At 36.4% G+C, this 144179-nt stretch overlaps 1 protein-coding gene across 2 annotated transcripts; it reads right to left on the bottom strand.

The window, feature by feature from the left end:
• Positions 1-47774: 47774 nt before the first annotated feature.
• On the bottom strand, positions 47775-130537 carry LOC131044396 (AUGMIN subunit 7). 2 transcript variants are annotated; one of them, XM_057977717.2, is made up of 9 exons: positions 130297-130537; positions 129702-129787; positions 127440-127501; positions 105883-105974; positions 105553-105678; positions 86859-86949; positions 86340-86447; positions 48611-48709; positions 47775-48324 (listed from the first exon to the last, which is right to left on the bottom strand). In XM_057977717.2, the coding sequence occupies exons 1-9, from the start codon at positions 130428-130430 to the stop codon at positions 48109-48111; spliced, it is 1014 nt and encodes a 337-aa protein (XP_057833700.1). In that variant the 5' UTR covers positions 130431-130537; the 3' UTR covers positions 47775-48108. The 2 variants fall into 2 exon arrangements, with proteins under 2 accessions (XP_057833700.1, XP_057833701.1); XM_057977718.2 differs by lacking the exon at positions 130297-130537 and adding an exon at positions 129902-129926.
• Between the last annotated feature and the right edge of the window lie 13642 nt (positions 130538-144179).

The raw sequence follows: 144179 nt of genomic DNA, 5'->3' as shown, positions 1-144179 counted from the left end.
GGGATCTTCAGTCAATCTGTGACCGGTAAACCATCTTCTGCAAAATATCGATAGTCTAAAGACTATTCATTCAATAATACACAATGCCAGTTGGAACAATTACCGGTTGAGCATAACTCATACATCAAGAAAGTGTGTGTCCATCAATGACAATCAAAACATCATCAAAATGCCAACAAAAATCAACCAAAAACATTCAAATATCGATCCATAAAATCAGCCCAAAAACAATCAAAAAACTTGCAATAAATTGTCTCGCCAGAATCAAATACCCTAGCAGATATCCAGCAAATGCTTCACACAAAGTTTACAAAGGATACGACTATCCAGTCAAACATCTACAATCAACTGCTCAAACTGTCTTATCAATCGTATCATATCCATATCAAGTGATCATTATCTTGTCTTAAACAGAAGAGGATACACTCGAAATCAGACAGGTCAGTCTTAAACGGGGTCCATAACTTTTTGAGATTGGAAATTATCAACTATCACATCAAGAAATGGAGAACGAAGGCACAAGATTGGTATAGCTATTGAATTTTGTCTGGATCAATCTTTATCTTTTATCATTTGGCAACATATCATGTTCCTATGCTACTCAAGGATGTCCACAAGTGACTAGAGGAGCCATGATGGGCATTATCTTTTTCTTTGTTTGTTGTTTGTGGTGTGAACTAATGAAGTTCTAGGGAAATTTCTCTAGTGGGTGTCTGTGATAGGAGCATTCAGCTTGTGAATGCCACACATACCTCGACCCCTAGTGTATTTCCCAGAAAGGAGGGTTTCACTCCTTATCTGCTACATGTTTGTTTCTTCAATGAGATATCTTTACATCTTGGTTCCTTATACCCTGATGTGCTAAGCTCCATTGTTACATAATAAGGCTCAGTGATGAATATATATTGCGCAATAAATAATGACACAGGTTCGTGAATCAATCATTCTCATTTCATCTCATTTTCTTATTGCTAGTTTGTTGATTCTTTTCTCATCATCTCTTTCTAAATAATTTTCTATCATCTAACATTATTCTATTTCATTCTAAGGTTCATTTTCTCATATTCTATCTCAATATCATCTTCTCATCACCTATCTCTATCTCTAATCAACTAACTATTCTTCTATCTAACATTCTTCTTTTTTGAGAGATCATTCATACCTTTAATGCATAAACAATCTCTCGAGGGGGCATCCTACCTCCATACTGGAGCATAAATTTTTCATTTTCTTTGAAACAATGTCATTTCGACTTTGTCTCAAATACGGGCAAATGTAGACACCTAAAAATGTCTCATTGATCATGTGCTAATTATTCATCTAATTGATTAAATAATTATTTAATTAAGCTAATTAATCTTATTCTTCTAATTTCATATTTCTTCATTATCTTACTAATTATTCTATTTTAATTCTATCATTGTTTAATCATTTAAAGTATTTTTTAATATTAATTAAATATTTATTATTTAATTAATTATGATTATTAATCCTTAAATTTAAATAATCTTTATTATTTAAATAAATTCCATTATCAATTTCTATCTCTATTCAATTAATCATTAGCCCTTTTCTAAATATTAATTAAATATTTATTATTTAATTAATTGTGATTTTAATTCCTTTAATTTAAATAATCTTTATTATTTAATAAAATTCGGTTTCTAAATAATTAAATAATTAAGTAACTAATTATTTCAAATTATAATTTCAATTAATTATATTAATCCTTCAAATTCAAATTCAAATTCAAATTCTTCTAATTTCTTCCAATTTCAAATACACGTGCATGATTTCAAAAATTAAATTGAAAATCAAAGTAAAGTTCTAAATATATTCAAATAACAAATTGAATTAAAATAAATTCAATATTTTGAATTAAATCTCATGCAAAGATTAAATTGAAAATCAAAGTCAAAGTGCAAGCACATGCTAAATTAATTATATCATTATCTTTCCAATCTCTATTTCTATCTTCCACTTTGCTTTTTTCCAAAAAGCATTCAATCAGTCATCTCATCTCAGTTAACTATTCCATCTATTTTAATTGATTATTTCAATTAATTGATTAATTGCATCATTTCTTTATTTCTTTCCAATCATTCTTTTTCTATCTTTTAGTTAGCTTTTTCTAAATAAAGTTCTCTTTGTCATCAATCAATTATCCTTCAATCATTCTTTTTCATTTTTCAATCAACTTTTTTCTCAATCAGTTAACTCATGTATCTATTCAATCTATTATGTTCCACCTCCAAATTAGTAGTTCAACTGTCAATCACCATGTGAGCTCACCTAAGTTCCACCTCTTGATCAATTTGCTCCACCTCTCAATCTATTTCACCCAATAATCTATAAATTGAGCATTCAATCTTCATTTTCAATAATTACGAACTTCAAATCTTTGTGTCATTTGCAGGTGACAAGTGCAATATCTGAGAGCCACCATACCACACAGAAGAGAAGAACAATCAAAGCTACATGCGATCATGGAATAGGGAGTTTGAATTGATAGATTATATTCCCATTGCTTTGATTGCATTATTTCATTGAGTTTTGTTTAAATTCTATTAGGATAGGGATTCGTGATTTCTCTTTTGTTCTTGATTGATTACATGATGAATTTTAGCATACGACACATAACACACTAGTTATGGTTGTTTAGATCTTGTTTTTATTATTCATTTCTATTTAATTGTTCTATAGAGAAGACCTCAAGGATTTCCCTCTTTTCTTAGTGGATGCCTAAAGATGAAGGAGATCTTACTCTCTCTCAAGAGATGGCACTTAGTTGACCATATTTTGTTGATTTATAGCCCTGCTTGAAGATTAATCTTGTTCCTAAGAATGTAGAACTACAACATGAAGGTCATATTAATCTAGAAGTTTCATTAGAGACCCCTATAACTTAGTCAAGAAGTTTACAATGCAATTGTTGTCATTTGCCTTCTATGTAATGTTGTCCTCCCATCAGCTTGTACTAGAAAATGGTGTCATTGCCAAGGACATATTAATCTAGGCATTCCATTGAAGACATCTATAACTTAGTCAAGATTTTGTGCAACTATGGTCATTTGCCTTATTTGTAGTGTTGGCCTCTCAGCAACTTGCATGAACAAATGGCAACTTTGCTAAGGAAGAATTGCAGGTGCTACTCTCATATGCACCATTTGGTGGTTGTTAATTATTGGTGATTGAACCCAATATTATTTCTACCTTAGAAATCAATTTCTACTTCAAGGTTTTCTTGTTTTTAGAGAAATGGTAACTAGGCTTTAATACAATCCTATATATTGCTAGTATCTTGTGTTAACTGTTGATTTTCCTTACTTCGTGGCATCTAAAAAAAAATTGGTGTAACTATTCCCTAATATCTTCATGGCTGTAAACTATAAATATGTTTTTACACTCTTAAGTTGTAAATTATTTGGGAACTTACATCAAGTTTGTAGTAGAATGTACAATTGGTGAGAATATTCTTATAGTCCTTTATTTTCCCCTATGTCTTATTATTATAGTGAATATGATAATCCCAAGAATCTCAATGTTGTTACATCTACCCATCTTCAAAGTCCAAAATTCCTTTTATTTCCTTAGCAAGAGCTAGAAAAAAATAAGTTGGATATAATATTGGTTGTGAAGGATACTACTCAAAAGAATACACATCATGCTCATGTAAATGCCCATGATATTATTGTTGTTATTGAATAAGGAGAGTCATATGAACCTATTTTTTATTTTAATGTTATATTTGCTCAAACCTTTTATATCTCCCAAAAAAAATTAATACCTATATTGTCAACTTGTATAAGTTTTTTTTTGTAGGCATTAATGTTAAGATGTGTACCTCTTGAAGGAATTGAACCCACAAACCTCCATTGATTTTATCACTAGGTTGGTCTAATTATACATATAGTAAGAGCCTTAATTTTTTCTCACTAGTGTTGTTGATAATGAGTTATGTCATGTGCACTTTTAGCTTATGGATTCAACTATGGATTGTGGCTCCTAAATTGAGTATGCTACATGTATTTTCAAAGCAAGGGAATGAAGGCCACGAAAATCATAATAGTCAATCTGGTTGCAACCTTAATACTTGAACGTATTTTCTTTGACAAAGATGACTAAAGGGGACAATATAAAGAGAAAAATTCTTCACATGAAATGGAAATCCTTTTATTTTTTATACTAATATATTTTCAATGATCCAAATAATCTTATGGATTTAAACAAAGTGTGAAGATTTTTTTCATAGTTTGCTCATATGCTCATCCTTTAAGATTCCTTGGTGCAAGATATTGATAACATTGGATATGAGGTCGTCCAGTTTGATGAGATTCCATATCTTGTGGCAAATAGTGATGACATGGTGCCTAAGTACGAGTCCTTCGCCTGGAGATAAATACTAGTGTGAAAAAAGAAGAATTGGTATGCTTAAGCGAACTTATAATCTCACTTAATATTATTCATTTCAAATGTATACTTGAATATGAATTCTTCCAATTTGGTTTACTTGAAGACACTCAACATTATAATATAGTTTGCAACCAAGTATGCATGTTTGAAGTTTGTGATTATGAAGCTTTCAAGTGTATACTTGACCAACCTATGGAGGTTACCAATCAAAAAAGGTTGAGTGTGAGGTGTTTCATTACCCTATGCATGGAGACCTACTTGCTAGCTTATCTAGTGATGAATCACTAAGTTTCAATATATTTATATGATGGAGACATAGCTTATTATGATTCATATGTTGATCGCATAAAGGTGGATTATTTTAGTCCAACGATCCAAGGTCATTCTTGTCGTTATTTCTTCAATAGTGGTAGGCTTATGTGTGCACATGCAGATAATTGCATGCTTTTGTTGCATCCTTATGCCAATGGTGAAGTAGTCAATTAAAGAAGTAGAAATTGATAAGAGCAAAAGGTGTTTGATATTCTCTTATAGAGTTTGACATGCACTTCAAATTTACCCCATATAGCCACATGTGAGTTATTTTGTCTCTCATCGACCTATGTTTAATGCCATTGGGTTATATATTTTTATCTTATACCTTATGTTTACTTCTACATTTAACCTCTATGTTTGTTGCCCTCTCACATCCCTTTTGACCTTAGTCTACCAAAATATTTTGGATTCTCACCATATCGACATGGGATACATGTCCCCAATTAGAGGCAATATTGACATCCCTCATGATTTTGCGATAATTGTCCTCCTATGTGTCTCTAGTTTGGTCTTCAAAGAGTGCTCTCATGATGGATTTCTTACCCTAAATACCTCAATGATTTATGTTTCATGTGTTAAGTCAAATTCATGTTTTAATCCACACCTAAATGCATAATTGCAAGCCTATGCAAAGTTCCTTAGTTGGCCTAATAGTGGAGAACTTGTACTCTTGAAATAGATGTCTCAAGTTCAAATCTTGTAGGGGGTAGGGTATGTACACCTCATTTTAATCACACCACGCCATTGGCAATAGGTTATATATGGTTGGAATGCCCTCAAAATTGTATGATGTCTCATGCTAGATTTTTTTTTTGACCAGTCTCACACCTAATTTTTTTTTCTGGCTATCTCACATTGATTTTTTCTTTGATGTCACCGAAAAGTTGTACCATACTAGCTCACACTGGAAAATATTCAACTTGTCAAAATCATTTAGCAAATCTAGAAGCGTTATTTTAATAGCACATCACATCACACATTATCACCAACTACCCAGAAAGAAGACAAATACAATAAATATTTAAAAATAAAAATAAAAAAACTTATCAACAAAGGACTCCTCGACCAAATCCTATTGTTTCCAGGTCTTTCTCTCCTTAGCGAAAGATATTTTCTATACAAGAAATGAAAATTCATAGTAATTTCTTATCCTTTTTAAACATAAATAATTTGAAAACCCCAGTTAATGATAACTGGTCGTAATTTAACATGTCACCTGCATATTGGCTTCATTTCCAGCTGTCGAATTTCCTCCGAACTTTTTGCTACAATTTTTTTAATCATTGATTCCTGTAATTAAATAGAAATTTTGAACACCATTTAGAAATTGACTAAAATAAATGCCAATAATTATTAATAAATGTGTTGAGTACCGCCATCAAATTCACCGCCTCTAGTGAGTCTACAAATAGAACAATACTATAATGCAAAATACAAAAGTTGTAGTGAACTTAGACATTCAAAAACAAAAATATGAAGAATCTATGACACTTTTTTCTCTTTTTATTATATTTTGTTGCACAATATTAGTTCAAATTTTCTAAATCTTACTCTTATATTATTTCCTAGCTTAAATGGGTTGTTGAAGAGATCAATCATGATAATGAACCATTGCATTTCTTTACCTAAATGGGTGGTTAAAAGAAAACATTGATGATAATGATCTAGACTACACAACCAATTGGGAAGGCAACAACACTTCATAATCTTTCTTCAAATTTTTAATAAAATTATATCATATTTGAACAATAATAATGACTCGTTGTTATCTTTTTATGCATCTAAAACTGCAATACATTAGTTTCCCTTTATTTTTTTGATTGGGAGTCTATATTAAAATCGGTCGGAGGGCAAACTCTAACTCATTTAGATGTTAAGAATGAATCAAAGTGCTACACACGTGTAAAAGTATTTTTAAATTTGGTTGTACATTAATTTAATTAAATTTAATTAATTTTTAAAATTGAAAAGTAATTTAAATCAGATTTTGTTTCTATTTTAATTATTTTTTTTGTATTTTCTAAAATTTAGCTTATATAAAAGTATATTTAAATTTGATAATTTAATTATATAAAAATATTAAATTATAAAGTTTAAATTTAATTTATGTATATGTATAGTAAAAGGATTTAAGCTTGAAATTTATCTTATTAAAATTTTATTTATAATAGAAAAAAAAAAAATTTAATTTTCATTTTACTTTATTAAAAATATATAAAAATAAAATAACAAAAAAAATGCACATTACAAAAATTGAGGTTTGAAATTTATTTTAATTATTTATATTTCTATATAAAAGTTTAAAATAATAATTAAAACTATTAAAATTGATATAATTAATAATATCTATCTTATTAAAAATTTATATTTTCTTGTTTTATTTTAATTTATTTATAAAAAAAAAGTTCAACCTTTCCATCATATTCTAACTCTTTATCTTTCTCTCCCTTTTGATATCCCTATTTAGCTTAGGTTAGGGTTAAGGTTAGTTTTAGAACTGAACTAGGGTTAGAATTAGTGTTATTTAAGTTTATATATATATATATATATATATACATATATATATATACATATATATATATACATATATATATATACATATATATATATAATTTTATTATTATAATTAAATTAAAAATAATTATTAAAATATATTAAAAATGTCAAAAATTTAAATGCTTTAAAAATTATTCTACAATAAAAAATGATTAGAAAATTTATTAAAAAAAAATTACAATATTTGGATTACCATATTTTATGAATTGAATTGAAATCCTTAACCTAATGTAAATCCTAAATAATATATACCAAAATTAAATAATATGAACCATCTTCTAATTGTAGTTAGGATTAGTGTTGGTTTAAGTTAAGTTTTCCATTCCTTAATCTAATGTAAATAGTAAATAATATAACAAAGTTAAATGATATGTACCATCTTATAATTGAGTAAGGATTAATGTTAAGGTAAGGGTTAAAGGTTAGTTAAAATTAGCGTTTCCATTTTATCATAAAGCTTAGCTTAGGTTTAGTATTAGGCATCAATTAGGGTTAAAGTTAGTGTTAGGATTCAAATACATGATTGGCATTCTAGGATAAAGCTTAGGGTTTAGGTTACAATTGAATTAGGGTTAGGGTTAGCATTAGGGTTCAATTAGGATTTGAGTTGGCATTCCTAAGATTTAAATTAGGACTAGAGAAAGTGTTGGGATTAAGTTTCAATTAGTACCAAGGTTAGGATTAGTATTATGGTTAGAGTTAATGTGTGTTATATTAGAGTTAATTATTTATTTATATTGTAAAAAAGTAATGAAGGATAATGAAGGATCCTAGGGGACTTATGAGGAGGATCTCAACTATTGGTGTGTGTAGAATATTGTTTGAGGCAACTACCCAAAGTAAAGATGCACATGTCTTCTTGAATTGCAATATATCATGTCAAGAGTTGATATTTTCAGCTTTGGCTAATGACTCAGATTATTATGATTGGACAATCATAGTTGATGAACATAACTTGACAGATAGTATACTTAAAATTGTAATTGATGCATGAATATATTAGTTTAATGCATGTACAAAAGACAAAGCAAAGGAATTAATCAAGTCACTCCTACTTTCTTGGCCACAATATTACACAGATATCATCTTCTACTGTACTTATACTACAACAATTTTAGGGACATCGATCACTACCATTGTTGGTGATTACATTCTTGAATATATCACTTAAATTTTTCCCAACTGTAGACTTATTTTCAACTACAGTCAAGCATTTGTTCAACACCTTGCTCCAAAAAAAGAAAAAAAGATTTTGTGGGACAAGCCAACAGATGAATAAACCTACATATACTTGAAGTAAATAAAAAAAATTTGTATCTTTGCCGAATTGTGAAAGTTGTATATAAGATGTCTCAACAACCAACAACAAATCTACTCAATGTAATCAATATCCTAAGTTATAATAAAAATATTTTGTATTACAAAAACATTTTGCATAGCTTACTGGTTTAAATTGTAAGTTTCATCTATTCGTATTTAGTTTTTTTTTCACATTTCAAGATCAACTCAATTGTACATTAAATAATTACTCCTAGCAAAAGCAATGTTCGTTCCTTCCAACTTTTTCCTACCCTCCAATATATTATCCAAAGCATATCTTGCTATCGATGTAACTATAGCAACTTGTTGGGGTGCAAATGCAAATTATATTGCTTGATAGACCAATTGTCACATAACTTAAAGTGCATGCTTCATTTTGGTGTCACCAAATGACATCCTCCAATGCTCGGCTTAGTTTTGAACTTTAATATCCTAGTTAACTGTTTTTAACTTGTCAACTTGCATCCGCGAGTTCAACTTTTAGATTTCAAAGTTATACCTAAACTTCTATCTATAATTTCCTTGACTCTATCTTTTATCTAGCTTATGATCTACTCATCTTCTAAGTTCTCGCTTGTTGTTGTGAGTCGCCTCTAGATTTGTTATGGTGGGTTCCACAGATTTCAAAGTTCTAATGAATTGTTTTTAAACCATGATCTTGCATGTATTTTTTCCCAAGTTTGAGGGATTTTAGATTCAATCGCCCCTATGTTTTTCGGTTAAGCAAAGTTTTGAAATCCAGGTCTATGTATTTCATCCACGAGGTTGCTTTTTGTGTTTTGAGGGTTGATCCTTAAGCAATTTTTTTGGTTATATGTGTCTTAGGTCAATAGAGGCATCAAAGAATTAAGTCCAGTTTTATAAAAGTTGAGAGTATGTCTTGTGAGGTGAAAGAAAACTACTCAGGCAAGCTGCAATTGCAACGTGATGAGGTGAATGAGACTACTCAAGCAAGGTCCACTTGCAGCTAGATGTCTCTATAATAAATTGCAATAATTTAGGGGAGTCCTTAAATTTAGTGATGGATGCAATTGCAGCTAGATGTCTCTGCAGTAAATTGCAATAATTTAGGGGAGTACTTAAATTTAGTGATGGGATCCTTTTTGGTACATCTATCAATATGATTGTAACATGATTAGATTAATGTGTGATAAACTTTTCAAGTCTTATGAGCATCATTGTAATGATCCTTTCTTGTTTTATATGGTTTGGTGTAGCTTTGAGATAGATTATTAAACATATCTAGTTGCATATATTTTTATCTTTGATTTGTGTATGCATGTAAGTCTTATTTCATTCTTGGTTTTGAGATTTGACATCTTCTTCCTTGTAGGCTATGACTATATTGTCCATTAAAGTATGTGATGGCATAATTGGTGAAAGACCAAATGTTATTTCATTATGATTAAGTTTCTTTTGTAGTTTAGTAGTATTGTAGGTATCTCCATGCTCCTGCGATCTAATATTCCAACTTGTGTCCTATCTCAAGCAAGCTAAAACTAATAAACCATAAGAATATCATGCTAGTATGTTTTCCCTTTTTCTTATGTGTATGGAAAGTTGTGCTTCCTCTCCTAGGGATGTGTACAGTATTATAATCTTACAATGTATAGCAAGAGGATGTTCTTATTTTCTTATAATAGGTCTTTTAGACCTATTTGCAACTAGTAATACCATGAGTTTAGTGAGAATTTTAGGTATTTAAAGCACATGAGATATGATTGTTTTTGTTAGATAAGCATGGGGAGTGCCTAGACCAAAAAACACGTCATCCATGAAGGCAAATGGAGCAAATCTCATGAGAGGTAAGATTGGGAAAATGAAGAAGAAGAGATAGAAGGCTTTTGACTAGAGCCAGGAACCAATGAGAGACAAGGGTCCCCACCTTGCACAATAGAATTCTCTTTCACCAAACCTGAAAGAGTAAGGGGGGGAAAGGAGGACCTTTCCTCCTATGAACAACAATCCAAGCAATGGTATCCTCCAACATTTCATTACAAGGGTAAACAAGAGGTGACCCCCCAAATGGAGGACTAACAACAACTCAATGAGAGGCATCAAGAAGATGAGGTGAAGAAGTGTTGTCGAACAATGAAGAAGACAATAGTTGTGACGGAGAACCTTGTGTAGCCAGAGATGAACAAGAAGAAAGAGGAGTTACGATAGAGACATCGAAGCACAACATAGCCACACCTGGATTAGGGAGCTCAATGGCATCTTGGGCAAAATCAGCCTCAAAGGAGGTGGGAACCTCAATGATTAATTGATCTTCCTTAGCCACCAAATAGTTGCACTTTTCTGACACAACAAAGAGCAATTTTGAAGCCAAGTGACCAATAGCGAAGTAGTGGCAACAACAAAAGGGGAGGCCTCATAATCCAACGATAGCATCCAAGTCTGGTCCCCAACCATAAGAATCACATCCCCGTGAAGAGGTTTTCAAATGTCAATTCCAACTATAATATGAGCAAAGGTGGAGTAACCCATGTGGGAAGTAGACTCATCAACCTTCAAAAAACGAGCAATGGAATTGTCAATGGCCTCATAACAAGATTCCTCCCAGAACTAGAGGAGAATATTCGATAGTCTGATCCAAACGAGACACACAAAAGGTGGTTCAATGACACGATTCATGAAAGAAGTCCACAGTTTGTTGGAAAGACAATGCTCTCCCCAATCTCAATGTTCTCCCAACACAAATTTTTACCTTCAGATGAAACAAAAGAAGCTATAAAAAAACCCTTAGTACATAAAGAACTCAATCTCACCATTCACAACAGACTTCCAAGAGGTCTAAACCCAGTTGTATAGGTCAGGAAGAGTAGGCCAGCGGGTGGAGAACAGACAATAATGGCAGAGGATTTGACACATGAAAATGGTCGTGGTACTCATTGGGGGCGAGCAGGGCCTGAGTGAGCAACATTAGCATAACTACAAATCTTTTCTGAATGAACCCTAGGTCCAAAAGCTCCCCACCAGCGAACTGTAAAATACGCTCACGTACAAGGCTAGAGACACCAACAAGAGTCATCACACCAACACCCAAGGAATTTACAAGCAGCTTAACCAAACTTGGGCTCAGCCATAGAAGGAAAAGCTAGAGGAAGAATGGCGCATGAACCTCTGCATAAGAGGGAAACTTCAACGCAGCAGTGAGTGGGAGAAACATATTCATTGTTTTAATCTCTATTTGAAATCCCTCCCATTGGATATGGTTGTTAAGATATTGTGTTTATAGTTAATTAACCTTTAATTGCCATGTAGAAAAGACCTAAGTGATTACCCTCTTGGATTAGAAAATGCCTAAAGATGAAGGAGATCTTAGCTTCTCTCAAGAACTAGAACTTAGTTTACCAAAATGTGTGGATGGTTCTAGTCCTATCCTCTTGATGAAAAAGTCCCTATCCTTGAGGATCCGTCTTGTTTTTGGGAATTTGGAATTATAATTATGAGATTCCACAAGATCTATATGCAATAAATATTGGGAAAAAAACTTGTGTAATTATACAAGTTGAGAAAATGCTAGTATGTATTAGCTCATTCTTACTAGTAGCACCTATTACTTTTGGACAATATAAATATAATGATAGTTAATAAATTTTTATAAGAAATCAAAATAATAATAATAATAAAGATATCTACTTGAATGAAAGATTTATTAAGGTTTATTACTCAAAGGAGAGATCAATATGAGATAATTTATAACTTTGCAATCAATAGACATCAAGCATATAAAACTTTCAAATATAAACTATAATGTACCCATTGTATATTGACAATGAAATTGTAATTTGTTGTGATGATCCCTTCTTCACATTTAAATTTTTTTTCAATTAATATTTTGTTTTGTGTTAGATTAACTCTCTTTAATTCATTTTTATTGAATCACTCAATTTCTAAAAAGTTAGTGATTCATTTCCATATTTTATAATCTTAATACATAATGAAATCAAATAACACCACTATCAATATTTGAATATTTAAAAACTTGTAAATCATATAACAAATTTCATTATATATTTTTATTTTTTATTTTACTCAAACAACAATATAACCAATATTTACATACAATTATTTGAATCTCTACTCACACTCCAAGAAGAATATAGTGGATAGACCCATTGAATTATTGCTACAATCTAAGAGAAATGAGTTACAATAAACAAAGCACATGCTCATACACAATAGAGAAAACACTCAAAACAAATCCTTAGAACAATCTAGGTGTAATGTGTACCTAAAGTTTAAAACATTTTCAGCCCCTTCTCTAATGCCCACCATCTACCTATCCACCATCTTTCACGAGTGAATCAAGAGTTCTCTTCTACCTTTTCCCAAGCCACAAAATTCCAAGGTATGGTTTCTAAACCATCACACACTTTCACATTAGAATTATCATTTAATTAATCATTTTAACTTCTTTTCTAATATGATTATTCACTTTTCTTTTTTCACCCAATAATCCTTTTAGATGATTACATTGGATTTCTTTGTATGTCTCTTTATTATAGAATACATATAACTTTTGGTTTTATCTATATTTTCTATCAAATGGTTAGCTAACAATAACTTTTATCCCCCCTTTTAATTGTACAGAGTCAATTACATGGAAAAAAGTCCTATAAAAATATTCAATGCATTAACACCTTAACAATTTCTTTTACTAAATTAGTCATCAATAGCATATGTAATTTGTAGGACTGGTATGTAATTTGTAGGACTGGATTGACACGATCTATCAACATTTTCAAGTATATTAGTGTGAGAGTTCTGGTAATTGTGAATCTAGATCCATATTATCTAATGGACGCATCTATTCTAGCTCCAAAACCTTCAATTCAAACAGTGTGATGTTGACAACTTAAAAAAATGTGGTTGTTCTTTTCAAAATCAACGATGTATAACAATAAATAACCTGCGTGTTATTGACTCCGTACTACAGTTTTGGAGCCAGAATAGTTGCGGGCTTATCTAATATTCTTCATTCAAATCCACAAACAAACAAACAAAAAATACAACTCCTTTAAAATAAATTCATTTATATCATTTGCATTCACTTTGTACTCGATGTGTTAGAAAAATATAAAGAAAACACTTAAGCCAACAAAATATTTATTATATTATTTTATAAATTTAATATTACATTCATGCACTATATTTTTTATGTCTAAAACCCTAGAATAATAATTTTTAAAACAACATTGTTTTAAAAGTAACTTAAAAAATTATGCAACAAAATATTATACATCATCTTTTAAAAAAATCTTTGAATTTTAATTCATAACTATATAAATTTATTTTCCTTAGTTATTCATTATTTTTTTAAAACAATGGTTTTTATTAATTAGGCCATAAACTAGGGTGTCAGCCTTTTACAACAAGCTCCAAAGGTAAAGAAACACAAGAAAAGAATAGGCCACTCATAGCAATCCTAAGGTCATTAACAGACCTCTTACAACACATCCCAAGCCATGAACAAACCTCTTACACAAAACAAACAACCCACATCAAGAGTGGGTAAGACTTTTGCCCACAACTCGAGGAAGAGTTTGGGAAGAGGAAGAAAGACCTTTCTTTTGTTGACTAACAACAATCCATGGAATACTATCATCGAGAACACCATTACAAGGCGAAGCATGAGTGGAAACCCCCATAGAGACCATGTCGACACACATAGCAAAGGGTGGAAGAGGGTGAAAGTCCTCCGCAAAGGTTGACACTAAAAATGAGCAGCAGGTAGAGTAGGGTGCACGCATTGAGCAAGAGGCTCACCAACAAGGGCTAATGAACACAAAGAGGTCACATCAACAACAAGAGGTTCATTAGCAACTTGAGTGAATGTGGTTGCACCAGATGGCATAAGCATACTTGCAGTAGACATTGCACAGACAACAAAGAATGCAGTAGGAAGCACAATACAAAACAATGGTGAGGATCTAAAGGCAACTCAACCTATATAGGAGGGGCAGGAGGTTCAGTGAGCGCCTCATCAAAACAAAGAGACACATCATCATATAAGTCACTCTATGAATTAGAAGCATTGATAGTTAAATGGTCATCAATAGCATTCTTCCACCACATAAAAAACCCCTTGCAACATAAGAGAGGACAATTTGTCGCCAAGTGACCAATGGAAAAGCATCGTCAACATCGGAAGGGGAGGCCCTCATAATCAAGAGTTTGAATCCAAGGCCAACCCCCAACCATCAAAACCACATCTTCATGAAGGGGCTCAAAGATGTCAACATCCATCAGAATGCAAGAAAAAGTGGAGTTTCCCATGAAAGAAGTAGAATCATCAGCTTTCAAAAAGAAATCATAGTTACTAATGACCTCATAGCAAGAAGGCTCCCAAAATTGTAGATGGGGATTTGAAAGTCTAACCCACACTAGGTGCACATTTAGTGGCTCAATAAGAGGATTAAAGGAGGTCGACCAAAGATTAACACAGAGAGAGTGCGCCCCTCGAGCCCACAGCTTGCACAAGGGAAGAGTTCAATCGTACCTGCCACAAGAGGCCTCAAAGAATCCAATACCCAGTTTTGTATATCAAGAAGAGAGGGCAACAAATTGGTGAATTTGCACACCAAACTCCTACATCAGTAGAAGATCTCATTTTCCACCACATCAATGCCACAAACCACAACCAAATATGATTTAGCACAAAGAAGAGGACAAAAATTTTGCCTTAAAGGTCAAGCAACACTAGCATCCTGAGAAAATCTACATCCAGCAATAGTAGGCACATAAGGTGCAGCAATAGCAACACCCATTGTTGCACTAGAGATAGGAAGACTAGTGGTAGATGCAATGGAGACCAATAGCACAAACACAACAAAAGGAAGTTCACCAATGCTAGATGAAACCCCAAAAGCAGAGGAGATAGAGCCAAGCAATGTGTCAATGGTAGATGAAACCCCAAAATAAAATGACACAAAGCCAAACAATGTGTCAATGGTTGATGCTAAGGAAAATCCTAAAATAATAATAGAAGAGCTTGTGGCTACACAAGGGAATGAAAGCACACCTAGAGTAGAAGACACATAGATAGGAAGCACATCCACCATGGAAGAAACCCTATCTACAAAATAATTTGTGCCAAACAACACACTAACAACTGACACAAAGAAACCAAGGGTCCTAGGGATGGGAAGCACACCCACAATAGATGAGACAAGAAGCACGCCCACTACAAAAGAAACCCTATGAGTAGAAGAACCAACGAAAAGTAGCACACCAATAGGAAATATAGAAGAACCATGGAGGAGTGAGAAATCACATTTCAAACCTTTGGTATTTCTAGACTATGTTTATTACACTGTGCCATAATCCAATCCAAAATTTTGAACCTTGGTCGTTAGCTCTATAGGAAAAAATCTCCACTACTTCACCAAAGGTCAAGGTAAGAAAATCTCCGTTGTTGACATGGTAGAGAGTGACCCTATGATATTTGAACCTTGGTTATTGGCTCTACCATTTCACCAAGGGGTCTCTCCCTTTAAAAAAAATTATTTTTTTTTCTTATGTACTTGCATTTAATTAATTGGTTAATTAATCATATCATTTTATTGCATATCACTTAATTAATTGGTTGATTAATTGCATTATTGTTATCATATTACATTTGCAATAAAAATTGTGTGATAAACCAAAACATTGAAAACATAAACACATTTAACTCTTTCTTCTTCTAGCTTTCTTTCATTTCTTTCTAGGAACAAGTGTGTGTGTGTGTGTGTGTGTGTGTGTGTGTGTGTGTGTGTGTGTGTGTGTGTAGCTTATACTTTTTTATGAGTTTCATACCCTATTAATTTGAATCTGATTTTCCTACTAGAATAAGTTACCGCCTCAATGCTTCCCATGTTTTTACTAATAATGGTGTTGAGCATGAGTTGCATGTTGGCTTGTTCCCACCAAGAAACTCAGGACAAAAATCACCCCTTAATTCAGCACACATCACTTGTTTATGAGTTTCATACCCTGTTAATTTTAATCTGAGTTTCCTACTAGAATAAGTTACCACCTCATGGATTCCCATGTTTTGACTAATAATGGTGTTGAGCATGAGTTGCATGTTGGCTTGTTCCCACCAAGAAACTCAGGACAAAAATCACCCCTTAATCCAACACACATCTTGCCATACTTGTTTATGAGTTTCATACCCTATTAATTTGAATCTGAGTTTCCTACTAGAATAAGTTACCTACTCATGGCTTCCCATGTTTTGACTAATAATGGTGTTGAGCACGAGTTGCATGTTGGCTTGTTCCCACCAATAAACTCGGGACAAAAATCACCCCTTAATCCAACACACGTCTTGCCTAATATACCTTAAAATAATTCTCCTCATTATTATCACGATGAGGATAACCCTACAGTTCATGTGTCTAACAAACAATTGAAGAAGTTGAACAAGGAATTAGAAGGATTTCAACAATTTATTGTTAGGATAACCGGTGGACAACTAAGAGGGGGGGATGAATCAATTGTCAACATATTATGTGAATTAAAGCACTTAAAACCTTTTACCGGAATATAAGAAAACATATACCAAAATAAATGATAAAGCATTAAAGCATAATTGAAAACCAGGGAATTAATACCATGCAACCATAACACATAACACCATGATTTGTACGTGGAAAACCCAGTAAAGGGAAAAACCACGGTGGGAAACCCTACCCATAGTCAGATGATACTTATGCCGAAAGTATATGATTACAATAGGGGCCTGCACATGCAAGAAGGCACACTGCCTAAAGTGCACTGCTCATCACAATGGAGTCTCACTTACTACAAAAGAGGTCAACCACCTCAAAATATTTGGACAACAATCCGGAAAGAAGAACTGCCTATGATAGCATCAAACATGTTAGATTACAGTTCCGGTTAAGCTCAATACCAGAGGTCTAAAACCTCTTACATAAATGCAAATCAATCACCTATGATCAACCAAACCCTCTGCACAAATGATTATTACATTATTCATTCCTTGCCCGTGATCTACAATGAGATCTTACAAATATTTATACAAGCCCTGGACCTAAACAATTAGGTCGACCACCCAAATGATAATTCAATAGATCCATTACATAATCCTAAAATAAAATCATAAAACATATCAACCTAAGGCCAAACAAATATCATCCAATCAATAAAACATCCTGGAAGTGCATCAGAAGGATCCACCAACACGTTTCATGAAACCGGTCCATAACCTAGATAGCACCAGACCTAAATTATATCCACACACGCCAAAGCAATGACACCAATCAGTCAAGGCACAAACACAATCACCATTAGCATCCTAAATCCCTTCTAGAAGTTGCACCAACACCACTTAGCATTACATCAAAGATCTTCAATAAATCTCTACTGGTGAAACCCTTACCGGATCTACAAAGAAGTCTTACTAGAACATAAGATAGCATCTAATCATCAAGCCAATACCAACTGACTGAAACATCCTTCAGAAGCATATGAACCATTCATAAAATTTTATTCCATCATTCTGATCACACCGGTGGCAATCAACTGATAATCTTCCCAATCTAATCCTTCTACCGAAAGCCGGTAAACAACCATAACAGCTAGTGTTGACATCAATGACAAAACATCAATGCAACACATAATCAATTCCTTCATATTTCCAACAATCTCCCCCTTTGACATTGATGGCACCAATAGATGTGAAAAGCATCCAAGTGCCAAGAAATGCCAAACAAGTCTCCCCCTATGGAAGATAGCCAACAATCTCCCATAAAATGATATAGAAATAAAGCTTTGAACCAAATCTGAATCAAAAGACCAGATACCGCCAAAATCACCACCACACTCCCCCTGAGGAGTGCAATTAATAAATAGAAATGGTTTTCACATATATTCCTCCCCCTTTGACAGCAATACCAAAGATATGAGATAGATATCAAATAGAATATGAAAACTCTAAATCTCAAGGCTGACTACTCCCCCTGAGTAGTAGCATTATTTCATCAATCCAGAGCAAAAGATAGCTTTGATAATACATACCGGACTTATGCACATCTGTGTCGTTTAAGTCTCTACCGGAGAGGTAGAAACCCCCAATCTGTCTCTCAAATGCTCAAATGATTCTCGGGACAAAGGTTTAGTGAAGATGTCTGCTATTTGTTCTTTAGTGTTCACATAAACCAATCTGACTTCTTTTGCTTCCACCTTTTCCTTCAAAAAGTTATACTTGATTGATATGTGCTTAGTCTTGGAATGAAATATCAAATTCTTTGATATGTTAATAGCTGCAAAGTTATCACAATGAATAACAACTGGATTGTTACAACTCACTTGTATATCCTTCAACATCTTCTTCATCCATAGAACTTGAGTGCAATTAGTTGCAGCTACAACATACTCATCTTCAGCAATAGATAAAGAAATGCATGGTTGCTTCTTGTTGATCCATGAAACCAACTTATTCCCAAGAAAGAATGCTCCACCGGATGTGCTCTTTCGCTCATCAACATCACCTGCCCAATCTACATCTGTATATGCACATAAAGTAAAGTCATCATCTTTAGGGTATCATAAACCATATTCAGTTGTTCCTTGCAAATACCAGAATATCCTTTTTATTGCACTTTCATGGTTTTCTCTTGGGTTACTTTGAAATCCCAATACAATATTGGTTGCATTCATTATATCCGGTCTAGTCTGAGTTAAATATAGCAAACTAGCAATCATGGATTTATATCTTGTCGAATTTACTGTAGGGGATACATCTTTAATTGACAATTTTTCACTTGTAACCATAGGAGTACTAACCGGTTTGGAATTTTCCATACCAAATTTCTTCAATAATTCCCTTAGATACTTAGTTTGACAAATAAAGATGCCTTTGTCCATCTAAGTAATCTGCAAACCTAGAAAAAATATTATTTCTCCAATCATAGACATTTCAAATTCACTCTTCATATTATCAGAGAATTCCATGCACAGTTTTTCTTCACCTCCAAAAATGATATCATCAACAAATACTTCAATAATCAGAATATCATCATTAGTAATCTTATAATATAGGTTACTATTAGCATTACCTTTTATAAAATCAAGCTTCAAAAGATACTCATCCAACCTTGCATACCAAGCTCTAGGATCTTGTTTTAATCCATATAGCGCTTTCCTTAATCTGCAAACCATATTTTTGTCATTTGTTAGTAAAAATCCATCAGGTTGCTCAATAAAGACTTCCTCTTCAAGTTATCCATTTAGAAATGCACACTTAACATCCATTTTATAGACCTTATAGTTCTTATAGGCTGCATAAGCAAGAAATAGTCTAACAGCTTCAATTCTAGCTATCAGTGCAAAAGTTTCACCATAATCAATTCCTTCCTTCTGAGAATATCCTTTGCAGACCAATCTAGCCTTGTTTCTTACAACTTGTCCATCCTCATTCAGTTTTTTTCTAAAAACCCATTTAGTTCCAATGGCATTCTTATTTTCAGGTTGGGGAACCAAAGTCCAAGTATTGTTCTTTTATATCTGATCTAATTCATCTTCCATAGCTTTCATTACACATTTATATTTACAAGCTTCAATTACCAATGTTGGTTCAATCTGAGAAATGAAACATACCTCTTGATTTGGCAATCTTCTTCTTGTCATAACTCCCTTGTTTTTGTCTCCAATGATTTGATTTTTTAGAATGATTTAGCCTTACATACCTTGGTGTTTTCTGATTTTTAGGTTCTCTATGTTGCTCTTCAGTTACACTTGATTTTTTTGATGATGTCGCGGTAACTGGTTCAGCATTATGTTCCGGTACAGGCATTACCGGATTAGATATGATCATTTCCACTGTTGATTCTATGTCATAAGATTTAGCTTGGTCTTTGTACTGCTCATCCACTTTCACATTAGTGCTCTCCATAATTCTCTACAATCTATTGTTATAACATCTATATGCTTTTCTCTTAGTTGTGTAACGTCATAAATTGTACGCACTTGCTAAAGCAGTACAATTTAACACCTAGTTTAGCACCCGCCTTGGTGCAGTTGCATTTTGCATTACATTTCCCCTTTAGCACTTAATTAATCAAATTAATTAGGTCTAAAGGTTCTATTTCATCATCTTCTACATCATAAAGTCGAGCCCTTCCATTAAAGCGTGCCCCTTTCATTTTATTCTTCCAATACATCACTTAATCAAAAACCTTAATTAGGCCCTATTCTGAGCTTGGGGGCTTGATTTCGGCGGTCAAAACATCTCGAAATCACCTGTAACTTCGGGATTCTCTCTAAAATCATCATATCTGACGGCCCTGAAAATTTGGTGAAAAGTTGTCGGGACCGTGGCGCCCGGAGTGCACACGGTCCCGGACATTTTTCCCAAAATTTTAGGAGCGCGATCCAATCATAAAATAAAGCTTAACCCCAAGAAATTGGCGGGATATTCAATCTCTAGGTCGGCCAAAAGACGAAATTACGACCTAGGGTTTCATACATAAGAGCTCTCTTTTCTCATTTGAAAGGATCCGAATTTTGTTTTCAGGAACCTCATATGCAGCGAAAGAGCAGATCTTGGAAGACTTCAACAACATTCAACATCCTTCTATCAAGCATTTATCAATTCCATTCATCCATTTAGGGCTTGGAAGACATTGGAGAACAATAGGAGATTACCGACTGAAGATTGGCTTGTACTCCTCCCTTGAGGGTTGGGTATGATTTCATATTGTTTTCATGTCTTTGCATAAGCTTCAATATCTCATTTATCCATGCTTTAGATCACTTTGCATCTTGATTTAGAGCATTTACATTATCATTTACAAGCAATTAGGGTTTACTTTCTAGGTTGCTCTAGTTTGCTTACTTGCATTTTAGATCTTGCACACACACAAGGTCTGCACACACATTACTTTTACAATACAACTTGGCTATTCGTGGAGGTGGAAATCACCGAAGCGGGGGTTTGACTAAGGCAAAACCCTATATAGCCGCCCAAACACCTTTTTCAGATATAAGTGCAGGTTTCGAGACACGGACGACGCCGCAGGTTGCAGATCCGGAAGAAGCAGGTCGAGACAGCACCCCACACCAAATTGCAGAGCAGAATACCAGGACAGGAGCGTGGGGCGCCCTGGTCCTGTCAGGACAGGGGCGCTGGGCGCCCTGGTCCCTGGGACAGAGGTGCTGGGCGCCCTAGTCCTCCTGACAGACAACATTTTAGACAACTTTCTAGAGTGCAAAACAGTGGTTTCAGGTGTAGTTTCAGGTGCAGAATCAGGACAGTGGCGCCCGCGCCCCCGTCCCAAACATTTCCACTCAGATTTTGACTCCGGGTACGCATTTGCATTCTTGTCTTATCTTTGTACTTACAGCTTTCCATTGTTTAAGTTCAATTCTGCAATCTTGTTATTAGTTCATACTTGCATTTTAGGGTTAGGAATTGGACTTGCATACTCTTACCTTTCAAATACAACGAAGGAATAGGAATCCTAATAGGTAGCCCGTGGCTCTCTCTTTCACAAAAAGAAGTAGCCAATTGTGTGATACCTCTAGGCTCTTTCGTATTCCGTAATGTGTGACAAGAGGTAGGATTAGGGCATGATAACCTAGTCTCGCTTTTTCCCCCACACATTTTGGTGAACCCGACGTGAATCTATCATTGCTTCTTCTTGCATTACATTTGTTAGATCTAGATCTAGATTTAGTGTGTTTTCATTTCATTTTCATTATAAAAAAAAAAAAAGAGTGTGTTTCTTTGCATTGTGTGTTTAAATTTCATGCAACTTTTTATTTCAAAATGTCAGACTTTTATTTGCAAAATGTTCATGCTTATGATGATTATTATGAGTATAGCCAAGATGAATTAGATGAAGCTTTAGATGAGTTTTTGAACCCTAAGGATGCCAAACCTTCATTTTACCAAAAACTCATAAACCTTGTTACTATGCCAATTCGTTGTGATGAGAAAGATAAGTTGAATGAGTCCTCTCAAGGGTACATTCCTATCAACTCTTCCACTAAATCTAGTAACATGGTTGTTTTCAACAATCCCCTCTATGAGGAGATGTCTCCTTTTGAATCAAAAGATAAACCTTTTAATAGATATGGTCATGCTTTGTTGGATGATGCTCTTGATAACTTTGTGGCTTTATCAAAATCTTTAAACAAGAACAAGACTTCTAAATTAGTTAACATGATACACTTGAATGAGCATAAAAAGCCTCTCTTTGAAGTCCAAGGAGCTTATCCTTCTCCCACCTTTCAAAGTCCTAAATCACCTCTCCTTACTGTCCAAGGAGGGTATGATCATGATTCCTTTCGTACTCCGAATAAACCAATCATCACCGTGCAAGGAAGAAAACCTGTAAGTCCTTATAGTTATGCCAAGCAAATAACTAGAGAGAGTTATCATGCGGTTGCCCATACTTATCATACCAGAAATAATAGGCAGCCTAGTCCTCCTCCTGTTATTCTAGTTTCTCTTCCGAATCCTCAACCAATTCTTCTGCAAGCTCCACGTATTTCACAAGTTCTTAGTAAGGAATATGATCTCATAGAACAACTTAAGGTTACCCCTGCTAAGATATCCCTTTGGGATTTGATTCAAACTTCTTCCGCTCATCATGGAATGTTACAAGATGCCTTGAAAGATTTGAATGTTCCTCCACCGAATACATCTAGTAATATAGCATCTTTGGTTAACTCTGTGATGAATCCTAAAGCTCAAATTGTTTTTACCCAAGATGAGTTGCCTACTAGCGAAATCCAACATCAATATGATCCCTTGATGATTGTGGTTATCATGAAAGACACTGCTATAAGACGAACACTAGTAGATAATGGCTCTGGTCTCAATGTGTGTAGCATTAATCTTTTGCATAAGATGAATGTGGATACATCTCTAATTGAGCCTGACTCTCGTCCTATTCGAGGCTTTGATAATGTGGCTAAAACTTCATTAGGTACTATCACCTTACCCATCATAGTGGGGCCTGTAACTTTGCCTACTCCTATCCATGTTATGTCGGGAAATCTAACATACAACTTGCTACTAGGGAGACCTTGGATTCACAGTATGCAAGCTGTCCCCTCTACATTGCATAGACAAGTTAAATTTATTTATAACAATAAGACATATACCTTGATAGGTGATACTAATTTTCAAGCTTGTTTACAAGCATCTACTTCCAAGGGGGGTTCTTCTAAGCTGTCCTCGTCTAGTGATGACTCTTTAAACAAGATACCTATCGATGAGTCCTCGCTCTCTGATGATCAAAATTCTTTGGATGAGTCTGGAGCTCCTGAAGAAGACTCTTCTCGACTTGAAACTACACATAAGAAGGATTTTGATCCTGAGAAGGTTCTCGCAGACGACGATTGGGGATCCCTTGATTTTAATCCTACCTTTGTAGGTGAATATAAGGTTCCTTCTAGAGAGCTTAAAGTTGAAAAGAAGGAAGAAGTTAAAAATCAATCAACATTACCTGAGCCTATGAGTAATAACTTTGTGGCCGCTTCTCAAACTTCTTCTCCCCGCACCTCTAATTCTGAAGAATTTGATTCTTTGTCTTATGATAAACTGCCTTCTCTTTCTGAAATGGCTGATCGTTATGGTCGTGGTTTTCGCATTTTTGTTAAGCATGGGTACCATGGAAATGGTTGTGGCGCTCACGAACAAGGAATAAAGGTTCCTCTAGAGAATAATCTTCATAACCATGCCTTTGGACTTGGCTATAATCCCTGTAAGCGCACTAAAGCTTCTAAGAGACCATGTATTAGTGTTAATACTATTTCTACATCTCTATCAATGCAACACCCCGAGTACATTGATGAGGATCCTTCGTGTGCTTGTACTTTTGATGTTTTCCCTACCGATGATGCTTTAGCTGAATTTTTAGGAGCATATGATACTCTTCCTCGTTATCATCACAATAGGGGACTCCCTTATTGTTTGAACACTGAAGCCTATTTTGGAAAAGAGACGGATAACGATGAGATTGTGAAAGAATTCCCTCAGCTAAAAGATACTCCTCAACAAAGTAATCTTCTCATAAGTGACACCACTAATGTTAAGATGGATCCTTGCAATGAAGAAAAAGTTATTAAAATTGGAAAATGTTTGGATGAAGAGGAACAAAAACAATATGAAGATTTATTGCATGAATTCCCCGAGATCTTTGCTTGGACATACTCTGACATGCCTGGTATAGATCCTAAGATTGTTACTCATAACATTGTCTTAGTTCCTGATGCTAAGCCCGTGAAACAAAAGGTGGCTCTGCTTGTTAAGGCTGAGATTGAAAAGTTATTGGAGGCTGGGTTTATCCGCCCTATTGATTATTCCCCATGGATTTCAAATATTGTCGTTGTGGCTAAACCAGATAATAAAATAAGAATGTGTACCAATTTTCGAGATTTAAATAAGGCTTCTTTAAAAGATGATTTCCCTCTTCCGAACATTGACATGATAGTTGATTCTACGGCAGGACATGCCTTGTTATCCTTCATGGATGGTTTTTAAGGATACAATCAAATTTTCATTAACCCTCAAGATCAATTCAAAACTGCTTTCACCACTCCTTGGGGTACGTTTTGTTGGATAATGATGCCTTTTGGACTTAAAAACGCCGGTGCAACTTATCAACGAGCGATGACCCTTATCTTTCACGATTACATGCATAAGATTCTAGAAGACTATGTTGATGATGTTTTAGCCAAATCCATTCTTCGCATAGATCATATTAAGATCCTTCGTCAAATCTTTGAAAGGATTCGTAAATATCACATGCGCTTGAATCCCCGAAAATGTGTTTTTGGTGTGGATAGTGGAAAACTATTAGGATTCATAGTTTCGCATCGTGGGATTGAGGTGGATACTAAGAAAATAAATGCTATTGTCAACATGCCACCTCCTAGAAATGTGTCTCAACTCAAAAGCTTACAAGGAAAAATTCAAGCTATTCGTAGGTTTGTATCTCAACTTGCAGATCGTACTTTTCCTTTCACTCAACTTCTCAAAAAGAATATCACTTTTCAATGGAATGAGGATTGTCAGCAAGCATTTGAAGATTTAAAAATGTATTTGGCTAATCCTCCTATCCTTCGACCGGCTGAACCTTCTAAACCCTTCCTTCTTTATACGGCTGCGTCCTCTCATGCTCTTGCAGCATTATTGGCACAACATGATAAAGATGGTAAGGAGTGTCCGGTTTATTATATAAGTCGTACCTTACTCGATTATGAGACCCGATATTCTGCGATAGAAAGACAATGCTTGGCCTTGGTGTTTGCGACTCAGAAATTGAGACATTATCTCTTAAACTCAGAAGTCCACGTCATGGTAAAGTTTGATCCGTTGAAGCATCTTTTCTCTAAAACTGATTTATCAGGACGCCTAGCTATGTGGGTTATGATGTTAACTGAATTTGACCTTAAATTTGTTTCACAAAGAGCAATTAAAGGGCAAGTGTTGACCGATCACCTAGCTGAGGCCCCTTCACCTTTCTCCTTCCCTAACCCTGAGTCTTTTCCTGACGACTTCATTCTTTGTACAGAGAAAGATGAAACTTGGGAGTTATATTTTGATGGCTCTAAGTGTCGTACGGGATCGGGGGCAGGTGTTGTTCTGATTTCTCCTACAAAGAACTCCATTCCCTTATCTTATCGTCTCAATTTCCTATGTACCAATAACATTGTTGAGTATGAGGCTCTTATAGCAGGAATAAAGGCAGCCTTAGCTCTAAATATAAAACACATACATATTTTTGGAGATTCTCAACTGATTATAAGACAAGTAACAGGACTGTATCAAGCGAAACAAGACAAGTTATCACAATATAAAGACCTTGCTATCTCTTTGTTACAAAAATTTGATTCTTACACCATAGAACCTGTTCCTCGAAAAGATAATCGACATGCGGACGCAATGGCATGTGTGGCTTCTCTTGTATCTTTAAAGGACCCTGTGGTTGATCTTAAATTTGTTATTCACAACCTTACTTCTCCAGCTATTGTAGATGATTCCAGCCTGGTGACATGCTGCGACTTCATAGACCCGGATGAATGGTACTCGCATATCGTAAGATACTTGACTGATGGTACCTTTCCTGATTTTGCCAATAGGAACACCAGGGCTAGAGTTCGCAAGTTGTCTGCTAGGTATATCATTCTTTCTAATGCTCTTTACCGAAGGGTTTATAACGGTCTTCTCCTTCGTTGTCTTAATAAATCGGAAATCCCTATTGCTCTTGAAGAGGCACATTCAGGTGCCTGTGGGGGGCATTTTGGAGGTAAATCCTTGGTTCAAAGATTACTTCGTATGGGATATTATTGGCAAACTATGCAGCAGGATTCTTTTTCATTTGTTAAGAAATGTCATCAATGTCAACAACACAATAATTTGATTCATGCTCCTGCCCAAGAACTCCGTTCTCAGGTAGCTTCTTGGCCTTTCTCTGCATGGGGGTTGGATCTCATCGGTAAAATCTCTCCTCCTTCGTCTCAAGGACATATTTTCATTATAACCACAACAGATTACTTCACAAAGTGGGTAGAAGCTGTTCCTCTTCGCTCCACTACAGCTGAAGTGATTTGTCGATTTCTTCTAGAAAACATTATTTCTCGATTTGGGATACCTTCCACTATAATCTCTGATAATGGGACATCATTTAAGAATAAAGATGTGAAGCAATTCCTTGAGAAATATCATATCAAACATCGATTTTCTACACCATACTATCCTCAATCAAATGGTCAAGCCGAATCATCCAATAAAATAATCGAAAAAATTCTTCGCAAAACCGTGAATAAGCATGGTAAGGATTGGAGTACCCAGCTAATCTATGCTCTTTGGGCCTACCGAACGAGTGTACGAATTGCCACGGGAACTACTCCTTATAATCTTGTTTATGGTGCTGATGCTATTATGCCTTTAGAATTAGAGATTCCATCACTTAGAGTTTCTCTCAAAGGTATAATAGATGATGACTCCTATAGAGAACAAAGACTCCAACAGCTTGAGATGCTTGATGAACAGCGTATAAATGCTCTTGAGCATATTCAAGCGTATCACAAAACTCTACAACGAAACTATAATGATAAGGTTATTCAATGTTCCTTCTCAGTGGGTGACTTAGTGCTCTATGAGAATCAGCGCAATGTGAATGCCTTACCTGAAGAAAAGGGAAAATTCAGTCCTAATTGGCTTGGACCGTATATCGTTATTGAAGATTATGGATCAGGTGCTTACAAAATAGCGGATGTAGACGGTACGCCTCTTAAAGACCCTATAAACGCTATGCACTTGCGTAGATACTATGCTTAATGCCTCATTCCTTATCATTTATCTATTTCCTTTCTCACTTCTTCAAAATTGGATAATATGTTAGCATATCTTTGTTAGAGCAAATGGAATTAAATGATGTTTTGTTTAATCTATATTTCTTTGTTCCTGACAAGCATGTGTCTTTACTTTATGGTTTGTCTTGAATTCATTTATGTAAATTACAAAAGATTTACATTTTCATTATGTTGACATATTATACAATGTTTTTATGTGTTAAGTTGAATCATGTCATGTTGTGTTTAAATTCAAATTAAATCACATTGGTTATATGATTCATACGCTTAATACATACTTTCTTCCTTATCATCAATATAGTACTTGATCAAATATTTTAATTAAGTCACACATGTATCAATTTAATCATGGAGCATTGAGAAATCAATCACATGGAAATTAAATTCAGAACATACATGTACATCTACCAAATGTATTAACTTTAATCACAATACACATTGTTTAGGCATTAAAGATAACACGTTTGAAACAAAGAAGCATGTATATATATATGTGTGTGTGTGTGGATCAATATACAAAGGTAGGTCACTACACATCCAAAATGTGACCTACCCTACATCGTAAGATCATCTTCTATCCCTAGGGCTGGTGGCTGGAGAGTGACGACTAGATGCTCCCTCCTGATCCGGCCGTGCAGGTGGACCCATGGGGGTATACCGTGATATAGATCGTGAATGGCTCCGAGAGGAACTCCTACGATCCCTATCCATAAGGATAGCGCGATACGAGGTAGCCTCGGCCTGAGCTGCTGCTAGATCACGCTGTGCTCGCTGAAGGTCCTCTGATAGAGCCCGCTCTCTCTCCCTCCATATCTCTACCTGTACTCGAAATGGGGAAAACAAATCATCATGCCGACCCGCATTCCCTTGAGGTCTATAAGCAACCTGTGAGGAACTAGGGATCTGCGCTGTCGTAGAGATATCTGTCACTACTTGCTGGATCAAGGAGCACCACTCCTGCACATTAGTTGTAGCAGTAGAACAGATTTTGTGTTAGTACCATTTTATATCATCAAAACATCAATCAATCAATATAAATCTACTATACCTGGATCTCCCTCACGCTAGTAGGGATCATGATATGGTAGCATCTGTGACTGGGAACTACTAGGATCCCCACGCTCGAGCGATCTGTGCGCGATAGGTGCAGGTCTCCGTAGCGCCTCGTGTTCCCCCTTTTGGGGAATAACGGGAGGATCTAAGGCTACGATATCATCCCCTGAATGGTGAGGAGCTGCATCTGACTCCTCCTCATCATCTCTATCCTCCTCTTCTTCGTCATCCCCATCCTTATCATCATCTCTCTCCTCCTCATTGTCATCCTCATCCTCCTCCTCCTCGGCACTAGGCTGATCTCCTATAGGCGGATCAGGACCTCCTGCCTCCTCATGATCCTCTCCCTCCTCTGGCTCCTCCGATCTGGATCCCTGATCCTCGTCTCGATCTCCATGCCTCCATGGACCTGGATGGCCTGTCGGGTGATCTGGTGGAAAGATAGACCCTGGGTATGATCTCATAAACCAGGAATGATACCTGCGTTGTGCCCTGGGGTCTGCAGCATAATCAGTGACCACGTCCTGATCGGACCCCTCTATATCTGTGATCTCGATATCGTCTATCGTCGGTCTCGCTACTGCTCTGGGTCTGGGAAGGACTCGTGAGTGTCGAGTGTAGATGGGCACATCGGCTGGGACACACTGCTCTAGCCCGAACTGCCTCCGTACTCGGTCAAAGTAGAATGGGACTATGATGTGTGGTTATCGTCCTCTCAGTAGGCAGTTCCTCTGTAGGCATGCTAACTATCTCTCCATCCCATCCCATCTGTGCATCCGCAGATATGGTCTCCACACGGTCACCTCGGCTGTCAATCTGTCAACTATCACTCTCCAATACAATAGATCTCCAAATCTCCACTCGCTGGTAAGTGGATAAGCAAATACCCTAGGTCGCTTGCTAGTCGTACTCATCGGATAGCCGACAGGCCTGGTGCATGTAAAGTGCTCAAATATCCACACCTGCAGAAGTGTGCATGTCATCAAGTTGCAAACCTGTCCGAAAACATACTCCTCGAGGTCGTGATAGAGATGTGCAAGCACACTCCGACCCCAGGCATATACTCTCCTATGTCTCTCCATAGCTCTGATGCACCACGTGAGACCCCCATGCATGTGTGTACCTCGCCCATTAGGGCAGACAGCTAGTGCAATGATGGCTATCATAAGACGTCTCATGAGGGGCACCTCTCCTGTAGGGTGTAAGAGTCAGCTGACCATGATACGACCTCTCATCTCACTCGGCATGACTCTCCCTATGCAATATACCTGCTCCCTCTGATGATCCTCTACTGACCGATCGGTCGCATATGTCACGGTAGCTCCTCTGATCGGTAGGCAAAGAATGCGGTACACATCCTCAAGTGTCACCGTCATCTCCCCTACTGGAAGCTGGAACGTGCATGTGTCAGGATCCCATCGCTCCATGAGTGCCATCAGCATCGCGGGATGAAATCAGATGGCCGGCATAAGAATCATAGACCACAAACCTACTATCGACAAGGTGTCTCTCTTTGCCTGAGTAAGTCGGGGAATCTGATCTCGCAAACTGCGAAGAATCTGCCCCGCCGTGTGCTCTCTCATGTACAGGAGACCCTGCATCACCAAAACATAACTATAATCAGTACTCAATCATCAAAAATCATTCATGCAAACTGTCGAACATCGTATACTAACCCTGGCATCTCTCGCCAGGTCCTGATTGGGACCATGGTGCCTTGTCAGGGACCATGGCGCCTTGAAGGGACCATGGCGCCCTATCAGGGACCATGGCGCCCTGAAGGGACCATGGCGCCCCACAGGGACCATGGCGCCCTGAAGGGACCATGGCGCCCCACAGGGACCCACGGTCGGGTTCCAGGGCCCGCAAACGATCACAGAAAGTCAAATGCAGAAAATCAAAAGTCAAAGTTCAGTCAACTCACCTCGTCCAGTGGCTCGTCGTCGATCACGGCCTGTTGCATGATCTCAATCCTCGTGGGACGCTCCGGTCATCGTGAAGGCATGATGATGGCTATGTGGGCTCCGCTACAATGAACAGTATTCAAAATCAACAAAGTGACAAGTGCAAATGTCACTTTCAAAAGGTATATACTTCCATTTTTTTACATTCACTTTCAAAACCCTAATTTTCCTCTATCACTAATTTCATCATAACTTGAGTTTGGGAGATGCGATTTTCGAACCGTTTGTTGCGTAGGAATCGTATTTTCACTCCCCTACTCTCGGAATGTTCCAAAAAGTGCTCTGATGAAGCCTTTTCAATGAACATCCCTCATCAATACTCTCTTACACAATTTGTCGTAAGTAAACATGCTACCCTATTTCACCTCCCTAATAAGCAAGTCGAAACAGGGGGGGCATATAGCTACTCGCAAATTTCATCACCTTCCTTAGTAAGCATTAGGTGATTTTGTGATCTAACGTGTGTTTTGTAGGGTGTGGTTCCTAACTGTGTACTGCAGATACCGCTGGGGGCTTCGTCCAACAACTTATGGATATATCCTTTTTCAAATAATGTTTACTTTTTGTACTTTAGCTTGCATATGCATGTAGTACTCATATGACCGCTAAAGTGGGGGCTAAATGTAACGTCATAAATTGTACGCACTTGCTAAAGTAGTACAATTTAACACCTAGTTTAGCACCCGCCTTGGCGCAGTTGCATTTTGCATTACATTTCCCCTTTAGCACTTAATTAATCAAATTAATTAGGTCTAAAGGTTCTATTTCATCATCTTCTACATCATAAAGTCGGGCCCTTCCATTAAAGCGTGCCCCTTTCATTTTATTCTTCCAATACATCACTTAATCAAAAACCCTAATTAGGCCCTATTCTGAGCTTGGGGGCTTGATTTCGGCGGTCAAAACATCTCGAAATCACCTGTAACTTCGGGATTCTCTCTAAAATCATCATATCTGACGGCCCTGAAAATTTGGTGAAAAGTTGTCGGGACCGTGGCGCCCGGAGTGCACACGGTCCCGGACATTTTTCCCAAAATTTTAGGAGCACGATCCAATCATAAAATAAAGCTTAACCCCAAGAAATTGGCGGGATATTCAATCTCTAGGTCGGCCAAAAGACGAAATTACGACCTAGGGTTTCATACATAAGAGCTCTCTTTTCTCATTTGAAAGGATCCGAATTTTGTTTTCAGGAACCTCATATGCAGTGAAAGAGCAGATCTTGGAAGACTTCAACAACATTCAACATCCTTCTATCAAGCATTTATCAATTCCATTCATCCATTTAGGGCTTGGAAGACATTGGAGAACAATAGGAGATTACCGACTGAAGATTGGCTTGTACTCCTCCCTTGAGGGTTGGGTATGATTTCATATTGTTTTCATGTCTTTGCATAAGCTTCAATATCTCATTTATCCATGCTTTAGATCACTTTGCATCTTGATTTAGAGCATTTACATTATCATTTACAAGCAATTAGGGTTTACTTTCTAGGTTGCTCTAGTTTGCTTACTTGCATTTTAGATCTTGCACACACACAAGGTCTGCACACACATTACTTTTACAATACAACTTGGCTATTCGTGGAGGTGGAAATCACCGAAGCGGGGGTTTGACTAAGGCAAAACCCTATATAGCCACCCAAACACCTTTTTCAGATATAAGTGCAGGTTTCGAGACACGGACGACGCCGCAGGTTGCAGATCCGGAAGAAGCAGGTCGAGACAGCACCCCACACCAAATTGCAGAGCAGAATACCAGGACAGGGGCGTGGGGCGCCCTGGTCCTGTCAGGATAGGGGTGCTGGGCGCCCTGGTCCCTAGGACAGAGGCGCTAGGCGCCCTGGTCCTCCTGACAGACAGCATTTTAGACAACTTTCCAGAGTGCAAAACAGTGGTTTCAGGTGCAGTTTCAGGTGCAGAATCAGGATAGTGGCGCCCGCGCCCCCGTCCCGAACATTTCCACTCAGATTTTGACTCCGGGTACGCATTTGCATTCTTGTCTTATCTTTGTACTTACAGCTTTCCAATGTTTAAGTTCAATTCTGCAATCTTGTTATTAGTTCATACTTGCATTGTAGGGTTAGGAATTGGACTTGCATACTCTTACCTTTCAAATACAACGAAGGAATAGGAATCCTAATAGGTAGCCCGTGGCTCTCTCTTTCACAAAAAGAAGTAGCCAATTGTGTGATACCTCTAGGCTCTTTCGTATTCCGTAATGTGTGACAAGAGGTAGGATTAGGGCATGATAACCTAGTCTCGCTTTTTCCCCCACACAAGTTGAATAACCAAGAAATATTCCTTCATCACATCTAGGGTCAAACTTTCTAATGGAATCATCTCTTTTGATATAACACTTACTTCCAAATATTTTGAAATACTTAAGAGTGGAGGAATGACCAAACCATAATTCATAAAGTGTCTTATCGGTATCTCCTTTGATATGAACTCTGTTGGATGTATAAACCATTGTACTTACTACTTCTCTCCACAAGATATGAGGAAAATTAGCTTCCATCATCATAGTTTTGGCTGCATCCAAAATGGTTACGTTCTTTCTTTCCACAATGTCATTCTGTTGAGGTGTCTGGGGTGGAGATAACTGTCTCCTAATGCCATTTTTCTCACAATAGCTATTGAATTCACCACCTTGATCTGATCTCAGACACTTGATTTTCATCCTTGTCTCTGTTTCAACCATAGCTTTAAAGATCTTGAATTTCTCAAAGGCTTCATATTTCTCCCTTAGAAAAGCAACCCACATCATTCTAGAATGGCCATCAATGATTAACATGAAATATCTATCTCCTTGAAAGCTTCTTGTATTAGCGGGACCACATAGGTGAGTATGAATCACATCAATAATATCATTAGATTTATCAGGTATACTCTTAAAAGAAGTTTTGATTTGCTTACCCATTTGACATTTCTTACATACCGGATTATGAGGTTTCACAATCTTAGGGAAATCTCTAACTGCCTTAGTTGAACTAATCTTTACAATGCAATCAAAATTTACATGACACAACCTCTTATGCCATAGCCAACTTTCATCAATATGTGCAATCAAACATGTTTTTTCACCGGAATTCAAATGAAAGATGTTACCTTTTGTCTGTGTACCAATTGCAATCTCCAATCCTGATTTGCTAATGATTTTGCACTTTCCATCCTTGAATTGTAATTGAAATCCTCTGTCTACCAATTGTCCTACACTCAAAAGATTATGCTTCAGACCTTCAACATAATAGACATTTTCAGTGTTATGCTTACCATCCAATGAAATGATTCATCTTCCTTTGATCATACATGCTTTGTTATTACCAAATCTGACTTGACCACCATCAAATTCCTGCAAGGTTAGAAACTTGCTTTTGTCTCCTGTCATATGATGAGAACATCCACAGTCTATTACCCATACATCTTTGTCTTCAACTTTTGTTGCAAGGGCGTTTTCCTCATTTTTGATAATTGGTTCCGAATCATTTTCCTTCATAGCATAAAATACCCAGTCTCTTCCATTGCCAGATCCACTAGTTGAATCTCCTACCGGTTCTTCCTCTGAGTCATCAGTTACTCCTTCCTCATTAGCATAGTAGCACGATTTGTTTTTGTTTCTCCTATACTTATGCTTGATCTGATATTTAGGGTTAGGCTTAAAAGATCTTCTTGCTCTTTCTTCCAATTTTGAATTCCTTTCAGGACATCTAGATGGAAAATGACCTATCTTATTACATTCAAAACATTTGAAAGGATATTTTCCTTCATACTTACTTCCTGTCAATCCTTTAGGTATCCTTCTAGCAAATAGGGCTTCAAGTTGCTCAAGCTCTTCATCTTCTTTCCTAATCTCTTACAATTCCTTTGCATACAGAACTTTCCAATCTTGCTTTCCGGTTGATGATGTAGATGCCTTAAATGCAGTATCAATCTTTGCAGCTCCTGGAGGACCAAATTCTTCAAGCTCAAAAACAGATATCTTCCCAACAAGAGTATCTCTATTGACAGAAGAATTAGGCATGGTTCTTAGCTCATTAATTGTAGTTGCCTTCATCTTATATATTAGTGGCAAAACCCTTAATACTTTTGAAACAATCTCTTTCTCGCTTAGAGATCCACCACAACACTAAATTCCTAATACAATTTCATTTACCCTTTCCAAAAATACCAAAATTCTTTCATCTTCCTCCATCTTCAAGTTTTCATATCTTACCCAGTAACATTCAAGTTTTGCAATTTTAATGGTGGGATCACCTTCATTCAAAGTCTCCAACTTGTCCCTTATAGCTTTTACCAATGATTTATTTGATAATCTCATGATCTGTTGATCTGATAAGGCGCTTAAGAGGGCTTCTCTAACTCTGTAGTTATTTTCAATGTTCTTTTCCAAGTTTGTCAGTGCAGGATTGTCAGATGCCAGATCATGGAGTGTAACCTTTCTGAGTTATTTCCCAAATTTCCTTTCCAATGCATCTTAAATGAGTCTCCATCTGAATTTTCCATACTCCATAGTTTGTTCCATCAAGCCAATGGATGTCCTTCTGGTAAACAGTAGTTGAACTATTAGTTGCCATAGGATCTTCCTCAAGCGGTTAAGCTTCTGCAAAAAGAGGACCAGGCTCTGATACCAATTGTTAGGATAATCGGTGGACAACTGAGAGGGGGGCGTGAATCAGTTGTCAACAAATTATGTGAATTAAAGCACTTAAAACCTTTTACTAGAATATAAGAAAATAGATACCAAAATAACTAATAAAGCATTAAAGCATAATTGAAAACCAAAGAATTAATACCATGCAACCATAACACATAGCACCATGATTTGTATGTGGAAAACCCAGTAAAGGGAAAAACCATGGTGGGAAACCCTACCCACAGTCAGATGATACTTCCACAAAAAGTATATGATTACAATAGGGGCCTACACATGCAGGAAGGCACACTGCCTAGAGTGCACTGCTCATCACAATGGAGTGTCACTGACTACAAAAGAGGTCAACCACCTCAAAATATTTGGACAACAATCCGGAAAGAAGAACTGCCTATGATAGCATCAAACATGCCAGATTACAATCCCGCTTAAGCTTAATACCAGAGGTCTAAAACCTCTTACATAATATCAAATCGATCACCTATGATCAACCAAATCCTCTGCACAAATGATTATTACATTATGTGTTCCTTTCCCATGATCTACAATGAGATTTTACAAATATTTATACAAGCCCTGGACCTAAACAATTAGGTCGGCCACCCAAATGATAATTCAATAGATCCATTACATAATCTTGAAATAAAATCATAAAACCTGTCGGCCTAAGGCCAAACAAATATCATCCAATCAATAAAACATCCTGGAAGTGCAACAGAAGGATCCACCAACACATTTCATGAAACCGGTCCATAGCCCATATAGCACCGAACCTAAATTAGATCCACACATGCCAAAGAAATGACACCAATCAATCGAGGCAGGAACACAATCACCATCAGCATCCTGAATCCCTTCTAGAAGCTGCACCAACACCACTTAGCATTACATCAAAGATCTTTAATAAAGCCTTTCCAGTGAAACCCTTATTGGACCTACAAAGCAAGCTTACTAGAACATAAGATAGCATTCGATCATCAAGTCAATACCAACTGGCTGAAACATACTTCAGAAGCATATGAACCATTCATATAAACTTATTCCATCATTCTGATCATATCGGTGACAATCAACTGATAATCTTCCCAATCCAATCCTTCTACCGGAAGCCGGTAAATAACCATAATAGCTAGTGTTGACATCAATGCAACACATAATCAATTCCTTCATATTGCCAACATTTATGAGTACACAACACTTGGTTGGAGAGGCAGTCCCCTTGATTGAGCCTAAGGAGATTTGTACAAGGTGATTCACATGGTGTGGATATTCTATGTAGAATAGCTCAAATAGTCGATGAAAATACTATGATTGCAGCTAGTTGCACAAAAGTGCTCGGATATATGGCTCCTCAAAACCAACTGGAGATGTGGGTATTGATAACCACAACAATACCCTTTATTCCTACATTCACTTCTTCTATCATGTCTATTGTTATACCAAAGAAAAATTCCATCCATTCTAACTTGAGGCCTAATCCTATTAACCAATATACCTATGTTCCACCTTCCTCCACTCTCTCTTTTGTTTCCCAAAATACTCACCAACCTTCTCCACCTCTTACTCACCAGAATGTTCCACCTATCACCTACTATAATTTCCCTCCAGCCACATTTAATTCCAACCCACCATCACATCCAACTTCTCACTGTAAAGTGGAAAATTGGATCCTAGTGACTCCCTACCTAGGAGAGAGAAAGGAAACCACTAGGATGACTTTCACTTGGGAGAAACTTTACATTCAAAAGAGGGGCTTGAATCCACTAGATCCAAATCCAAGAGAAACAAGGATGTGAATTCCAAGTGGATTGCAAGGGTTAAAGTGTGATTTGCCCTCTTTTGTAAATGAGAAAGTTGACTTGTTGACTATGCAGAAAAGAGAGAGGAAATGAATGAAATGAGGAGCTACCAGTTTGGGATCGTGCTGTAACTTTGGATCTGCGCTAATTAGACTGATACGGATTTCCCTACAAATTTGGAGAAAAGTCATCGGGATCGTGGCGGGAATGTACATGGTCCCTCACAAAATCCGCGAAATGAAAAGGGTTGTTTCGTCTCTACAAATGAAGCCCAAACCTGCAATTATAGTTGCGCACTTGCAACCTACACACATAAAAGAGAGGAAAAGGGTTTGTGGATAGGAGTTTGCCTCAGTCAAACCCCGGTTGAGGAATCAACCTTGAAAGAAAGTAATTGCAAATGCTTGAATGTAAACAATAAAAATGTACACCTTGTAGATCTACAACTTGTTGATGATGATTGCTTTGCTTCTTGAATGTAATCACAACTGTGGCATGAAATGGCATGTAACATGACAAAACCCTAACACACATACATGATTGCAAATGAATGTTGAAATATTGCTCTAATGGGTGAATGAAGAAGACTTGAAAGCTTGAATGCTTGATGATGTATATCTTCGCCTATGTTTTCTTATGATCCACTTCGCTTGAATTTCGCCTCCCATTCCTCCTTTCTTATGCAAATGAGAAAACCAACTCCCTTTTATACATGTCTCTTGAAGATTAATTCATCTCATAAAAGACCCACATCGGGGAGATTTAGGATCCCAAAGTGCAGATAGGGCCCGGGGGACCTAACTTGGGGTCACCCTAAGAGGGTGGGACAGGGGCGCCACACCCCTGCCATGCCCTATCTTGGGGCCCAAATAGGGTCTTGAGGCTATCTCAGGCCTCAAACATGAAGGGGTCAAGGGGTGGGAATGCAAAAATGGGTCTTGGTTGAAGAAAAAGATGTCGTCGCCAAGGTGAGGACCTAAAATGTGGTTAAAATTGCAAGAGGCGCAATTTTATGACATTACGCTCACAAACCAGCTCACCTTCTGATTTTGTCATTAACCAATTGTTGCAAAATGTGTCATCATTACAACAACAGTTAGCCAACATAAGTCAAACCCAATCCCAAACAATTCTTCCATCATACTGCACAAGTAGCCCACTTTCATATTTCATTCTTAAGACTACCATCACACAACAGATAGAGTTGCCATGTTTTGAGAAATATAATAAGAAAGGTGACCCTAGCACTCATCTCACCATTTACCTGCTTATACAAGAATTTTATTCTTGAGGATGCTCTTCTTGCAAAACTCTTTCCCAGGTCATTGAAAGAAATGACCTTGGATTGGTTTTACTCTCTACCTAGCAATTCTATTCACTCTTTCTTACAACTTGTCAATCAAGTTTTACAACATTTTCAAAACAATATTGAATCTCAAGTAACATCAACTGATTTGGTGCATTGTAAACAAGGTGTGAAAGAAAAAGTGACTTATTTTATTAGTAGATATCAAATTTTGTATTTGCAAATTTATTATGCACTTCTTGATGTTGATATTCAAGAAGTTTTCATTGGTAATTTACAGCAAAAAATTAGAGATAAGATATTGATCATGAAACTTTATTTACACACTTGTGCACAACTCTTTGTGATTATCAACTTTCAATTAGTCAATATGAGGGCCCTTCCTCTATGACTCTAGTTGACAAATCCAATGAAGCTTCTCCAACATAGCAAGCATTTAAGAAACAAAATAAGAAATTTATTAAGATAAATGCTCATTATTATAATAACATTGAAACTCAAGTTGTGGCTACAACACCTATTGTAGCTCATTATTCATCTACACCAAAGAATTGATACTTTTCCCAAATTTCTAAGTCCTTGCATTCCATTATGGTTCAATTTGTAAGCAACAATTTGATTAGGCTTCCCCCCATCCATCATATAGATACTTACAAACCTTTACCTCCTTTATTTAACTTGAAAGCCTTTTGTCAACATCATCATACTCCTAATAATAGTATTGCCTGAATTGTTGTTTGCCACAAGCGGAAAGGTAAGCTTTCCCCCAAAAAACTCCTTCGTGTCAGGTTTTGGGTGTTTCTCCCCACTCTTGAGTCAAGTCCTTTTGGGTTGTTACTAGTTCGACAAGCCAGTCTTCTGACTTCCTATTGAAGGCCTATCTGACTTAAGTTTATTAAGAGCTAGCACCCTTATTTTTTGCTGCTTATGGGCTATTTGTATATAGGGCCAACACCCTTGTTTTGTTGCTTATTTTAATCAAAAACATCATTATACTCCTAGACATGATACTTAGCAATATATGTGTTTAAGACCTGAAGTCCAAGACCTCATTGACTTTAATATCATACAGGTGGTTGGTGTGAATGGTAAAGGGAATAAATCCATAACACCTCCTAATCAAAATTTGCAAATTTGTACTAACAGTTTACCTTCCCATTCCACAAATGTTATGGAGCCAAATTCGAATTATATGCATGGACTCCCAAGCCAACCAAGTGGAACATCTATTTAATATGATAGAACCTTATCCTAAACAAGAGAAACCGAAACATAACCTTGAACCTAGTATCACCTTTACCCAAAGTGATAACTCAATGCATGCACGTGATGGACCACTATATATTACTACTAGAATTAATGACATGCCCACACGAGGAATGCTCATTGATCTAGTATGCATGGTAAATGTGATTATAGAAGAATTTATTTACACATATGAATTGTATCAAGACACATATGATAAATCTAGTCTTATTTAAGGTGCATAATGGTTTCATTTGTCCCACCATTGGTTTTATAGCCCTTCATGTTCAAGTTGGACCTAAAAATTAGATGTTTCTTTTACCATAATCCCTACCTCAGACCAATTTCATGTAAAGTTAAATCATCCTTGGCTCACTTCCATGAAAGCAGTCCCTTCTATAGTCCATGAGTGTTTAAAATTCTCATTTGAAAGATAAGTGCATACTATATTTCATGGTAGGTTCCTACCCTTGTCCAAACATGAAAACTTTACACTTGACTACTTTTGGCCATAATAACCTCAACCCATTTGACCTTATCGTATTCCTTTCCTATCAAAATTTTAAATCCAAGAGAATAGTTGAGTTATCCTTAGATGATTACGCAAATCCAACTCTGACTACCATCCCTAAGGATCCTATGATATCTTTGTATATAGAAGTTGAAGACAAGAAACGATTAGAGTGGTCCCTTGTATATAATAAACACAAAATACAAAGAAATCATAAAGTATGCAAATAAAACCTTTTATACCTCTTTCTTTTCCCTCGGATTGAGCCTTTGGTGAAGTGAAGAATGTGCCCCTTCCTCACTTGATTGGATTGGATCCTTGATAGGATTGTGGATTGCTCTCCACTACACAAGAATGAGGGATTTAATGGATGGATGGAGTTGTTGATTGGATTTGGCTAAGTGTGGGGTGATTTGGGCATAATAAGGATGCAATGGATGATTTCTAGAGCTCAAATGGACATCATAAACTTACTTAAATGATGGATATGGAAATGAAAGGAGGAGACTCCAATTTATAGATTGGAGGAGGTCCAAATGAAGGGCCAATATTGATTTGGAATGGAGGGTTGATATTGAAGGAAAGTGGGAGAGGATTGAGAGGACGAAGTGTAGGGTTCAAGACATTTTGCATAAAGGCATTTCTTGTCTCCACATCCTACAAAGTACACGGACAAGAGATCCCCAAGTACATTGGGAAAGGAAAAAGGAATATAAAATTCCTTGGAGAAAGGGGAGAGGAATTAAAAATTCCAAAATTCCTTGGGAAGAGAGGGCATGGGAATGTGCAAAGGATTTGAAATCCTTTGACATGACCAAAGTTGGTTCATTTAAGGTTTGGAAGGTGGAGGGAGACAAACCATTTATTGCAAATGGTTGACTTATTCCTAATCTTGATGATTAAGAATGTGCAAGTGATTAAGAGGAGTGATTAGGTCGGTTAATGGGAGATTAAAATGCAAGTGAGAAAGTTAGGAGGAAGTGACATGAAGAAAGAGAATGAGTGGAGAAATATAAAAAATGGAGGATAATGATAAGAATGATTATAGAAGAATTAATTAGGCTAGATGAGGATTAGAGAAAGTGATTTGTAGGAATCACATAGTTAGGCTAATTAATTGAAGTTAATTAACTAAGTAGAAATTAGAAGACATAATGATTTAGGTGACTTTAGAAGAATAGGGAAATAATTATGTCGAAAGGCTTAATATAATTAAACATTTAACTAAATTAATTTTAGACATCTACATAAGTAATTCCTCCTACCCCACAATTAACAAACAAAGCACAACCTAGATCGGGAGTCCTTCCCCTTCCTAGAGTGTCTAGTGTGTGTGATGTGGTTTCACCTTTGTCGTCCTATAAAGGCCAACAAGGCAAACACCCAACACCATCTAGACCTATTTCTCAACCTTTAGAGATTCCTTTCATTCCTCCATCAATTCATGGAGCAAAGCAAGAAAAGGAATCGATGTTAAGTGATACCCCACCTCCTCCTATAGAAGCTCTAAACCATAACAGACAATATCAGTGTGAGAGAATGTCACAAAAGATGTCATGTTATGGCTCATGAGCTTGCTATGAGAAGTGAGTCTTCCCCTAAGTAGTTGGATGTTGTTTTGGCCTCGCCTCCTCAACCTTATTTTTCTTCATCCACTCCTAAAGATGATCCTTATCTTGTCCAACCTAGCCAAAAGCTAAAGTTGTCATTTCTAAGGGATTCGTTTCATTATTCTTCTATTGCACCACCTATGGTAATAAAATTAGATGATGATTTGAATGACATAGTTGAAACTGTAGAGAATGATTCTAAGTTATCCCTAATGTTTTCTAAAGCATTAACTCTAGCTCCTAGTGACACACATAGTGATCCTTAGGGAATGGTCTTTGGAACTTGTTGAACACAATGTACCACTGAGAGGGGGGTTAATCAGTGGTTCTTGAAAACTTTTCTTTTAAAACTAATCTTGGAATATCGGTTATTAACCTAAACATTAAACAATCAAACCAATAAGATAAGAGTGGATATAAAAAGAGGCAAACACACAAATGCATAACCCACAACACCAGATGTACGAGGAAAACCCAATATGGTAAAAACCTCGGTGAGAAATGTTGTTGGAGTCTACTGCTCCAATCCAACCTCACAATGAAACAATCAGATTACAATAATTTAGGGCACCAACCCCTACTTATTTAGGGCACCAACCCAAGGAGCACCAACTCGGTGTAATATAATGAAATATAATTTTGATACAGTGATAGCACCTAGTTGCAAATGAGTTCTGCAACACCTGATCAATGGATTTCTGTCGGTTAATAACCTCCTCTTCTTCACTAGTTCTCACATTGTCGGTTATCAGATTACTCTCTCTGATCACTCACCGGTTACTTCCACTCTTTCTTATCTCTCTAAGCCTCACACTTCACAATGTCACTCTTGGATGCCTTCCTAACCAATCACTTCTTACCGATATGCTTGACTATTAAGACTGTAACAGTTTACCGGTTACTCTGTCTCTACCGGTTAGACCCTCTCACTGGTTCAGCCTGCTAACACACATTGTAACTCTCTGAGAAATAACTCTAAGGCGGATAGTTTTTCTTCTTGCTAAGGCTCTCTTCTCTCTCACACCTCACATCTAGCATCAACACCTTTCAGTCTCAAGTTGACATATTTATTTGTGAGGTTTCCCGCCAAAGGCTGCATTCAAACGGTGTCGTGTTAGGTTTTACCTTCACCAACTCGATCCGTATTAGATCTTATCTGATTTTCTTTTCAAGAATGGTGATCTGCATCACACCAAACAGCACCGCCATCACCACGCTTTTCTATGTGTGTTTTCTATTTTTGGATGTCTACGACATGATTTTCTGTGTTTCTCTGTCAACCGCCATTAATGGCTTCGTTGTTTCCTTCGACAAACGGGTACAAGGATCAGATCATCTTGCAAGGTCAGTTCAATCACCTTGCCACCTTGTCTTCCTCGAGCTGCAACATTCTACCATCCTCCCATGATTTGCGGGTTCTTCATTAATGTCAACATGTTTGTTAACTACTACGTCGATGAGCACTTCACCGACCTCTGTGTTCTTGCTACTTGTCATCCTTGTCGACATCCACCTATGCTCGGTTTGCTATGTAGGTTCGGCACCATCTCCAGTCTGCTATGTCAATTTGACATCCTTCACCGACCAAGACTAACTACCGATTCAACTCACCTTACCGATATAACCTTACTTCATCGGTGGACCTTCATACCTGTCAATCTCTTCTCTATCGACGGATCAATTTGGCCTTCCATCAAACATGTTGGTCCATCTACTAAGTCCATTTACCGGTAGCATTAGACTTCTTTGTGTATACCGGTTTACATCCTTTTGTTCTTCTTTGCTTGTTTGCTTTGCCTTGCTAATGGTTATGCTTTATCTGTTGATGATGCATTTCATTTGTACCAGTAACATACCTTTCTATCTGCTTACACACATATGGATTGACATCATCATGTCTTACTTCACCCATACCGGTCACCACCACTTACTCATCGGTGACCATGCCAAACTAGTTGACATCAATGACAACCTAATGCCAACAATGCCAACATCATAGCTCCTTTAGCATCATGTATGTCATCTCTTTATAATGATAAGCAATATTGGGAGGCAAATGATTTGCTATTGACCGACTCATGGATGCAGAACCTCTTTGTCTTTTTGTGTTTTCTTGCATGTAAAGTGATTCCTCATTATGTGATGCATAGCATGTCTTTTTCTTGTTAATTTCTCTTTGGATGACACTTGATGCTCCATAGCCACAAGGATACAAAGAGGCCGGCCTTGTTGTGACATTCCTCTATTTGTATCTTCATTCTCCTATCTGTTGTATACATGTTTTGTTGTAGTGTACTTTGGTTGTAAATGTGCTTTTGTGTTGTCTTTTGGAGACGTTGCAAAACATTGAAGTGTTTTTGGTCTCTTCCATGTTGACCCAAAAGTTATTTTTTTCCTCTTATGTGCTCTTCCTCCTTTGTACTCATAGTTCCACTACATTTAGGGGATGAGGTCAATTCAAAACAATCATGTTGATATACATTATTTATCTTATGTGCATACTAACCCTAGACCTTTGAATCCCTTATATGAGCTCTTGCTTATATGTGATAGCATCTCAATTTGTCTATGTTGGAGGCATTTTGTTGTTGCAACATGCTTGTCTTTGAATGTAGGCTACCTTAAAGGCAATTGCTCCCACTTGGCTACGCAGTTACTTTAAGTTGGGGGCATACATTCCTTTGCATTCCACTTTGTGCACACACCACAAGATTGGTTGTACACTTTGATCACACACCATGAACTTGGTTGTGCTATTACAACACCGTTTTGCAACATTCTATCAAGATTACTGATCAAACGAGGAGTTTTGTTTGTCCTTGTAATATTCATTGGCATGAAACTTGCCTAGCATAACACAACTTGCTAGCCCTTCCGAGACCTTCATTCATAAGCCACCTAGTATAACACAACTTGTTAGCCTTGTGACTCCTTTTGGACATGGCTCCTGGTAAGCATTTGAGGATCTTACTAGTCCAAGAGGCCATGCTTTGTGTTTGTAACATGACTTGTAGTAAGTATCAAAGGACCATACTAGTCCTAGAAGTCATACCTTGAGTTTTTAATACGGATCCTAGTGGGAATCTATGGATCTTACTAGTTCTAGATGCTATACTTTGTACTTGCATTTTATATTGATATTATAGATTGATAAGATGTTTTGAGGGCTATCACCTTACCAAGTTCAGATTATCTTATCTCTTCAATGTTTGAATGAAAAAATCTTAGGCTTCTCCATACTTTACCAAGAGTATGAGCATACTTTCATAATCTCACTAAAATGGGGGCTAAATATAGTTGTAAATTGTATACTTTACAATTTCACAATAGGTTTGGACCCACTTTGGCGGATGTATCTAATTTCTGCCTAATTGTGCTCAGTTTCAAGACCATTTCCCTAAATTTGGTGCATTCCCCTATTCATGACCTTTTTTGTGGATTACTTTGCCAAGACTAGGGTGTTCAGTGTCCGTGTCTAGACAATTTGAACTCAAATTTTAAAGAGTGAATGTCAGCTATGCAAATAGTGGGAATTTGCCCTTAAGTATTGGCCTTCCCTGAAAATTAATTCTAAAAAGATGTAAGTTGCATATAAATGCAACTCCCTCTCTCATTTCAAAGTCTATCAATTTCTACATACTATAAGCACATTCAATCGGGCAATTCAATTAAAGATTTGAAAGCAAGGAGCAAAAGAATTCAAGCTTACAACTTTGTTACAACAATCATGATCAACTGCATTGTGTTTCTCCATGATGAAAGCGTGCAGTAACATGTTGCAAGACTTCATTCTATCAACATCAAGGCTTGTGTTGGATTCCATGCCAAGGGTTTCATATTGGAGGTAACATTTGTCAATTCAATATTTTCATTCTTGTTTAACCTCTATCCGATACAATTTTTTTCATCAACATAACTGTTGTAGAGGTGAGAACACCAACATGGTGATTGAATTAGGCAAGCCCTTATACAACACAACCTTCCCCATTTTTCATGTGTACAAGCTCAGATTCGACAACAAAAGTGGTACAAAAGCGCAAAGTAGATTGTTACAAGTTGCAACAACCTTTGAATAGGCAAAAAAACTCGAACTAACTCATTGAGCACCCCTATTTTGCTATTTTGGGTTGAACTTTTGGGAGACGGCACTTCTAAACCTCCTAACTACAATCTAGCTCACCTTTATCAATTTCAAACACATTCAAACTAAAGCACCCAACACCCGTGTTTGACACTTTCTACTCCAATTTTCAAATCCATGTCTTCATTCCAGATCTAGCTTATTGTGTTGATCTTTCTTTTTATAATCTGATGTTCATTGCTAAAATCACTCATTGTGTTATAGTTAACCTAGATCATATACACACACTTCACAATCTCAATTATTTTGCAAGGGGGTGAATCCAAGTGTTTATCCTTTCAAGATTGTAGCTAAGCCTATTCATGTTCCAATGTTACAGTGGACCATTGAGATCTTTAGGTTGCATTAATTTATGGGATCTCCATTCCACATTGTTTTAGTTTGTAAAAGCATACCACTCACCATAGGATGTATTTAAAATTGAACTTTGAATATAACACCCTACATCCCATCACACTCTTGTAATTCTAGTGTCACCACTATTATAATTGGGCAATCATTGACACAAGCATGAGTCAAGAAATTTAAGTGTTTATCCTTTAAAAACATTGGGCATTCATTAGCACTAGCATTAGTCAAGAGATATGAGTGTTTATTCTTCAAAAATAGTATTTTGGTATCCTAGAGTATACATTAGGTAATCACATTAATTAAATGTTAGAAATTGTATTACATTAATAAATGCAAATAACCTTCTGAAAGTGCAATCTTCAAAACACAAACCAATTCCATCATCTTGATCTTGTTACTCATTCCTTAAGGAGAAAAGAATGAAAAGGCAACCAAAGAAAATGTTGTGGGTTGATATGTACTGATAGAATAAGAGCAAGCGAGATGGTGGAAACCAAGGGAACAAAGATCATCTTATCTCTTAACCCCACAAGGGGTAAGGTATATACGGCTCATTTAATTTTCGCAAGGAGTATAGGGTGATCCCATATTGCTTTACGCCATCTATATACAAACCGCTCGGTATTGTAGACTATAAAAGAATCTTTCTTCTTTCTTTCTTTCACCCCAATAGATGTATAAGGGTTGTAGTTCTCTTTTAATTTAGTTATTAAACTTTTTCAATAGAAATTATAGAACTTTAATATTATTAATTTTCAAATATTTTAGAATAGAAAGAAAAAAGACTGATCTTGTTTGTGGGTTCGAAAATATTTAACTGAGTCGTTTAAAAACATCATTGTAATCTAGGAGCTACCAAGGTGCTTATCCTATGTGAGCTTAAGGAACATCGTTATAATTTTACAATTATTTTATATTCAAATTAAAAGTGGTTTGATTGCAGCATATCAAATGCATCGTCTTTAGATGCTTATCGTAAATGGACTCAGGATTGTTACATTTCCAATACTCTATATTCAATTTAAGAGTGGTTTCAACGGAAAGAATGCAATCGATCCCATAAGAACATTGCAATGCGTAAATTTGTTTAGGAATGTGCCATTTTCAATTGGATTTTTTTCTGTTGTTTTAGGTTATATAAACAGGATTTTTCTCTATAAATACACAGGTTAAATAAAGTGACTGAAAGCCTTCATATCAAAGATATAATTATGTATTTTAGTTTTTGTGTTGTGACTTTCGATGTGAATGACCTAAGCATGTTCCCAACATCAAGGTAGATATTATAAGCTGAGCTTCTGTGCATCTAGCAGTAGGCAATCAATCACTTGCGCAGGTCTTATTCACAAATATGTGAATAGCTTTATCATATATGTACAACATGCTACAGGAAATTGATTATCTCTATTCATACACCTTTAAAGATTGCGAAAACCAATTTCAATACAAAACCTAATTGCCCTATATCCCAATCAATCTTGTTAGAAGCATTAGCATGCTAAAGAAAGTTGACCTTTGAACAATAATTATTATTCATCAGCAGCTTCTGATCTTTGGTCTCGTACACAAGCTGCTGAAATAATTCCAAGATCACGATTCAAAGTGGTCAAAGCTTCTTCACACTCTGAGATGATCTTCATAACAGATGATGACTTTGGAGAAGCTGAATCATTGTCAATTATTGCATCTGCCCCAATTGCAACCGCTGCATATGAATCCCTCAAATTCCGGAGGTTCCGCAGAAACTGTAAAACATGAAGAGCAAAACAAGGCACCCCCTATTAGACACTTTACATTCCACAAACATCAAGGCTGCATTTAAGCACAAAATATAGAAGCTTCATGTGTGTGTGGATTTACACACAATTTAAATGTCCTTGAGGCCATTTATTATCATAAGACCAACTACTGATCCAGTTGTCCAATTTGCTCTCTATGCTAGGTCATTATTTGGACAGAGAAAGTGTGAGAGTTCAAGATATTCTAAAATCGCATTGGTTACCCAGTGGAAATTTAAGGTTGAGATACAACCTTTAGTAACACTTTGTAGGTATTCAATAAATCATTTGCTGCTGGGCCCAAACCATGCAGTTGTGGAAGCTCCATCATATGAGTCCATGGTCGAATTTCCTGGGCACAAGTAACATTATCAAGAAACTAGAAACAAATAAAGCACAAACCATACCCTCATTCCATCTCTATAGCATGTTTGTGAAGGGAGCAAGTACTTAAGAGTCCAAGAACACATTTTTGAGTTTCTTATTATCACTTTCAGATGAGAAATAAAATATGAAATGGATTTGAACTAAATAGAGCTATTTTAAGTAAGACACCACGACCAGGAGGTAATAGCTCAGAACCATTCTTATCTTCAATCCCATACAAAATAATTATAAAAAATGCACATGCTTGCCAATCTTAAAGATAAAAAGAAAGATAAAGTTTAGATTCATGTCAGTGACCAAAGTACGTCGATGGAACTCAAAACTACATCCAGCTACAAAATTGATGCAATAGGTAGAAAAGAACTCTAGAAAATGAGAAGGTAACTAGGACTAGAGCTAAAATAATTAAACAGTGTACACACTAAAAGATGGGTAAACCCAAGATGTGTAAACCCTAGCAACAAAATGAAAATATAAATACAAATATACACAGCCAAGAGTCCCATTTGGTGCTCACCATAAATAACATGCACTTCTCAATACAAAACACTACAAGATACCAGGTCAAAAGATACAAGGTCAGTTAAAAGAATGTATTACATTGACCTTAAAAAAGTTCAACAAAGGATATGGCAATAATACTTTGTTAGCATTTAAATGTCACTTTTATGACTACACAACAAAACAGTGTGAAGAAATCCTCTCTTAAAATTAGCGAAGTAAGCTACCTGAATTTAATCTATTCCTTTAATCTAAAACAAGTAAATTAGAATACGGATTATGCACTGTACAAATGATAGCAAGGGAAGCGCTCTAGTTTGATCTATTCATAATGTCTAAAACAAGTGAACTGGAATATGCATTATGCACATTGCACAAATGATCTTTGGAGGTTTTGCATGTATACAAAGTACTTGATAGAAACAATTTGGACCTATATTTTGATCTCAAATGTAGCAGCACATGACTGAAAGTACTTATCTCACTGGGAGGTTAAACCTTTTTGCAGCTAAACTATATAACATAAATTTAAACAATAGTGTTTTTCCATGATTAAAACAGAGATCAATTGATACACATCAACATATGGATTGATTTAAACAAGAAACACAATACTCATTAACAGCATTTGACAAAGAACAAGATCAAATGCATGCAACAACTCCAAAGCAGACAAAGCTACTTTGCAAGGTAGAATATCAATGTAACACAAGTTAACCAAGAACCTTCATTATTTCTGGACTTGCCAAATTTGCACAATTACAACACAGAATTCTAACTCTAAGACTTGAACAAGAACTTCAGTAGCATAAACTTAACACACTCTCCTATTCTATGTGCACAAGGCACTTATTTCAATTTGTAAGCTGTTGAAGAGAAGCTTCTAGGGAAAAACAATATTAAATGCTACTTTAAAATTGTGCTTTTAAAGCAACTTTATCTCTATCCACTAAGAAGAGGCAACCAAAAACTAAACTGCTTCAAATAGGCTCTTTCCTTGCTTCAACTCAGTTTTCACCTTACTCAATTCACTTTTTCCTTTTTAACCCTTCAATTTCAATTTTTCTTATCTTGCTTTTATTGATGAATAAAACCTCTTATTGCACATTTAAGCCGCCGTTGCTACCTTAGTCACTCTTTTGACTGGCACAACTAGAAATGTGCAAAAATTGTCTTATGTCACCCTTTTTGACCTTTATAAAACCAACTGGCTCGCAACTTAAGTTGATCTTGCCATAATTCTCAAATGATCACCCTTTCTTACCACCTCAGCCACTTGAGTCACAATTTTTTAACATTATAACCAGCTTTGAAAGGTGTGAAATCACTTAACATTGAGGTCCTTCATACCTCATCACATAGCTTAACACATGGCTGCCACTTGAATTGCAGTTTTTAAGTGGCAATGCCACCTTAATTGTGCAATTTCAACTTGAAGGAGTCAAGTCTTCAGCTGGTCACCTTTATTAGTGGTCCTATCACACTTGTGGGTGTCAACCACATCAAAGGAGCAAAATGACTTGCACTTGAAATGGCTGATGTTTGTCGTAATTTTCAGCCATCTTGACTATTTAAATTGCCATTAAGTGGCATTACCATTTTAAAAAGGCAAGATGTGCTTCCATTTTTGCCTTTCAATTAACTTGTCACACATTTTGACCACCCTCTCCATTTGAATCTCAACTTGTAAGTGGCATTACCACACTATGTGCAAAATTTTGATTTAGTCTTATTCCCTCCTTCCCTTCTCATGGTATTCAGGTCACACATTCTGCTTAGTATAGCCACTTAGAAAAAATTAAATTACTTAATCTTTGATGCTAGTCAAACATTTGAGCCATCATGGCCGCTTTAAGTTTGCATCACCAGCTAAAAAATGTGCCTTTGCTTAATACTCAAACTCATCCCTGCCTTGTCACACTTTCTTGCCATCATAGCCATTTAGAATTTTATAGTGCAATCTTTCCTTGGTTCAATCATTGAAAATGCATGACGATGAATGGGACTTGATAAATAATTTCTTTCATGATGTAGTTTGTCAAGATCTTTGCAACTATGGATTTGGTGATCCAAGTATTCTCATACTTAAGAATTGGGACATTACAAATGGGAGAAGCGGGGGTGGTAAGAAAGGAAAGCAAACGGAGACGGTTGAAAAATGGAAAATCCTGCATTAAGAGCTAAGTGATACAAGACAAATACAGAAGCAAAGCTCCTAGGAAAGTTTAACATTGGTTTAAAGATAAATAGAGTCTATATTGTGCTCTTATAGCTTATTCTTCATTGTATTGGCATTCTTGTGTACTCCAATATTTGTCTTTAAATGTCCTTTGTTGCCGTAAACTAGAAAATGTGTTTTTATTTCTTCACTTCTTCCATCTAGTTGATTTTTTCCATGCAGCTCTTTTTTACTTGAGAATTTAGGTTTCTTTGTTAATGATTTTTTTGGATTTTCTACCATCGTTAGTAAAACTATGTCAGTCAGTGTCAAAAGGGGTGGTGATCAATTGGTGAGACCACTTGGTTCTCATGATGAAGACCAAGGTTCAATTCTCCGCAAGGACATCATAGTGCCAATGGGCATGCTCATGTGATATTCCCATTCTAGTGGTACTGTGTGGTGGGCCTGCAAGTGATGGAGAAGAAAATGCAAAGAGGAAAAATCAGTAGTTTCCTTGTAGGAGATAGTTGGAGAAACTCCGAGAAAGCATTCAAGCTATAAGAGCAAAAGATGCAGAAGATGAAAGCAAATGCCCTAAAGGAGTAGAAAAAGAGGTGAGAAGTAGGTGAGGCATTCAAGCCGTAGTAGCCAAGTTGGAGAATTGTAAATCCAGTGGTGTTCCAATTAAGAGAGCATTAGCTAAAAATGGTAACCCTACTAATTATAGGGGGTGGGATTTCCATTACCAACCCTCACTACATAACCTAAAACAAAAGTATGCTGATCAAGTTCATCAATCATGATTCTTAATCAACAGATGCATGTCATGGTCCTCAATCAACTATTGCTTGTTAGATCCAAAGATTGACAATTTCTGTTTGATAATTTTACAATCCAATTTAATTAATTGATCAAATTGGGAATGGTAATCACCAACAGTCGCATTGATATTTGACATCCATTCATAGATGTCACTGTTTGTAATTGTACCATCTACTCTCTAGTTTGATTATAGAAAGCAGCAATTGCCTAGTTATTAGTTGTTTGTTCAATCAACATTTCCAATTGTTGTGTAGTTTCATTGCATCTATCGTGCCTTTTATGCAGTCACCAATGGGACAACTTAACCAGCAGTTGTCAAACACAGAATTTTTCCATGTCAAGGTCTCCTCTCTATGTATCCATTAGTTTTCTAGAAGTTTCATTGGAAGCTGCAAGACACTGCCGCTAGCCAGCAAGTGCTGCTCATGGCACTATCAACTACTTGTTCTTGACTATAAGTGGTTTTGTTTCTATAAAATTCACGAGTATGATACCTTATAAACATTCACCTAGGCATAACATACCCTCACCATCAAGTTCAAATTAATTAATTAAATCGCCAATTGAACAAGATTGCTCCTCTCCTGTTATTTGATCTTGTATCGTATCCATTATTAGACCTATAGTTGGACTACTCGCAGGGTACTCGGCGAGTTGTAAAAACTCACAAGGTACTCGGCGAGTTGTAAAAACTCACAGGGTTTTTAACCCTAGCAAGTTTTTGCCACTTTAACTCGCGAGAAAAACTCACCGAGTTGTTGGGAAAAACTCGCCGAGTTGTTGGCAAAAACTCGCCGAACTAAGCGAGTTTTTAAAAAAAAAACTCAGCCGCTACAACAGCAAAACCACACAACGTGAAAACACAATTTTATTCATCATTTTGCCTTGGGTTTTTTGCTGAGAAGGGGGAAGAGTGACTCCAACACTCTTGCAAGGTGATTTTGAGCAATTCTTGCGAATTCCAAGTGGATTTGAAAGGGATTTGAAGGTGGTTTTTGAAGAAAAATTGGATTCCCAAGATGGTTTTTTAATTTTTTTCCTATGCTTTTTTAAAACATTTTGTTTATTTTTTGTTGAATCTAAATGAGTTAGAAATCATTCCTAAGTAGTCTAAAATCTTTTAAAGTTATTTGAACAAGATTTAACACTAGTTTTGACAAGTTTTGTTGATTTTTTCACTATTTTTCAGTGTTACACAGGCATTGGGGACGGGGGGACGCGGGGACGCGTTTCCGGGACGGAGGGGGGGGGCGTGGCGGGGTAGTGGTGCTGATATAGTTATACACTAAGTCACCAGGTTCGAATTCGAATTCGAAGTTCGACAACTTTGAAATTCGAATGAAGTTCAATGAGGGAAATATTCGAAATGTATAAAATTTGAATTAAGTTCGCCATATGTATAAATATGCCAGATATACTCTATAGAACAACCAATCTTTCATATGGGGGATGGTTCCATATGAATTGCTAATAAGGTTTATTGTAAGTAACATCTTTATCTCATCTTATGAGAATAACAGAATCACCAAATACTGGAATACCTCACTGATTGGGTAATCAATTATCATCTTCAGCATTTTTTTCTCATCCTAATTGAGGGTTCTAACAGACATAAATATCCTGAAGAAAGAACGGGTTAATGGGTTTTAATCAAAGAAAAGAAAATGTGTTTAAAAAATATTAACAGAAGAAGAAGGCCAAAAATTTATTTTAAATAATTTTAAAAAAAAAAAAATGAAATTCGGCGAATTTCAACGAATTTTTTTTTTTTTTTTTTGAAGTTCGACGAATTTCGAACTTCAAGGATGAAATTCGGCCGAACCTGGTGACTTAGGTTATACATATACATATAGTACTTGAAAAACTAGTTTTGAAAAGATGTATGGCAGTATTACAGTATAAGAATTACATTTCAAATGAGACTAGGAAATTTGAAATACTAAATCTAAATACCAAGATTTCTAAGTTGTGTTGTTATATGGAGCCTAATCAGACTCGGAGGTGGCAGGACGGTGGGGGACGTCGCGTCCCCGTCTCCCCGTCGTGGAGACGCGGCCAAAAAGGGGGGGGGACACGTCCCCGTGGAACACTGCTATTTTTTTGAAGAATATCTAGTTTTCCAAAAAAAATCAAACCCTAATAGTTTTTTTTTCTTTTTAAACTTTGAATGATGTCTAAATTTTTTTCAACTAATTTAGATAGTTTGCTAAATCGTTTAACTTTTTTCTTTCACTTTGTATGTGTAGGTTAACTAAGCATTAATTATGGCAAGTTCTGATTGGCCACAAGAACCATGCCCATCTGGATATATAGGCACCCGTCCTAAAGGTGCTAGAAATAGGGCTTGGAGGTATGCCTATAAGGGACCGGAACTTGGGACAATTATTTGCATAAAGTGTGAAAAAATACTTCATGGAGGCATCAACCGCCTCAAATGCCACCTTGCAAGCATAGATAGGCATGATGCTAGAGAATGCATAGGGACCACTCCTGAAATAAAAAGATAAATGAATGCCCTACTTGCAACTAGGGAAGAGAAGAAATTGAAAAAGGAGAGGGCAAAGCTAGCCATGAGATCAGCCATAGCTGAATCTCAAGGTGCTTCTATTGACATTGAAGAAGAACAAGAAACACTTGAGGGCATAGCGGGCTCTCGGCGTGGCCCACGTATCTGCAAACCCACCACCACCTCGCCCATCGCTTCTACTTCCTCTAGTAGAGTACCTGGCACTGGCAATGGCACTGTTGCATCACGATCAAGGTCCATAGGTGATTATTTTGTGCCCAGGAACACACCTGGAGCACAACCATCATTAGAGGCCACTGGATGGAATAGGGAGGCACATGAGAAAGCCGACATTGCATGTGCTGATTTTTGGTACTTCAACAACATTTCATTCAATGTGGCAGAGAAACCTTTTTGGCTAAATTTGGTGACCACAATGACAGTTGCAGGAAAGGGGTACAAGGCCCCTTCTCGCAAGGATTTGAGTGGGAGGTTAGTAAATTACTAAATAGTCCACTTGATTTCATTTTTAATTGTTTTTTAGATTTCTTGTTTATTAAATCAAAATTGTGTACTAAGAAGTTAAGAACTAATTTCACTTTGTTCTTGTAGGTTGCTCACAAATGCGGTTGTTAGGGCAAAAGAAGTGGTGGAGGAACGAAAAATTGAATGGGCAAAATATGGCTGCACCATTCTTTCTGATGGGTGGATAGATGGCAAGAACCGCACCATCATTAATTTTTTGGCTGCTTGCAAGGAAAATGTAGTGTTCTTGAAATCGGTTAATGCCTCCAGCAAAGTGAAAAATGCACAAACATTGGCTGGAATGTTGGAGCACGTTGTCATGGAGGTGGGAGTAGAGAATGTGGTGCAAATCATCACAGATAATGCAACAGCATGTGTCAGTAGGTAGAATCCTTTTGAATTATCACCTTTAACAATATTTTCATTTGTTGTGGCTTTGTTTTTCTTGGTTGCATCTTTCTTAAGAATAACTTCTTTTGCAGGTAGAATCCTCCAAGAGAGGCACCCCACTCTTTTTGGACACCTTGTGCAGCACATGTCCTTGACCTTCTTTTGGAGGACACAGGAAAACTTGAGTGGGTGACTCCAGTTGTGGAAGATGCAAGGAGGATCACCAAATATATTTACAATCACCCTTGGGTTCTAAATTTGATGAGAGAGCACACCGAAGGGAAAGATTTGGTGAGAGTTGGTGTCACAAGGTTTGCAACGATTTTTTTGACGTTGCAATGCTTTCTTGTTGCATTGACTTCTTTGAAACAAATGTTTGTGAGTGTAGCATGGCTAAACTCACCATATTCAAAGAAGCCTGAAGGAGAGGTTGTCGCATGCATAGTCTTCAACAACCAATTTGCACAAAGGGTTGCAGAGATTGTGAAGGTAACTTCAAAACTTTAATTGTTAAATATTCTTGATTCAAGTCTCTCATTACTAATTTGTAACTTCATAAATTAATCTTTTTGTAATTTGTATTTATCAATTGTAGGTGTCAGAGCCCTTGGTTAGAGTTCTCTGCTTGGTGGATGGGGATAAAACCCCAACGGGGTATATTTATGAGGCCATGGATAGGGCCAAGGAGTCTATCAAAAATTTCTATAAGGGGGATAGACTCAAATTTGATCCCATTTGGGAAATTATTGATAGGAGGTGTGTAAAGTATATTCAATTTCTATTGAAGAACAAGTTAAAACTAGTAATGCTATGTGATTGCAATTTATTATTTTGTGTCTAACAATTCTGATTTATTTATGTGCAGACTGTGGGAGAGAGATCATAATTAGGATCGGTGCCTTAATGCACCCAATAACCAAAGGCGCATTGTATATTTGAATCGGTGCTTTATTAACAACAGCATTTAGTTAAGTTCGATACACATTGCAATATAATTAAGTTCGATACACATTATCGAACTGTAGTTACATCAAGGCATTACTAATGATATTGGCATCGTAGTATGCTGTCATTGATAGCATAGTATGATATCGATATCATTAGTATGGATATCAATACTCAATATCGATGTATGAATTATTATCAACAATGCGATAAGTATTGTCAACATGATTTAAATAATATGAATAACAGCATATATAAGTATGGTTTTACTTATCTTGCAAGAGCTATAATGCATTAACACTCCCTCTTAGCTCTAGAAGATAGGTAACCTGCATCACATTTCTCTTTCATAACAAAGACAATGTCAGTCATCAAAATCTATATCATGTGAAATATCATCAAAACATATGATATGAAAAATAAAAGAACATCACCTGGGCATGTTTATAAAGTATCACCTAAGCATGTGATACAAATATTTATCAAGATATCACCTAAACATGTGATATCTGTATTGCCTAAACATGCAATACTTTTAAGGATAATCCATATGAGAAGTGTTAAGTTCTCATCATATCCAAGTTGTGATAAGTGCAATAACATTTTATAAATGTTTCTCACAACACAGTCATGACACATCCATGACTTACCAAAGATCCAACATGATCACTGGTTGTGATATCACCTAAGCACGTGATATCAGTATTGCCTAAACATGCAATACAAGGATAACCATATGAGAAGTGTTTAAATTCTCATCATATCCAGGTTGTGATAAGTGCAATAGCATTTTATAAATGTTTTATCACAACGCAGTCATAGCACATCCATGACTTACCAGAGATCCAACGTGATCGCTGGTTTGACTACCATAAGATCGTCACCTTATGATGTCTACATACAAGTGTTCAGTATCTGAGAGATCGTCACCTCTTAGATATGAACACAGGTGGCAAAAAAACCAAAGATTGTCCAAACATGACAAAGAAGTTTACACATTAAACATCTTAAATGTATGTAAGTATAGATTACAAAGCAGATTACCTTTCTATCATACCTAAGCCCTTTCTAAAGTGATCGACCTTCACTCTGGAAAGAGGTTTGGTCAGAATATCTGTAGTCTAATCTCCTGTACACACATATTCTAATTTAATCACATTCTTGTCAACCATATCTCGCACATAATGGTATGGAATCTCAATATGTTTGGACCTGTCTTGAAATACTGGATTTACAGAGAGTTTTATGCAACTTTGATTATCACACTGAATAACTGTAGGTTTCATAGGTTCTCCAAACAATCCCACAAGCAACTTCCTAAGCCATACTGCCTCTCGGGCAGCCATGGAAGCTGCAATATATTCAGCCTCAGTGGAACTCTAAGCTACTGAAGATTGTTTTCTGCTGATCCAGGATATCATGGCTGAACCTAAACTGAAGCAGCACCCTGAAGTGCTCTTTCTGTCAATCACACTACCAACCCAATCTGAATCTGTAAATCCATGTAGGTCTATGTCAATTTTCTCATATTTAAGACCAAGCTTTAGAGTACCTTATAAGTATCTCATTACATGTTTTACTGCAACCAGGTGTATCTCCTTAGGTTCACACATGAACTGACTTAGAGCATTAACAGCATAACAGATATCTGGCCTTGTATTTACCAGATACATCAAGGACCCAATCATCTGCCTATATTGAGTAGGGTCAGTGGGTTTTGACTCTGCTGCTGCTTCTTTAAGTTTATGGAAGTTGGTTTCCATAGGAGAGGTCATGGGCCTGCAGTTTAGCATTCCGAATCTCGTCAATATGTCCAAGGTGTACTTCCCTTGGTTCAGTATAATATTATCAGGATTCTGCCATACTTCCAATCCTAGGAAGTAATGAAGAAGCCCCAAGTTCTTCATATCAAATTTTGTGGATAGATCTTTCTTGCATTGATCTATTAGGTGATCATTTCCTATGAATAATAAGTCATCAACATATAAAATCAATATTAGCATATCACCTTTATTTCTTTTGAGGTAGAGATTAGGATCTGCATCATTCTTAGAGAAACCTAGTTTTGAGAGATAGGTGTCAATTCTTTCATACCAGGCCCTGGGAGCCTGTTTGAGCCCATAGAGAGCTTTCTTGAGTCTACACACATGAGACTCTGCATCATGAATTTCAAACCCTTCAGGTTGCTCTAAGTAAACTTCTTCTGAGATCTCGCCATTTAGAAATGTTGTCTTTACATCCATCTGATGTACCTTCCACCCCTTTGCTACTGCAATGGCTAGTACAGCTCTTACTGATGTATACCTGGCAACAGGTGCAAATGTCTCTTCATAATCTATTCCTTCCTTCTATGAAAACCCTCTAGCTACAAATCTGGCCTTGTGCTTTTCAATACTGCCATTTGCAGCATGCTTGATTTTAAACAACCATTTAGAAGACACAACAGATTTCTTGGTTGGCCTAGGAACAATCTCCCAAACATCATTCTTCATAATGGACTGATATTCTTCAGACATGGCATCTTTCAATACTTGATGTTTGAGTGCATCTGATGCGTTGTTTGGTTCAGCTTTAGAGAGATCATTCATAAGGGCAACATAGTTGGTGAACCTTTTAGGCCTCTTGCTTTCCCTGAAGGTTCCTGAAGGAGCAGCGAACTTCTGAACTTATGCTACAGTTTTGGTGGCCCATAGTGGTCTTTTCTTGAGTTTTTCTATAGGAGGGTTTTGTCTTTCACCTACAGTTTCCTCAAGATACTCCCTCTGAAGCTCAGAAGTAGGATCTTCTATTAGGTTAGGAGTAGGATTATAGATTTCAAGTTTTATTGTATTTTGGGCCCTTTTGAAGGCTAAATCTTCTTCAAAGATTACATCCCTACTGAGTTCAATATTTTTCTGCCCTTGTACATAGATTCTGTAAGCTTTAGAAGTTTCACTATGTCCTACAAGTATTCCCCTTTTTCCATAGGGCTCTAGTTTTAGTCTTTTCTCTTTAGGTACATGTATATAGACAGGACACCCAAGTATCCTAAGGTGGCTGATATCTGGCTTTGTTTTGGTAAAGACTTCCTCAGGAGTTTTATCTTCAAGGTGTGAATGTGGACATCTGTTTTGTATGTACAAAGCAGTGCTAGTTGCTTCTGCCCAAAGATTCAAGTTTAGATTTTGATCTAGTATCATAGCTTTGGCAGCTTCTACTATGGTCCTATTTTTTCTTTCAGCTACTCCATTTTGTTGAGGGTTATAAGGTATTGTTAACTCCCTCTTAATCCCAGAATTTTTACAAAAATCTTTAAATAGTTCTGATGTGTATTCCCCCCCATTGTCAGTTCTTAGGGATTTAATTTAGTTTTTTGAGAAGTTTTCTGTTAAAGTTTTAAACTCTTTAAATCTACTTAGGATCTCTTCTGATTCTTTACATTTCAGAAAGTAGATCCAAGTCTTCCTAGAGTAGTCATCAACAAAAATTACATGGTACAAGAATCCCCCTAGAGAGGGTACGGACATAGGTCCACATACATCAGAATGAACTAATTCCAAAACTTTGCTAGTTTTCCTAGTACTATTCTGAAATGTACTTTTGGTATTCTTACCTAGGGCACATCCTTTACATGCCTCTGAATGATATTGCTTCAACTTAGGTAGACCTGTGACAAGGTTTCCCATAGTTGACAAAGCTCTATAATTCAGATGGCCTAATCTCCTGTGCCACACTTCATTTGCATTAGTGGCTTCATGGATCAAGGCTAGATTGGGCTCTGTGCATAGCTCATACAAATAGCCTTGTCTTTGACCAATGACCTTAGCGTTCTTGATGGAAGATTTCTTTGGCCAAGCCAACATCTTGTTTTCCATGAAGGTCACTCTGTATCCTTGATCTTCTAGTGCTGATATGGAGATTAGATTTCTTCTAATGCCAGGAACATGTAGTACCCCTTCAAGTCGTAATGACATGCCTGTCTTTAGTTTGATGGTGTAGGTTCCAATTCCTCTGACTGGATGTGATGAATCATCTCCGATGGTCACTTCCTCCTCATCCTCCTCTATCATGGAGTCTAGTACTTCTCTAAAACCGGTGATGTGTCTGGATGAACCACTATCGATCACCCATGAGTTAGATTTGTTTGAAGCATGGCTTGTAAGTGCTGAGTAGAGGACATAGTTCTCGGAGTCATTTTCTCTTTTGGATTTCCTCACTATGGCAAATGTGGCTTGCTTTCCCTTCTCTGGGCATTTTGCAACATAGTGTCCGAATTTGTCACACCTATAACATTGAACATGTGATAGGCCTTTCTTTGTAGTGTTCTTGCCTTGATGAGCTTTTCTCTTCCTAAATTGCTTCTTCTTGAACTTTTTATTAGTGTTTGTATTTAGGACTTGCAAGTCTTCGTCTATATTCTTCTGTTTTATTCCTACCTTGTCCAATCTTGATTCTTCTTGTAGACAGTCATCTCTTAATCTTTCAAACTTGGGATATTTAGACCTAGCACTGATGCCTTGGACGAATGTGTTCCATCCACTAGGCAACCCATCTAGAGCAATGAGTGTTAACTCTTTGCTTTGGATCTCGTATCCAAGGGAAGCTAAGTCATCTCTTAGGCTTGATATCCGCATAAAGTAGGAGTTAATCGTTTCCCCTTTGTTCATACTGATATGATTGATCTCTCGTTTCAAAGCCAGAGTACGACTTGCATTTGATATCTCAAATGTCCTTTCGAGTGCCTTGAACATTTTATAAGCGGCTCATACTTTTTAATGATGGGCATTATGTTATTTCTAACCCCATCCACTATTATTTTAATAGCCTTTTCATTTCCCTCAATCCATGTTGATTTGTCAGGTTCATCTTCTGGCTGTGCATTTTCAATTTGAACACATGAATCAACTTTGTTTTCTCTCAAAATCATTTTGATTCTTAACTTCCAAGCTGAAAAATCTTCGCTACCTCCGAGTCTATCTTCGAATCTGATAGTGTTGGCCATTTTAGAAATGTGATGTAGTTTATAACTTTGTCCTTGAATTTATCAAAATCGAATAGCCTTAGGTTCGATTACCGTGGCTCTGATACCATGTAAAGTATATTCAATTTCTATTGAAGAACAAGTTAAAACTAGTAATGCTATGTGATTGCAATTTATTATTTTGTGTCTAACAATTCTGATTTATTTATGTGCAGACTGTGGGAGAGAGATCATAATTAGGATCGGTGCCTTAATGCACCCGATAACCAAAGGCGCATTGTATATTTGAATCGGTGCTTTATTAACAACAGCATTTAGTTAAGTTCGATACACATTATTGAACTGTAGTTACATCAAGGCATTACTAATGATATCGGCATCGTAGTATGCTGTCATTGATAGCATAGTATGATATCGATATCATTAGTATGGATATCAATACTCAATATCGATGTATGAATTATTATCAACAATGCGATAAGTATTGTCAGCATGATTTAAATAGTATGAATAACAGCATATATAAGTATGGTTTTACTTATCTTGCAGGAGCTATAATGCATTAACAAGGTGGAACAATCAGCTCCACCAACCCATTCATGCAGCAGGGTACTTCCTCAACCCTCGTTTTAGGTTCGGGGGTTCTTACTCGGATCCTAATGGAGAGGTTATGGAGGGCCTCAGTACATGCATTGAGAGGATGGTACCCAATGTTGAGGAGAGAGACCTCATTGTGAGCAAACTCCAAAATTATAAGGAAGCAAGGGGTAAGCTATTCTCTTCAGAGTTGGCTAGGAGAGGAAGAACCACTCAAACCCCAAGTATAACATTTGCCATTTGGATTTTGGATTTTGAGATCTAAAGTGATTGATAAATTATGTTTTCTCTTTTCTCTTTGCTTTCTAACTTTTCAATTTTTTTTATTTTGCAGATGCTTGGTGGCAAAATTGGGGTGGAAACACCCCACATCTCAAAAAATTTGCCCTTAGAGTCTTATGTCAGCCTTGTAGTTCATCCAATTGTGAGCGCAATTGGAGCTTGTTTGAAGCAATCCACACGAAGAAGAGGAGCAAGATAGCGCAGAAACGCCTCAATGACCTTGTCTTCGTGCAATATAATCTTCGATTGCACGTAAGGAAGGTAGAGGAAGTAGAAGGTGGTCCAATTGACTTGGATGATATAGATCCTTATAGTGATTGGACATCACAGGAGCAGCCTCCATTGTTTTCTGAGGATGACATCACTAATTTTGAGAGGCGGGTTGTGGAGGAGGAGGGGGGTGGATTTGGTTTCACGCTGGATGACATTGAGGAGGAAGAGGATGAGGATGAGGAGTCATTGCCAATGCCACAAGCAGGTGGAGACATAGCTTCAGCCAGGATGGAGGATGAGCCAGCCATACCAAGCAAGGAGGCACAGTCACGCGAGTCACGCCCATTGCAGACTTCTAGGACTAGACCCTCTAGTTCTACCTCTCCCCAAGTTTTTAATAGAGCTGGGAAGAGGAAGTTGCAATTATAATGATGAATTTACTTTTGGTTTTACAAAAACTATTTACTATTTTGCTTCCAGGCTTCCAGCCATCAGCATTCCTCATGAGGATGCGATTTTGTCGATACTTTGCATTTAAATATATTTAGAATCAGCTTGCTTCTTTTGTGTTCTCATTTATTGACTCATTGGATGCATCTTCTCATTAAATTTTGCAAAAAAAATGCATTTTTAATTAAATTTAAGCGTGTTTTTAAGTTGCTGAGTTTTTCCCGAGTTTTTTTTTCCAGCCTTGGCGAGTTTTGCTGAGTGGCGAGTAGTTCAACTATGATTAGACCCTTCCCAATTTTTAACTAGAGTAATCTTGTGTTCCCTCCCATTATTTAATTGCTTTGACCAGCTCTAACCATGAGAATCTAAAATTGCATCATACTATTTTAACACACATTTCATCCTTATTACTAGAAATATTGTATTTGCTTTCTTGCCATGGTGATTTCTTGATACAAAAAAATGATCAAAGGCACAATTCTTTCTTGATTTATTATTGATCTTCTTTGAAAATGGTGGTTTACTCATTTTTTTCCTTTTTTAAATGACTATATTTATCCCTGAACCTCCATCAATTAATGCATTTGGTAAGACCATCTCTCTAATTTCAATAGTTATTCTGGGAACATCATCTTTTCCCAATAATAATGCATCCCTTCCTTCTGTTGCTTTGTCTATCTTTATTGGTTGCTTCTTGTATCTTTGGTGCTGTGATGACTGTGCTTAAGGTAATTGTGCTAAACAGTCCATCAATAATTTAAATTGTATTGTAACCATGTTGCCATGTTTTGATGATGCCAAAAGTTGTATTGGATATTCTCTTGTTCTAGTCCATCCTGTTGATGTGTGTTTTATGCACATACGAACACAAAATAAAATACCAAAGTTTTTTACCCTCTCTTGAACAAAATCACCTTAGATGCTAAATATCTAATCAACTAAAACGATTCCAAGGTTTGTACGATCAGTTCTTGACATGTGGGTAACTCAATGGATTGATGTGATATGTTGTTTTCACTTGGGGACTTACATAATTGTTCAAACTTGGGGATCTTTTCATGGATCTAGAATTGGAATAGGTTTTGCTGATGACTTAAGATTTTACAATTGAGCTCTTAATCTAATCTAACAAGGATTTTTTTTTTAAAAGGACAAAAGGAATAAGATATAGGAATTTTATTCTAACCTAGAATGCAAGAGGCGATGAACGATTCAATGAAATCCTACTAGGCAAGGTCTCACCATCAATGAACAATTTGACACAAGCTTAGTGCAATCATCTAAGGTAAATTTCATAGATGTTCAAATTATCACCATCAAACATCCATACCATCAAGGCAATGCATACCAATGGATGTGCAATGACTGAAGTTAAGTTCAATTTTAAATTCCAATTGACCACGCAAGGCAAACTTACAATCAGCAAGAAGCTAGTGGTATGGATTAAATGGATTCCACACAAATGCATTCAACAACTCTTTCATTCAATCTAAATGCTTGAAACAAATTCTAATCTAACTTGGAGGCAATGAGAACCACAAATGCATACAACACTTACACAAAATCACCAAACTTCAATGGTTGTATTCAAATTTGTAGCATATAGGCAGCAATTCTCGAAAATCTCTCTTACAAATGAGAGACAATGGGGTTTATATAGTCTCAAAAGAAATGAATGGCCAAGATTCATTTTGAATCAAGGGCCAAGATCATGACAACACAGTCCTAAAGCTGCCCTAATTAGGGTTTACATAAGAAAGGGAATCGCCAACATGTGATCCAATGGAATGATGCCTATTCATCAAATAAAGAATCTTCTAGAAGATTTCGGCCTGCATTCCTCTCTCTAGCAGCATATTCCAAGAATCTGGCCAAAACTAAATCTAGCTCCTCCATGGTGATGTTGGGCAAAGCCTCTTATTGTGCATCCATCACATCCAATACATCTGAACAAGCATCCAAAACATTCTCCCAATCCGGCATGATCTTTTACGAACTATGGATGTGGTTCAACAGGGAAACCAAATCATCAATTTGATTCTTCTTCAAAGAATCCAATTGGCTGAAGTACATGAACTTCATCTTTTCTCTCAACTCTTCTGAGTGTAGACCTCTAGAAGCACTGACATCTACGCCCAACAACTCTTCAATGGATGAAAGGATTTTGGATTGAATCTCATGGATCGATCCTTCCATCTCTACACAATATTTCCTTGCATGCTCATAAGTAGATTTCCACATGGCCAATGAACAATACCAACCTTGGAAATCATAAATATCTCCCTCATGGATCAATGTGGGCATCGGAATTCTCTTCAACACCCTAAGGCGGGGAATGGTCTTCTCTTGTATCAGCTGGAACTCATCCCAAACTCCTTCCAAATATTGTATCTTGAATGCGAGCATTGATGATCTATCAAATGCCTAGACAAACTAAGTTAGGAAATCATCCACCTACTTTGTCACATCTTCAATCCATTTTCCAAATTTTGCATGTGTACTCCTCGCTACCTCATGATCAAAGTGAAATCCACAATCAACTGCAATAGGCGAGACAAAGGTGGGATCCTCTTGCCTCATCCCTGCAATGTACTCCTTAAGTCTCATATTTTCTTCTTTATACATATTCTTGTCAATCTCCCTATCCTATCTTGTATTGATTGCCTGGATTGTATCATCAAGTTCTTGGAACTCTTGCATCTTTGTAGTTCATCCAAGGGCAATCAAAGTAATCTGGTAATCGATGTGAGTGGCCACATCCTTGGTCACATCACCCGTCAAGATAGCCACTTGTGCAATTCGCATACCTGTTTCACCTCTAGCTATATTGGAAAATAGCTTAGCCTTCTTTGGTTCTTTCTCTTTGTTCTTGCTAAGACATCATCAATATTCTCAATAGGTTATGTCTCTATCATCTTCTTCCTTTTCTCCATGCTCTGCAACAACCAATCGGGAATGGTGGAAATCTCCATCCCATCATTAAGACACATCTCCCGATCAAGTCCCCTCAATGCTGAGATAACATCATCATTCATCTCCTTGTCCTTGGTCAAATCATAAACATTGTTGCCCAAGTTAACCTCCACCTGGACAATGGGAGATCCTAGCTGCTCTTCATCTCCATATTGTGGTGCCAACTGCGTTGTAGCCTATAATTCCTGAAAGTTCTCTGGTAAAATCACTGTATTAGAGCATTGTTCAAACTCTTTGCTTTTCTCAGGCATACCCATCTCCTTCACTAATGAGGAACTAGGGGTGGATAAAGGAGTGCTAGGTTTATGTTTCTTCTTTGATTGTTGACTAACTATCTCCTTCCCCTTCATTTTAGATTCTACAGGCATACCTTTCCTTCATTTACGAGCATGACTCTCCTCATCATCATATATCTTTGCATCGTTGATTGTTTTTTGATCGTCGTCAAGAGAAGACTCTTCTTGTCTCATTTTCACATAGGTGAAGGCGACACCCATCTCTCTCAACTAGTTCATATACTTGTCTAGCCAATCCCTGGAAAAATTATTCACTTCTCTCATAAGCACATTCAAATCCACCACCTTTCGCTGTGACCAAATAGGCAACAGGATAGGCTTGTTCACTTCATTTTCATACTATGGATGAGTATGATCACTATCGTCAACTATTTGATCCAAAGTGGAGAAAAGTTCACATTTCCTCATGAAATCAACTGACATTCTAGACCACATCCTCTTCATTACTCATGCTCATCCATGAGATTAGCCCAGTAATCCTCAATGTCTAACCTTATGAGTGAATCTTTCTCCCTTGATCTTTAAAACATTCTTGTGTGAATCAAATCTATCTCTGCTCTTGTAAGTTCCAAGGTGATAAAATGCAAGCTCATCAATCACTAAACTAGCTGCAGCGGCAGTGTGGCATACCTCCAAAGTCTTTCCTATTGCAATAGGGAAAGTTATCCTTGTTCTATGTTTCTTCTGGATAAAATCAAATTCCAAAAGTTGTCTCACCACCTCAAATAAGATCATCTTATTAGTTGGATACCTAAAAAGTTTGCAAGGTGCGGATCTGAATCCCCGAATCCGTAGGTATGTGGAGGTGGGAAATTGTATGCACCACAATCCATATTCCTCTATCAGCTAGGTTGCCTCTTTGGACAACTGTTTGTGGATCCCGCCCTGCAACATTCTTGTAATATACATGGTGAAAACATCGTTCACCCTTCTGTAGTCTTCAGTTTTGTGCATATGAAGTTGTGGATAACATTCACAACTTCTATATTGTCCTGGTCCATTCCCGACTTCACCTTTGCATATCAATCCCTTACATGTAACAAATCTTGCAAGTATGTATACAAGGTAGGAAGTCATGCCGAATGACCTAGTCTTTTCCACATTCCTCAACTGAAAATCCAAATTGTCACTTATAATCTTGGCCCAATTGACCATTGTTCCTCTTATACAATCCTAGATAAAATAAAACATCCATCCTTCGAACAAAGCACCCTGAGGCATCCCCATCACTCGATTGAGAAAGAATATTAGGTCACTCACTATATTCATCTTTAAAATCCAAACACATAAGTCTTTTGGGTGCCTTAGAATGGTGAGGCCTTGGTTCAATCATCAACTCTTTATTCACAATTGTCATGCACGCATCCGCCTTCTTATGTTTGGCCTCATATTCATCCTTGATTCTTTCTTTCATATCCGCACTCCTGGGAATTTCAAATACTTCCACAATTGCATCCTCAACGAGGTAGGCAAGAGTTGTCCCTTAGGGTGATCAGATCATCTTGGATATTGGATCATAATGCCTTGCACACTACAAAATAAGTTCACTACACTATATGGACTGAGGAAAACCAGCGGCTTGGTATATGCCACTCTTCATAATATTGGCAGAAAGGGGAGAAGGAAGCTAATTCCTCATTCTGAGCATTCTCTGACACATCCACTCCATGTCCATGAATTCCATATTTGTATCTGTGATTTTCTGCCATCAAGAAGACAACTGCGAATCCGGATAGAATTCCTCTTGAACTATCTTCAATTGATCTTTCCTCGCACTGATTCCCGATTTAGACATGGCACCTGTAGGAAACTTGAAGTCAATATCAAGGAAAATTTTCCTAATAACTTATTTTCAGAATTTTATAAGTTCTGATTTTTAATAATTTTGACAAATTTAAGAATGGAAACCAGATTTCTAGCATTATTCATCATGAATTCTGAAAATAGAATGAAAACTTGATGAAAATAGGGTACAAAAACCCTCATATAACCTTCGTTTTCAGACTTGTGTAAGGTCTGATTATAAAAACTAAGTCTGAAGATAAGCTGGTATACTCAGAAAATTACCAAAAATGGTGTTCAGAAGCATACCACAAGTCTGATTTCTCTTGGAAAAAGTGAACAAAAGGTCTGATTTTCAGTTTTATATGTCTGAAAACACCTTTCCAAGGTCAACAATGGCTGCCCAAAGTCTGAAGACAACCTGCAACTAACATAAATCAGCCATTTGAAGAGGTTGCAGCCATATGAAATGTTCACATTTGATGAATTTTACCTCTCCAAGGTCAACAATGGCCAAATCTGAGCGCAAGTAGAGGGATAGTAATAAAAATTTAAGTCTGAAGACAACCTGCAACAATGGAGTTTCAGACTGTAACAACAATGGAGTCCTCAGAAAACGCCCTCAAACCTCTCCAAAATGACTCCCAAACAAAATCGACTAAGCGTGGGAGTGGCTGGAAATGAAAAACTGAATCTGGAAATGCACACTTTAGCCAACAATGGTGTTCAAATAGCCTCCAGCAATGGCATCTAACTCAGATCTGAGTGTGATGGCAGCCTCCCAGCAACAATGGAGCTCAAGACAATCACCAAAATCACCCAAAATGTGGGCAATCTGCCTCACAAACAAAAATCGCAGCCCCCCAATAATGGCGCCATCCTCAAATTCGCAGAATTGTGGCCTAACCAGCCACTAAGCTCGTTGTAGCTCTCTCCAATGATGGCACCCAGGTCTGATTGGGCAAACAAATCCTTTAAATCTACAACTTACTCTCAATAATGGTGTCCAATGGACACTTAGGCAAAAATCGCCGAGATGGGAACACCAATCAGCCACCAAACTATGTCTCCAATCAGTCACATCAGCAAATATAATATTATTATAATGCTGGCAACCCCTTTTAAACTAGTTTTTGCCTTAAACTTCACCACACAAGCAATGTGGGATAAAACTTGCCTTTTATACTTGCCTAGGAAAATCGATTTGCCTTGGAAACATATTTTAGTCATTAAATAATTACTTCCCAGCATTAAATAATTGTTGTTGATTATTAAATAATTATTGCTAAGGCAAAAACAATTGAATTTAGCCACACTTGCATTTAAAATCGTTCAACTTCATTAAATTTTGGCTAACTAGGGAAAATCGCCCCACATTTGGATAAAAATCCACATTAAAAATCATCATAACTCATCACAATTGCCTTTTGGGGAGAATCGACCCCCATCTGGACAATTATCCACATCAATTTCGATCAAAAAACACATTTTGGGGAAATTCACCACTCATCAGGATAGTTATCCGCACTTATTTCTATTAAATTCGCTCACAAACTGACTTGGGGAAAATTGACCCCCATCAAGATAGTCAATTTCATTCGCATCAAAGTTCATACTTCATTCCTGGGGAAATTCGACATTCACCAGGACAATTTCCAACACTTTAACAAAATTTTGGGCCCCCTGGTGGAAAAACGTGGTCAATCAAGACTTTAACAAAATTTTGGGCCCCCTGGTGGAAAAACGTGGTCAATCAAGACAAATGTCAGGATAGTTTGGGAAAAACGCCCCTCATAGGAATTTGAATGGGGAAAATCATGGGTCATCAGAAATTTGCTCAAAAATTTGGGGGAAAAACGTCCCTCATCAAGATAATTGACCTTTAGACCTCAATTAAAGGTTTTTCATTGGGAATTTGATGATTTTCACTCAAAAACATCTGGACATGGTAAATTTCAGCATTATGCATCAGGGCAGTCAAATTTATCTGAATTCAAGTGAGAAAATAGGGATTCCATCGGGATAAAGTGAATATTTGACTTGATTTACCTACTAGGAGCAAGAAAACAACTCCTAAAGGACCTCTTAATGCTTAGGCACAAAAATATCACCGACTTGGACACATTTAAACTCAATTACGCTCAAGATCCAAACTTGGACAAAATTAGGATCACACTAACAATCTAACATTTTACACGCTTGATCCTACTCAAAACTCAAAACCCTAATAGCACTTTAGGCATGATCGCATCAAAACTTGAGACTGAGATATTGAAAAGCTCAAAAATTGTCGCCTGATTGCTAAAACCCTAAACTAACATGACGCAAAAAGCAAAAAAGAGGGGGTCCCTGTTTGCAATGGGGCGATGTGTGAAAAGGTCACAACACATCCCACCCGATTAGTTGATAGTTTACATCTTTAAAAGTTTTAACAGCTTGCATCCCTTGTTTAATAACTTCCACATGCAATTCTCTTTTAAAGTTGCCCTAGTAACAGCTTTACAATATTTATCATTTTCTTGTTCAGCTCCCACTATTTTGGTTGATTTTAGGTTTGGCCACTTTGTCAATTATCACAATTCACTTCTGGTCACTTGGATGACATTTGGTACAGAGTTTTTGGATTTAGTTTTCATGATTTGGGCATTCCTGGGTAAAATGGCCCATTAATTACATTTTCATCTTTGTCTTCATTTGTCCTTTTTATTTTCTAAATTTTGAATCTGTGGTCCTCTACTCCCACTAGTACTGTTACTTGATGATCTATTATTTCTTTCGTTCCCATATCCTCCTGATTATTACTCTAGAATTTGTGTCTATTATACAATCATATGTTTTTTTATCTGTTTTGATGTTTTTGAGATTAAATGGACATTCAATAATGTCATGGGTTCTTACATCAGAGATCCTACGATTGCTCCTGACATGTTCTTCCATATGACCTTAATTTCTACATTTCAAGCACTGGAGTCCCTCTTTCCAAATTGTCCTTTCGTGACATTTTTCTTCTTTAGCAAAGTGACAAATTCATCTCATTTAGACTCATGTCTGTCTTTATCATCTTCTCCTTCTCTGTAAAATGTTCTGCTGCTAAACACCCAACGCTCGCTGATATGTATCTTGGTATTTTGATATCGGCCCTATTGTTTAATCCATTTATAAAGTATCATTGTTTAAACTCCTTGCAAGATTATCCAACATTTGAACTGAATTCAACACCATCCTATTGCAATCTTTTATAGATTCAGCCTGTCCTTGTTTTATGCTTGGTAGTTTATGAATGATTTTAGCATCAGTACAGTTTTTAATTTCTTTGGTAAATATGGTAACTTTCTGCCATGAATATTTCTAATTTGTTTTCCATTTATCAAACCACTTAATTAAATAGTCTTTGTATTGTTCCAACAAAACAATCAGACTTTTTCTTATATTCCGTTATGCCATTGGCTTCCCAATGGTACTCCCAGTTTAAGTAATGTTTCATCAGGTTTTGGACAGATTTACCATCAAACCTAGCAGATTTGAAAATCACGGACAGTACTGAGTCCATTCTATTTCTTTTAGCAGTCTTTTACTAACTCTACGTTTTTACACTTCTGTGTTCAATTAACTCATCCAAATGAATGTCAATTCCAGTTCCAACAAGCATCGACAATCAGCTCCAAATCCTTCTTGGCAATTGGTTTTACTTACTCTCCAAACTCAAGTTCAGTTTGCAATGCCTCTAATTGTAAAACTTGTGATGAGAATCAGCAAAGTTCTAATTCTAACACAAGAATCTGCTCTATAGTAATATCAATAGAATGTCTTTTCCTCCACAGTCTTACATTTCTTGTAATGTCTCTTATGTTTTGTTTGGTTGTTTGCCTATTTTTATGTGTATTATCACAGCCTGAACAATCAAAACTGCTGTTCACAAATAATGACATACAACTTTCCTTACGCTTCTATGTTGGGTTCTCCAATGTAAACATGAAGGGTATCTAAAGTGTGTTTTTAATAGTCTGGTTTGGAAAGTACAGTACTGTAATATACGGTATAAATAGATAATACAATATAGCAGCAATGAATCATAGCTATATGCATGGATTACATACTCAGCAAGTACTCACCAGTATTTTTTTCACAAGCAGCTCACAACTCACAGCTGCCACCATGACTTGCCCGACTCGCAAAGGACTTGTGTCAACTTGCAGGGAATTCACATCGCAAGGAAAAGCAAAAAAAGGTCAAAATGCAGGTTAAAAGCCAGAAAAAGGCCCGAAACACCCTTAAACATGATTTCTCAAAACATCAACGCCCACTAAAAGCCCTACATGATATCAGCAGCCATCAATGTGATTTGGAGAGGGTTTTGGGAGCCAGGAATTGCAGAGCTTACCAGGTAAGTTTGTAAGTGTTTTTTTTTCTCTGTGATTTTTTTGTTATTTATTTTTGTCAATGTTTAAAAACTAAAATGATGGAAACGGCAGTTCAAATCTCTGAGAAAAATTTCTCTCGTAAAAATATTGGAGATGAATTTAGCTGCAACGCAGAACATTTAGGTTTTGTTTTTTTTAATTAAATTTGTAATCAGATTTATTAAAAAAACAAAATTAAAACTGTAATCACCACAAGTTCTGTTTAATGCATATTTTGACAACTATATACTCAGAATATAATGTGCTGATTCAGAACAATATTTAAAAAAAAAATTGTAGTCTGTAATGGCAGATAAATAATTATTTTTTCTTCTCTTCCATAATGGCAGACAAATAATTCTTTTTTCAACTGAAACAGCAGATGAATAATTCTTTTTTGTTGCTATCGATGTCGTAGGTTGGTTTATAATCACCACTAGCTTTTGCCTCTGTATCTGCTTCGAACTCAGCAAGTACAAGTCATCCTGTTGGAAGGAAACCCCTAGTAGCCTTGACCCCATTTGGAAACATGGCATAATGGGACTGGTACCAAGGGCTGTTATTTGTACCTAGTACATGAAGAAGCATAGTGGAGGCATCAATCGCCTAAAATACCATCTTGCACGCATTCCTTGCTATGATGCCAAGCCATGTAAATTAGCCCCTAAAGAGGTCAAACATGAGATGCTAGCCTTCCTAGCAGCGCTAGATGAAAAGAAATAAAGAGGGCAAGGCAGCAAGCAACCATCCAAGAAGCCATTGCCCCTAATTTGTCAACAACTAAGGTATATGTGCAACACATTGTTGGCCCATCTTCCTCCTCCACTTCAAGCAAAGTCTGGTTTTTTGTGCCTAGAAATGAACCAAATCACAGCCTTCATCAAATGCTAATTAGTGCAATAGGGAGGTGCACAAGGTGAAAACACAAACAAAGATACAGAGAGAGAGAGGGGGGGGGGGTGAATCAGTATCTTAGTATCTTTTTAATTCCAATGTTACCCAGAAAAGCGTTTCCGTCCTTGAGGCACCCATTTCGGAAACAGTTTCCGAGACTTGGGGACGGCCAAAAACGTTTCCAAGCCATCCCCGATCCCAAAAAAAAATTTGGAAACCGTCCCGGAAACTCGGAAATGGTCAACTATTTTTCCGGGAATCGTTGACTGTCCTGGGACGGCAAGGGATGCCCAAGCTGTCCCGAGGACGGTTAGCCGCTTTCGGCAGTAAGGGTGATGTCAGGTAATTATGTCATGTCGTAATTAGAATGTTAAGTGTGTTAGGGGTCGGTGGTTACCTAATGGTTGCCGGCAGTTGGCACCGGGCAACCTGTACCAGCACCTATATATATGTACTTGGGTCTCTATTTCAGAGTGTGGATATTGCTTCAGGAAACTATGTTTTGAATGTACTGGCATTTTGGAATCAATGAATACGGACACATGAGTTCTTCTTACTTGCATCTTCGTGTACTGTTACATTTCCTATATCTCTGTACTATTATGCACTGAATACACACCCCTCGGGGGCAAAACATCTAGCGCCGTTGTCGAGGACATTGAAGGTCAATCCGTACAGTGGCAGCAGGGATCAAAATCCGCACAGCCAAGGAGGGGAAGAGCATCGTACGGACGAAGGCTGAAGAAAAGCATTGTACGGACGAAGGACGTACGGCAAAAACCGTACGAAGGTGCATTAAATCGAGTCATACATCCCTCATCATTGGTGCCAGGGAAGAATTCCGTACAGTCGAGCAACAATTCCATACACCTTGCAGGGTAAAATCCGTACACCGGCGGCACATGCGAGTGAAGGGGTCGTACATTGCAATCTGTACAAGCGGGATCTTGAGAAGTAATCGCCATAAAAACGTCATACAGGAGCATAAAGCATTTCGTACAAAGCCATACCAACATCGCTAGAGATGACAAAGGAAAAGTAACGGCATTTGAAAAATATTATAAGAGTTGTCGGCAATTCAATGGAATTAGGAAAACCAAGATTGGGGAAGCTGGACTGGCAAAAACGGTTGTAGCAGTTAGAGCAACCGTCTAAGTCAGGAAAGATGGTGGAAGCAAGCACGGCAAGCATGGACAAGGGAAAAAGAGTATTGCAATCTGGAGTAAAAGTTGCAAGGCCAACAGACACAGGAAAGGGCAAAAAGAAGACAATGCCAGAAAAAATCACATCTGACACTGTTACATTTGAAGGATTAAGTGGAAGTGTATGCAGAACCTGGTGGCTAGAGACCCCAGATAATAATTTGATTAAGCAGTCTCTCAGGAAAGCACAATTGCACTGGGCAATTCAAATGCCCATCTTTGTGATCAAGGATTTTGAGCCATGTCTGCGAATGATGGTGGCCACATACGACAGCGCAACAAGGGCATCGACATTCTCTTATCAGCAGAGCACTGTGACTGTATCATTTGCACCCGAGGATTTGCCAGGGTCTTTGGCATACTAGATGAAGGTAAGAAAGTAGACAAGAACGCCACCAAGATGTCACCAGAGAGGAAGGAGCAACTGCTACAGCTGATATGTCGAAGTGATCTCTCAACGCAGGAATGGGCAGCGATTAAGGCACCTAAGGGCAGAGGATTGAAAAAATCGTACATCGTCCCAGGAGAATGGCAGTGCCTGCTGGATGTCATGAAAAGCGGACTTACTAGAGCCAGCAGGGCATCAAACACAGCGGTACCCATGATTGCACTCATGAATGGACTGAGGAATGGGACGGTGTACAACTGGGCTGCAGTTTTGTTCGACAGAATTCATGAATTTCTAACCTTAATTCATGAATTTCTGACCTTACGGCACAAGGCTTTTTACATGTCGTTCCATGCCATTGGGTTATTCCTTGATGTTGTACGCACACAAGTCTCTCCGGAGAGGCATGTCTAGAAACCTCGGGAGACGTTGGAATCTTCGTAGCCAGCTATATTCTATTGGACCCACCTAGATACCGTCACAGGTAGTGGGGAAGCCCATTCCAATAGGAAGCAACAAAGACCACCACAAGTAGTAGTGTCAGAAAATGAGCAGGAGATAGAGACAATTGAAGAAGATGCAGAGGAAGAGGCTGAAGAAGAAGATGACAGTAGTGCAGAGGAAGGGGCAAATTCCGATTATACTTCTAGAAGCAGCCAGAGTAACGACGCATTCCGCCTTGCTAGTCGAACAGAAGTAGAGAAAACCCCTAGTACAAAGGAGAGGTCGGAGAGTAGTGGCCACGTGGTGTCTTTAGGGCACGTGACGAGAGGTATCTGTGGATTACCGACGGGTGGAGTTTGACCTACCGAAGTGGGCCGACTGGTGTTTGCGCCAGCAGTATTGACTTCAGATGGAGGATTGACACCTCTCCCGGCTTCGAGGGTGACAGTGGGAGCAATAACAGTCGTGCCCATTCTAGGATTTGGGCAGTTAAGACCCCGACCTCCATTGTGTAATTGAATTTTGCCAAAAAAAAGTGTTTTTTATAAGAAATTTTAGTACTTTTAGTTGCCAAGTAAATTTGGACTTGTTGAGTACTCTCTGAGTCCAAATATGTAAACTGTGACTTCACACATTTATAAGGCTATCACCAAAGGTTGCAACCTTTGTTATAATACCAAAAGTTTGCACAAGCCTTCTCTTCTTCCTTGTGCACCTCCCTATTCCACCCAATAGCTTCCAATGAAAGTCGCGGTCCTAGTTCATTTCTAGGCACAAAAAACTAGACTTTTCTTAGAGTGGAGGAAGATGGGCCACACACACGTAGACTGCGACTAGAGCCAACAATATGTTGCACATCCACCTTAGTTGTTGTTGACAAATTAGAAGCAATGGCTTCTTGTATGGCTGCATATTGCCTTCCCCTCTCCAATTTCTTTTCATCTAGTGCTGCAAGGAGAGCTAGCATATTGCATTTGAGCTCTTCGGGAGCTAATTTACATGGCTTGGCATCACAGTAAGAATGCTTGCAAGATGGTATTTGAGGTGATTGATGCCTCCACTATGCTTCTTTGTGCACCAGGTACAAATAACAATCTTAAATACTAGTCCATTATGCCATATTTCCAAGTGGGGTCACGCCTACCAGGGGGTTTCCTTCCAATAGGTGCACTTGCACTTGCACTTGTTGAGTTTAAAGCAGATGCACAGTCGGAAGCCATTGTGATTATAAATCAATCTACAACATCAATAGCAACAAAAAAGAATTATTTATCTACCGCTACACGGAAGAGAAAAAAAACTAATTATTTATTTGTCATTACATACTGTAGACACATAAAATTTGTCATCTTAAGCCCGGGTGGATCCACTTTATTTTTCATGTATTATCCACTATTAATATTTATCATTTATCATCATTTATTCATTATTAATATTATCATTAATATTATTCTTATTTTATCATTTATCCATCATTAATTCATTAATATTATATATATCATCAATATCAATATTATCATTTATCCATTTAATAATGTTAATATTCTATCATTTACCATTCATTAATATTATTATCATTTATCATCTATTATTTTATTTAATATATCCATCTTCATAAACATATGCATAAGCATCTACATGACTCATTTATGCTTCCTCTACCCATTTGCATCCACCTTACGCATGTGGGATTAAAACTTTCAAGTCTTATTATTTATCCCAAATTCACCCTACAACTTGGATCCACCCTGAGGATATCTATAAAACCCAGCCCCTCTCTCTCATTTGAACCATCTAGCCATCTAACAATCTAGCACTTAGTTTATCTTTGGCATTCTTGCGTTTCTATTATCTTACATTTGGTTTTTTCTTAGTTTGCGCACCATTTACATTTTATCTTCAAAATCTTCATTCATCATGGCTCTTTGTGCAAGTGCTTTCTGAGAGCATTCAAATTCTTAAGCATGAAGTCTTGGTGATAGGAGTACAATAGAGTTAAAAGTTTCCTGTTGATTGCATGTTAGTTTAGTTTAGTTTAGCTTTGCATGTTTGTTCTTGCAGGTACTCTATTGAGAATGTTGGATTGAATATAGATCTTAACTCCATAAGATCACACAGACATTTTTCCTCCATTTACACATACTATAGTTGTTAAAAAGAAAATTAAAATGATGTTCTGTTTTAGAACATTATATTCTGAGTATATGGTTGTTAAAATATGCATTAATCAAAACTTGTGGAGATTACAGTTCTGAAAAAAAAATTAAAAAATCCGATTGCAGATATTAAAAAATTTAAAAACCTAAATGTTAAAGCTTGTGGAGATTGCAGTTTTAAAAAAAATATTAAAAAAAATCTGATTGCAGATTTTAAAAAATTCAGAAACCTAAATGTTCTACATTGTAGCTAAATTCATCTCCAAAATTTTTGCAAGAGAAATTGTTCTAAGCAATGTGAACTGCCATTTCCATCATTTTTAAACATTGACAAAAAAAATAACCTTCCTTGCAAGTCGACATGAATCCTCCATGAGTTGCTGCAAGTCGAGTGAGTCATGGCAGCAGTTGTGAGTTGCAAGTAAACTCATAGCCACTCATGGTGAAAAAGAACCAACAAGTACTCACCAAGTATGTAATCCATGAGTATTTGAGTGTTCATGTTAATTTATGTTTTTTCGTAAAATTTAATGTGAAAATGGGTTTTGTGGTTTTAAATGGTTAGTTAATGTTTGAAAATCACAATGTGGCGTATGTGTACTAATATTTAAATGTTTTGAATAATTAGGGCAATACATGTGCATTAGAAAATTAAAAAACTAAAAAGTAATATTTTATAACTTGTTTTCAAAAAGGAAAATGAGATGGGTTTTAAAAGGGAAAATTGGTTCATTTCCGTACTTTCTTTTTTTGGAAGAAAATTGTGTGCAAGAAAACTCTCTTTTGCTTCAAATTTGAATTGTGGATTGTGAAGTCGAGGGATTGGAGTGAAATATGTGGCACTAGAATGGGAATTGGGAAGGGTTCTTGCTGCTGTGTGGATTTGAGCTCTCCTCTTGTGTTTTTGAAGAACCTGAAGATTGAAATTTGAGGCGAAATTGAGGTAGGAATTTCATTCATCCATTCTTTTCCATTTTTGTTTCCAATTATTTGCAAAAGAATTAATACATTAGGGAAAGCATTTTCCTTTTTTAAGTTTTGCATTTGATAGATAAATTAATTTATTTGATAAATTTTGTGAATTCTTCCATAATACAAGGTTACCATGCCTAATTTTTCATAGAATGTTGAAAACGTGAATTTTATGTTGAAAATGAGGGGTTGGGCAGTTTTAAATCAAAAGGGTGCTCTTGAAATTTTAAATTTGCAACTTCTAAATTTTTGATGATTTTTTAAGGTATTTTAATGGAGTTTGAAGAAATTTCTTGGTTTTTTGTAATTTGTGAAAATGTGAAAAAATGTGAATTTGATGAGAATAATGGATTATTATGTGGAGGTATGGATATGACTTGTAAATGTAAAATTGGATCTGTTTGGATCACTTCTTATGAGATTACCATGAATTGAGAAAATTGTCAATATGATGTGAAAAACCTATGAAAGCTTTAGAAAGTGCATTGTTTGTTTCTAATTCCGCGTTAGTTGGTGAATGTGATGAACCTAGGGTGTAGGTATTACAGTCAATTATGTGAGTGGCTTCCAATGGGGGTCAAAGCACAAAGGGGCCACTAGGATAACCCATTGGGAAGTTATGGTAATAATTGAAAACTAATGAAATATGGTTAATAACGAACCAAGATAATGTGTGCCCCTCTCATGCCTTGAGTGCTCGCAAAGACTACGAATGGCCTAGAAAAACCTATCCGTCCGTGGAGCATTGATCTGGTAAGATCGAGTCTCCTCATCTGTTGAAGAGGACTAATCGTTTCTGTGTGAACCATCCCTTCAAGCTATGTGTTGAAACTCCCCTCTCGCTCTCTAACATCTAACCCTTGAGTAGTTGAGTAGCACCCGAAAGATGACAATGCCTTTCCTATTGGTATTGACTTATTGATGTTTATTTGATTGCCATATGTTATTGGTCTCTGAATGTTGTGATATCCCTCGTGCATGGATGTTGTGTATTCTTTTCGTTTGGATGAGTGTTTGCACCTCTCCTCATGTGTCTTGCATGTGTGAGTGTCTTTGACCTTTGTGACTCTCCTAACACAGAGGGAGAGGATTTTTTGATTCCACGTGGTTTGGTGGCGTGTATATCACCGTTGGGGTCTAATGGATTACGGACTGAGCTTTCTCAATGGATCCATTTCCAATGTATTTACTTATGCTTTTAGTTGATTCAATGAAATATAATTGTATATTGAAAGGACAATAGTGTCCCCTTGTAATGTAATATTTCATGATCCTCTTGTTGAGAACGTTGTAATTGATATTGAATGATGCTTATGTATATGGATTGGATTTTGTATCTTAGTATTGGCGCCAAGTACGCTTGCTTATTGGTTTGATCAATTTCCTATGTTGCTTAAGGTAAATGAAAGTATGAAGTTGTTTGGGGCTTAAAATGAATTTAAGTGTCTTGATATTGTATAGGGTGGTGTTGTAGACCCACAGTGCCTTCATCTTGTGTTCTAGTGGTGTTTCAAGTGGTGTTGTGAAGTTTTTCAGGCCACATGCACCCTCTTGTAGAGTATTGTAAAGATTCATTTTTGTCAAAAAGTGTTGTAGTAGTTTCTCCTCGTGTCTTTTGGCTTAGGACAAGAGTTAGGAGTGTTGGTGAGGTTATTGCGGTCCCTCCCAGCCTCTTCTTTCATGTTTAGGCAATGTCTCGCACCTAGGGGAGTTGTTTGTCAATTTCATCTCCTGAGTCAAGTTTTGTTGTTTTTGAGCTCTTCTGATGTCATAGGCCCTTGATGGTATGTCCTATGCATTCAAATTGTCCTGGTGACTGATCCATAACTCCGGATTGCTCACTAGTCAAGACATTGGTGCGTAGTCAAGACACCAACCCGCTACCAGGACTCCAACCATAGGCAAAACTCCAACGCTAAACTGCAACACTAGCATGGCGCGCAAGTGTCCTCCCTGGGCACTAGTGTCCCTAGGATGTCTAATTTTGCAGTTTGATTGCTCGAAACTTGTTCTCGACCATTCGTAGGGGTAACCTAGTGTGTGCGGGTTGGTCTATTATATCTCCTATGGATTTCACTTTTTCCAACTGGGATATTTTGTTAAACAATTTGCTAGCAAGGAGGTTACGGTTTCCAGATTGCAAGAAGATAATGTTTATTGCAGGATTAAAGAAATGTTGACATTACAAGCATTCTTACACTCACGATGCTCTCATAAACAAACCATCAATACTTGTACAAAGTCTGAGATTTGAACACTAAACTGCTAAATACATAAGCAGAAATTTACAATTAATAAGCATAGGAAAAATCTAATTTTCATTAGAAGATTCAGACAATGTTCCTGAATAAGTTATTCCTAATTTCATCAGTCATACTGAACAACATACAATCTTCACATATTATCTTCCAACAATCCTTCAAATGCCATGAAATTAATCTCCAAAACTTGACCTTACTATTGTAGCCTGTTGGTTGTCTTCACAAGGAGAAAACCCTACTGATGGAAGTGTAGTAAATGCACAATGAAGACCTGCAATCAATTAGCACGGACTGCAGCTGAAGACACATTAATAACCACGCCTGGCATCTTCAAGGGCTTTTACCTTGAACTGATTTATTCATTCAACAATGTAGAGAGTCCACGTAATCTGGGGTGAGCTCACGTACAACAAGGAAATGTAAATATTACCATTTTTTCCCTCCAAATATTATATTTCATGGGCAGCCAGCATAAGTGTTTTGGCTTCTCATTAAAAACCATCCAAACAGAATTAAGCTCATGCCACAATAACCAGCAAAAGAACTTGGCGTCTAAACCCCACAAGAAACCTTCAACAATTACCCACACTGAAATAGAAGTTCAATCTCAATTCTACCAATGCCAAAGTGCTCAAACCCTTCAATAAACTCACACTCAACCAGCAAAACCCTTACTACATAACTTGGCATCCAGGCACAACTTTCCTGGCAAAACTTTGATCACAATAACAAAACTTGAAATTTATCTTTTCAAAGATTTATAAAATTCATACAGTAACCATGAAGTGAGGGTGCAAAATCTAAGTGACTCCACCAAACCACCAGCTAGGGAGGAATCTTTTACCACCGAAACTGATCTTCCCAAGAGGGCTTTCATCCTCCAAAGGCTGAGATGGAACAAGTCCAAACTCCAAAACCACAAGGGTTTCAATCAGAGAAATAGAAAAACTTAGCATCCTTAATGAACTCTTAATTCCCCTTTTCATAAGCATTTTAGGAAATTTTCCAGAAACTTCCTTTTAAAATCACTTTATTAATTTATCAAGCCTGTTAACTCCAAAAAGTAATTTATTCTACTTTTTAAACATTTTGGCACTAAAGTCATTTTTATGCATCTCATTATTTAAAACTTTCCATTCTCTTTCCAACGAGCTATAACACTGAGCTGCCCAATAGCTCATTTAAATTAAAATGGCAACCTTAGTAAATTTAATTAAATATAGCTCAATATTACACCCAATTAGCAGAAATGGCCGAAAAGCATCAGAATCAAAATATGATTGCATAGGAGTGATCCCAATGACGAAAGATGATAAACAGAACTGACCAAGTGACTTACTAAAAATAGACACCCCATCCAAGAATCTTGGAGCTCAAACCGGAAGCCAAAACTAACATCTAAAAGCGTCATATGTCTACTCTAGACCATCTAAGCTCATTGGTAACATCAATCACCCCTCTAACGAAGCTGACAAAAACCTACAAAGTCAGCAACAACTAAACTACTAGAGAACATGAAACTAGGCATATTGCATGGTCCCCTTGGTCTTTGGGGCCTTCCTAGGCCATCATTACATTGATGAGTGCCCTACAATAGGTTTTAGGATATCTCCTTGCCTTGGGAAGTGAGTCATTGCTTGGAAGTGGCTTGTTGTCCTTCCATTCGGAGGAGAGTTGTGTCCTCTTGGTTGAGTGACCTCATGCATAGGTTGAACCTCGTGTTGGAGGCTTACCATTGATCTTGTTGGGTGATTTTAAAGTGATAAGGCCCTTGTCCTACTCCCTTTCCTCCAAAATCAACAAAGTTGTCATCTAGTTGAACAATGTGGGCTCTTAAACTCCCTTTGTCAATGTTGATCTTCCAAGTGTGTCGTAAGCGTTTTAGCCTCGAGTTGGTTAGTGTGGTTTGATGTGAGTTGGAGGTTGATTCCCATGTCCCATCCTAATGTCATTTTGTGAGAGAACGTGACCGTGGATTGTGTCAATCATCATCGAGGTGTTGTCCTCTCTCTCTCTCTCTCTCTCTCTCTCTCTCTCTCTCTCTCTCTCTCGTCATTTCATCCTAGTGAGTTGTCCCATAGTTGTTAGTCTTTCGTTGGTGCCACCTTGCTTGTGCAATGGTGAGGTCTTGTGTAGTACCTCGGTGTTGTAGTGTTCTTGCAACACTTGTGTGCACATCGTTGTGCAAATACAACATGTCATTGTCGTATCTTCGGTGTTGTCAATTGTCTTTTTCAACAAAAATGTTGTTCTACCAAGTTCTGCCTTGGTCCTTTGGACAGGGCATTACAGTATTTATGTCTACACTCATTGTTCATGAAGAACAGACGAAACAAGGGAAAATGTGATAAAAATAAACAATAGGAGGATCAACCTTAAGAAAAAAAAAGCAGAGTCTTGAATTCAAACATAACCTCCCTTGTCTTTTCTTTCAACATTTTCTCAATTCTGCAGCAAGGCTCTGTATTCTTGTGGTCCAATAGGCCATTTAATCTTGCGGATGTTAGTAATATAACTCAATCTCTATATTACCATCAAACACTAAGAGTCTAGGACAATCATAAAAAAATATATAATTTATAAACAATTCCCTTCACTAGGTCCCCACAGCTTCTTTCTTAGGGCACCTGGTTACTAAGATAACCACATCTTATCATTGGCCAAAACTTGGAAACTCATTCATCTTAATAGTCATTTTCTCAGCAATGAGGAATTGGGATAATGCACTTCTCTTATTCACCAGAGCCCTTTGGATCCCATTGTAACACAGCCAATTTTCTTATCACTGGGGCAAGGCATGCCATCTTGATCTGCCCAAACTTGGAAACTGCTTTGACAAGGTCACAAGGTCCTTGTGAAACTCTGTCAATTTTCTAACCATTCACCAACTTGATGGGCATGCATAATGACCTCTTCAGTAGGAGGTTAGTTTTTTTTTTTTTTTGTATATAAAATTACTTTTAGCATCCATTCACTTACACATGTGGGACACTGATCTTCTTTGGTTTTGACTGCACTTTAACACATGCCTCAATTTGCCAATAAACATGTAACCTTCTGCAGATCGGACTCGATTTGCCTATCCCTACTTGTTGCAGGGAAATGCGCACAGTCCATTGTTTCTTTTGATGTTTCAAGTTAACCTATCCGCAGAGAAATAACTAAATTTCTAGATGGCATCCATTACTTCAAGATTCATAAAAGCACAACTTCTCCAACAGCAGTGATTGAAATAGAGAATAAAGCAATGTTCCACAAGCATTGGGGACAGAGGGACGGCGGGACGTGGGGACGAGCTTTGGGGACGGGGGAACAAAGGTCTTAAGTTTTGGCGATGGGTTTCGGGGACTGGGGGATGTGGGCCTGGGGGGGGAGACGCGTCCCCGTGGAACACTGGAATAAAGTAAATGAGCCTTTTACAAAAACATTAGAAAAATATATAAGAATTTCATAATGTCATGTTGGCAATGTGAAGAGAACGAGATATGAGGAAAAAAAAATCGAACATATAGGCATGACTATTTTTAGAAGCAGCTCTAGCTCAAAATGAAACCCTTGCATACTTCATTATTTATTTTAGCTAGTTTTATTAGCCATTCATGCAATCATCTAGGAAAAGAAAAATGAAGACATGCTTAAGAAAGACATAACAAGCAAATATTTGTATGGAGAACAGAAAAAAGGTCCTCTTTCATTTATTTTTTGCAGCTTTTATAGTTCAGAAGGGTAGTAATTAAACTGCATTGTAACTGCCAATTACGATAAAATTTTAAAATACCCAATATAACACATTGGTTTACATAAAAGCTTCAAAACGTGCCTGTTTTAGGGAAAAGTTTCGTTGCAAGTATTTTTTATCAATTGCCTATTGATGTTTTACCAAAATTATTTGCTATTTAAAGACAAACATTTTCCTTATTTTCTAGAAAACAATATTTTTTGGCTCAGAATTTGCCAACATTTTGCATCAACCATAAAAAATCTTTAAGTAAATTCAAATGCATTTTTATTTATCATCAGTAAACTTAATAAATTAAAAAATCAATATTGAGGAATATTTGCTATAATTCACATCCTTAAATTTTCTCTATGCCAATTTAGATATACTTCACGTGAGCATAAATAATTTTTCTTACATCATACAATGCATCTTAAACAAAAGCTACTGCAAACTTGAGCACTGTATATGACAAAAAAATTATATTAAAATAAGAACTGTAATATCTTAACTAAAACATTTATGAAGACAAACAACATATGACACATTAGTCCAACCCTCATAAAATGGCTTCAAGACCTTCCCTTCAACAAATAATTTTCATTAACAATATGAACTGACCAAAATACAAACCCTCAAAAAGGGAGATTTCAAATAAAGAGGATAGCTACCTGCACTGTATTACCAAAATACCAAAAAAGAATTGGAAAAAAAAACTCCAATAGCCATCTTAAAAAAAAGAAAAAAAACATCAAACTCCTTTGTAGAATTAATTCATGAAAAGACCCTTGTATAGGACCCAAAACAAGAAAAACTGTTCACGAGTTTACATATTGAGACTAATCAACACGTTGCTGAGGATATTGTTTATGAAATTTTCTTAATTTGAAATTATGAGTCAGACCAATATTTGATTGAAATATTCTAGTATCTGATTAGGAATGGTAGGGATAGCCTAACGACATTCTTTAGATACCTTGGCCAGAGATATTCATCAAAAAGGCAGTTACTTTAAATGACAACTCATTTGGAGGTCAGGGTGGTAGCAAACAGTTTAATTAATTTTCTCTCTATTCCTATCTCACTAATGAGTGTGTGAAATCATCCACAACAAATCCAAAATTCCTTGGGTTTTAATGGACCAACTGTCCTCTTAAATAGACTGAACAGGAATTTGATACAACTTAAAATACTTACAGAATCACAGAAGTTATGGGACAAGAGCCATATAGAAACCAACAATTTTACTACCAAAGGTCCTTCAGTCTTGGGAAGATAAGTCTTTTGTTTCGGTACAATGTACACTCATACCTGCCAAGATTCCCTGAATTTGACGAAATCTGTTTGTTGAAACATTCAGCTGAAGACAATTTCTCAGATTTTCTCGAGAGAATATTGATTGTTTTTGCAAATCAGACTTCTTAGTTCTCATGTTACGAAGGACTACAAAGTTTCCTTCTTTCCAGTTTCATTATAAATAATACTTGCCTTTGCATACTCCAGATTTTAGGGGATGTAACTGTTTTAGGGAGTTGCTTTTCAACTCTTTTGCTGTTATAATATCAATCAAACAGACTCATTGATGCTGCACATTGCACTCATGGCATCATTCTAAGTTCCATTTTATTCTGCTTCTAAGCTCTATTTATTGGCAAGTTCCAACACCACAATGTTCTTAAATGTCAAACTTCTTAGTTAAAGAAAGGAACAAGTTCCTCAATTGTTTTTAAGCTAATTAATTAGTCTGAAAATATTACCTTTGTGTAAATCATGTTGAATGATCTTGCAGTTTCAAGAAAGGATTCCAATTGCAGACGCAATCGTGCTTCTACTTCTGTGTGGTCCTCATTAGGATTGTAGCTTTGCTGGACACATACGCCAAATTTTGCAAGTGTTAGGAGCAACAAAAATTAAATACTTCAATTATAATTTCATAATCACAACAAACCACAAGCATAAAAAGCAACACAAACACATTTGTACAGTATAAATGAAAATTTTAAGTTTATGCAATTTACAAAAAAGTCACCTTGCATTTCATAGATGAATTTGCAAAGTGTGAGAAGAGTAATAACACAAAACCATTATCAAAATTCCCCATTCTAGGCTCGAGATCACAACATTTAAGCAAAATCTACGCAGTACAGGATTACCAAACCAATTAATAGGATAATTCCAGTTACACTTGGAGTAGAAAGCTTAGTCTTGCAATGACATATATAAATGTTTTACAAGTGCAGAGATCACATGAATCGCACAAGAAACATTACAATTACCTTTGAAGCCAGCTCATTGACAATTTGTTGTAAGCTTGACAGCTTTTTGGTCTGCTCTGAAAGCTTATCTTCTAATTCCGAGATATCTGGTCTGCACATATATGATAAATTAGAGGCAACCATAATTTGTAACATATCTGTCTCCATGTCTTATTAAACATATACTGCATAAAATAAAGTACATCGACCGTCAAAGCTTATCAGTTATCGGTAAAGACATGCAAACCTATAGCACAGAAGCATTCAATAATGATATGTGCTGAAGAATCTTACTGCATTTTATTTATTAATAATTGAATTTGTTTTTCCCATAATTAAATCAGCTTTACTTACTAAATGTGATAATTAAATTCTCAAAATCCACTACAAATAACATGGCTTTTCTATCTCAAAATGCCAATTGCCCTATCCCTAATTTTATAATAGCTCCATGCTATTTCAAATGCAACATAAAACATTACCTTTCACCCACAAATGCAGTAAATATGTTTTAGGGAGATTTTATACTTGGAGGTAGCAAGTTTTACCAATCTAGTAGGAGCAAAGACAGCTACATATCAGTAATTGTCAAATTGACGACCCATGTTGAATATATGATCTGCAGTTCTATGGGATGCAACATGGTATGCTCATGATGAAACACTCAAATCTCCATGGTAAGATTTTTGGAAGCACACACTTAACAGTACAGGGCCCAAAACGTTGCCCCCATGATCATTTGTGCACAAGAAAGTAACAATATGCCTACCAAACACCACCCTTTGAGCACTATTACTCAGTAACTAACTTGTGTCCACTGGCAAGTAACATCATTACAGAGCTCCAACTACAGATGTATTTCTAGTTTCTTTAATTTCATTTCGAATTATGGTGCTATTGTAATGACTTTCAACATAAGTATGTAGTTGCTGCTCAATATTCTAAAGACATATAAACTCTTGCCTAGAACCGGTTGATAGGTTTATCATCCTCTTTCATATCAAGGAGAGCTAACTTTCTTTGCCTCACTCCCGGTTTGCCTTTGTCAACAGGAACCTCATGTGTACACTAGATACTTTGTTAGTTGCTTTCTTCAAAGAAAACAAGCCCCTTTTTTGGGAGCTCTGGATAAGTTGTCATTTCTGAGCAATGTACTCCAATCAATTGACCTATTTTGGTTACTCGTGGACATTAATCTAAGCTCAATTTCAAACTCAAACTCTCTCTCAAATGAGCCTTAGTGGCTATTATCTATAAATTGGGGTAGAAACCAGTTGCAATTCAATTGCATTAAATTCAACTGCATTGTGAGTAGGCTGACCTTCAAGTTTCTTCATATTTCTTATTTAAGGATGAAAGGAGTTTCTCCTCATTTACAAGCTTTGCAACATTTTTCTTCAACTTGATGGTGTGTGCAACACTTACGCACAAGTTCTTACATTTCTGATTGCCTATTGTAGTTAGTGATTATTGACATCCTTTGATTATAAATAGATAGAATTAATATTTGTGGATAGCTTTATTGAACCATGTATCCAGCTTAAACGGCAGATGCCCATGTTGGTAGACTCCTCCGGGGCATACTTCTGTTTGGAATACATAATCAACAGATTGAAGTTTTAGATCCTCTCCATGCCGGATATGAATTGAATATCAACAGGAAAATCCAGTTATTTGAAAGGGAAAATATATACACATATACACCGGGTGGCCCACTGTCAATAGCTTACATTAAAACTTGATCAGGTCCACAACTAAACACTGAATCATGATGTGTTTCCTGAGGCATATTCAATGCTCTGCATATCATCTCCAGCAATCAACCAGACTCACATCTTTGGGTTTACATCCATCAATTCCACATTTCTCTTTACTTATCAGTTGTTATCAGTTTTCTGCTATTCAGATACATGCAGTAAACAATAACATGAAATGCAAGTCACAACCCTGGGCTCAACTGACTCTATGGTCAGTGGCATCAGAAACATGGACAGGGGGGCACAATGACTTGTAGGAATTTTTCAAAAGATTATAATCCCAAGGAGAGGAAATCTAATCCCGATGTCTGGTTTAGTAGCAAAAATTGCATTTAAAGTGGTGATTCTCTGTCCTGAATTAGCCAACAATTGTTTACAGAGATATAATGCAGAACAAAAAAAGAAAGTTGCAGTTTTCGGCATATTATCAATCAGCTAAGACCTGTCTTTTTTAAGGAGATATTGCAAATAGCAGAAACCAAAAAAGATATTTTGAGGGTGTTGGGTTCCAAAATCACAGTTCCACAATTATAGAGTATTCATCTATCTTCAAGGCTAATGATTTGTCTTCATTAAGATAGAGCAAGGACTCATCACTAGAGTGCAAATGATTAAAGACCGATTCCTCCGAGTGGATATTCTCTCCTTTACTTTGAGCTCAGCTAAACCCACGAAGGTTTTCCTAGAGATGTCCTCAAAGAGTCTTCCAATAGAGTGTGATAAGCAAAACTAAACCATCTAAAGTCATACCCAATGCATACTCAACCCCAAAATTTGTCACTAGGCCAACAACTAACTAGCAGAGTATAAAACCTCTTCTTAAGCTGATAACAATATCATTGCACATGTGCAAGATGAGTGCATACACAAAATGATTCTTCAAAATAATGACTATTATAATTAACTTATTATATTCATAGGATATACCACTAAATCATGAAAGCATGCAGAGTTCTAACCTACTTCTAAACTACAAATAAGGATAGATTTTCTGTGTAGGAACATGATTGCTCATTCAATTCCAAGACTAGCGCCTATTGCAATGGGTAACAAAATCCAAAATTGCAAGGAAGAAGAAGACACGTACAAATCACGATTAAAACTAGATTTGTATACACAAACAAATCAGAAATACCATGTCATACAACTGAGCATACTTAATAATTGATATCAATGCTGCAAAAATCCACATGAAACAAAGGAATGACCCCCACAAAAGCTTTGCAATAATTTAAAATGTGTTCACATTCCTGAAACCCTTGTTATATCATGCAGCAAATGTGGCAAGAGGAAACCCGCAACCAGGTTCAAAGATTCTTCTAAAGGTTTACAAACTGCCATGGAGATATTCAATTACAAACACAATAACCATTTGAAAACCTTTTTTGTGATTTACGAAAAATCAGTTGTCCAACTAGCAAATTGGACTTTTAAAAATTGAAACCCTAGACAACTTTTTGACACTTGCAATGAAGCAATGAAAAATGATAAATCTCTCACATCTTCCATCCCTATGTTTAGGGCTTTTCAATTACTTGCAATATGGCAACCCATCAAGGGTTGCAGGATTCTTCTACCAATCACGGCATTTGATGCATCATGCACCAACACAACCTCCTGCAATAAAATCGAGCTTACGTCTGGTGCTAGAGGAACTAGGGGAGCCAAAATGGTCTTCCTATATTCAGAAAATATTCCACGACCGGTTTTTAGACTTGTGGTAGCTAGGATTTGCATTTAAGGGATTCAGTTGTCCATATCTGTCCTTGGTCTCTGCACCTAGCTTTAGATCTAGACCCATACCTTTAAGAAGTCAAATGGCATTTGGGTGAGAACAGGGCAGCTATACGCATTCATCATTGTCATCTTTGATCATTGATGGCATGCCAAACAATGCAACGGAGAAGTTGGCATTTCTTGCTCAGGTAAAGGAGGGGTGGAAAATTGGGAAATTACAAACCAAAATGCCAAGCAGCATCAAGAGTGGGGGGAATTTCATACCAGATTAATAATGACCAGGAAATTATGGGATTTTGGATCTTAAGATGCAACATGTCAATCCACTTTAGGTAAGGCAGCATTAAGAATCTAGAAAGGTCCAAGAAAGAGAAGGCAAGATGGGATATAGATATCAGGGAGAAGGAATACCTGCTATCACTAACTATAAAGGGGGAGAGGAAAGCTCAAACACCCAGTGGGAAGGTATGAGTAGATTGACAGAGGTCGAGCTTTGAGACTACTAAGTACTCAATGTGCATTGGGGAGAAAGAGATGGAAAGGCCAAAGGTCCACAAACAGTGCTGAAGATGATTGAGGCACGAGGAACAAAGAAGTTGCATACCCAATGCTAAAGAGAGAGGAAACAAGGATCAGGGAAAAGAAACACCCCATACCACCTGCTCAAAGGGAAAAGGAGAGGTGAGCATTTCAAGGTTCAAAGTTCGAAAGTACAAGAAACTACATGGCAGAGTAAACATAGGGAGATGGAAACTCAAAAGCCTAGGGCCCAAAGATGAAACAATAGGGTGTTGGGGATTGGGCTCCAAGGATAGTCCTTTCATAGTAAAAGATTAAGTGAATTCTGAAATCTCGAGCCCAAAAGCGAAGAACACAACAGGAGGCAAAGAAAACATTAAATTGGGGAACCAAGTGACCAAGTACTTGACTAAGAAATAACTGAAAGTCCAAAATACACAAAGGGCTATGAGGAAGTCAGGAAGCACAGGGAATGGAAGACCAATGGCTAGAAATAGACACAAATAGCTTCATTCTTTGAAAGTTTTTGGGAAATGTTGCAATTTAAAGACATGACAATGACATGAGAGGAGGCCAAGCATGGCTGCAAGCACAAATTTGACCAGAGGGATCATTGAAGAAAATTTATGATCGCATTTATGAAGGGCAGAGCAAGTCCAAGGCAACAAAGGGGGCACCAGAATTGGAACATTTTGTGTTGTTCAGAATATTATTACTACTATCTATGCATCCCTTCATACCAAACATGGAAAAAATAAGGGAGAATCTTGAGATGTTTATTCTTCTTAGTTGAGTTTGGGGGGAATATGATTCATTTAAGTTTGGAGACTAGAAATACCTGTTTATCAAAAGAGTTTTCAAAAAGAGGTTGTGGTTTATAAGTAAAAGATATATCTCTAACTCGTTGAATGTATTTGCTAAAGTAAGGGAAACTCACTTACCTCTTATTTATTTTATGCCCTCCCTGAAACAAAAAATAGGCCTAAAATATTTGCTCACATGTAGAATTTAAGATTTAAAATCATCAAGGCAACATGAAGAGGCACTTAAAAATGATAAATGATTGTTTTGTTTGTCAAGTCATTGGGGCGCTTAGGGATGATATTGAGTTCCACAAAGTTTAATTTCAGAGAAGAAAGGCAATATATAATTGGGAAGACTGGTATTACATAATAGGGCAGCTCATAAATCAGGGATTTTGGTCATGATTGAAAACCCTCTGAGCTTCCACACCATGTACCTCATAATATTTTGAAAATGAAGTGTGCTAGGCAGATTGTAACTCACAAAATGTTCAGTATAAGAAGTTAAAAGAAATGTCAACCATTCATTACTCAGTTATTATTGGGAATTATAGATGTAACAACAAAACAGTTGCAACTGGTGTAGCTGGTAAAAAAGAGAGATAGTATTCCTATGATACCAACAACAGAAAGTTATGAAAACGCAGTGAATTGGAAGAAGTAATCAAAAAATTTAATCACTTACATGCCAGATATGAATATGATATGGCTAACCCTCAACGCTGCACTGATCATTCTAACTGAAATGATACTTTTGAATTAGATAAAAATAGGAAAGTAGCAGGGCCATATAGCTTATGTGGCAAATTCTGCAGAGATTAACAATATTTCTGAAACTTCATAGAAGACAGTAAGTACTAATATAGACAAGAAAACTGCAAAACTTGAAATATATTGAGGTTCCTCACCAAGCAAAAGGAATACACAAGAAGATTAGGAGGAAAAGGAGTTATTGGTCAAGGCCACAATTGTAGCTGTAATATAATTTCTACTAAGAATAGCAAGCCATCATTGATTGAAACCCCTCTGAGCTTCCCCACCATGTACCTAATGATATTCTGATAATGGAGTGTGTTAGGAAAACTTTTACTCACCAAAAACACATCCCCCATTCAGTGCCCAATTGTTACTGGGAATTATAAAGTAGCAACAAAATTGTTGCAACCGGAATAGCTCTTAAAATATAGGGATAATTTTCCCATGATACCACCAAGAGTAGGTTATGGCAATAGCAATGAACTGGAGAAACTAATCAAAAATTTTACTCACGTATATGGCGGATATGACTATGATATGACAAATAGTTGCAAGGATAACCCTGCATGCTGCACTGATTATTCTGAGTCTTGACTATGATGGTAAACTTAAATAAGAAGAATATAGGAATATAGAGGGGCCATGTACAATGGTAAGGGCATCTTCAGCATATGTAACAAATTCTGCTCAGGTGCCCAATGTTTCTGAAACTCTATAGTGGATAGCTAGAACCTATATAGAGAAGACAACTGCCAAAGTTGAAAATCCTGAGGTTCCTCACAAAGGAAAAGGGGTACACAGGAAGATCGAGGGGAAAAAGGAGATGTCGGTCAAGACCAAACTGTAGCTGCATTTAAAAATTTCTTCAAAGAGTAACAAAGCATACAACAATTTGGTGATAACAATGAGGATAATCCCAAAAGGAAGAGAAATTTTCTTACAACTTAAAAGGTAAAGAAGAACCACTCTCTATACTTAGCTGGATAAAAATACCAAGGATAAAGAGGATGAGAATGTTTCTTTCCATAAATGATGCAGAAATTAAAAAGGTTATTCCAACTCATGTTTCTGTAGATAGTTGTGCCTGAAGAAACCAGAAACTTTTTCATTTAAATGGCACTAGAAAAGTCTCGGAGGATAGAATAGTAGCATATGCCCTCATTAGATGAGCTGTTAAAGACAAACCTGAGAAGTTGGACAAATAACTAGAAGAAGTTGACTTTGATGAAAATGCTGCCACCCTCGTATCAGATGAAGCCAAAGCACAAGTGAACAAGAAAGTATCTAAGATGACTGGATCAGGTTACAATTTGAAGATCTACATCTTTGAAGATCTGTGAGCAAATATGGAAAGAGAAGTTGCCAATTGCAGATAATTCAGATGAATAGGGCATAATGGGAGAAAGTTTATATAAAAATTGAAAAGTTACAAGCTATGTTGCTGAATCAGAATTGGCTATGGGTACAAGTATGTTAATGTGGTATCCCAGTACAGAAAAAACAATTGGGGCTGGGTATGTCTGTACAAAAACATAAAAAAATCATTAATATATGAATATTTGCAGGGTTCTTGGCATTTTAGGCTGGGTCCAGGTCCTGGTTTTTGCCCGGTCCTGGTCCTCCCTGGGTTCCACCCGGGTCCTGCCCAAGTGGATGGGTTCTTTGTGGGTTCTGCCACGAAGGACCCACAAAGAACCCATCCACCTAGGCACAACCTGGGTGGAACCCAGGGAGAACTCAGGCGGACCCAGGAGAACCCAAGCCCATGGGTTCCCAAAAACGGGGCCCACGGGTCATAAAAACACAAAAACCAATAAAAAAACACTTTTTTTAATATTTTTTTAACATGTAAACCCATGTCTCTCTGATCTTTTCCAATATGCTTCACCGGTCTGCTCTGAATTCTGTTCTTATCCTCTACATAAGGCTGCTCATATATTCTCTTGTTCTATCGCACCAAGTTGTTCTAGACTACTGCAGATCTGCTTTTATTTATGTCCTTATTCTGTTCATCCTTTTGTCCTAATTCTATTCTTATTCATCTCTGTCATGCTCTAACTTAGGATCCTTTTTTCGTGGTTGAATGATGTTGTATTATATTATTCTCTGTAATATCTGATATGTTTATAACTGCTGTAATATATCATTGCAGCAGTCATTGTATATTTCATTTTTGTATGGGTTGTATCATTGTAATAATCAATAATGGTATTGATAGTTTATAAATTATATAATTATATTTTATAATTTTGATGTTCGAACATATATATATATGTGTGTGTGTGTGTGTGAGTGTGTGTGTGTACGGATGAACCCGTACCCGTACCCAAGAAAAAAAATTGCCGAATCCGTACCTGAATCCGAACCCGAACCGGTAACTTAGCTAAAAACTATACTATAATAATAGTATATTAATATAAAGCTAATGCTATATTTTATTTACTTTCTTAGCTATATTTGAATAAACTATATTAATATCACACTATCTATACCATGTTTATATTGTTTATTGTAACTATATTCAAGAAACCTATATTAATACCATACCATCTATAGTATATACCATATTAATATTGAAATTAATATCAATTGCATTTATATCTACACTATACCATATGAACAATACTATATATAGGAACTAATGTCTATACTAAATGGAAATAAATATGGTATTGTTCATATTTTAGCTTTAATATGTAAAACTATGTTACCGAGTTCACCTATTTTGGTCCATGCACCCAAACCAGGTTCGCTTGGGTTCAGTTCGCCCGAGGGATTGTCTGGGTTCACCCTGGGTACGTACCCAGGGGTTTGGGTTCACCAGGTACGAACCCGTGCATATCCAAGGGCACTGAGCACAAAACATAACAAAAACAAACATTTTAGACCTTTTTTTGTATCCAAAAACTCTAAAATGTCCCTAAAAGAACCCCTTCTATCGTTGGGTTTTCCTCATGTATTGATCAATGATGAATTAGCATACTATTAAATGTTTTTCTTCTACCATTTTGCATTGTTCCATCTTCCAATTCAATTCTGAACTATCAAGTGACATTTGGCATTGATCAATAATTATCATACTATCAAATGTATTTAGTTTTATAGTTTTGTATATTTGTTTAAATTTTTGTATATAATATTTATATTTATTTACATGTACGGACGAACCCAACCCAAGTTGCCCGAACCCACCAACCGGGTTCACATGCTCGAATCCAAGCTCGAACCTGAACCAGTCACTTAGATGTAAAAGCACTCAAAATTGAGAATAAAGTTGAAAGAATAGGTTTTGTTAAATAAAGTAATGATTATGTTGACTCAATTTTTGAAACAGAATGCTTGACACAACACTGAGTCAGAATATGAGCCAAGAGCAGAAGACATTCAATGATTCAAGGTTTTGTTTGACCTTTTGAGCAAAAAAGTAGTTCATTTACTATGTTTCCTTTACTATTGGTTGTTACTCATGAAAAACACATTGAAAGAATCCAATGGTGAAAAAATCGAGAAAAAATCGTTTAAATCACGATTTCTCCCGATTCAAAACCCTAAAAGATTTAATAGTAGAAAAAATCGGCTACGATTTTTTGAAAAAAATCACATGATTTTGACTGAAGGATTTATTGAAAATCGCGATTAAAACGGTATTTAATCGTCAGCATTAAATTTTTCTAAGGCTTCATTCTGCATACGTGTTATATTTTCGCCTGTTTGTAGGACTCCTTGAAATATTTGCCACTTACCAATGTTGTTTCGCTTTGCATTGCATCGGGGGCAAAGGGTTATCAAAGGGCCTAAAGCGTTGGTTAAAGAATTGATCGATGCTTCAAGCCCTCCGATAACCCTTCGCCCCCTATGTTTTGTTTTTATTATGTTTTTATATTATTATTGATTTATATCATGTTTTCATATTTTGTTAAAATCATGATTTATGTAAAATATATTAATTTTATTTATATTTATTATTTTATTAATATAGATATGTATAAATAAAATTACAGTCATAATGCAGAAAATATATTATATTAAATATAATATTTATTATTTCATGTTTTTATATATTTATTATAATATTTATAATGCAGAATTTGATATCTGAGTTCTATAATTCAAAACGAATACTACCTATTATTATGTTCTATAAATTTAGTGTGTGTGTTTTTTTAAGAATATTTTAAGAAATTATATATTTTCAAATGTTCGATAAATTTGCCAATTTTTTGCAGTCCCGATTTTTTAAAATTTTGGGCCAAAAGATTTATTGCCGAGTAAGAGTTTTTCATCCTTGATTGAAACAATTAAATGAGCATTGTTCACCCAATGCTAGTTTTTTGCTGCAACTCTTATAGTGGACTCATCTTAGAATTGATATGGAATCGCCACGTCAACCCCAAAATTGCCCAAGTACGCTTTTCAAATTTTCCACACAATTCCAACCACTGAAATCTGAACCCAACCCAATTCCACAATCAAATCACATCCAAATCCAATTTCGGGATAAACTGTACACCAAGAAACTCAAGGTTTACTTGCTGAATCGGTAATATAGGTTAGAAGTAATTTTAAGTATTGTGCTTGGTCATTTCATGAAACAAGCTCAAGTGCATGTGTCAATGTTCATTCATGCAAAATATCTTCAAAATGGCGGTCAAACCACAGTGCAGGTTAGCAAAAATTTAGTTTTGTAAAAGCACTAAGGTTCTACATACAAAGGATACATGATTTTAGAAATTCAAGGCACTTTGGAAGACATTTGAGGACCTAGAAGCATCCAAAGATATTAGGATGGTTGGAGTGTAAACATTTAGATATATTACATGAACTAAACCAAAACAGAAAAGGCTCCACGGATCATGTGGAAAGTAACTCTTAAAGAAATAGCATGAGTCAGGATTAATAAAAATGGTGAATCTAGAGGTGAATGGTGCTTCATCATGGAGCAAAATACAAATGCTCTAATAGCTTCAAGGAGTGCTTCATATTGGGGTTCTTCCCATAGTGTGTTGGTTAAGTGGTGGTGGTGGTGATGTGGCCACCAAGGTTCAAACCCCCCCTCTGGGCCATTGTGATCGCAAGCTTGTGCCTTTGCTGATCCAATGTGCTCACGGGTTTGAGCCTCAGCTTTGATAAATGGGAATGAGGGGATTAGGTCCCCCATTTGTGATCTCACCAGTTCATAGCTCTGGGTTAAAAGCATTTCACATGGGGTCGGAAGGCGTGTCGTCCTAGCATCAACGATCATGTTAAAAAGTTTACTAGTCAAAAAAAAGGAGTGCTTCATGTCAAATTATTGATGAATCCTCCAATATCTCTAATGAGATCAGAAAATTCATCTTTAATTACTAAGTGTTGGTTGAAGACAAAGCATGACAACTATGACCATCAAAAATTTATCTTCAAGGAATTTGACAATAGTTTGAAGCAAGGAAATTTGTGCACACCAATGTTTCTCCAAGTTTTCATAAGAAGGGGGAATCAAGACACAGTAATGTGGTTCAGGGGATGGCAAAAAAATTCCTAAATTTTGGGGACAGCAGGGCCACAGCTAACAAAATAATATTAAAAATATTTATATTTAAAAATTAAGAAGAGCTTAAAGCAAGTGAAAAGAAGAGATTCAATAATCCACATTGGTTTTTGGACCAAAACAGAACTATTGGATGTTGTAAGATCAGATTATAGGTCAGCTGCCAGAAAATTGGGGGCTATTCAGAGTTCTGCTACAAACACCAGGAACTATTTAATGAACCCTGGGCCAAAAAAGAAGATTAGATCATCTGGATCGTAGTGTCTGTTATAGATTAACACACCCCTGTAGCAAATATTCAGAATCCTTCTCTCACACTTTTGTCAGTTATTCATCTGAATCAGATAGATTGGAAGACCCTGATGTTGAAAGACTTTTCTATCATCTACAATCTTTTCAAGTATCTTACACATAGAGCTGGAATTTCTGCTAAATGTGTCCAAGCTGCATCTCAGCTTCACAAATCTTATTTTGGTCAGGATTTAAGTATCAGCAAAAATGTCTTCTTTCTTCTAATGATGCTTCGAATTTATAACTGTACATGAAAACCACCATTAACCGAACCTTGTTCCATGTGCCTTGAGCCACTTGCCATCTATCCACCCTGACTCTGCAGTCCAATGTTGGGCTGCTACACATTTTATTTACTCAAATTCAATCATGCCATTTTTTAGAGCCTTGTGTGGCTTCAAGCTTTTGTAGACTGAATCAGCATCCAAGCAAACATCTTTAAGAAGAATATGATAAGCAAAGGAACAATATATCAGAAAAGGGGTTCAAGAGGGTATTTTATTTTTAATCTTTTGCAGACTTAAAAAAGGGGTATTTTATTTTATTTTGAACTGACTGTTGTAGGGGACATCGGGTAAGAAAGTCATTCCCACAAGGTCTCCAAGAAAAGGGGATGCCCTAGGAAACGTCCCCCATTTAGGGGAGTCATCCAAAGGACATCCCAAAAAAGAAGAATGTGGGGGACCACTTGTCCCCATTCCAAAAATACTGCAAAAACCACAGGGATGGTTTCTTGTGCTACATTGGTGCACACTAAACATTGTCTATATGTAATGTCCTCTTCCACTAACTAGCCGGAAGTGTCCTTTTTCGCCTATTAAATTTCTGTAGGCTAATTTCAGGCTTCATTTGGGAATTAATTAATTGGTTAATTAAATTTTCCAATAAAGTAAATTCCCAGATGACTTTATTTTAATTAATTTAATATAAAGTGACTTAAGTGATTTACAAAGCAAATTTAATAATATCGCTTTATAAAAGTACTTTAATGATTAATTTTGAATGGAAAATTACAACTACCTTTGGGAAAGTTCTATGAGTAATTATAAAAGGTGATTTGAGAGCTCATTTCCTCAAGCTAGATTTTATTTTTTTACTTGTGACATTTGAAGCTTCTATGAGAGCAAACCCTAGGACAAAAACCCTTGGGCTTCTTGGTTGATTGGACGAAAACCCATTTTAGCCAACCTTGATGGATTCTCACATTATTCACAAGGAAAATTTCATTGATAAATTTGTGGATTTGCATACAAATACAAATCAAGAATATTTACAGGAAAGATAGTTTGGGATACCATAGACAATGAATATTTAACAAGTCTTTCAAGAATATCAGAAGAATCTAACAACATTGTTAGAGCATCTAGAAATGCTGAAACAATATTTATCAGTTGAAAAGAAAGTTGAAAAGTCATCACTTAAAGAAAAGGAGAAATCCGAACAGATCATCGAGCAGAAACCAATATTAGTTGACACTCATGTTGCATCTATGGCAGCTAATGATTCACTTTCAAATGCACAAGCAACGAATGGGGACCCTGAGGTAGGAGATAAATTAATCACATTACAGACAAGTACAAAAGATGTAGTGAGGAACCACCAAAAAATGTGTGATGAATGGCTAAGTAGAGCCAAGGAAGCTAAGTTTATAGCTACTCAAGCAAAACAACACCTACAGAAAATTAAGGAAAGGTTGCTCACATGGACCATGAAAAGCAAGTTTCTAGGCAACAAGGTTAAGTACTTCAAGGGAAAGCAACTGTGATGATAAAATATGAAGAAAAAACAGAAGTGCATGAAGTTGAAGAAGACCATCTGGTTAATCCCAAATCTCCTAATCTTCAATATTATAGAATTGATGCAAACATCTTTAAGACATCAATAGAAGAAGGCAAATTTTTGGACCATTCTTATGACAACTCAAACTATGAAAGAAAGTTTCAAATCAAGAGGTTTATAAGATGAAGTTCCAGGATGATCATGTTGAGAAGAATGCCTTAATAGATATTATAGTTGGTTGTCAACTTGATGAAAATTTTAGACCAGCAACTTATAATAAGCAGTCACCATCTTGAAGACACCATCATACCACCTTTGGTTGACTTATGGCATGAAATCAAGGTATGCAATGTTTTGAATTCAGCAAAGGCATATTTTCATAATGAAGTTTGTTCTACATTGCACCATCCTTCCATGGTGTTTAAACTAAAAGTTTGAGCTTACCATGTAGAAAAAGACAACATCATTATGGGGAGATAAGAAATTGTGTTGAAAATTTAAACATCTCTAGAGTATCTCTGAATTGGATCACTTTGTTCCTTGGTATTCATGTAGGTGATCTCCAACAAAGCATAATGTGATGACCAGTGGTATGTTACATTGCAGTTTATAGATTTGGTACTGTTGTTTTAATGCAAATTGGCCACCACATATTTACAATTGCATGCATTCGAATAGATTGGCAAGTGTTTTCTGGTATGGGGTAGGAAAATTCAGATTATGATTGGAACGAAAGAAATTTTATATTTCTCTTATGCCATTTCAGCGTACTCCCCCCTATTCTTGATAGTAGATTTCAGTATTGCATCTGCTATCCTACTTCCAAATCGCTGATTTTGGAAAAATCAAATTGTGAGTTATGGTTTTCAGTCTTAGATAGTTGTAATTATGCTCAAATTGACATCAAAGAATCAAGAGCAAAGAATCAAGAGAAAGTGATGTAAGTTGTTATTGAAAAGGATGATTATGGCTTCCAGCATTAAAGACATTTGGGAGGTAGTGAAAGAGAAACAATTTAGATGTTTGCCAACAATATTGATTTTGAGATGGGAAACTTATGATGCTGATTTGATGAGTTATGTGTATCCTTTCAGCTTTGTGATTTATGATAATGCCAAGGTTTGGGATCCAGGAATTTGTATAATTATTGGATCGCTTCACAAGGTAATGCAGAATGATAGATTTGTCGGTTTCAGTTGCATGAGTGGAGCAGCAAGTTCATGATAGGCATTCATAAGATTGATTGGAGATCCTAGTATTGGCATAAAGGTTTAGATTGCTTGAGAACAAGTAATCTTTGGGAAGGGAGAACTGTAATGTCCCTTTCTGCTGAGCAGCCGGAAGATTCCCTTTTAGCCTATTTAATTTCTGTAGACTAATTTTGGGCTTCATTAGGGAATAAATTAATTAATTAATTAAAAAAGTTGTCCAATAAAGTAAATTTCCAGATGACTTCATTTTAATTAATTTAATAAAGTGAATTAAGTGATTTAAAACGATATTTTAAAAAAGTTGCTTTACAAAAGTACTGTAATGATATATATAAGCAAGAAATTAAAAGAACCTCCAGAAAGTTCTATGGACAACTATAAAAGGTGATTTGAGAGCTCATTTGCTCAGGCTGGATTTTATTTTCTTGTTTGTGAAGTTTGAGGCTTCTATGAGAGTAAACCCTAGGACGAATACCCTTGGGCTTCTTGGTTGATTAGACAAGAACCCATTTCAGCAACCCTTGGAGGATTCGGACAAGATTCACAAGGAAGATTTCATTGATAAATTTGTGAGATTTGTATAGAAATACAAATTTAAGAGATTTACAAGCAAGATAGTTCTGGATGCAATAGACAAGTAAAGAACAGAGTTATTGTTGGGCATGAGTTTGGTTACAGCTGGCATGGTTTTTCCTCTCATGGTTTGGGCTAGTAGAAGGCCTCTTGCTGGTATCCATACATCCACTGGCCAAGCATAAGACAAGACAGGATGCAGAAGAAGTTTAGACACCTAAAAGATAACTGATGGTCACCACTTTCAATGAAAGTCTGAGTGTTGAATTGGGAAGGAGCCGTGAGTCATAAAACTCACTAATTGCTGGCTGCCAGCAGTAACCAGGAAGACAGAGATTTTGCAAGGGTTAGCAGAATTTTGGAGTTAGTGTTAGGGCTGGGAATCTTAATCAAGCAGGTTTGGAGGGGTTGCAAGGGAAAGATAGGCCAATTGATGGAGCTGAAATCACTCAAGAATCCAAGAACATTTTGGTTGAGTTGATTCATGCCCAACAGTCATTTAGTGCTCATTTCTGCTAATAGAAAGGTAAGGAAAATTATTATTCTGAGTTGGTTATGTCTGAACAACAAATAGTATAATCCCTGTTTGGTTACTGTTTGACTTTGGAATAAATGACAAATGTTTGATATATTGCCTTCACATTTTATGAATGATAATGAAATGGAAACTTGTTCAAACCCATAGGAATCATTTGTCAAAAACATTGCAATCAGAAACATCCTTTGCTGAATTACATGCCAAATGTTTGACGAAATGCCAATGCAAAGAAATCATAAATTTTAAGAAAAATTCAGATTTAGGGTTATTACAATATACCATCAATACAAAACTAATTGCCATAATGATATTGAATGAAAGGTAACATGAAGAATTGCTTGTGAAGTTGGCACTAATAGGGAATGATGTTTATCAATATGAAAGATGCAACTGAAACATGATTGGAAAGCAAAATATATATTTTTTCGTACAATAGAAACGGGTCAGACAGTTGCAGATTTTGAGAACCCACCAAAAACTCAAGAGAAACAAGGATGATGAAGAAATACTGAAGGCATGTGCAGCAAAGAACATGGAAAACAAGGGGAGAATAGAAAAAAGAAACAAGCAAAATTTGGTATGAACACTCAGACTTTAAAGACTGACAGTTGTCTTCATATATTCAGTTACATAATAGCCCTTTTGTAAATAAAAAAGATCGTGATTATACATAAATAGTGAAAAAATTAAAAATGATAGAGATAGTGTATTCTTACAAATGTAATACTTTGGTCCTATTTTCCAAAAGGTTTACATTGTCTTGGACTGATTTCTCTTCATCCCTATTCGTTCTATATTGTGGCATTGCAGAAGTTCTTGTCATGAAACAAACTCTAGTGTGACACTCTGATTTACCCTATCCACTTTGCTATGAACTCATTTTCTGTCACACAAATAGTATAAGATAACTATGACATAAACACGACACCAAAAATCATTTGATGGCTTTGACATAACCATCATGTTTGGAGGCAGCTTGAATTTTGGCACATGCTACATCAAGAATTTAGGCTTAAAAAAATATTGCATCAATCAGCCGAGCCTTACAAATGACATATGACATGGTCAGTCATCATGTCAAATTTGGCTTAAATTTCAAATTAACCAAATGAGTCCGCATTGTGATCATATAGCGTGAGATCTCTTTCGGCACAAGGTTGAACAATTTGGAATTTTTGCAACTCTAATTTAGGATTTTCCAAGTTGATCTCCAATAAATTGATTAACCACAAAGTTCATGACCATTAGATTTTGTTTATATAGATATAGGAATTTGGTTCAACAATTAAAGATTACTCAATGTACTAAAGAAAAAACGAGAAAGAGATTCAACTAGACACCATCGCAAACAAAACAAAAAAATCCTAAAGGGGGGGTCAAGACATAATAGTATGTCAAAGTCATGTCCCATATTGAAGCTTATTAAAAGTGAAATCCTAGCATCTTCAAATATATAAGCTAACATTTGTGCATTTTTTTATTTCCAGACAGATCAACTCAAGTTTTATTATCTGGAACACTTAATAGTCTGGGGCACCAAAAAGTGAAAAGTGGGACAGATTATTATGTTATCACCTGAAAACATTAGTGGCACTCACTGCTGACTACGGCAAATAACACAGATCAAACAAAAAGGAGAAGTCACCTACAACAAGTGGGTTTTAAATAATCTAATCAATAAGACTAATGATAATAATTAAGCAAAGAGTCTTGATTTAACATATTCTAAACATGCTTCAACTTAACATTTCTCTCTTATTTATGCCCAGGTTTGTGGAACTCAAATTATATATCCACATAGATTGTAAACATGCATCCCTATAAATAGAATCAAAATGGAAAAATATGGGTGCAAGATTTGGTAGATTTGATGAGTTATTACACATCTCATTAAGAACGATTGTTTTTCTAATTCTTATAAAAAAAAAGGGAAAACAAAACTAGCCTAATAACATGCACTAAAGACTTTCATTTGAGATGAGGATCGTGGATGAGTGATGTTTTAAGTTTTAACTTAGATATAAAACAACTCTGCTCAAGATTGTCTCACAGTCCTAGCTCTAAAGTTATCACCTACTTTCATACCATCAGTGGCCAAGTTGTAAGAGAACTGGTAATTAAAAGACAGGTATCAGATCATTCAGAAAGTGCACATCTTGGTACCATACAGGCAAAAGATCAATCAAGCCGCTTACATCTCAGTTGCTCTGAAATGTCAGGAGAGTGGATACTTGACATAGATTTGTGTTTATGCATTACAATTGTTTTACACTTTCAATTTTTTTAGAGTTTACTACTGCCTTCATTACTCACTTTGTAGATACACCAAGCACCACTTTTATGAAAATTCAGCCATGTAAATTTGTCTATCCCATATTGATCATTGTTGGCCACTTGTGGACATAACATCTAAATTAATTATATTAAATTGATATATACCTTTAGAGATATGAGGTTTCCACAACCCATAGATCTGTTATGCTGTTTCTGGGTTCAATTGTGTGACAGATTTTTGCATCCAAAAACTGTCACACAATCAAACCAACAGCATAACTGATATATGCCTTGTCAATAGATATAACCAACACTTTTGAGATCCATTTGCAAGCCAATGCAACAGCCATTGTTGATCCAAACACATGTAAATGTCAGAATCCGAATGACAATGATACTGACAAGACAATTGAAGAGCTTTCTATAGTAAACCTAAAAAGTCGCTTAAAGTGTCAATCAAGATCCACAAATAAAAAACAACACACAACATATACAACAAATAGACATGTAACCTCCTCTTGCAATCCAACATATACAACAAATAGACATGTATGAGGAGAAACATTCAGTACTTAACTAATGTAAGATAATAAATAGCATTTCTAATCATTTTTCAATCTAGTAAGATGAATAAAAGTGCAAACCATGGTTGTGACTTTTATATATATGGTAGGAGGAAAAGTGTGGTTTTCAAATTAACGATAATTTACACATGAAAACGCATACTAAACAATAGTGCAAACAGTAAATATTCACATACACTGGAAAATTGGACTGGATTTGCAGGTCAGTGGGAAATAGATTACAATCCTCAGATAAAGTTTGAGGTTGCTTCTATACATATGCTAGGAAGCAATGTATTCATCAATTCGAAAATAGTTCACAAGTGAAATCAACACTTAAAGAGCTGGTACTACTCAACAATGTAGTAACGGTATAAATTCACATACACTGGAAAACTGGACTGAATTTGAACATCAGCAGGAAATAGCTTGCATTCCTCAGAAAAGACTTGAGCTTGCTTCTCTGCGATAGCATCCAATAGTTGTATGTCCTTTGCTGCCTGCTCATCAACACTGTACAAAGGACACAAAATCTTCGTTTTAATATCAAATTGTGTAGATGAAGGGAGAAAACCAGTGAAAACATAATCTATTCTAGAAAAAACACAACCTTTATTTTGGAATAACATCAGTTCAAGCAACATAAGGAATTTTTTTTTATTTTTGAGTTTTTTTTACTGATAAGGAAATTTTGCACGAGTGTCGTCATGCCCTCACCTCCACTCAGGATTGTCCGCTGCGGAACTCACTTCTACTAGATCAACGATAAGGCGCAGCATTTCTGCACGGTTCTCATAACTTCCTCTGCCCTACAAGTAAATAGGAACACATAAATAATTATGCTGACTTTCAAATGCAAACTACTTTTATTGGAATCATTTATTATAATTAGCATATAAAAGCTAAAGAAAAACTTCCTCAAACTTGGAATCCCTATAGACTGAGACCGACCTCCACCAGAACACTTTATAGCATCACTCATCAAAGAGAAAAAATAATGATAGAATGAAGGGACCGACTGTTAGCAACAAAAGACCATTTTTATATTATGCATTAAAAAAAGGCATTTAAAATTTTAAAGCCATACTAAATATTAATAAGACTTGGGGACATAATCATAGAACTTGAAATATCAGAAATCTTTGAAAAGAAAAGAGAATGAGCTCTTAAGTAAATCCCATATGTTTGTTTTCTTTTCTGTTTGCTCCAAATTTTACATGGTGTAAGAGCTAAGTGGTGACAATCTTCATAACACAAAGACAATTCAGCCTGTGATGAAATGAATACTCTGATTTGAGAAATATTTTGGCAGTTTTTTGGTATCATGTGCCCTATATTGGGTTCTTCAAGGCAAATAATGATAAAAAGACTCTGCTTCTGCTTTCATGAACAGAATTAAGCACAAAAACTTCATTTTTTAAGATGGGTTTGATATGTGTACAACTGTAAAGGTGACCTTTTTTGTTCTTCCTTATTCTGCCAAACAACTGCAAAAAATATTCTGAGGTATGTGTAAGATTTATTCTTTTATGAGGACTAGCTATTCCTGCCATTCCTCACTAAAACTTTATAAACTGGTCCTTAGTTGTATTTTCTCTTGTATATTTCAACCTCACTCTCACTCATTGAAACCAAATAAAATATTTTACAGCAATTAGAAACCAATGCAGATTATCTTCCAAATAAAGAAAATATGTGACAGTGTCTACTAAAATTGAAGGACCAGATGATACTGATCAACAGGCAAAGTACAATTCTTCCAATCTAAGTTACCAGTCCTGATATGGGTGTGGGTACGGGTACCAGTACTGGGTGTGGTGATACGGCCTTTTTTCCTTGCGTACAAGTATGGGTTCAGCTATATATATAATAGTATTATAAATTATAAAATATTTAAACAGCGATACTCATGATTGCCAATATGAATAAATAGAATATTTAAATACTTTTCAAAAATGAAAATACTCATAAAATCATAATTCGATAATTTGTCAAATCAAAATGCCATTGCACAATGAAAATTACAATCAATATTTAATAGTCTTCATATTGCTCTTCATCAAAAACATCAAAGTCAACATTTGGTTCTATTTCATTATAACCATAATCAATTGGAGTGCCACTCCCACTAGCTATGTCACATGTAGAAGCTGCCTCATTTATAGAGAATTCCGCAAGCTATGCAATTGGAGCATCTAAATCAAAAAACTCAAAACTTAGATCTTGTTGTGACCTTTTCACACATCGCCTCATTGCTAACGGGGACCCCCTCTTTTCCTGCTTCTCGCATTGATTAGGTTAGGGTTTTGGCAGCTTAGTGGGCAATTTTGAGTTTCCCATGCCCAAGTCTCGAAGTTTTGATCATGCCTAGTGTCGTTTGGGGTTTTTGAAGTTATAGGATCAAACACGTAAAGTTGAGATTTTAAATGATCCTAATTTTGTCTAAGTGTAGACCTTTTGAGCGTTAACGTGATTTTGAGCATCCACGTCGATGATTTTAAAGTGCTAAGGTATTTTAAGACCTTTTGGAGTTGTTTTCTCGCTCCTAGGAAGTTATCCAATTGATTTTGCGCTTTATCCCGATAACTTTCCTTATTTTTCGCTCAAATTTTTGGCAAATTTGCCCAAGTCCAGTTGAGTTTTATTGAGTTTTGAAATTTCCTAGTGATTTTGAGTGGAAAAATCATCATTTTCCGGATGAAAATCCATATGCTAAGGGTTTAAAGGTCAAAATTCCACACTAGAGGTGTTTTTCCCCTCATATTCCTAACTACCCATGATTTTCCCCCACTCAAAATCCAGACTGGACATGGATTTCCCCTAGACTTGCCCCATTTTTCCACCATTGAGAATCCATACTAACGTCGATTTTCCCCAGGATGCTATAATTTTGACTAAGTGTTAGGATTTTGTCCTGACTAACCTCGTTTTTCCACTAGGAGTATGGATAAGGTTGCGGATGATGTTTGTGATGACTCCACACCTGGATCAATTTTCCACCAGGCCTTTTGTGACAAGATTTTGAGGATTTTTGTGCGGATATTCATCCCAGACCCAAGGTGATTTTCCACTAAGGGTTATTTTAATATTTTCGTGTCCGGATGATTGTCCAGACTAGGGTCGATTTTCCACTAGGGGCATTTTTGTGAGTGACGAAGTTTTAATTGGAATTTTCATTCCAAACTGAGATCGATTTTCCCTAGACCCAAATTTTGTGCACATTGATGAATTTTAATGGGATATTTTATCCCTACTGGGATCAATTTTCCCTTAAGGGGATATTTTGACCTTTTTTTAATAATTTTAATGGGATCTTTTCATCCCTACTTAAATCGATTTTCCCCAATTGGCCATTTTAATTTTAATTTTGAAATATTTAAATAAATGAGCCTCATTTAATTGTTTTTATATGAAAAGCAACTATTATTTAAAATAATTAAAAAAAAAACAATTAATGATTTGCAATGAGCATTAAATGATTTTAACCTTCTAGAAGCAAATAGATTTTTGCCAGGCAAGTATAAGAACAAGTTTTTTATCCCACATTGCTTGTGTGGTGAAAGTTGATGGTGAAAGCAAGTTTAAAGGAGGAGATCCCAGCATTATTTTATCATTATATTTGCCAAGTGTATTCATGCAAGGGCGATTTTTCCTCCAGTTGGCGATTTTTGGCGAAGTGTCCAAGTGACTGTTGTGACGTTTTCACACATCGCCCCATTGCAAATGGGGACCCTTGCTTTTTTGCTTTTTAGGGTTTGTTTTTTTGGTCTTTTAGGGTTTTGTTAGTTAGCCTTTGCATTTTTGAGTGTTGTCGGGGAGATCAATAGGATAGCAAGTCCGGCTTGAGTGAAGTCCTGATCCTGAAATTTGGCTAAGTCTGAAAGTCATGATCCTGAAATTTGGCTAAGTTTGAAAGTCCTGATCCTGAAATTTGGCTAAGTCTGGAATGTCCTGATCCTGAAATTTGACTAAGTCTGGAAACTGAAAAACCTCAAAAAACTAGATTTTGCAATATAACTCCTGGAGGTCTGAAACCACTCTCAAACATCCTGAAAGTATATATGGAATATAACTTAAAGTATAAGTGACATTTCCTTTTCTTATACTTAATTGTTATATTCCATAAAAATTATCCTGATAGAGAGTTCGAAAAGTCAAATTTCGCTCATGTCCTTCACTGAGGATCCAGAGCGAATTTCGCTCCTGTCCCTCTCCAAGGGACCAAGGCGAATCGCTCCTGTCCCTCACCAAGGGTCCAGGGCGAAAATGGTTTAAAAGGCATTCATTCCAAAGATGGAATAGGTTAAACTCAAAATACCAAGCGAGAACCCCATTTTGGACGTAGAGGATGAAGTTTCAAACGTGAAGAATGAAAGATGGAGGACCAAAATGCATGGGCGCTCCTGTCCCTCTCCCAGGGACCAGGGCGAAAAATGTATTATCAAGTCTATTCCGCCAAATTTAGGTGAATCCAAGCCAAGGCACAAGATGGCGATGATATTTAAAGCGCTACAAGGAAGGACGAAGTTGCAAAGACCACAAGACTTGATAAAAATGGCTAAGGCGCTCTTGTCCTTCACTCAAGGACCAAGGCGATTTTCATGGAATCAACCATTCCCTTCCAAAACCACGTCAAGGCAAGGATATGCAAAGTCAAAAATGTCTTTCAAAGGACGATGAATAAGGAATTGACTCCAAGAATCGACGATCTTGGGCACAAATGCAAAATTCGCTCCTGTCCCTCTCCCAGGGACCAAGGCGAGATTCTTAACAAAGTGATATTTTCATCATGCTTAGGCGCCAATATCCTTCAAATTGTATTAAATGCCAAATTCGCCAAATCCTTGAAATTTTTTAATTAAATTTGCATTTAATAAATGTGCGTTGGTATTTAATAATTAATTTAAGCCTTTAAAAAATCGAAATTTTTTAATTGTAAAGGCATTTTAAATTAATTATTATTAAATTAAATTTAAAAAGAGAGCGCTTGGGATATTATTTTAATATTTTATAAAGGTCGACCTCTCCTTTTATTAATTTTTTTTTTTTTTTTGGCTTATCTTGCAAGGTCGGCCTCATGGGAGGTGAAATGGTGAGCGCTCTATATATTTGGGGTGTGTTTTTCATAATTCAAATCATTCTTGCATTATCTCTCATGCGAACTTGAAGAGCAATTTGAGGAGGGCGAAATTCATCTTGAAGACTATTGGAGAGGAGAATTTCTTGCTAGATTGGAGGATAATTTCCAGATTTTTGAAGACATTTGAAGGCGAATTTCCAGATTTTTGAAGACTTAAGGTGGTGGAGTTGATGCTTGTGAAGACTAAAGGAGGCGCATTTTGCTAAAGGGAGCTTTGATCTACACTTTGCCTAGCGAATTCACCTTATTTTTGCATCTTTTTCTAGAATTAATTCTCAAGTGGAGGTATGGCGTAATCACCTTGGCACCATTTTTGAAGATTTAAATTTTGCTTTGAAAATCCTAAATTAGGAAATGATAACTCAAGATTTATCATGAGGTTTCCTAAATTAAAATCTTGAATCTTCCTTTTAGAGTTTAATTTTTAGATTTCAAGATATATTACTAATTTTGAAATGTTGTGTAGGTATCAAGATGGCGACTCCAAGCTCGAAAGATCTACAAGTCGGAAGACTCTCTTCAAGGACGATCAAGCAAGGACAAGGACGACCTTCTTCGATCCAGCCTAGCATCGACAAGGACGGCCTTCTTTGGACTAACGTTATCAAAGGCGACCTCTTCCAATCCAGCATTCCAAGGCGAGGTACATCATCATCCTGCAAATCAAGGACATAAGAAGTTAGAACAAGGGTTCGTTGAGGAAGCAAATAGTTCCAAATGAATTAATTAAAGCTAGCTTCTCAACAACATTAAGTTGAATATCTACCAAGTTACAAGTGTCAGACAAGGTGGCATCCCAGTCATCGCTCATCCAGTCGGATTGTTCCACCTCCGCATGTCCAGATTCAATGTACCTAACTCATGGAAGGTGGCACAAACTCCGATGTACCTACCCCAGCTATCCATTGGTGGAATTTTCTAGAGAGGACATGTGTCCAAGCAATACAATTTTATCATTGGTCAAGCATTAAATGTTATGTAATGGTTGTAACAAACCCTAATTAGGGTTTTCATTGTAAAATCTTGGCCATTGATCTCGAATTGATCCAAGCCATCAAATTGTATAGAGGGCACTATATAAGCCCTGGCATTTCATTTTGTAAAGGCAGTTAGCGATAGTTAGAATATAGTTAGGAATAGTTGGAAGCAGTTAGAAGATAGAGAGAGGATAGCAATTAGAGTAGAGTAGAGAGAGAAGGCAAAGATTGTTGCCAAGATGTTGTTGTAAAAGACTTGTAACTTCATTGAAGAAATGGTGAAATTTATGGGTCGATTCGACAATTTGCATGGTCTTTATACTTCTCATGTTTGATTTCATGTTATTAGATGAGTGGAAGAAATGTGCTTGATTGATGGTGAAATTCGTATATCCATACTACTAGCAGTTTGTTGATTGCAGACTTGCCTTGCGTAGTCAACTGGAATCATTCAGCTTAAGCTTAACTTCAATTATCGCTTCTTCATTGATATGCATCAACCTGATGGTGTCTATGCTTGCAGTGATGATTTGAACATCATAAAGCTTTCCTTCGAAGATCGCACTAGCCTTGTGGAGATGGTCCTGGGATGTCAAAACAAGACTTAGTTAGAATTTCATCAAAGATCATTCATTGCTCCTACATTCTTAGTATTAGGATTAGATCCTTTCCTTGCCCTCATCTTTTTTCCTTTTTTTCAAGTCAAAGCTAGTAAGATCCTGTGTTCCAGCAATATTCAAAGCAAATCAGAAGTTCAATCATCAAGTGTAAGTCCCCTTGTGATTCCAGCAAATCACATCATACCACAAAGAGCTTATCCACACGTAGAGACCCTACATACAAGAACCTTGGAGTCATCCTGATTGATCCTTTTTCGCGATATCTTCAGCAATCAGAGGCTTTACTCAAGAGAGGATAAGGTACCTTTAGGTATTTTATTATGTGTTTGATAGTGTACAAAATACACGTCAACAGTGACACACTTGATTGAAAATTAATTTTGTTGCCATTTTTCCTCCATTTCCAGCCTAGCGATTTTCTTGGTGGCTACCATTGATGTTATTTGCCACGATTTTGGAGATACCGATTTTTTTGGGTGAAGTTGGCGATTTTGGAGAGAGGGTGATTTTGTGTTTGAGAGGTTTTCACCTCCAACTTTGACGATTTTTCTCCTTGGATGGTGCCACCATTTTTGTGAGCTTGCTGATTGATGTTTCAGACCTGAGTTTTGCCTCCATTGCTGAGATCTTACACCTTCATGCTGGCTGGAAAATTCATTTTCAGACCTACATTGCATTTTCAATTCATTTGTGCCTTGGGCGATTTTGTCTAGAGGCTGATTGGAGGTCATTTTCAGTCCATTTTCAGAGTTATTCAGAGCTGTTGCAGGTCTGCAAATTCCATTATTGGTTGCTGTCCTCAAAGATTTTCATTTCCAGCCCCCTGTCACCTTTGGCGATTTTGCTTGGAGCTCATTCCTTAGTCATTTTTTGATCATTTCCAGGTATTTTAATCACTTTCCAAAGTGCTGGTAAGTCTGAAGCAATCCATTTTCAGACTTGTCCTCAGAAAATTAAACTTTTACCAGCCATACCTACATTCCTGGATATGATTGCTTTCATCATTGAGATCGATTTTCATCAAGTTTGTGCATATTTGGGTGATTGAAACATGTTTTTAGAGATTAATTTGTGAAGTTGCAGGTCATCTTCAGATGTACTGGCAGCCATTGTTGACTTCGGCAGGTGTCTTCAGACATGGTTTTGTGTGAAAACACAACCTTTCACACCTTTTCCTTGGTCATCGTTGATCCAGTATACTCCTTTGCACTCTAATTTGAACATAATTTCTAAGTATAAGGAGGCGTTTTCAGACTTTGGTCTGAAAGTTATTGATTTTGATGAGCTTAATGAGGGTTTTATACCCTAACCTTGTCACATTTTGTATTCAATTGTTGAAATCTATCAAGAGTGTAGATTATTTTCCTGATTTCCATACCGAAATTAGTCTAAATCATTAAGAAGTCAGGAATTTTGTCTAGAATATTATTTATTTTCCTAAGTTCTAACTTCAAGCTTCGTACAGGTGCGATGTCGAAGTCCGGACTCAAGGAAATGAGAGAACAACAGCAGATACTTGAGACTGGATTCTATCCAGAATCCAAGATGTCATCCAGATGGAAGGAGATTACAAACACGAACATGCATTTTCTGAGCATGAACCAGATGCGACAACATATGTTCGGAATTAGAAGCCAGATCCCTTCCCCAGCCTATGTGAACATTATGAAGAGTGGCATTTATCAAACCGCTGGATTTCCGCAATCCATACAGTGCAGTGAGCTTATCCTGGAGTGTGCACGATGTTATGATCCTCGCTACGGAATGATCAAGACTCCTAAGGGTGTCGTCATTGCCTACCTTGTTGAGGATGCGATTGCTAAGGTGTTTGGAATTCCACGTGGAGCAAACATGAAGGATATAACTAAAGATGAATATGAAGACCGATATAAGAAGATGGATGCGTGCAAGACCGTAGTGAATAAGGAGTGGATGATCGAGCCTAGGACTCATCATTCCAAGGCTCCCAAGACACTCATGTGCACAGACTTCAAAGAGGAATATTGTGATTTAGTATTCCTGCTTAACTGAGTGATGGGGATGCCACAGGGTGCAATATACGATGGATGGATGTTCTATTTCATCCAGGATTGTCTAAAAGGAACATTGATAAATTGGTCTAGAATCATAAGTGACAATCTGGACTTCCAGTTGAGGAATGTGGAGCGGTCCAAGTCATAAGCCATGACTTCCTATTTGGTATACCTACTTGCACAGTTTGTTACATACAAAGGATTGATTGCAGAGGTTAAGTCGGCAATGGACAAGAACAATTCAGGAGTTATGAGTGTTATCCACAGCTGAACATGTATAGAATTGAAGATTATATGAGAGAGAATGATGTATTCACAATGTACATCAAGCGGATGCTGCAAAGTGGAGTCCACAGGAGGTTGTCCAAGGAGGCAACGAAGCTAATAGAAAAATACAGATCGTGGTATATTCAGTTTCCCACTTTCACATACCTTAGGATTCATGGATTTCAATCCGAACCCTACAGGCTTCCTAGGTATCCTTCTGACAGAGTGATCTTGTTGGAAGTGGTGAGACAGCTTTTGGAGTTTGATTCTATTAAGAAAGAGAAGCACAAGACGGGCATGACATTTTCCTATTTCAGTTGGGAAAACGTTGGAGGTTTGCCAATTTGTCACGACAACTCGCATAGCAAGTGAGAGGAGCTTGCATTCTATCAATTTGCAACATATAAGAAAAGAGAAAGGTTTGATCCAGATAAGAAAGTTGGAAGGATCAAGGGAGAGAAGTTCAACCACAAGGTAGACATGATGGACGAGCACGCAGTGAAGAGACGAATGTGGTCCAAGGGATTTTATGAGGAAGTGTGGACTTTTCCTCATTCCTGATCAAGTGATAGATGACAAGGATCATACGCATCCACAGTATGAAAATGAAATGAAGAAGGCGATTCTATTGCCTAATTGGTCAGAATCAGAAGAAATAGATTTGAATGTATTAATGAGAGAGGTCTTGAGTTTCTCCCGAGCATGGGTGGATATTTAAATGAATAAGTTAGTTGATATGGGTGTCACCTTCACTTATGAAAAGATGAAACAAGAGGAACCCGCTTCCGAGGATGATCAAAGGACTATCAGTGATGTCAAGATTCATGCGGATGAGGAGAGTCAAGCTCCCAAGAGAAGGAAGAACACACCAGGAGAAGTCAAGGCTAGAGGGAAAAAGATTGAGGAGGTCAAGAAGAAAAAACAAAAGACTACTATTCCTTCGCCTATCATTCCTTCAACACCTCTCAGTGTCTCATCAATTAAGGAAGTTGAAATGCCAGAACAGAACAAGGAAACTGAGTAATGTTCCAACACAGTGATATTACTAGAGAATATTCAGGATTTACATGCCGCAGCGACATTTGCTCCACCTAATGAAGATGATGATCAGCCAGGATCCCCCACCGTCTTTTTGGAGGTTAGTTTGGGGAAGAATGTATATGATTTGACCAGGAATAATCCTGATGATGATGATGATGATATTATCTCGGCATTGAGAGAGGTTGATCGAGATATGTGTCTCGATGATGGTATGGAGATGGCCGCTATTCCTAACTGGCTGATGAAGAGTATGGAGAAAAGTAAGAAAATGATAGAGGCACAACCTATTGATGACATTGATGACTACTTAGCTAGGAGCAATAAGGAAAAAGAGCCTTAGAGAGCTGAGATTTTATCACACATAGCTAGAGATGAGACAGGAATGCGGATTGCACAGGTGGTTGTTCCCATTGCAGGTGTGACGGTAGACAATGCTACTCCTATGGATTTCCAGATCACTTCAATTGCCCTCGGTCGTACTACAAGAGAACAGGTATTTCAGGAGGTTGGTGATAACCTTACGGCAATCAATGCAAGATTGGATAGAGAGATTTAAGAAAAGGAGAAGTACAAAGAAGAGAATACCAGACTTAGAGAGTACATTGCAAGGATAAGGCGTGAGAATCCCACCCTTATTTCCCCTATTGCAATTGATCGTGGACTACATTCACATTACGAGGCAGCGAGAGATACACTCTCGGAGGTGGAGAAATGGATTGAGAATACAAAGAGATGAGCGGATGATTTCCTTACTCAGTTTGTCCAAGCATTTGACAGGACAACAAGGCTCATGTTCAGAATACAGTATTTTGGAGGAGTTTGGGGAGAGTTCAAGCCTATTTAGAAGAAGACTATTCCACACCTCAGAGCTTTGAAGAAGATTCCTAAGTCCACGTTGGTTAGAGAGAATGTTGTGCACAGTGGAGATAGATACGATTTCCATGGCTGGTATTGTTCATTAGCCATGAAGAAATCAACTTATGAGAGCGCACAACTAAGTTATGCAGAGATGGAAGGATCAATTCATGATATTCAGTTGAAGATCCTTGCCTCAATAGAGGAGTTATTGGGGGTTGATGTCAGTGAGGCTAGTGGTTTACACTTAGTAGAATTAAGAGACAAGATGAAACTTATGTATTTTTGTCAGTTGGACTCTTTGAAGAAGAGTCAAATAGATGATTTGGTCTCTTTGTTGATTCATGTTCATGGTTCGCAGAAGCTCATGCCAGATTGGGAGAACACTTTGGATGCTTGCTCGGATGCATTGGACGTGACTGATTTACAGCAGGATACCTTACCTAGCATTTCCATGGAGGAGTTAGATTTTGTATTGGCTAGATTCTTGGAGTATGCTAGGAGAGAGAGAGATGCAGAGAGGAATCTTCTAGAAGATTCCCTATTTGATGACTAGGTATCTTTCTATTAGGCCATATGTTGGTGGCTCCATTTTTTATGTAAACCCTAATTAGGGCAATTCTAGGGTTTTGTTGGCATGATCTTGGCCCTTGATTTAGTTTTAATCTTGGCCATCCATTTTGTATGAGACTCTATATATACCTCATTGTCTCTCATTTGTAAGAGAGTTTTTGTAGAATTGTTGGTATATGCTGCAGCTATTTGAATATAAATCATTGTTCGACTTGATGGTGATTTTGTCTTTCAAGTGTTGTTTTGGCATTCAAAGTTCTCAATTCCTCCCAAGTTAGATTAGAAATTAAGATTAGAATTTGCTTTCATGTTTATTAGATTGAGTGGAAGATTTGTTGAGTATATTTGTGTGGAATCCTTAATCCATACCACTAGCCTCTTGCCATTGGTAAGTGTGCCTTGTGTGGTCAACTAGAAATTTATGCAAGCTTAACTTCAATTATTGTGCGTCCCTTGATATGCATCAACTTGGATGGTGTCAATGTTCAATGGTGATAATTTGAAAATCTATAAGTATACCTTAGATGATTGCACTAAGCTCGTGTCAAAACCTGCTTGTGAGACCTTGCCTAGTTCCATTCCACTGAATTTGTTCATCATTTCCTACATTCCCAGGCTTAGAATAGATTTCCCGAACCCTATTTCTTTTCCCCTTTTCTTAGTAAGTCTTGTTAGAATTAAGTCCAGAGCTACATTGCCATATCCTAAGTTATCAGCACACCCATTCCATAACCATGATCTATGAAGTTAATTTGAACATTTGTGTAAGTCCCCAAGTGAAAACAGCAATTCACATTGACCATTGAGTTACCCACTCGTCAAGACCTGACATGTAGAAACCTTGGAATCATTTTAGTTGATCTTACCCTTAGCATCTAAGGTGATTTTGTTCAAGAGAGGGTAAAGTGCTTTGGTATTTTATTCTGAATGTTATGTGCCTAAAACACACATCAACAGATCCCAATTCTTTGTTAGCCCCTCATCATATACAAGTGTCTTATGTGACAAGAGACAAAGGTTGGAGTGTACATAGACCAAATCCTCAGCTTTTTTTTGCACTCAAATGGTTGTTCTTAACCAAGTGGATGAAATAATATGTACTCCAATTCCACTTAGCTGAAGAGCTCACAACCTATCGAATTCGCATACAACATTTAATATTTAAATACAAAACATAAATTATAAAAATATATTATTATAATAACATATAGCATAATAGCAATGAATGAAAAATGAGAAAACAAAAAAAAATAAAAAAGATACATACTTGAGAGAGAATTTTAATTGCAAGAGGTTCCAAGTAAATAGAGTCTTGACCATGTATGTACCACCACTCATGAGCATCTTTCTTGTATTGCCAGACTCACTCAACACAACACTTTGGATATCTTCATTTGGAAATATCCTTCTAACTGCAATCTTGTAGCAAGTAGCAACCTCTTCATCCTATATTATGGCACCCCCCTCAACAAGGAAATTATCTCTTTGCTATAATACTTTGGGGACAAAGCAAATGCTAGGAGATGTAAGGGAGTGGTCATCTTGTTCCAACAATAAACAATGACCTCTTGCACACTTTTGAAAACTGTTTTTGTTGGGTCATGTTCTGTGGTTTCTATTATATTTCTTATTTTCTCAATGATGGAGTCCAAGCCATCATAAATTATACCCAAATACGAGCAATCTATATCAGCATACCTAATCATGTTAATGATGGGCTCAATGAAACTCAAAGCATATTTCACATGAGCCTACCACTCATCATCTAGGATTAATGCTTTTACTTTTTGGGCTCTTTATGTGCTTAATTGCCTCCATACACTTCAAAGGCTATTGACGACCATTGCACTCAATGCATCTCATACCTTCACAAAGTCGTCTTAAGATGATTGTTTGAGATGCAAATCGACTTTCAACAACCTAACATGGTGTACAGAAATGTATCTCACGTATCAACAATTAAAAACAAAAATTAAAAAATTAAAAAAAATATATTAAAAAGTAAAATTTAAACTACCTTCAACAACACCAACTTGGCAAAGGTCCTGAAGATGCCTTGTGACACATGATAGTTAGTCACAAACATTTAAATCTCCTTAGCCTCCATGTCAATTTGTTTGACCCACTCCACTTGTGTGCCAATCTTTTGCAATATCAAATTGAATGAGTGGAACCACACATGGTGTCCAAAAAATGTGACCATATGTAGCCGCCACTATAGAACCAACTACCCTACAATTTTTAGCATTGTCCATTATGACTTGGACAACATTTTCAAGGTCCACCATTTCAATGGATTCTATGAGGACATTGGCAATGAAAGTTGCATCTTTCACTTGCCCCTCACAATCCATTGTCTTCAAATGCATTGCCACGTTAGGGGACACTACTATAACATTGATCAATGGTTTGTCTTTGCAATCTTTCCATCCATCAAAAATGATGGGCATACTTGTTTAGAGTCATGTATCATTGATTGCTCTCAATGATGCCTCTACTAAAGATTTCTCTTTCACCAATAAGGTGGTTTGCACCTATTCTTACCTAGGACTAACATAATCAGAAGGTGCATTGGAAAAGGTTATCGCCATATCCTGGTTGAAAGGAAGCATATAACCTAACAAAATTGAAAGGAAGCCCACTGTCATAAATGCAACAAACAATGCTTTCATCTACAATCTCCCTCGCTTCATTCTTGAAGACCTTTTCCAATGGCCCTCTTTTATGTGAAGTTTGAAACATTTCTTCTCTAGAAGATGGTGGCATTGGCATGAAAGGATGTGGGCTAGCTAGTTGCAATAAGCCATTAGGAGGTTTGTGCAAGTTTTTCTTGGCAAGAGGATGTGCTCTTTTCTTTGATCTATTACTTACCATGTCAGCATCCCCTTGTTTTTCAATAGAAGCCAATATTTGATGCTTTGGCAACCCTTTTTATTTGTCCCAAGACAAACTCTTATTCCTTGGCAAGGAATAGCGTAAAAATCAACTTTCACTCGAGTACAAGCTCTTATACTCTTTTCCACATTGGCTACAATGCCAAAGAAAATGCCCACCACCAAGAAGTTGTTCAATCATTGTTGTATGTCACCAAAGAGGTGACGATGCATCAAATTTATATGTGAACTCTCTACATTTGAGGCAACTAAACTAGAACTACTAGCCATTCTATATGAACCTAAAAACAAAAAATTGCAAATTAGCCATACAACTTATAAAAAATAATTAATAAATAGCATTATAAACCCTCATTATGCATAAAAAGTTCAAAAAAATTTCAACTTACAAAAAAAAATTGAAAAAATGAAAGATAAACTAACTTTTAATGGTTAAATCTTCTTTGTGCAGTTATTTCTCCCCTATTGGTGCAGGTTTAACTCTCCTGTAGCCCTCACATTTGGAAAGAAATGAACCAAACTTCAAAACCCAGCAGTTGCAGCTTGGAGGTAGTTTTGGTCTTTTGTGTTTGTTGGTTGTCCAATGAGTTCAAAAATATGCTATAACCTCACTTCAAGGCAACCAAATGCTTTTAGAATTGTACCACCTGGGCACCCCATCTTTCTTGTGGGTCCTTTTGTAAGGAATCCACAAGGAACCCGAGGTGCCTAAGCAATACTCTATGCGTACCCAATCACAAACCAAGACTGGATCCAAATCTGAATTGAACCCATACAAGTAGAAGGGGGATCTAGTAATGCCCAATAACATAGTTTCTAATCATGGCACATTCCAGATACTATTAATAATAAAATATTACAACAAATAACAGGGATAATAAGAGTTAACAGGCTTGGAGAAATCTAGAAACATTTTGTTATGAAGGAAAAGAATTGAAAGCCAAAAAGGGCTTCTTAGCGAATAGACTCTCTTGGTAAATCTTGCTACAACGAGAAAAGCATTTAATAGACCTGAACCAACTTCTTTTGTTGAAGCTAATAAAAAGGGATGGTCTTATGCTAGTAAAAAAGAATATGATGCTCTCGTTAAAAATAATGCATAGGAGCTTGTAGAAATGCCCAAAGAAAAGGCTAAAAGCATATAAAAGGTTGTGTGCAGGTCTTCCAAAATGAGTATAAATCTAAATGCAATATAAAGGCAGACTGTTGAAGAGGGGTGTGCTCAATAAGGAGTAGACCATGAGGAAAACTTTCCTCCTACAGCAAAAAGATAACCATCAGATTAACAATTTCTAGTAAGCCAATTTTTAATTGGAAAGTCTTTCAGATGGATGTAGAAACTACATTTCTTAATGCCGATTTGCATGATGAAGTGTTTGTTGCTAGAGCAAAACCAAGTGCGTATGCTGCTGAAAGCTCTTTATAGTCTAAAGCAAAGCATATTCATTTCTCAAACTAAGCATGCAAAAGAGCTTATTGAGAAGTTCATAATGTCTGTTTCAAAACCTTTAACTTAAATTTAAGCTGATTAGGATTTAAAATGTAATGATGATTCCGAGCTTATTGATGAAAAACTGTTGGTGAAGTATTTTGAAGGACTTCATAGTTGTCTAAATAGGCAAGCTTGACTGCCAAGCCTAAGAAGTAAGAACATCAAGAAGCCATGTGCCCAAGCACACTAAGAACATCAAGAAGCCATGTGCCCAAGCACACTGCCATGAGATGGACAAGAAAAATACTCCTTTCTCTTTGTTTAGGTAAACAGATAGACAAGCATAATGCTACTACTCCTGCAAAGAATAAAAATGGTAGAAGTCATTGTGATCACTATGATGTGAATGGTCATACTAACAAAATGACAGAGGCTTCATCAAGAATTACACCAAAAAAACCATAGCAAGGGAAGAGTTATGACTCCATTGGTAGAAAGCAAATAAGGATGAAAAGATTGTCTGCACTCCCCCACCAAGGAGTACATTTGAGTAGCCGAAAGGTCACTGTTAAGAGTTTAATTAGTGAAACTCTTCCAAAGTAAGATTCAAATAAAAAAGGCATCCAAATTAGTGCTCTTTCAATACTTTCTAAAAAAGTAAATCTGATTTCCAATAAGTTGGTAAACAAGCCTAGTCTATAGCATACGATTATCCTCATCTTTACTCACTGAGTAGGTAAAACAAAAAATAGAGACAGAGATCACTAAATGATACAAGATTAAATTTGAGATATGTTAACATTTACAGATGAAGTTAAAGTGGATGACATTCCCCTTGGTGCTTGTGTTGTATTCCTCAGTAGCCCTTATATGTATGTGAGAGATGATATCTTCGTAAGGAAAGCCAACAAACTACTAGTTCAAGGATGGGGAAAGTTTCATAATGCAGTCAAGATTGGGGGGTCTTATCAAATTACCCAATCTTGCAGCCTTAACATGCCAACCCATCCACTATGTGGGAACAAAATATGAAACATATACTTATTTCAACCTTCAAATATACATTCATACAATACAATTCCTCAAGAACATTGACATCTATGGAGGATTTCAACAATAAACATAATTCAAAAACTTTACAAACTTTTCTACACACATCCTACCTGCAAGTCTTCAAATCCTCATTTCTTCACACCTTGGCTTCACTCATCTTTGAAAATCTGAATTTTGAACACCTACAACACACCAACAAGTTTGTCTTTCTCTTCTTCTATTCTTCTCCTATTGGCAAGCTAATTTCTTACACTCTTTCTTATGCAATTCTCTAGAGCAACCTACAAGTTCTTTCTCCAACCTTGTTGCTGTTCATTGTTGCTACACCCTTAAAGGCTGCATTTTATAGAGGTTAAAACATTTTCGAGATACCAAAAAAGGCACCCAAAACTGCTCTTTCATTTCCCGAGAATGACTCTTTGGTAATTGAAGAGTCATTGATTTTTTTTCCAAAAATCACAATGTTTTCCGTCCACTTTAGGTACCCGACTTCAAAGAATAAGACAAGAATGGAATGCCAAAAGTCACTTGTCTTATGAAAATTGAATTAGGCATTAATATTGATAAAATAAATATTAATTCTTCTTTACAAGTTCCCTCTAACATGCCAATGGGCCCCTTCAACCATTCAAACATTGAAATTGCAATACAATAATTTTAAAATCAAATTAAACAACTTGTTTGTCTCTAATTTTGGAAATGAAAACCAAGTTTTGTAAGCTCCAACCAACACCAAAAATGTAAAAATTGAACATGCAAAGAAAATATCTTTTTGGTGATGCACGATTGCTTCTGAGCCTGGATGCTTTAGCATCACTTCATCATCAATGCGGATCAAGGTAAATTCAAGATATGGCTAGTAATAAGTGCTAACCAGTCAAAAATGATTGTTGATGTTAGTGGAAAGTTTACTTTACTTTTTTTCTGAGATAAGCAAAAGAATTATATTCTTAAATAGAATATTATATGTAACTGCAAATAAGAGCTGGAATGCGCCACATAACTGGTTGTTTCATTATTAAACCAAAGTTGGGCATTACTGATTGACTTAAAGATAGCTCCAAAATATTAAACCATAGCTAAAATAGTGGTAATCATAATGATGCCAAGAATAACTACGAACAATATCATCTCAAAGCCATCACATATTTACTGTTCTTCATGATACTTTATAAATTCTACACTCTTGGATTGTAATGTCCCCTCTTTGAAATGGGATTTAATAATAAATTAATACATAAAAACAAAAAATAAAACATAATATAATTATAAAATATAAAAATAAAATTTAATCAAGTTTAATGAATGGTCAAAAGGCATGAAATAAAGAGTAAATGGTGGTAATCATAATGATGCCAAGAATAACTATGAATAATATCCTCTCAATGCCATCATATATTTACTTTGAACATCTGTTCTTCATGATACTTTTTAAATTCTACACTCTTGGATTATAATATCCCTTTTTTGAAATGGGATTTAATAATAAATTAATATACTAAAACATAATATAATTATAAAATATAAAATTAAAATTTGATCAAGTTTGATGAATGGTCAAAAGGCATGAAATAAAGAGTTATGACTATTAAAGGATTAAAGGTATAACAGTGAAATCATTTCTTGAAGAAAGGATAAAAAGGAAGCAAGCAGATAAGAAATCAATGAAGGAACCAATCAATCAATTTGGAAATAAGTGATTATTCTCAAAAGGCAGCAATGAAGGGTGGTGACTCATTCCTTGTGACGTGTGGTGACTCCTTCAAGAAATGAATATAAAGGGAAGCCATCCATCACTGAAGCATCAATTATCCAAGAAAATTAATTCAAGCACCAATCATCCATAAAATCACTCAAGCATCATTCAAATATTGACCTGTCAATCTATCAAGAAATATCAATCAGCAATAATCTAACATATACATCAAGCAATCAGTTTTGAATTTGAGGAAGTGTCTTGCAAATAGGAAGGACAAAATCCGATGAAAACCTTTATTGCTCTTATCAAGTTTGGACAAAAAATCAAATCTTGGCCAAGGAGGACGAAAACCCTCCAAGGTGGACTAAGAGTTGGAAGGACAAAACACTTTCATGCTCTTGGCAAGTTAAGGATGAAAACCTCTAATTCAGCAGATTGTTTGTATTTCCAAAGAATTCACAATACGATTGATTTTGAGAGTTGTGCTATGATTTATTGATCTGAATATTATGACAAATTATTAATCTTTGACAAAGCTGTTATTATTTTGATTAAATACTATTGTTTTGAGGCAAAAATCAGGAATATCGCAAAAAGAGACATTACATGGATATTATTTAACTAATACTTTTTAAGTATTGGATAAAATCACAAACTAGATGAGAATTTCCTTGTGGAAAAAAGTGAACACAACTAGAAAAAAAATCTTAAGAGATTATTTAATATTAGTATTACTAGAATTTTTCTCATAATTAACAATATTCTGAAATAATCCTGAGACATCTGATCAAAACCAATAACTTGTGGATGAGGATTCATAATCATATAATCACTTGCAAGTCAAGCACAAAGTAGATATATACAAATTAAGGCACAAGGAGATCGATAAAAAATAAATGCTAAGCATGCCTTTCACTTCAGGTTTATTAAGGCTTCTAAGTATTCTTCTAAACACTTCCTTATTCAATTTATTGCAAATCAAGTGTATAACTTCAAGTGAGAAATGCCTTTCATTTGGTATTTGAGTGAATATAATATTTTTAATTTTAAAGAATGATGCTTTCCATTGGGAGGATTTATATAATCACCCACAAGTCAAACACAAAGTAGACATATACAAGTTAAGACATAAGCAGGTTACCAAGGGTTCTAAATGTTCCTCTTAACACTTCCTCATTCAGTTTATTCTAAAAAAAGTGTATAACTTCAACAAAGAAATCAAAATGCCTTTCATTTGGTATTTGAACAAATAAAATATTTTATAGAATGAAAATTTGTGATAATTGAACAGGTCCTATAGTTATACAATAAATATGATAAAGGTGTAAAGGAAAATGTAGTTTTTAAGGTCACTGCTAAGAAAGATACCAATTTAGTGTATGAGACCCTATTTGAGGAACACCATAAAGGGATTGTTTTTCTTTTAACATAACTAATATTACTTTCTATATAATATTTAATATTACTTGCATATTCAGAGGGTTAAAAGTTGCCAAGTTCTAGTCAAATGGGATGAGCTGAAGTGGTAAGGAATCAAAACTTTCCTAGTAAAGCCCAATGGTTCAAATCCCCAAGAGAGATGTTACATCTTCAAATATGCAAATGTTGAATGTTGACTGTTAAATCAAGTAAACTACCACACCTAATTTTGGGTGTGGCATACATGAACAGATGAGACCAGGTTTATGTCCTTAGTGAATTTGATGGAAGAGATACCCCTTGGTCATCGCATCTACATCAAAGGAGATTCCAAAGAGGAACTTACCATTGAAAAAAAAACTGTTAAATTCTCACAGTTAGGTTTGATTTAGTCCTTTTACCACTAGAGTTGTAGTATGGCATAGTTTGAACATCTAAACTACAATGCAACATAGTCACCAGGTTCAAGTTTTGCTTCAATTGTTCATACGAGAGAATTCATCACTTCCCACTTTGCTTTAAGCTTTCAAATTTTCAATGTATAAAGTATTGTTGTCTCGGATATTAGAGAGGGACAGAATTCAATTATATAAGACTTAGGAGACAAGAATGAATGATGGAGGTTTACTTTAGAAGTATCATTTATGTTGTCTAATGTTTGAACTTTGATCAATAAGGTCCAAATTGTGGGAATTAACCAAACACGGAGAAATACTTTTGGTAATTAAATGTAATGTACACCATTTAAGCTATTTCTTTCTACTTTATCGTAGATAATATTCTATTTCCAAAAGTACTTTGTCTCGATTTATAGATATCAACCCAAATGTTTAGAAGAATTAACTTATCATAATTAACTACTAGATTACATACATAGAGCTATATTTTCATGTTTACTTTCACTGACCAATGCATTCTTCATTTTCAAGCATTCAATAAATAAGACCAATTGGCACAAACCAATGATAATGAACAAGGACGGAAATATGTCGACTTTGAAATACAAAGAAACACACTCAAAGGATTTGTGTACAGACAACATCAACCCAAGGCATAAATCTATATAATCTAAAAAAATGAGCCAAGATGTAGCAACCTCCCAAAAAATACAAGGACAGCAGTGCACCAAAAGAAAAGTCAGGTTTTCTTACAGATCATCCTAAAAACATCAACGGATTTCATACTTCTTATGCAGAAAATTTTACATGCCAATAGTACACCAATAGAATAACAAAAGTTTGGCTCAAGTCTCAAAGCAAACCATTATGTCCATTTTTGTAAAGCTTACATATACATCCCCTACTCACCCCCTGTTCTTTGGAAATCAGAGATGAGTTCACTTTTTTCTTCAAGTAAAAAAAGTCAGTTTTTCAATAAAACACAAAAAAAAGAGAGAACGTGAGGGCCCAGAAGTCCTCTCGCACTCCTTATGAAACCCTAAACACACCCTATATGTAACTGACTCACACATTTGCATTGCCACTCACAATTATTGAAATCATTTTTGCACTTGCAGCTGTCAACTTAGAGAGGAAGGAGAGAAGAGGAGAGGATTAATTCATAGTTTTGCGTCTTTGACTAGTCACTCTTGAATTTGTGAAACTCCTGACCTGAATGCATGAAATTTAAAGCACACCCTACTTGATTCTAAATATGATGATTTTATAAAAAAATCTATAAGTAGTCTCAAAGGCACTTCGGGGAAGTTGGACACAACAATTTTCTTGATATGTTTTAATGGTCTCCAAACAATGTGCCATTGGGAATATACACTCTTATTCTCATTGTGTTCTATACTCAGAAACATGGTGATTCTACGTTCATCAAGAGGAAAATTTGGATTGTTGGGTAGTATTCTTCAGTTTCACAGGTTAACAGATTGGGTACATCAATGTTCAATGCTTTTAGTTTTATTACTTCTGCTAAAATCAAGGGCCACTGTAGTTACTAAGTATAAATTCTTTCATCTTCTTAAATTATTTGCTATGAATATACTAAGTGCTTTTGCGGCCTGATAATTTGCATCTTTATGAACATGTAATATTTGAGAAATGTAAAAATATACTACTGTCCCAAAAAATGGCCTGCTGAACTACCATCCACAAAACACATCCCACTGGCCCCTGCCATCCCCATACTGGAAATAATGTCAAACATAGAAAAATCTCAAAACAAGGAGAACATTAAGATGATTTTATAATACTCAAAATAGATATACATATTAGATCTCTGATCAACCATGAACTTTGCTAGAAGAAATAGCTGACCCACCTGAATGGTTTCTGTGTCAACAGTCGGCGTAATGCCCAGGAATCTTGCAATTTCTGCCAAATCTGTATCAGAAAACAAGTGCATACATGAATCTAACAAAAAAAATATATTAGTTTCAGTGTCTCTACTGTTGTGTCATCCAACCTCATCATCCTTGAACTAAAACACATTTCTGAAGGCACAAAAGAAAAGCATATCAAATATCTGCTCCATGGGATTGAGGTAGGTGACAAGGACTCAACAGTTGATCATTAACAAAGGCAATACTATAAATTTTGGATATGATAACTATTTTGTTCCAGGCATCAGTTTAAGCCATAGGTTGCAGAAAGAGAAATGTAGGACTCTGAGAGAGACATTGGTGATCACACTCCAGAGTAGTAAGTGGAAGGATTTCCAATGCATATAATTAGGAAAAAAAGCACTGGTCAATATTCCTTTGGTAAATGAAAGCATCAATGTGTAGACTATATCAAATAACTTTATTCATGCTAGTGAAATGGAACTAAAAGATGCTGACTGTCATATACAATCAATCTTTTGGCAAAATGTTTAAGAGATTGACAATGCATTTGACGATATTGACTTCTCAACCACAAAATGATCATAGATTCATTAACACACAAGTTGAGCAACAAAGCCCCAGGTATATATAGGATTTGTTTCTAAGTGATTCTACTCATTTTAATTTACCCACCAAAAGCCTCTATGTTGATGTGTTAACAAAAAATTCACAGACAGGTAAAATAAAGTTGTCGTGGTAAACTGTATCCATAAACCAAATTTAGATTCTTGAAATTCTAAGTAGAATTATATCTTATGAACAGCACAGTGGTCACTAAATTATATTATGGGAGAAATGAAAGACGAGGAGCACCTTAGAATTTGCACATACAGGAACAATTGAGCTTAGATTTGCAAGATAAATACTAAAAATTCATGAGAGAATTTCCATGCTATGAAAATATTTATGCATAAAACATAGGACCAAATTAAGCTTTCAACTAATGGCATGAGACTATGCAAATTGCTTTATGTCTGTTCCTTTCTACTGATGAGTGTCTTTGAAAGACTTCAAAGAAAGATTCATTTTTTGACAAAAAATATCTGAGACAACCCAAATGTTATAGAGGTTGCAGAGAAGCTTCAGGTAAACAGTCTTTCTTGTCTCATTGCGATGTAACTATAACTGATACTAAATAATGAATTCTCCATGTTTATTTGAAAAGAGAGAATTTCTACATTGGAACTGAGCTGTCTCTTCATCACGCTCCATGGTCCATAGTCATACCATCACCTTGCAAAAGGAATTGTTTCTTACAAATAGCACAATAACCACTAAATCATATTATTGGCAAAAGGGGAAAGGATGACCACATTGGGACTAGTAGATAAAGGAAACATTGAACTTAGATTTGCGAGGAAGAAATTCATGACAGAATTTTCATGGTATAAAAATGCTTATGCGTACAAGATAGCACCAAATTATGCTTCCCACAACTGAAATAAGACAAATAAGAATCCATATACATGATTAACAAACTAATTTATGACTATTCCTTTATACTGGCGGCGTCTATGAAAGACTTCAGAAGATGATCCATTTTTACATAAAACTTTAAAAGATCTCAGATTCAGCTCAAAAATAACATGGTTTTCAAAGAAGCTTCGGGCATACACTTTTCCTTGTCTTTATAAAATGTAACCATAATTGATACTTATTAATTAAATCTCCATGTTCATTTTAAAAAAAGAGAATTGATCCAAGCTGCATTTTAATCATGTTCCATACGACCTTGCAAGTACAGTTGTTTCTTATGAACGGCACGGTGACCACTAAATCATATTATGGTAGATACGGGAAAGGATGACACCTTAAGGTTGCAGATACAGGAAATGTTGAGCTAAGATTTGCAAGGTAGAAATTCATGAGAAAATTTCCATGCTATGAAAATGTTTATGAATAAGAAATAGAGTCAAATTATGCTTTCAGGTACTGTCATGAGACATAAGGATCCATATCTGTGACTATGAAAACTACTTTATATCTGTTACTTTCTACTGATGGATGTCTCTGAAAGACTTCAGAAAATGAATTATTTTTTACATAAGAGATCTCAGATTCGGCTCAAATGATAATATAGTTTTCCAAGAAACTTCAGACATACAATTTTCCTTGTCTTTCTGAGATGTAACCATAATTAATATTAAATTAATAATTAATTTTATCTTCGTATTTACTTTAAAAGAAAGAACTTATACATTGGATCCGAGCTGACTCTTCATCACGCTCCATACCATCACCTTGCAAATTTTGTTGGGTGAATGGTGACTTCTCCCCTAGAAGCCTGCAACAACAACAAAAAGGCTAAATATACTTTTACGTGTAACTGCAAAAGTTATCAGGTGTAGTATAAGATGCAGATAGAAAAGTTCCTGCAATGCAGATAAAATGTATTTACCCATGCACAAAAACCAGGGACAATTTCCAGTACTGGGTATATAAGGAATTCAGAATCCATTAAAAAGAGATACAAAGTAGCTCCACTATAGGTGGCTTCGAAAATTCCATTTAAAAACAGACAATTTGTGAACATATCCAAATCTCAACTATTACACTAACAAAAGAGCAGAGTAGGCCGCGATCTGAGCACCATAAATTTGCAGACCATAGAAACTGCTATTATTCTTCGGTTAGAAGTCTGCCCCTAGCTAACAAAAGCAAAACCAAATTAAGTACACAATATCTTTGTATTCGCATATGCACTTCCACGCTTATGGAAATGCAACATGAGTCTATTATAAAAATATGATTAACCTAGCAAAATACAAATAAAGACATGGGAATGCAACTAACCTGAAAAACAACCATTCCAGCAAGGCATATCGCTCCATGCCTGCAAAAAGAAGAGATTGTGCAGGTGCATTTGCCCTTGGATAGTTCAAGGTTGCCAATTTGTGCTGTATTTCCTCCATTTGTTTTGTAGCCATATTCCACTTTGCCAAAAAAAACAGTTACAAACTCAAATTTTACTCAAAAAACTCTCTCTCTCTCTGTCTATTATATATAAAATGTATATATCCATATATATACCCACCCCATACCTTACATAGAAAACGCCACCTACTATACCCACACGCTATATATAATAAACTCCTTTTTATCTATTCTATAATTAGAAAGAACTAAAAGAAAGAAGCATATTATGCAATGGATATAAGATCATTTTAAAAAGTTAGCCAATTAATCTAATAATATGCCAAGCACCAAGTATAGGAATTTCACATTTTCATTTCTTTTATGTTTTGAGTTCTTATTTTTGTATATTAAAAAAGATTACATATAAATGATTGTTAAATAAAAAAATTTTAAATGTAAACATATATAAATTATAGTTAGATAGAACATAAATAATTTAAAAATTTAGTCCATTAATCTAACAATATGCCAAGCAATAAGTATAGAAATTAAGGTATTTCACATTTTGACTTCTTCTATGTTTTTAGTTCTCATTAGTACTTGTCGTTAGGCAATACTATTGTAATGAATTTATTTTTTCTATGCTTAAATGGTTATTAAAAAAAATTAATTAGATCAATTGTAAACTACTATTTTTTTATTTTTTTAAACTTTGTTACTTTTCTTAAAGTCTACATGCATATTTTTTAAGTTTACAAATTAGAAAAATTATTTTTCTTATCAACCATTGGACAATATTGTTTTACTTGTTTAGCTAATTTCGTGGACACTTTCGTTTTTTATGTTGCCACTAATATTTTATTAAGGTTTATTGTTGTTTAAGTTTTTTAATTATAAATTTTATTTGATTTTTTAATATACCCATAACTAAGAGTGTCTATATTTTTTTATTTTTTTATTAAAATACCATCCTCTATTTTATAAAGACCCGCAGTTCCAATCTTCTAGTACTTGCAAATAAAACTATTTCAAACCCATTTTGGTAAATAATTTTTTAATTATTATTATAATATCATCATAAGATTAATATCAATATTTACATTATATTGTTAAATAATAATTATATTTATTTAAAAAAATATTATTAATTGTTATAAATATTAAAATAATATGTTAATTAAATTATAATCTACATTACATATTAATTATTATGAAATTAAAATATATATATATATATATTTGATATAGTGCGATAATTAATTTTTCAACACAAATTTCTTAAAATAATATAATTTTTTTTTTATCTCTATATTTATGACAATTCAAATTATATAAATAAAATTAATTATAAATTATAAATTTTCAACTCTTTTTCATTATTCTCTATAAATACTAACATGGAAATATTGTGTCTGCTGATATAGGAGATCATCCACAACTCCTCTGTGTTTGAATCTCATGGTCTGATTTGCAGGTTTCGGGGCTTTTGGCCAAGCCTTCCTCAATTGCACACTTGGATTTCCCAAAGCTGGGAACCGATTTTAAAGGGTTCAGTTAACATTTTTCCTTCAGCCAAGGGTTTTTTCATTGCTAAATTTGAATATGCAGAGGATAGATCGAAAAGTTTATATACAAATCCTTTCAGCTGGGAGGACAAATTTGTTTTGATGGTTAAACCCTGGTTTTTGTTTTGATGGTTAAACCCTGATTCTTGGGTTTTAACCCATCTACTGATTCATTTAATGAGATTCCTATCTGGGTTAGGCTCCCTAACCTTCCCCTTCATCTATGGACACTCTTTGCTAGAGGAAGTGGGGGAGGCTTTAGGCGAATTCCTAATGATTGATAAGGACTCTTACCAAATTTATCATTCTACTTATGCTCGGATTTTGGTTAACATTGATGTTTCCAAAGGGCTTCTAGCTGAGATAGAAATTGAATCTTCCTTGGGATCTTGGGTCCACCCGCTCGACTTTGAGGGTATCCTCTTTAGATGTCGAAAGTGCTTCTAGACTGGACATGTTGCTGCACGGTGTGAAACAGATAAAAAGAAAAAAAGATCTGCTTCTTGGTGGAAAGGTGCCTCCTCTGAACATTATTTTGTTAAAAAGAAAAGCTTCTCCCAAGTGGTTGCGCAGGTTCCTCAGGTCGAGCCTCTGGCTGCTGCCTCTGTTTCTGGTGTAGCTTTGCCTCAGGAGTGTGTGGATGCTTGCGGTGGCATCCCAAATGATCGTTTGAAGAATGTTGGATCTTCTTCTTTGGTGGATGACCTTCCCTCTTCCCAGATTGATGTTGGATCTTTGTCTGATTCTTCGATTTCTGTTGTCCCTACCTCTCCGAATGCTAGCTATGTTCCTCCTAGTGATGGGAGGTCCTCTATTCTGGACCCATCCTCTTGGAAAAAGGTGTTGCTAGGGTTGAGGAGGGATGGATTACTATTAAAAGTAAAAAATCTAAATCATCCTAGTCCTCTTTTTATATGACCCTTCGATCCCATAAGGGTAGGTCAAATTCTTGATCCGTCCTGGTTGGGTTGGGGCTGTTGGTCTTTTGCAGCCCGCTGGTTTGTGTTGGGGGTCCTTCTTGTGTTGTACCCCATCTTTGGTTTGGTTGTGTTGAGTCTCATTTGTGTTATGTTTCTTTGTGTGGACTTTCAAGTTTATCTTTCGATTCGGGTTGCAAGTCCTTCCAAAACCTGTCTTGTATAGGGTTTCGGGTCCCTTAAAACCTGTTTTTCCTTAATCAAAAACATGGAAATATTGTAATAATTATTCAACTAAAAATCTATTTATATTAAAAAATATTTCTTATTAATATTAGGTAATTATAATTGATAATTCCATCAATATATTAATTTGTTAATAATTAATTGAAATTGACATATTTGTTATTTATATAATATATATTATATGTTAATAAATTTATTATATAATTATATTTGTTATTTATTATTGAGATATATTCTTAGTTATTAAATATTAAATTAATGAATAATTAATTAGATTTATTTATTTTATTGTTAATGCTAAATTATTATTTTTCAATTTTTAAATATTAATGTTAATAATTATCATATTATATCAATGTTATATCATAATATTAAATCAATTCTATAATAATTAACTAGGTTTATTTAGTTATGATTAATGCTAATTTTCTTATATTTTTATATTAATTTTTACAATTTATACTTGCAATTATTCTTATATCAATATTATAAGGCAAGTACTCGCCACTATGTGTCACTTGTTTTTGTATATTAGAAAAGATTACATATAAATGATTGTTAAATGAAGAATTTATAAATGTAAACATATATAAATTATAGTTAAACAGAACATAAATAACAAATGATAAATATAAAGCATTCTTGTATATAAATTTTAGGTAAATATAACATAAATAACAAATAATAAATATAAAGTATTCTTGTAAGATAGGTATGTATAAAACTCTCAACAGATAATAAATATAAAGCATTCTTGTATATAAATTATAGGTAAATATAACATAAATAACAAATAAATATAAAGTATTCTCGTAAGATAGGTATGTATAAATATGTTTAAAATGGCTTCATAAAAAAAGGTCATATTTCAAGATTATTTGTTATTTCTAATGTGGGGTTTGACTCAAACTCAATCACATTTTTAGAAAATGTAAGTCATCTAGAGATTTTGTAATATGTGCTTCATAGCATGACCCCAATTCTTCCAAATCTCACATTGTATTCTCAAGTGATTAGCTTCATCAAGAGGAAACAAAACAATGACCTTATCTATGCTATCATGAATCAACTAAACAACTTGTTCCATTCTTTGCAAAAATCACATTATTTTCACATTTCCTTTTTATAATTCCTTACAATGTGCCTTTACTTTCCAAACCTATAGCTAATTGTCACTGCTTCATTTGGTTAGACCCGCTTTTGCCACCTTAATGCATTGCATCTATATCCTCTATAGTATCCCCCTCTACATCCTCATGGATACCCTCCTTTATTATATTACTACAAAGGAGCTATTGATTATGTTGCTACTAGGTATGGCTACAAGCAAATCACATATGGTTGATTAATCATAAAATTATTGTCAATTTAGTGGATACATAATATAAGTTTGTATTGGTAGTGGGACCACAATATAGTTTTGTAAGCATGACAATCAACAATGCTCGACGTGCCCATTTAGTTATTGTTCATTTGACCCACATTTGACTATTGCCCTAGTCATTATCAAATCAAGCATTCTAAGTCATATAGATGAGCTCACAAGAGTTTCTAAATCTCAACATTTGTGTAAAGTGTCATTACATTGTAAGTGAACTAAATAAGATGGCTCACAAAGTTGGAGGAGGTGCAAAAAAAAACCAAGCAACCCATGACATAGATTTAGCTTAGTATTTTGAGATCCATTCAAGCATGACATGAAGTCATCGAGACCACATAGCAAAGAGGAAATATTGTGGCTAAAGACATAAATGAAGATAAAAGAGATAGCTATGGTATAAGAAATGATGTCATAGATCTTGATATTGAGGAGGACATCAATGAAAAGGATGGTTTATAATCATCTTAGTAGAGGTAAAAATCAAACTAAGGTTTCATCTTCCAAGCTACTCGAGAAGCTCGAATCCAAAAGCTTTATTGGACTAGATCATTAAGTTAGAGTACTATTTCAATTTTGAAGAAACTAAGGACCTAGAGAGAGTCAAATATGTCACAATGAAGTTAAAAGAGTATGTTACCTTGTGGTGAACTTTGTCCAAAAGAGACACATGTAAAATAATAAAAACTAGATCACACTATGAGATCACATAGTGATTAAACTTGAGGGGAAGTTTATGCCAACCAATTATGTGATGAATTTGTTAAAAGAACTCCTAAATCTTCACCAAAGAGATATGATCATGATATATTGCATGTATTGCAAACTATGCATCGATGTTGATCATATAGAAGAGAACACTAAGAAAGTGTCTAGATATGTGAACAATTTGTATGTCTCGATCCAAGATAAGATTTATTTGTTGACATCTAATTCTATAGAGGAGGCTTACATCTCATGCCCATAGTGAAGGTGTCTCGTAAACAACAAAGTGTATGAAGTAAAAGTATGGATGAAAAGGAAAAACCAAGCAAGGTAAAGTATACGTATGTGCACAAGGACATCACAAATTTAAGTGATGTTGCACAAATATTGAAGAGAAAGTAGACCTCTAATCGAAGTGGGAGAAAAAAAAATGAGGCTATAATGAAGGCTTAAAAAATACTTGATTAAAATGTGATCAAGTCATTGAGCATTTGTGTACCCAGAAATTATGTGAAGACAAGGGTACACAAAGAAGCAATCACACATCACACAAGAAAAAGATGAGGCAAGAAGTGAAGCAAAAAGTGCAAACACAAAAGCTAGGGAGAACCTAGTGATGCACATTTTTTTAGCAAATTATACACATGAAGATAAGGAATAATGGTTCCAAAAGAGCCTCCTCCAAACCAAGTGCCATAAAAGGTCTCTTAGTTGTAAGAGGTACAATATCTTATCATGGTAGAGTGGTGTCTAATTAGATTTTATATTAGAGGATACACATCCAAGGTATGGTGTAATGTGATTATGAAAGACACTTACCATTTGTTACTTAGAAGACCATAATAGTATGTTCGTTGAGCAATGCATGATGGACCCAAATCTACCTTCACCATCATGAAGGATGATAAGAAGATTAAATACTTCCCACAAAGGTAGAAGAAGAGAGTGCACAAAAGAGAAGGTGAGGTTGTTGTCAATAAAATAAGTTTGCACAACAATCCCTTTTGCATGGATATAATTCCAAGTTCTAGTTTTCCAACAAGGTGTCACACAAAATGAATCTTGTTATGAGTACAAATTGAAAAAATAGGTTGATGAAATGGTAGGATGAGGTCTAGTATACAAAAGTATGTGCCTTTGTGCAATTCTTGTAATACTTGCATCTAAGGGGGACAAGGAGTAGAGGTCATGTATTAACTCCCATATAATAAACAAGATTACCATCAAGTACAAGTTTCTACTATTATGCATGGATGACCTTACAACTACTTGAGAGGTTTGCCCTAGTTTTTCAAGATTTATCTCAAGAGTGAATATCATCAAATAAGGATAAAATATGTATATGAATGGAAGACCAAGCTCAAAACAATTGAAGGATTACACCCCAAAAATCTCTGGTTCGCCAACCAAGCTTTTGCCTCCGGCTTGAAGAGCCAATCAAAAAGTCGTTGAAGGGGAGACCAATATTCCTCAAAAGGGATAGATTGAGCCTTGAAAGCATGAAAACTTTGATCTAGCTCACTGATATCCTTGAAAGGAACTATTTCTGGTTCATTATAAGTTGATTCGAGAGCAGCAAGGAGTTTAGCCAAAGGAAGAAACAAGACCACAAATTCATTGGCTTTAGGGGGATCACTCAATGCTTGGAGGGATGATTGATCTTGTTGCTTTTGTACTATTAAAACTGATAGTTGTTCAGTTCCCGTGATTGCACCGTCTAGAAGAAAAGGGGAAGGTAGGCCGAGCTTGACAAAGTCTTCAAGGCACTCTATGACAAGGCTGATGGAATCTTTAAGAGTCAATAGACTTGAAGCAGTTCGTTTGGCATTTCTGCCACAATTGATAAAGTGATTAGTTTTTTGAATTGTCCCCTCAATATTTGTGATTCTTGTTGCAATTAACTTCTGAGGAGCAGCGACATAAATTCAATCAATTAAACTTTGAGACTTGGAGACTTTAGGAGCCAAAAACTGTATGGTGCGTTTAATGAAAGGGTCAACCTTGGCATGCAAACTTTGAGAGATTGTCAAGAAATGTAGGGTTGGTTCTAGGAGAAGAGCGGACTGCTTTATATTTTCCCAATACACATTATGAAACTCCCACGTTAGACAACCAAATTCTGTAGGAGGAGCGGGTTGAGGGGCTGATGGCTTTGAGAGGAGCTCTACTTCCACTTCCTTGGACTTAACCACTCATGCATTTCTTTCAAGTCTCATGCTTTCTTTCCTACCTGGTGTTGCAATGTTATTATCCTAGTTTTCTTATATCGAACTTCATCTTGTAGTCGCTTACCCTCTTCCTGTTGACTTGCAATGGCCGCTTGAGATTCACGAAGCTCTTGGGCGGACTGAGTTTGCAAGGCCTAGAAATCTTGCAACACCTTATCTTTTGTTGCTTTCTCTTCCGCCAGAAGGCTTTGAATGTTGACCAATTCCTGATGCTCCTTCTCCTTTTCTGCAATGGCTTCTTGCAACTGAGTTTGAATTTGGGCCATATCAGAGGAGGCAGATTGGATGCGCGATGATTCACGTGTTTTATCAAGTAGTTGATCAAAATTTACTTGCTTGGCCTTTTGCTCTGCGCACAACAAGCCCTAGGACTCCTTCAATGCCTTTTGAAGTATATCTCTCTCAGTCTTTTCTTGAAGTATTACAGACTGTAGGCACGTTGTCTCCAATTCTTTAGTTTTTTCGTTCTTTCATCAATTGTTCATTTGTAGCTTTTACTCTTCCCAGCTCAATCGTGACTTTCTGCAGGCAACGAGAACATTTCAAATAGTCCAAGGATACTACCTTGTTGGATTCCTCCATGATTTACACTGTGTCCTATGGTCAGGCTCTTCTCAAATCAATGCTAATGGCATGCATAGAGTAGTCTTCAGGTTGCATTTGATTTGCTAGCTTGACAATGTTTGGTGTAATAGCCGCGAACACTAGATTTTGATGATCTTCCATGAAAATAGTTTGAATGCAAGGCTCAACAGGCTTCTGCGAATCTTTAGCCTTCATTTTCTGTGATCTCTGAGTATGGACGAGCTTTCCTTGATCTGCATACTGATGGAATTTTGAAGGTACATAGATCATTTGTCCTGCAAAAGGAGCTCTTGGGGGTGGGGCGAAAGGAATAGGAGTCATGCTAGCTTGCAATTGGGCAGGAGCTATCAAGGAGAGAGTAGTTGGGGAAAAGGGGGGAATTCCAAGGAAAACACCAACACGCGAGGAGAACAATGACCTAATACTGGATGACATGGCAGGTGAAAAACCTGCAAACCCGAGGACGCGTGAGGAAAAAGACGTATTGGTTGGCTGGCTTGGGGTTTAAAAAGAAAGGGTCATGCTAGTTGAGCTGTCAAAAACGCTAATGCTAGGTGAGGGAGATGTGGATGTGCTCACAAGGGCTGCAATTGATTGGGTTTGCATAGATAGCACAGAAGATGCGACTATTACAGGATTACCTAGCGTGGAAATTTGATTGATAGAGGGAAATACCGACACAAAAAACCATAGATTGAGAAGAGAGAAGAGGGGCATAAAAAAATACCTACACTGGAGCAGTTGTTGGAGCAATCGAGGTTTGTGTCGATACAGGCATCTGGGTCTACAAAGCCTTCAGATTGCTAGGGATGCTTTTCTGCTTCTTCTGAGAGGTCGAGGCTTCTTCCAGGATTTTCACTCTGTCTTGTGATGGAATTGACCATTTCCTTGAGGTCTGAGTCCTAGGCCTGCTGACATGATTCTTTATAGAGTAGAAGGTAGTGTCAGTTATGGTGCTTAGGGAAACAATCTTGATTTGCTTTCCTTTCTCCCCAGGTTGCTCAACCGCTACTGCAAAAGCCCCCTCATCGATGGCACTAGGAGGAGGATTATAATCATCATCTTCATCTTCATTATACTTCTGGCATTCTAGCTTGAATTCTTCATTGTTGTGAAGGTTCCCCAATCCCAATTTGACCTCTTTGATTTCTTGTCTATATCTCCAAAAGGCATTTTTCTTATCTTCGAGCAAGTGTTCTTCCACCATATTTTTGGATAAGTGGAGTGGGAACTTCTTAGCAGGATCATACCTCTCCTTCACAGTGTAGAAGGCCAACTAGGGCGGTCTCTCTTCCTTTGGGATGGTGTGCAGGTTCACATATATCGTTGGCTCATCTTTATATGGGTTTCTCCAAGAATCCCAAGCAGGGCCGCATGAGAAATGTACTATTGGGTTCTTCCTTTTGGCTAGACATCTATTTGGGTCATAACTCCATTTGTCATCAATAACCACCAGGCCTAGTTGGACCAACTTTGAGGTGAGTACACCTTTGGCTTCACGTCTTTTGACAACAACAATAGGTCCTATAATTGAGTCATCCTTAAAAATGCCAACCCCATGCTTCCTGACCATATACGTTGTTCAATAATGACCAGCTGCCTAAACATTTCTAGAGCCAAAGTGTGATCCGAGACGGATTCCGGGAGGAGAAAAGGTCCCTCTGTGAACCCATGAGTCCTGAAAAAAGAAAAATATGATCCTAGATACCAATCACATGGGAGAAAGTTGGATGTCATCTAGGCAATCTGCAAATCCGAAAAGCGTGTGATCAAATTTGTATCCTTTCTACTCAAATCTTGCATTGTCGGAGCCAAAAAGGCATCCAAAAATGCATAAGCATCATAAGTGGCATTCAACAAGTGAGTCCACACAGTTACCGAATTCTTCTTATTTCTATTATCACACATTGAGAGCTCCATGTTTTCTTTAAAGAATTCAGGATTCTGGTGCAAAAACATATGGACAAGAAAAGAGTTGTACCCGAACCTACGATGGCTTTTGAAATTCGACAGTTGTTGTACCATCTCCCGCACTAAAACATCTGCAAAGTCAAAACGGAAAACCTCTCTCTTCTTGAGGAATTCGAACAGGAAACCCATTCGAAATGGGTAAATGTTTTGGTCATTGACTAGATCGAAAATGTATGCTAGCATGGATGCAGCATCTTTGACATCTTGCTGATGAAATGCACCATAAGCTATCGGGAACCACAGAAGCTCGGTGTTCTCCTTGCTCCTATTCATCAAATCGTTGCAGAAGCTAACAACGGTATCTTTGTCCCTCCAATAACCCTCTAAGCTCTTTTTCTTAAAAATCATTGTATGGTTGTCAATATGGGGAATACACAACATATCTCTGATGGCTTCAACAATTATCAAAACCTTTAGTTTTTCTCATTCAATTGTCGGAGGTTATAGGGTAAACCTTTCAACACACTTGCTAATGAAATCAGGGCAATGAGGAACCAAAGGAACCATATATTGTGGAAGACCAGAGTGCCAAAGCTGAAAAGCGAGCCTACCCGAACTAGCTTTCATTCTCTAATAAGCAGCTTCTCAGAGGTTTTTTGGCTTAACGCAAAGATCTGGGCTGAAAATGTCTTCAAATGCATCTGAGACCACGACCGTGTCTTTGACATCTCTCTTTTCTTTTGGTTTTTTGAAAGGACGGTCAGGCTTGGGAGGCATAACGTGAGAAGCGAAAGACGCTTCTTTGAAAATGTCCACATATTTATTGTTGAAGGCAGTTCCAAAAACTCCTGCAGATGATGCCATTTTGTATTTTCTCAGGGTATGTGCTTAGAGGTTGAAAACTTGTTTCATTTTACTTCGTAGTTACAGGCATTCTATCTTTAATAACCGCTTTCAAGAATAAGGAGCTCTTGGAAATTGTGCTACACGGTAAGTTAGTTGATAGTTAACTTCGTCAAAAGGCCAACTCACACATACATGCGACATTAATTAGCATGTTGTGCACCTTACTGCTAGCGCACTGAAGAGCAAGACAATCATGACTTTTAATGCCGCCATTTAAAAGCCTTTTGCACTAGCCCGTATGATTTCCTTGGATTAAGGACCCCCTGCTTTACAGAAAATTTACAAAAGCTTGCTACACATACCAATGTGAGAGATTACCTAAGATTTGCTTCAAAAAGAAATATTTCGGTCAGACACGTGGTAGAAGCTCGTTATTCACACACTCTCTGAAAAGACTGCACAGGAGGGATGATTAAGGCCAATATGTGCGGAAATACCCTTCATTAATCGCCAATTTGTGTCAATGTAAGTACCATTTGAAGCTACTTTTGTCCTAATCTTCTCTATAAATACTTTTTCAAAAGGCAGTTTTGATCATATTGTCAAACAATTCTTAGCGCTTTAGGACAAGCTTGAGTAGCTTATTAGAATTGGAATGATGGATACCCCTGTTAGGCTAGTAAGCACTGGCAACCAAGTTGCTTTCTTAGGGACTATCTCAGACTGTCTCCTGTAGAGGATGACAGACCACACTAATTATATCATTATAGCTACTATTAATTGGGTTCTAGGAGAGGATTTTGTAGGATGTGAGGATCATTACCGTGTGAACACGGATATTACCTCCAGATTTGTAGCTTCTTTGCTTGACATAGTTGTACCTAAGCACCATTTCTTGCAACTCACTAAAGAGATTTTTCATGAAAAATATTTAGGTGGTGTGGAGGAAGTGGTTCACTATGCAGACATTATTTGGGGAATCCCCACTGCACCATATTTGAGGAAATTCATTGATAGGGATGAGGTGGTCCCATGGCTGCCCTTACTTTCTGGTTTTAAAACAATGTCCATATTGACACACCGTTGTCGAGCGCGACGGGCAGCTGAATTCTTGCTGAGGGTACACATGCTGGTTGCAACGATCGGAGTGGCTTGGTACTCTAATTTTTGAGATTATATTTTCTCGAGGATTCTCACTCCTGATAAGCCTCCCATCCTTTAGGTGGTTATGCGCTTCTCGAACTCGGATTCAGACCGGGATCTTGACCTTGGGGAGGAAGACAACAACGGAGATGACAATGATGACGATGTTGATTATGATGAGCACAATCTCGACTCTGAGGAAGAAGACTAGACCAACCCTCTACCTACAACCACTCTTCTTTTATTTCCATCTCTTTGCATTTTGTCATGAAAATACGAAGGCCTAAGAGCCCATTTTTTATTGTAAATATATAAATAAATCCCTATATAACATGAGGACGACTTTACTTTTGACTTAATCATGGTTTCTTTGGACTAAAGTGCTTGTTATTTCCTTCATTTTCTTTTCTTTTGTTTGGTTCAAATATAGTTTAAAAGGGGCAAAGAATTAAGACAAAAGACCTCTGAAAATAGAAAGCACACTATTTACAATATTTACATACAACACAAGGATAAGCTTTAATAAAATGCCTTGAGGTGGATTCGATTCACTGGAATCTCTAACAGCTCATATTGTGAGTCATCTAACACAAAAGCGTTAAAATCCCTCCATTCAATAATGTGGAATGGGCCTTCCCACAGACTGTCAAATTTGGCATGATGTCCTAGGTGAGCGCCACGCTCATTGTATTTTAGGACGAGATCCCCTAGTTTAAAACCAAGGTCTGAACTCTTTCTATCAAACCATCTTTTGATGATTTGCTGGCGGTTTTGGAGTAACTCAAAGGTCACCTCCCTTTCTTCTTGAAGCTCTATGAGTTCTGTTAGCCTTACTTCCATAGGCTCACTCTCTTCCAGTTCAAAAGACTTCAGGAGTTGTAGCGCTTGAATCTTTGATGAGATTGGGAAGTGCGCCTCTTTCCCGTATACAAGTTGTAAGGGGAATTTTTTAGCACATACTTAGGGGTGACTTTGTCTTTCCAAAACACACTTCTAAGATGACAATGACATTCTCTTTTATGTTCTACTCCAATCCTCCTAATAAGCCAAATCAGATTTTTGTTTGTAGATTCAGCTAGACTATTTCCTTGCAAGTAATAATTCGACGAGGTCTTTAAATAGATGTTGTGATCAAGGGTGAACTGGGTAACTTTGGACACGGTGAATGCTCTAGCGTTTTCATATATAATGGTCTTAGGCGAACCAAAATGCGTAACTAGCCCTTTGAGGAAATCAACAATTTCCATTTCTGTGGAATTTTTTAGTGGCATCGCCTCTGTCCAACAGGTGAAGTAATCTGTGGCCATCAGGATCCATTTATGACTAGCGAAGGAGATAAGATTAATCATCCCTATAAAATCCAACCCTAGTTGGGCAAAAGGTTCATCTACCACTATAGGCCTGAGTGGCATTGTTGCATTCTTGTGTTTTCCATCATAGAATTGGCATTCTTTACAACCTCGAATTAGAGTGTGCGCATCTTTGAATAACAAAGGTCAATAATAGGTCATGTGGATGATCTTCGTGATAGTGGTTTGAGCTGAGAAGTGACCTCCCGAGGGGCCACTATGGAATTCATGCAGAATTTTATCAGCTTGCTGCCTATCAACACAACAGAGTAAGACTCCATCAATAGAACACCATCCAACAACCGATAGCCACTGTTTTGGAGCCTATAAAACCTTTTCTTCTCCACATGGAGGTTTTTGGGAAACACCCTAGTTTGCATGAAATGCTGGCGATTGGCCATCCAACCCTCTTCCTTTGCTCTTGTATGCATGAGAATTCTTTCATCCTAAGATTCTTCCAGCTCACCAGGCTCTTGAGCTAAATACTCACAAAGACCTTTGCCTTGGATCACTTTGGTAGGCCTGACATCTATGTCATACTCAAGGATCTTAGTGATCCATTTTGCTCTTTTCTCTGTGATCTCCCCTTCCATGATATATTCGCAGACCATAGGGTGAGCTACATAGAATGTCATTTTGTTGCAAGCGATGAAATGTCTAAATTTATTCAGACCTTTTACAATGGTGAAGGCTTTCTTTTCCACAAAATTGTACTTGATCTCATATGCTTTGAGTGTTTTGGAGTGGAAAGTGATCGGGTGTTCACTTTTAGACTCTGCATCCTTATGTGTTAGAACAACAACAATACTGAAATTGCTGGCAAATACATACATTATAAAATCTTGAGACATGTCCGAGTTAGCCAGAACAAGGGCGGATGAAATAGGTTCTTTGATTTTTTCAAACGCTTCTTTGGCTTCAGCGGTCCACTTGAAATGCATATCTTT

The sequence above is a fragment of the Cryptomeria japonica genome, chromosome 2 (genome assembly GCF_030272615.1).
Source record: "Cryptomeria japonica chromosome 2, Sugi_1.0, whole genome shotgun sequence".
Taxonomy (NCBI): Eukaryota; Viridiplantae; Streptophyta; class Pinopsida; order Cupressales; family Cupressaceae; genus Cryptomeria; species Cryptomeria japonica.
Note: the sequence above shows the minus strand (reverse complement) of the source record. Positions and strands in the feature narration are given on the sequence as shown.

What these genes read in the sequence shown, in the direction of transcription:
- LOC131044396 (XM_057977717.2), bottom strand. Translation starts at nt 130,430, where the DNA reads ATGGCTACAAAACAAATGGAGGAAATACAGCACAAATTGGCAACCTTG. An exon ending in TTGACACAGAAACCATTCAG is followed by an intron (nt 105,975 to 127,439) that starts GTGGGTCAGCTA and finishes ATTTACTTGTAG; the next exon opens with GGCAGAGGAAGTTATGAGAA. An exon ending in ATTCAGTCCAGTTTTCCAGT is followed by an intron (nt 86,950 to 105,552) that starts GTATGTGAATTT and finishes ATATATGTGCAG; the next exon opens with ACCAGATATCTCGGAATTAG.